This window comes from Ailuropoda melanoleuca, chromosome 16, assembly GCF_002007445.2.
Source record: "Ailuropoda melanoleuca isolate Jingjing chromosome 16, ASM200744v2, whole genome shotgun sequence".
Lineage (NCBI taxonomy): Eukaryota > Metazoa > Chordata > Mammalia > Carnivora > Ursidae > Ailuropoda > Ailuropoda melanoleuca.
In genome coordinates this window covers 36,769,165-36,883,802 of record NC_048233.1, presented here as the reverse complement: position 1 = coordinate 36,883,802, position 114,638 = coordinate 36,769,165, and the positions used below count along the sequence as shown (strand labels likewise).

General features: G+C 41.2%; 1 protein-coding gene across 7 annotated transcripts; it reads left to right on the top strand.

Annotated features, from left to right (window-relative positions):
* The first annotated feature begins 11,767 nt into the window (after nucleotides 1–11,767).
* On the top strand, nucleotides 11,768–80,171 carry SLC38A1 (solute carrier family 38 member 1). 7 transcript variants are annotated; one of them, XM_011228753.3, is made up of 17 exons: nucleotides 12,315–12,605; nucleotides 27,348–27,480; nucleotides 31,408–31,542; nucleotides 41,224–41,299; nucleotides 41,579–41,694; nucleotides 61,059–61,132; nucleotides 62,552–62,644; nucleotides 62,955–63,036; nucleotides 64,031–64,113; nucleotides 65,547–65,605; nucleotides 65,728–65,844; nucleotides 67,222–67,301; nucleotides 68,899–68,999; nucleotides 71,362–71,480; nucleotides 72,003–72,144; nucleotides 72,243–72,340; nucleotides 74,275–80,171. In XM_011228753.3, exons 3-17 carry the CDS (start codon nucleotides 31,421–31,423, stop codon nucleotides 74,374–74,376), a joined length of 1,464 nt encoding a protein of 487 aa, XP_011227055.1. In that variant the 5' UTR covers nucleotides 12,315–12,605; nucleotides 27,348–27,480; nucleotides 31,408–31,420; the 3' UTR covers nucleotides 74,377–80,171. The 7 variants fall into 7 exon arrangements, with proteins under 7 accessions (XP_002922326.2, XP_011227054.1, XP_011227055.1 ...); XM_011228749.3 differs by having other exon boundaries at nucleotides 12,316–12,605; nucleotides 31,329–31,542; XM_002922280.4 differs by lacking the exons at nucleotides 12,315–12,605; nucleotides 27,348–27,480 and adding an exon at nucleotides 11,768–12,270.
* Nucleotides 80,172–114,638: the final 34,467 nt, after the last annotated feature.

Here is a 114,638-nt window from a genome sequence, read left to right as displayed (position 1 = left end):
GCGCCCGCGGGCTCGTGCCCCAGCCTCTGCGGTGGGCCGCCGGGCAGCTTTGCAGCCCCCCAGGAGCCCCCTCCCAACCGTGCCACCGAGGGGAAACAATAAAGCTATTTGCAGCAAAAACAAAACCAAAAACCAAACCCAAAATCCCAAAACACTGAAGCGCATAAGGTTACTTATACTTTCCTAATACAGAAATGTAATTTACCTAAAAATGAGTGCCTTATCTTTTTTTAAAGATTTATTTATTTGTTTATTTGGGGGGGGAGGGCAGAGGGAGAGAATCTTCAAGCAGACTCGCCACTGAGCTGGGGGGGGAGTGGGGGGGGGCTCCATCTCAGGACGCCTGAGGTCATGACCCGAAGAGAAACCAAGGGTCTGATGCTTAAGTGACTGAGCCCCCCAGGTACCCCTGATTTTACTTTTTTAAAAAAGAATTCATGGGTCGGGGTGCCTGGGCGACTCATTCGGCTAAGCTCCGGACTCTTGATTTTTGGCTCAGGTCAAGATCTCATGGGTGGTGAGATGGGGCCCAGCTGGGCATGGAGCCTGCTTAAGATTCTCTCTCTCTCTCCCCGCCCCCAGACCTTCTCTCTACCCCTCCCCCTCCCTGCTGGCACTCTCTTGCGCCCCATCTCTTGCTAGCTCTCTCTCTCTCTCTCTCTCTCTCAAAATAAATAAATAAATAAATAAATAAACAAACAAACAAATAAAAATAAGGATTTATGGAGGCGCCTGTCTGGCTTAGTTGGTAGAGCATGTCACTCTTGATCCCAAGATTGTGAGTTCAAGCCCCATGCTGGTGTAGAGATTATTTAATAAAATCTTTAAAAATAATAAAAATAAGGATATGTGCAAAATTAATTTTCTATAAATTAATTTAGGAAAAATTATTACCTTCCAACTGTACAATATATTTCCCAATGCATTCAGTACTTCATTTATATATTAGTAAAATTTTATGCTTTTTTAAGTGTGTTTCTTTTGTTTTTTTAAGTAATCTCTACTTGCAATGTGGGGTTCGAACTTATGACCCCAAGATCAAGAACCACATGCTGTACCAACTGAGCTAGCCGGGCACCCCTATAGGTTCAAAATTATAGAAAGAGAGCCTACACTTTTCTTTTTAAGAGAACTCTTAGATTTTTATGTGTTTTTATTGTAAATGTTTATGTGTATGTTTACATTGACTGATGGGCAAAATAAAAGCCCAAACCTAGGATTTTTGTCTTATTGACTTAGTAATGATCCTAGAATTCACACAGAATAATAAACAGATAAAAATAGCTAAGAAAAATATGAAAAGGCTTGTGCCCTAGTTGATATTAAAGCACATAACAAAGGTCTACTAAATAAGTATAGATGATAGAAGAATGAGCAAATCAGCAGACAGAATAGTTAGATCAGGAGTAAAACCTTTTAAAATGTAATAACATCTGATAAAGGAGGCACCACAGCTGAGGGGTAAAGAGAAGGAATTTTCACAACTGGTACTGGAATAATTGGTTAGTGATTTGGAACAAATCAATTTAGATTCTTAACTCTTACTCCTAGGTGGATGAAAGAATTAAATGGAAAAAACCCAAGTCATAAGAAGTAAGGCCAAATTCCAATGAATATTGTATCTGTACAAGAAAAAAATTTGTAGATATAAGAAAAAAATTCAACAGTTCATTTACATGAAAATTGTAAACTATTTTTTTTTAAGATTTTATTTATTTATTTGACAGAGAGAGACAGCCAGCGAGAGAGGGAACACAGGCAGAGGGAGTGGGAGAGGAAGAAGCAGGCTCCCATCAGAGGAGCCTGATGTGGGGCTCGATCCCAGGACTCTGGGATCACGCCCTGAGCCAAAGGCAGACACTTAACAACTGATCCACCCAGGCACTCCAAAAATTGTAAACTTCTGAACATAAAAATAAAAAGCAAACAAAAAGTTGAAAAATGTATAATTAGCTACAATTTTGACTTTTAAAATACAAAACATTTGCACAAATGGATTTAAAAACACTAAAATATTAGATCAAGTAAAGCATATGATATATAATTCATAGAACAAATAAAAGGTCTAATAAGCACACATTTTAAAAGTTCAATAAAATCAGTAAGAAAAGAAATGCAAATTAAATCCAGAAATTCTTTTTCACTTAATAGATTAATAAAAATGAGCAAAATTATAATAGTCAAGACTGCTAAAGATGCAATGTCAGCAGCACTTTCACATACTATTAATGTTTTTTTTTGTTTTTTGTTTTACTTTTTAATGATTTTTTATTATATTATGTTAGTCACCATACAGTACATCCCTGGATTTCGATGTAAAGTTCAATGCTTCATTAGTTGCATATAACACCCAGTGCACCATGCAATTTGTGCTATTAATGTTTTAATGCATATTCTCTTTCTAGAAAGAGAATATTTTTCTATCAAGTATTTTAAAATATTGCTACATTAAACCCTTTGATTCTACTTCTAGAAGTTTATCTTATGGAAATAATCAGAGATGGGGAAAGTATTGTACACATATATAATAAAATGAAAATCTGAAGTTAATGAGAATGCAAAGCCATATGATGGGATATTTTGTAGTCATTAAAATTTATGTTTTTGAAGAACTGTTAATGATATAATAAAATGATCATAATTTAATGTTGCATGAAAATGCAAAACTGGACATGATTCTGAATGTAAAAAAAGATGGGCACATACACAAAATGAACTAAATGTCAGTAGTGCTTATCTAATGGTCTATAAACTTATGGATGAGTTTGGTTTTCCTTAGATTTTTACTGCATTTTCCAACTTTTCTACAGCGAAAATAAATTAATTCTGCAATTTTGTGTGTGTGGATGTGTGTGTATTTAAAGAATGAACGGGAGGTAAAAAACTGGAAAATATTGTTAACTATTCTTTGGGGAAGCTTGTTCTTAAATAGAAGAAAGAGAAGAGCTGCATCTGGAGAGAGATGTAAAAACAGGGGAAATTTCCTCCCCTTTTCCTGGTCTTCCTTTCCTCTCCTGTTTCCTCCCCCTTCTGTCCTTCCTTTATTTTTTAAGGATGAGCAGTTTGAATCCTTTTTTTCAGTAGAGGGGGGAATGAAAATACAGTAGTAAAGAAATAAATGGAGGAGCAAATTTTCAAAGGAGATGAGAGAACCAGATAAAGAATGCTGCCTTTAAAAGGAATTAACTTCAAACACATTCCTTGAACACATGAATGAATGAGTGAATGAATGAATGATTATACGAACGCCAGCAGCATGACAGTTTTCCTATACTTCTGTTCCTTTTCAAAACTGAAATCAGTGAGTTAACAATAACAATTTGAATATAGACAAAGAACTATCATATTCATCGTTAAATTGACATTGCTAAATGGTTCATATCTTAACTATAAAATTATGTCTAAATTCTCATTTTTATATGAAGAGCAAAGAGGAACAATAGAACAAATTGTAACTTTTTTTTAAGCACAAAATTTAATCAGACTCCATTTACAAATGTTAATTTCATACAGGGAAAGTGCCATGGAGAATGCTGGCACTTATCCAGATCATTCTGGAAGTAAAAACTGTACTTATTGTTAAGGAAGTGGTTGGGGCTCTGAATTTTCCAGATAATTCCCATAAGCTAGAAAACCGTTAAGCTAAATATATTACTTTCAAACATAGGCTGGGGTTCTTTTTTTCCTTTTAAGAATGACATTCAATAGACACCCTTGGTGTTTTAAAATTGTAATTTATTCACGAGAGCCCCAAAATTGCTGTTCATTTGCTATTCATTTGATACATGTATACAGGCTCCTAAACTTTCAAAACTTGGCTAAATGTACGTTTGATAAATATTTTATATTTTTGTTATATTCCTTGTCCTTTTAAGGACCTGACATTTAAATTAAATACGAAAGCATTAGAGCTACTTAACTATATTCTATTTACTCATTCATACATTCATTAGCTGAACAAATATTTATTGAGCTTCTATTATGTCTGAGGTACTTGGAAACAGGTGAAAACATGTCATCTGCCTTTATGAAGCTTGTAGACAAGTGGGAAGGTGGTCTTTGAATAAATAATTTCAATGTAAGGAAGCATATAAGCTAGTTGGGATTTCAGGAGTGGCAATGACTTCTAAACCGCAGTGGAGAGATTAGGTGGTCAAGAGCAGGTAGAGTGAGTTGTTACGAGGCTCTCAGAAAAGGCTGACGTGGAATAACAAAGTGGACCTCAGGAAGAAAATACTGGAACTCCTGTTTAGATTAATATATAGATCATTGGTGACCTTTCCTCAGCTCACACGTTAGATGGCCTTCTGTCACTTGCAGCACTCAGGGTATCTTGAGGAAGGGGCCCAGGGAGGTGACAATGGTGCCCTTGTTAATTCGTCCCCTTTTGGCATATTGTGATGTATTTCTTTTCTGAGTGCTTGGTTCATTACATTTACAAGTTATATTTTAACTTGTCCTCCAGAAATGGACAAGTAGATTTAAAAGATTCATCCAAAGAACTTTCAGATTAAAAAATAATAATAATACAAGCATAAGGAAATAAGAAAAAGTAGAGCTGACACTTTCACTCCTAGTCAGGGCTACACTGCAAGGCAAAGCAATGCCCATCTAGTCAAAGTGATAAGAAGTCCATTAAAACAAATTCAGAATTATCAAGTAAGGTTTATGGGCTCTCTTAGTCATAGTCATTAATGACACCCCTCATCTAAGCGTACATTTGTAGGTGAACAATGAATAAAATAAATCTTTGTAAATTAGTGGATAGGATTAAGAAATGAATGGCTTGACTTGGTAAGTGAAGCTAACAGTCCCTCCTCCATTGGGCCCACATATGTCTTTGAGGTTTCTTTGCCAGCTCTGACAGCCATTAAATTCAGCGTCAAAATAAATCAAATCTGGAACCAGACTTGTGAATTGCTGTATCACAGAACATTAAGCACAATTTAAAAAATAAAGTATACTGAATCAAATTTACCTCATTAAAATGTTAACATTTTAATAACAATTAGCAATATATTTTAGTAGTAGAATAAAATACTGTTAACAGATAAATATAAAATGTAAAATCCTATTTAATTGTTAAAAATTTGGGGAAATGCTTTTAATGTATGTAATAAATGGGACAGTAATACATATATGTTATTGACAAATACTTACCTGTACGTATTATGTTGAGTAAGTATAATCAGACGTTTTTAATGATTAAGTATGTAATCAACGTCCTTTGGATTGAACTTGGCCAGGCGTGAGTTGATGGAGGTTCATGCTAGTGATAGCCATGAAGCTGGAGAAAAAGGAACAGATGCTAGAGGTATTTAGGCAGCAGAGCAATGGGACAGTCGATGATTTCTTTGAAAATGCATGCTGGATCACGTCCATTACTGCCTCCCTATCAAAACCCTTAGTATAAAGAGGACAGAATCCAAACAAGGCTCCCGTCCTCAGGGGAGCCTTCCTGACTCCCAGGCCAGTGCATGTTCCTCTGTTCCTCTCACAGTCACGCTCTGAGTTCTTTTCCTCCGAGCACTCCTCTCCATCTGTAATTTTCACATCTACTGCCAAGATCACCTGAGGAATATTGGCCTCCCACTCTATCTCCAAGCTCCACGAAAGGCCAGCAAAATGCCTGGCACTTAGTAAATGTCAATTCAAAGAATTAATTAATTCGATGTGAAGAGTGAAGGAGTCAGCCAAGATACTCCCCTTTTCCTAACTCGAGTGGTTGTGCCCCTGGTGGTGCTGTTTCCCAAGATGAAGTCTATAGGAGAAGAGGACCCTTTGGATTGGGGAAAGAAACGATGAGTTCAATCTTGGACGTGTTGCATTTGAATCGAAAACGTTGAGCATTTTATTTGTGCGTGTATAAATAACTATAAATACATACAACAGAAGACCATCAGTTTTACATCTCTTGTTAAAATTACCCCCTTTGTGATTATGAAGTAGCTTCGTATGCCTAAAATAAAACCGAATAAAGAGTCCTTCAAAGGGGATATTTCTGGGTATTTCCTATTTTAAGAACAATCATTTAGAATAGAAACTTATTTTAGTAAAGCGTGTTACTCTACTCAAGTCATGAATAGGACTCTTCCCCCTAAGTACTGCCAGCAGTAGAAAATAAAATAACATAAAGTAAAAACAACAAACAGCCCCTCCTTTTCCAAGCTATCTTTTCATCAGAAAAGGCAAAAGCTGCACTTCCTCCCAGTAAGAGTGTAGCATCAAAATCACCAGGAGAGCCTCCAGCACCCTGAGATGACCCAGCTCTCGTCCCACCCTGATAGCTCATGCCACGCATTTCTGACTGGTTTCAGATCTTCCTGCCTCCGGATCTTGTCATTCATTTTCTCCCTTTCTTGTCTTTCTTATCTTTCCCTGATGCCTTTCAACCACTTCCTTATCACTTTCCTTTCTCTAACTCAGATGCTGATCCTCTCTCCAGGTCTCTTGCCTTTGGACACCCAAACTGATAAGAAAGAAGGAAGGATCACATTGGATCAGGAGAAAGGAAACAGTTAGCCAGTTAACTAACAGTTAACAGTTAGTATCCTGTTTCCTAAGTATCTCTAAGGGTTTATGGAGGGTTTATAGCTCTGCCTGGCCACTGGAGCATTTTATTTCAAGCTGTCATTTATGAATTTATGTCATCCTTGCTTTAAATGAATACTTGGGGAGAAAATGAATACTTGGAAACATGCTTTTGACCTTTCCTTGCCTAATTCCAAAGCCTACGTCCATGCCCTCTCTGCTAGTAGTGACATCTTTGTGTATTTTAGGGTACTGATTCTCAGAAGTGACACCAATGAAATCCAAGTTCCTTCTACTTATTGCCAAACTGCTTTCCAGTAATAATTTTCATTATTTATTGAATACTTAAGATATGTTGTGAACTATTTTAAGTGTTTACATTTATTAACATACACATTTCACATAACCTTACGAGAGAGGTATTATTGTTCATTTTTGTTCTAAAGATGAGGACACTGAGGCACAGAGACATTAAGTAACTTGCCCAAGGTCACAGAGCTGGTAAGCTGTGGCGTCAGAATTAGAAGTCAGGCAATCTGGCCCAGAGACCACACTCAATCACCTAATTTGCAACCTTACAAAAAGTTGCACTGATTTACATTGGCACCATTAGTAAATACAGATGCTATACTGCTTTGGAACACTTCTACTTTTTAATTAATACATTATTAGGGAGATCCTAAACTTCCTTTTCTCTCCTTCAGAGATAAGGCTGAGAGCTGAAATGGAAGGCTAACTGTTCTCTAATACCATCTCTCTCCCCATTCCCACAGTGGCAGAAATGCAAGCAGAGGTGTGGGCTTGATATTCAGTGAGGGTGAGGACAGGGACGGATTTTGTGCCCCTAAACTCAGGCTTTGAAAAATCATTGCCCCATGATTTTTTTTTTTGCAAAGTGTGAAAATAATAACAGATATTATCTATTGAGCACTTATCCACCAAGCACTGTGGTAAGTACTCTGTAGACACCTACTCATTTGACCATCAGATGGGTATCATTACCCCATGTGGCAACAAGCTAGGGAAATACACTCGCAGTTGACATGTACAATGATGCATAAATGTCAGGTAAATTAGATATCAAACCTTCAGGACTGATCATCAGCCCTGGGTCTTTATCTTGTCCTACAGTCACAATACTTCATGAACCCTACTCCCTGCTCCCCTAAAAGATAAAACAAATAAATGACCCTACAAAGCTGACCTGGGCCAAAATCAGAGACAATAGACACTCTTAAAGAGCCCCACTCTGGGATTTTAATTTAAATTCAGTTTAGAGTCAGTGGGGATTGTTGACCTCCTGCCAGAACCCATCAATTACAAATCCAGTGAGGTTGGGGCACCTAGGTGGCTCAGTCAGTCTGCTTTTGGCTCAGGTCATGATCCCAGGATCCTGGGATCGAGCCCCATGTCAGGCTCCCTGCTTGGTGGGGAGTCTGCTTCTCTCTCCCCCACTCTCCCTGCTTGTGATCTCTCTTTCTCTCTCTGTCAAATAAATAAAATCATTGAAAAAAGAAAGAGAAAAACAAATCCAGTGAGGTAGAATGTTTATCTCAGTGCTGGAAGAAGCGACAGTAGGCTCTGTCCCGCACAGTACCTAGAAGGGTTAGTTCACACAGGGCTGTGTATCTGCAGAAAGAGGGCCAAGACGACTGGGAACTCCTTGAGTGGGGAATTACTTTTGCCCTGGCTGTTTAAATCCTAGTGCCAAAATATTGTCATCTCTGGATAAGATCATCCAAAGAACGAGAATGGTAAAAAGCGTTCATCAGGCAAAGAAATGTGATCGCATCAGTCAAAGGAAAAACCAATAATTTTAAAGACCATCTGTTCTTTTCAGAGTAGATCCTATACATAGGAATAAAAACCTGATTTCAGAATAAATAACTTATTTTCGAACAAGGTAGGTTTTGTTCACAGATGGCTGTCCTGTTTCTGTTACCAGTAGAAAATGTACGGACACTTATTCTGAACTAACCTTACCAGTTGACTTTTCTATTTTTCATCATTGTTAAAATTCAGACTGTCCGAAAACAGTCCTTTACAAATTAAAAGGAAAAACTACATATTCAGAAGAGAGTATTTATCCTATGACTCACAATTCATCCGCAAGAAGTCTGCTAGTAGCGGGGCCAGATGTATTTGGAAAGTTTTGAAAACCCACGGAGGAAAGCATGGTGTCTCTGTAAGTGCACAGCTAGTGGGGACCCTTCCAGCCGTCCTCCTGGGCAGCCCACATGGGGAATGAGCGCGACCAAGGGGAGGACAGGACGAAGCTGGTTTGAGAGCAGATGTGACTTCAGTTCAGGCTGAATCCTCTTTGGGGCTCTTTCTCCACAAAGCCCTCCCTCCTTCCTGGAACCATACGGAAAGGACCTTTGGGGCTACCAGAAAACTCCCAGGTGACCCCAGGTGACTCAGTTCTTTCACAGTACGGTTTCCTTCTCCAGTATCACATTAAGCACAGACACGGAAATTTTATTTTCTCAGTTTCATAGGGCAGCCCACAGTACAACCCGTGAATGTGTCCTGACTACCTTCCATTCAAGGAGCATTAGATACTATCGACAATGCCCTTGGAGCTCATAAACCCATTATAGAGCAAACGGACTTCCTGGACTCTCTGGAAACAAGGCAGTGGTTCCCACCCGAAGGCTGAGTGGCCTGGGACCTGTGCCACCTCCTGACCCTCCAAAGAGGGTTGCTCCCACATCGGAGAACATTTTAGAGCCAGACACAGAGAATCAGCTTTGGAGTCACTTCAGGATTCTAGGGCTAGATGGGCCAGTTAGACCTGTGTGAACTTGGGATAATTTCCTTAACGTCTGAATTGGGGATTAGGCTGGTCTGCACCTCTTAAGAACGTCGTGAGGATTAAATAAGAAACCATCTGTAAAGTGCTTGTCCTGCTGCTGAGGTCTCAGCAAGCATACAGTGAATGGGGGAGTTGTCATCACAATGCCCTTTGCCTCCGTTTGAGACCAGAACAATTGGGTTTAAGTGCTGAGCTACTGAAAGGAAGTTTCACGTACAAGAAAACCACACAGTGCAGTGAGCAGGCACTCATCCTGAACACCACCTCTTCCCTCCTTCCCCCGCCCTTCTCCACACAGCAGCAGCCCGCCCTTTCAGCCTCCATGTTGATGCTTACACCCTAGTTCCAGATTGTTAACTAAAATCCAGATGAGGGCTGAAGATCCTTCTCAACTCGAGGACCAAGGGTGTCTAGTTGCAAAAGGTGGTAGCGTCATGGTTAAGACTTGAGCATAGACTTTCAGTTGAGACCTGGATAGGAATCACTTTCAGGCTTCCCCCTTCACTGTGTTCTGTCTTCAATGAACAGGGCCAATTCAGCCACTTTGAACCTGTTTTCCTGTTTATATGGAGAGGATAATACTTAATTGAGTGGTTGAAGCCATTAAATGAGATAATATTTACGTGTAAAGTGCATAGCACAGTAGTTGGCAAGGAATAGAAGTTCAATTTATCACTCTTGAGTCCAATCCAAAAATTGCTAGGTAACTGCAGTCTTTGGGGTGCATAGAAACTAGCAAATAAGTTAATCAAAGGATGAGCTTGAGATCAGGTGTTCTCCAAACAACTATTGGTGAATATACATTCCGCCGAATGAGGTAAAGATTTTAGCAGCCTTTGGAACTACGCTCGGTTTACCTACCTTGAGTGTTCGGATTTCTTTCCTTTTTTTTTTTTTTTTTTTTTTTTTTTTTTTTTTTTTTACGATTTTATTTATTTATTTGTTAGAAAAAGAGTGTGCACAAGCAGGAGGGGAGAGGCAGAGGGAGCAGCAGACTCCCTGCTGCACAAGGAGCCCCATATTGGACTTGGTCCTAGGACCCTGGGATCGTGTCCTGAGCTGAAGGTAGACCGGTACCCAACTGAGCCACCCAGGTGTCTCTTACATTGCTTTCCTTATTTATCAGAATTATTGTGTCAGGCAAGGTGCACACTACTTAAAATTACTTAAAATTAATTAACTCCATACTATATTAGCTTCCTGTAGGAAGGAAGGGGGGAAAGAACCAACTTTTTGAGGACCTGTAGAATATTACTATGATGTGGGTACAATTAACCCTCTGTTTTGCGAGCTGGGAACACAGAACTGGGACAGAAGTGAAGCAGGTAGGGCAACAGTGTCAGAGGCAGAATTTGAATGCAGGTCTGTCCGAGGTGAGCCACCATCATTTCGCCCCCTCCTGTTTGTACTGAATTTTCAATTTCTCAAGTTTATTCAAGCAGGTGCCTTCTAAGTAGGGTTCTCAGGAAGCCATTGCTGAACTAATGAAAACCATTTCCTGCCATTTGAAAGCAAAAAGGATTTTAGTTGTCCGGGGTTTGAAATCTGGTTGTCCTCTCACTTTTCCAGCGGTGGTTTAAAAGAAAAAAAAAAAAATTGATGGCTACTCCATTCAGTCTGCCCGCTTGAAACGCTTCAGGTAGATTAATTTTTGAGTTATGATTCACCTTCCCTTTCCTGTTTTGATGGAACACGGAGACTAAACGGTTCCTGTCACTAAAGAGCTCAAGTTTCCACCCCGCAAATTCGCTCTATAATGACAGTCTAATTGGCGGCGGCGCAGGTGGGATTTCCTGACGCCATTTTAAGGAAACACAACTCCCCTGCAAGGAAGTGCCCAGTTAAAAGGGTCTATGCCTGAAACAAAGAGGAAGCAAAAGAAAGGGAAACGGGCCCAGCTGCCCAGTCCCCTGCATCCTGTTCCCTGGCTCCCCGCTGCCCCCGGATCTGGAGCGCCCCTTCGCGCCCAGGCAGGTGCGCACTCCGAGCTCCGCACGTCTATCGGGTCGCATCACACGCAGTCCCCCAAACGGAGCGCCACAGCACAGGTCGGGGAAGGCTGGCGAGGTCTGCGGGTGTGCTGGATCCGGAAGAGGCGAGGCGCCTCCCACTGCGGGGTAGGGACAAAGGGTTTCCAAAGGTGCCCGTGCGCCCCGCTCCCGCAGCCACTGCGCAACACGCCCCCTCCCTTCCCCCACCAACCCGGGCCTTCTCGGTGCGGTCCCCGGAGCCAACACACCGCTCCATCGCCGCCCGCAGCTCCAGACACTGCCTGCTGTCCGCTGGGCTGCGCGGACCAGCCACTCCCGCGGCCATCCTCACGCTGCACCCTTCCCACAATGCAACTCCCCTGGCTCCCTCGGCCCATCCGCGCTCTGGCGTCCCCCGAAATGCGGCGCCAACGCACAGCCCCCCTCTCCTCCGCCGGCGCCCTCTTAGTCGCTCCCACTTCCACCCCTAAGCGATCAGGATCTCCAGCCGCCACCGCAGCGGGGTTCTGGGCCCGCTGCCGGGTCCCCAAGAAGGGGTGGGGCAGGTGTCCAGGCTGCGCGCCGCCTCCGCTCCCGGTGCCACAGTCAGTGCGCCCAGCACACGCACGCCCCGCAACCCCTCCCTCGCCCCTTCCCCGATGCTCAATCTCCGCCAGCCGCGGTCGCTGCATCCTCTGAGAGCGGCAAGAGGGAAGTCGCGAGGCGCGGCCGCCAGCATAGACACCATGTGACGGGCACCGCTCAGTGACAAGCAGCTTTGGTTAAAGAGCGGGCGCGCGGGAGGGGAGGCGACGGCGCGCGGGACGCGGGACGCGGAGGAATGGCCTGACTTTCCCCTTTAAACCATCACGAGCCATGGATGCGCAAAGGCGACGCGCCCCCCAGTAGGAGAATGACTGCGATTCGAGACCCTCCGTGCCAGAGTGTGTGGATGTAAGTGCAAGGCTGGCGAGAAGAGTGTGGGTGGGGGTTGGCGGTGGGGGGAGATTCTGATGCAATCGGCCGCAAAAGGAGGAGGAGAGCCAGAGAGCGCGGGCTGGGGCGGCCACGCCGCTCTGCCTGAAGGTCGCTGGGAACCTCCGCCCTTCACCTAACTCGGAAATCCGCCACTGAGCGCCAGTCCTCCCCGCCCAGCCCTCGCTGACGGAGGCCACCTTTTCCCCGCCGAGGCAGCCAGACCTTGACACAAAGGACATCACAGGGCCGGGGGAATCCCGGAAGGGCGGACACCCGGTCTCCTTTTGCCGCTTTTCCCTTTATTGCCCAGGGTAAGGCGATTTTGCTTTTTCAGGGGGAGCCGGGGGAGCGGCGGCAGGGAGGAAAGGGATGTTTTGGATGCGGGAGGAGGCGGTAACGTACAAGTCACCCATGCGGGCGTGGAAGGAAGGAGCGCGCGGTTCTGCCGGCTGCGTTCGGATTTTGCTTGTAGGAAAAGTCCAGATCCTCTGTTCTTCCGATCACACGCGGCAGCGTAAGGGGGTGCAAGGGCCCCAATTTCCCCTTTGCGTGGGCTGTGGCTTACTTTTTGGGTCTGTTTTCATAGCGGCAGAGTGTGGCACGCGATCTGGTTAAACGATACTGGGGTCAGGGACCACGCGGGTCTGGAGGGAGAGTGCGGCGGACGGGAGGGCGCTACTGCATATCCGAGGAGTGTTCGAATCCTGGACATTTGGGGGGGATTTCCTGCGTCCGCAGGGCCCAGAGGAGAGTATGTGATGCCCCCGGGGTTGTGCGTGCGGCCGGCTGGGGCTGCGGGGGACTGGGCGCCGCGAGGGAACCGAGCCGCCGAGCGCGAGTAAACAGGAGCACGTTTGCAGCCCCTTCCTCGAGCTCTGCCCCCTCTCTCAGTAGCCTAGAGTAGGAGGATGCGGGGGGAAGCTGGCGGTGATTCACTGTCCTTTCCCGCCCTGAAGAGGTGCTTTCCAACATGAAGAAGGGGAGAAAGAGAAGTGCTGTTCTGAGAGCTGGATTCCGCGGGAGCTGGCGAACAAAAGGCCACCGCTCGCCCCGGGCCCGGGCGCGGACTGGCCTTGCCTCCTCTCCCTTTCCCTCCTCCAGTCCCCGGGGCCTCGCTCGCGTCCCTAAACGTGGCCACAAAAGGCCTCTGAACTCGCCGCGGGTGCCGGGAGGAAAGCGCTCCTTCGCCCCAGTGCGCGCCCTGGGGCGCCCCCCACTCCCCATAACCCACCTCCCTGAGCGTCTGGCTCCTCAGCACCCACTGGGACCCCACAGGTTACGGGGCTGCTGGGCGCCGCTTCCCTGCGGAGTCGCCCGCCCCAGGGTTTAGGGTGAACTGTAATCCGAGGATGTACGAGAGCATATGGCGGCAAAAGGAGTTTCGCGGTCACAGCCTCACCGCGTTTCGGGGTGCCTTTCACAGGCTGTCTCCGGCTTGGGAAGGTGGTGCTACAATCGAGAGTCCTTTGTGTCTCGCTCTACGGCGCGGACCCAGTTTTTTACAGCACTGTTTCTCCCGTGGAAACCTTGCTGCCGCCAGTATCACGTACTTGCTCAGACGAACCCGTGGTGATGTACGTAGTGAAGAGTGAAAAAGACCCTAGCGCTAAGAAACGGCATTTATTTGTATGTGAAGGGGATTTGACATCTCTGCAGTGGAGCTAATTTTTTTAATATCAGGGGGAGGAGAGAATAAGGCTATGGTTTGCAGACTGCAGGGAACAGCAAGGCTGTAATTTGTCACCTTGATAAAAGAAACTGTGCAGCAACTCGTGCTTTTTCTGACGTCAGAAGCACAACGGAAATAAAACCTGAGCTAGGTGGCTGGCTGGCCTCATTGTCGAAACATCTCACACCGGGCGGGCCCCTCCTGAAATCTATGCTAAACAGGCGGGATGAGGCACCGATCCTGGATTGTGCTTCCGCCCCAACCTCAAAATCGCTTTACTCTTCTGAGTCGCTTCAGTTCTCAGCATGTCACCTTAGGTATGTAGGAAACTTGCCTGGTTTGGTTTGAGGTCTTAAAACGTTGGTGAGGTTTATTTACTCCTCCTCCCCTCCCCCCAAATATTCAATAAATATTTCCTACTGAGGACTTACTATATGTAACTAGATAAAGTTCGTGCTTCTGTGGAGTTTCCCCTCTCCTGGGGGAAACAGACAATAAATGCACATATAGTGCATTTCAGGTATTTGCATAAGGGAGAAATAAAACAGGATCATGTGATAGGGGAGGGCACTTGAAGTGATGACCCTGTAGCAGGGCCTGTGTGGGAGGGTGACGTTTGTCCAGAGAGGAGGAGGTCAGGCATCTGGCTATTCTAGTGTTGTATTTTTCTCCCTCTGGGTGATACTTGAGTTAAAAAGACCATCTTACTCATTCTTGTTCCGCTAATGCCAGCACAGAGTTGCGGCTTAATAAATGCCTCTCAGATTGAGACCTTAGCCATCTCATTCACTTCTTCATTCTGCTGTTGACCATCCCTTCCTTTCTAAATCTCATTATTCGTCGCGCTTTCTCCCAAGTGAAGATGTGAGAGGTTTCTTTACTCTGCTTCTCTTTCCTTCTTACCATCTCCCCACTTCTGAGCAGTTACCAGGCCCTGGCAAATGCCTCTCAAACCTGTCTTCTCATCTCCATTCCCACTGCCCAAGTTCAGGTCCCTGTCACCTGTCCCAGACATGGCAGTGCAAGTCGTGTGTTAGGATACAGACGTGGAGGTGCCCTGAAGAAGCCAGTGCTTCACGCAAGCACAACACATGGTGAAGGGGAAGCAGGAATTCATGAGGTGGAACAGCTTTCTAGTTCCTTTCCTCGGGTACCAAGCCCTGCTCCCCTAATTCAGTCTCCACACTTCCATGGGATCTGTATTTCTAAACTTCAGTTTTCATTTTTTAGCGGCGTTGCTTCTGAAAACCTTCAGGGGGTTCCCGTGACCTAAAATTCAAGTCTCCATTTTTTAGCTGGGCACTCAGGACTCTTCATGGTCTGATGCCTTGTCTCTCTCTGTCTTTCTCACAGTTCACCCTGTGCTCTCCCTGTGACTTTTCTGCTTCCGTATGGGTGTTGATTCTGGCCTGGAATGCCTACTGTAATCCTGTGTATTTGTGAAGGCCTCGCCCAAATGCCTCTTTTTCTCCCCTTTCAAATCAGTGTTCACTGATCATCTCTTAGCATTTTCATAAGGATTTGTCTTTTACTTTTTGTGCTTTTGTTACTTGCAGTATTAGAAGGCAGGGTGATGGGCCACAGATTTTGAGTCAAAAGTAAATCCTGGGTTCCGACTTACCAGCCCAGGGACATTGGGCAGATTGTGTAGCGTCTCTAAACCTTAATGTTTTTGTTCGGTTTTTAAAAGATTTTATTTATTTATTTATTTGAGAGGGTGAGCTGGGAGAGAGGGGCAGAGGGGAAGGATGGAGGGGGAAGGGCAGAGGGGGAGGGAGAGAGAATCCTCAAGCAGACTTCCTGCTGAGTGTGGAACCGGACATGGGGCTTGATCTCACGACCCTGAAATCATGCGTGAGCCAAAATCAAAGGTCGGCTGCGACCCTGAAATCATGCGTGAGCCAAAATCAAGAGTCGGCTGCTTGACCAGTGAAGCCGCCCAGAACCCGTCTTTGTTTTTTCATATCTTGAATGGGAATGAAGATAATGGTGATGGTGGTGGTAGCGGTGCCTGTCTTACTGAGTTATCCTGAAGATTCAGTTAAGATGCTGGGTGTGAAGCGCTTGGTACCATGGTAGCACTCCTTATATATTGAATTAAAAGGGACTTCAGGTTTCTCATCTATCAGAGGTGTTGGGAAAGTTGATCAGTAAAGTTCCCCTTACCTCTGATATTCTGTGCATATTTCATCATTTAAAATACTTTTCTGAAAATAATATCTTAATGGAAACTATGAAAGGTGGTGTGGGGGTGGGGGAAGGCTGTGTGTAGAAGTAAGCACTTTCAGAATCGCATCACAGACTTCAGAAAAAGACACCTTGGACCACTGACCCTAAACCACGTCTTTTGAAAACAATTACACTTAACTTCTGAAATTTGATCACATTATAGTCATTGGTTTTCTAGTGCCCACCTATGTGTTAGGGTTCCTTAATAACAGTAAAGGGATTCAGCGATCAGGAAGGCCCTGTGTTTTGGGGAAACTTTTCAAGAACGAGGCTTACAATCAAGGAACTCCGCCTCAGGTGCAGTTATAATGTGTCTTTGCCAATAATTAGCTGGGTGCACTTGTGCAAATCTTTTAACATTTTTATGCCTCATTTTCTCATCTGTCTAATGCTAGTAAATAGTGTCCATGCTGCCTAACTCACAGACTTGTGAAGATACAATGGGAACAGAGCTGAGGAAACCCTTGAAAGAGTTAAAAGTACTTGAGATGATAATCATCTGGGTTAAATGTGCTGTTAATCCACAGGTTTAGGGGAGGAGTTTAGATCAGTGATTCTCAACTCTGTCTTCACATTAGGCCCACTTGGCGTCTTTTATTTTTATTTTTTATTCATTTTTTTAAAAGATTTATTTATTTATTAGAGAGAGAATGAGAGCACGAAGGAGCAAGTGGGGTGGGGGTGGGGACAGAGGGAGAGATTCCAAGCAGGCTCCCCGCTAAGCCCAGATCCCATGAGCCTTGAGATCATGACCTGAGACGAAAATATGAGCTGGACGCTCAATCAACTGAGCCACCCAGGCGCCCCCCACTTGGGGTCTTTTAAAAGCTACCAGTGCCCAGACTCCGTTTCCAGACCTCAGATTTGGTTGGCGTGGGGTGGAGCCCAGATTTGGGAATATTTTTAAAAACACCCAGGATGATTCTAATTCCAGTGGCTTAGATTTTAAAGCAAACAAAACAAAGTCAGAATTTAAATGAAGACCTCCATATGTTGTTTGATGAAGTCTAAGTTATGTAGAATTTTGCGCTTGACTGACTTTTCCCCTGATTTGACTAAACCAACCAGTCGTTGACATCATGGAGCCAAGAGCCTTAGGTTACAATTTACAACTTCAGTTTTCCCAGGCATCCGATCCTGTCCAGTGATACAGCCAGGGCTACATGAAGATTTAATGTGTGGATCTCAGTTTCCATCTTTTAGGAGTGATGAAGAAGATTGGAAAAGAAAGAGACAATGGAAAGGAAAAGGAAAAGGAAAGGGATAGGCTCTGACCTAGGAACAGGAGGAATAGGCTCTGAGTAGGAGAGACAGGACAGAGCACAGAGGAAAAAGTCATCTTTGATTCGTGGAACTCGTTTAGTTGAGGTTGCACACTGGTGGCTAGAAAGCCAAATAAAGCCTGTGGGTATGTTTTGTGCGACCTACACTTTCTCTTAAAATTGTTTGGAATTAGTTGACATTATTTAAACATCAGATTCTCACTTAAAATCTGGATTTCTGGCATTTTTTTTTTTTAAATAGAAAGATCAGGCTTATTCCTACTGAACTGGGCGGGATATGTGTTCTCCCGTTCCTTATGCCCAGTCTGCCTTGCTCGTTTGTCACACGCACCTGGGCTGTGGTTGAATTTGCAACCCTTAGTCTACATTTATCTGTTAGACTTTACTACTTGCTGCACATTTGAATCCTGTAGAGCATTTAAACTATCCATGCTTGATCCCACCCTAGACCATTTAAATCAGAAACTGCTGTGTGTTAGTTTTTTTTTTTTTTTTTAAGTCCTGAGGTGATTCCTCTGTCTATGTCTAGAACTGAGGACTTCTAGCCTAGGTCACCTATTCAGAAGATTTGTCCACAAGCCCGTTTCTTATCTTTGAAAGTGATCCATTAAGAAACACTCGATGGTGGGGCGCCTGGGTGGCACAGCGGTTAAGCGTCTGCCTTCGGCTCAGGGCGTGATCCCGGCGTTATGGGATCGAGCCCCACATCAGGCTCCTCTGCTATGAGCCTGCTTCTTACTCTCCCACTCCCCTTGCTTGTGTTCCCTCTATCGCTGGCTGTCTCTATCTCTGTCAAATAAATAAATAAAATCTTTAAAAAAAAAAAAAGAAACACTCGATGGAATCATAAATTCAGAGGGTTTTAAAACTGGAGGAGATTTTTGAGAGGGCATGGGTTAATCAGAATTTGAGAAATTCTGAGAAAACAGGCCTAGAGCGAAGAAAAACTTGTCTAAGGATTATTACATCATTTGATATTGGAGTATAATGTGTTCTGTGATGTTTTTTCTATTTTCATGCAAAGGTATATTTGTAATTTTTTAAAAAAATAAATGATCCTCTTTTTTTTTTTTTTTTTTTTTTTTTTTTTTTTTTTTTTTTTAAAGATTTTATTTATTTATTCGACAGAGATAGAGACAGCCAGCGAGAGAGGGAACACAAGCAGGGGGAGTGGGAGAGGAAGAAGCAGGCTCATAGCAGAGGAGCCTGATGTGGGGCTCGATCCCATAACGCCGGGATCACGCCCTGAGCCGAAGGCAGATGCTTAACCGCTGTGCCACCCAGGCGCCCCAATAAATGATCCTCTTTACATGCACCCCTTTGTGATGCTTTAAAATTCTCATTATTTCTGTTCTTTCTTGAGTATTTTGCTGGAAGCTAGCTGTCATAGCTTAGCTAAGCCTTAAAAACAAAGAAAATCCCATCCAGTGTTTTTAGTTCAACAGCAGTTCTTGATCAAAAACATCATTAGAGCAAAAACATACATGTGCAAGGAAAGAATTTTCTCAAAGGCCTAACTGTTTCAGGTTGTTTTCAGTAGTTATTTAAATCTATGAATTTCCAGTTGATGAGGAAGATTTTTAGTTCTGTGGTATCCACACTGCTCAAATACACTCACTGTTCTGATTTCATTAACCATCAAGGGGATTTTTTTTAATGTAATATACAGTTTATCCCATACCCAAAGTTACAGATTGACTTTGTTAACTTTTGGGGTTTAGCAGTATTTTCTGTCTTAGAGAAATCAGTGTCGTTTTAAAACATCTGAATACGGATAGGTTAATTTCTAGACATCATAGGCTGGACATATTGATAACAGACGTTTGAAAGATCACATAGGAACTGGAAGAGAAAAGGAATTCTGGAGCAATGGGTGCAGGTGTCGGGATACGGCTCATCTCCCTGCCCCATGTAGAAATATTTGGTACTTGTCCCCTGGTGAGCTTCCTTTAACATGGGGCTTCTCCCCCTTGGCACTGCTGACATTTGCAGGCAGATAACTGTTGCGGACTCTTGTGAACGGTTGTGGACTGCCATCCTGTACATTGTATAACATATCACAGCAGGCCCCGACCTCTCTCCACTAGAAGTCTGCAGCATCTCCTCATTTGTGACAGAGATGTCTCCAGACATTGCCAGAATTGTCCCCAGTAGAGAACCACTGTTTTAATTAATTCCACTTTCTCTGGACCTTTAGAAATCATGCCAAGAATTCCCAAACCTTCCAAGCATAGTGACTGCGATGTTCATGATAAATACCTTCCATTTATATGGAACTTTACAGTTTTAAATGTATTTGCACATAATTCTCACGTGCCCAGATTAAATGTAAAAGGAATTAAGTGGCAGACTTCATGAAAAGTAGGAGGTGAGGCTATTCATGTTGCCTCCTTTATCGTCCCATTTCTATTTTGTTTTCCTGAGAAAGTGTGAGGATCACTAATACATTTTCTGCAGACAGATGATCGCAGTTTGCTTTTTCAATTTAGTCATCGTTATTATTGTTAACATATTTGCTTCTACCATGTGCCAGGGAGCTATGAGGTCTATGACCCCTGTCTTCAAGGAGTTGAAATTATAGTTCTGGAGGCCGATAAATACACAAGAAGACTGTTGACATATATAAGAACCTTTGTATAAGCCAATAAGCCAATGAGTAATCGATACAAAAATGCTGAAAGAATTCATGACAGGTAAATCATCAATCCTGGGTTGGTCATTGGAGAAAGATATTACAGAGAAGGTTGACATTTAAAAAAAAAGAAGCATGAACGCAAACAAGCTGGGCTTTGAGAGAAATGTTGTACTTACGGAGGAATGGGCTTCACGGGAAGGGGGAGGGGAGCATGTTCAGGGCCAAAGGAATGGTATGAGCAAAGCAGAGAACTGTGTAAGACTAGATCCATTGAGGGAGTAGAAGGCTCGGGAAGAATGTCTTCGGAGAGAAAGAGTTAGGAGCAATCTGGGACTGTGTTGTCAGGTTCCAGAGATTAGACTTCATCCTGTAGCCGTTGGGAGATTATGATTGGCGAGAAGAGAAGAGGAATGTGCCAGACGTGTACTTTCAGGAACAACCTGCCTCTGTAGGGGGAAGAGGGTAGGGTTGGCAGGTAGCATGGAGGAAAGTGAGGGGCAGGGAGGGGACACATGAAAGAATGTTGATGGGGCCTGGTGACTGATTAGATATGCGACAGCATTAAAGCAATACCCAGGCTCGGAATCTTGAGTGATGAGGAGAACGAACATTATCTTTAACAGGAATAGCAAAGCTGATGTGTGAGGTCAGTGATGTGTTCAACTAGGCCTGTGGAGTTTGAGGCGATGGCAAACATCCGCGTGGAGAAGTCCCGCGGGCAGCTGGCGTCTAAAGAGAATTTGGAAATTTTTCTGAGCAGGAAGGAACCTGAGAGATCCTCTCTCCCTCCAGCCTCCTCATCTTACAGATGAAGAAACATGTGACATGTTAAGTGACTCGATGATTATCGAGTAGTATTTATGAGGGAGATCCTATTTCGTAATGCAGGGGAATGCTCATTTTATAAAATGAAAAAGACTGGGAAAAAAATCTGAAAGATGCCTTTATGGGATGAAACCTGACACTCCAGGCTTGCAACTTTAAAAAGAAAAGAATCTGGAGTGTGTGCTGGAAGGAGCGACCCCTACACTGCAGGCGGGAGAAGGAAGGGGGCTGGCAGAGAGGGCCTAGAGGCTCAGCTTTTTGCAAGCCAGGGGAGGTCAGGAAGCAGTGTTCCCTGCCTGCTGTGGAAGCAGTTGGAGACAATGAGAACTGAGAAAGGGCCGCTTGCCTTGATGAGGAAATGGTAGCAGTAGTTGCAAGGAGCCTACGGGATCCCAGCCGGGCGCAGGTGCTGGCTGCGGACCTGAGTGTGGAATCTTGACAATGACTGTGTGAGGTGGGTACTCTTCATCTCCAGTTTACAGAGTCAGAAACTGAGGCAAAGAGAAGTTAACCTACTTGCCTGGGGTCAACAGTTCCCAAATGATAGAGCCAGAATTTGCCAGTTGAGCGTGGTTTCAGGGGGGTGATGAGGACGGGAGCAGGTTGTTCAGGTTGCTGGCAGTAAAAGGCTGGGGAGGGGGGCGTATTTCAAGGTTATAGACAAAGTCACTTTCCAGATACGGAGCTGAGAGTGATTGGCGGAAGTCAGGGAAGTGCGTGGAGAGGAAGTAGTGATACAGCATGCTAGCAGAGCTGCGACCACTTGCATTTGGTTAAGCCATGAGTCTTGAAGAAAAAGAGAGAAAACACCTTTAATTTGAGATTGCTTACTGGCTCCTAGGCTTCTCACTACCAAAGGCCACTTTTATTATTCCCCACCTCCTGAAGATCTTTTTCGAAGATTTTGAGTATAAATTTTAAGCTTTGGGGTTTTTAAAATTTTTTATTTAAATTCAATTTAGTTAACATAATATGTATTATTAGCTTCAGAGGTAAAGTTCAATGATTCATCAGTCTTTTATAACACCCAGTGCTCATCACCCCAAGTGCCCTCCTAAATGCCCATCACCCAGTTACCCCATTCCCCTACCCCCTCCCCTCCAGCAGCCCTCGTTTTGTTTCCCATAGTGAAGAGTCTCTTATGGTTTGCCTCCCTCTCTGTTTTCATCTTACTTTATTTTTCCTTCCCTTACTCTCTGTTTATCTGATTCATTTCTTAAATTCCACATATGAGTGAAATCATATGGTATTTGTCTTTCTCTGACTGACTTATTTCACTTAGCATAATACCTTCTAGTTCATCCATGTGGTTGCAATTGTCAAGATTTCATTCTTTTTGATGGCTGAGTAGTATTATGTTGTGCATATATATATACCACATCTTCTTTATCCATTCATCTATTGATGGACATCTGGGCTCTTTCCATAGTTTGGCTATTGTGGACATTGCTGCTATAAACATTGGGCTGCATGTGCCCCTTCTGTTCACTACATCTGTATCTTTGGGTTAAATACTCAGTAGGGTAATTTTTGGGTCTTAGGGTAGTATATAGCAATACAGGACTTTCTCAAGAAACAAGAAAAGTCTTAAATACACAACCTAACCTTACACCTAAAGGAGCTGGAACAAGAACAGCAAATAAAGCCGACATCCAGTAGGAGAAGAGAGATAATATAGATTAGAACGGAAATCAATAATATAGAAATTTAAAAAAAAAATAGTAGAACAGGTCAACAAAACTAGGAGCTGGTTGTTTGAGAGAATTAGTAAGATCAACGACCCCCTCACCAGACTTGTCAAAAAGAAAAGGGAAAAGACCCAAATAAATAAAATCATGAATGAAAAAGGAGTGTTCACAACAAACACTGAAGAAATACAAGCAATTTATAAGAGAATATTATGAGCAATTATATGCCAACAAATTAGGCAATCTGGAGGAAATGGATGCATTCCTAGAAACATATAAACTACCAAAACTGAAACAGGATGAAACAGAAAACCTGAACAGATCTATAACCAGCAAAGAAATTGAAGCAGGAATCAAAAATCTCCCAACAAACAAGAGTCCAGGGCCAGATGGCCTCCCAGTGGAATTTTACCAAACATTTAAAGAAGAATGAATACTTCTTCTGAAGCTGTTTCAAAAAATAGAAATGGAAGGAAAACTTCCAAACTCATTCTGTGAGGCCAGCATTATCTTGATCCCAAAACCAGACAAAGACCCCACCAAAAAGAACTACAGACCAGTTTCCCTGATGAACATGGATGCCAAAATTCTCATCAAGATACTAGCCAGTAGGATCCAACAGTACATTAAAAGGATTTTTTCACCACAACCAAGTGGGATTTATTCCTGGGCCACGGGGGGTGGTTCAGCATCTGCAAATCAATCAGTGTGATACACCATATTAATAAAAGAAAGGACAAGAACCATATGATCCTCTCAATAGATGCAGAAAAAACATCTGACAAAGCACAACATCCTTTCTTGATAAAAACTCTCTGCAGTATAGTGATAGAGGGAACATACCTCAATATCATAAAAGCTATATGTGAAAAGCCCACAGCAAATATCATCCTCAATGGGGAGAAACTGAGAGCCTTTCCCTAAGGTCAGGAACTCGGCAGGGATTTCCACTCTCACCGCTGTTGTTAAGCATAGTGCTAGAAGTCCTAGCCTCAGCAATCAGACAGCAAAACGAAATAAAAGGCATCCAAGTCGGAAAGAAGAAGTCAAACTTTCACTCTTTGCAGATAACATGATACTCTATATAGAAAACCCAAAAGACTCCACCCAAAAATTGCTAGAACTGATACAGGAATTCAGCAAAGTTGCAGGATATAAAACCAATGGGCAGAAGTCAGTTGCATTTCTATACGCTAAGCTTTTGTTGTAGTTGAAGTGTAATTTATATGTGATGTAATATCCAGATTGTAAGTATACTGTTTAATGAATGTTGACTACAACTTTAATATATTAATTTATCTCCTGTTTTTATTACTCAAAGAGATATAAAATTGCCAGTCAGAATTTAGGATCATGCAGGTTAATACAATCTAGGCCAAAGCAAGGATACCTGACATTTTAGTCAACCTGTTTGGCCTGTTTGAGGCCTTTTGAGATACGGAAGAGCAGCTCATAGACTCATATTATTATTATTATTTTTTAAAGGATTTGGGGTTTTCTTTTTTTTGTTTGTTTTTAAGATTTTATTTATTTATTTGACAAAGAGACAGAGACAGAGAGAAACAGAGCACAAGCAGGGGGAACGGAAGAGGGAGAAGCAGGCTCCCCGCTAAGCAGGGACCCTGATGTGGGGCTCGATCCCAGGGCCCTGGGGTCATGATCTGAGTTGAAGGCAGACGCTTAACCGACTGAGCCACCCAGGCGCTCCAGATTCATCTAAGAGCCAGTTGATCCAAGGATCTCAATGGGTAAACCGACTCAGTTATGAGAAGTGATGGCAGAAAGAATAGGACCATCATTGGCCTAAGGCCTAACACTTTCTCAAAACTACTGATGTAGCAACCATAATTGATTCTCAGCAATTGAGCTAGGAAAGGTTTGATCTTATTAGTTTTACAGAATAAAAAACTAATAGTTACTCATAATAATTTTAAAATTAAGTGTGTGTGACTGGGTGTTATTGATATAAAGGCATTATTGTTGTTTTTTCAGGTTTGATAGTGATCTGGTGGTATTGGTTTATAAAAGTGATTTTTTTTCAGAGATAAGTGCTGAAATATTTACAGATGATAGGATATCTGGGATCTGCTTTAAAATAATCCTCTGTGACGGTGGGGGTTAAATTTCAACAAGACTGGCCTGAATTGATAATTGTAGAAGTTGGTTCATGGGGGTTCATTATTCGATTCTGTCTACTTGTGTATATGTTTAAAAGTTCCCATAATAAAAAATTTAAAAGGGGGGAAAATAAAATTACGAATATCAGTTAGGGTTTAGTTGCATGTAACAGAGATTTTTCTATGTATGTTAAGTGAAAGGGATTGAATACAGGCAATTAAGCGTCTGTAAAATTGTCAGAAGAGATGGCAGGGCAGGCCTCTAGGAATAATTACTTGAAAACCACCACTTAAAACTAGTCTGCTAAAGGAATTACCACTTGTGCCTCCAGCCGGCAGCCAGGGAACCAGGAAGCCAGTTCCGCACTGTCTCAGCTGCATGCTCCAGGAACACATCATTGGAGCCAAATCTGATGATCGGGAATCCATAGCCACAGATGTTGGTTCCAGAGCCGTCTGTTGCACCTGCTGGAATTGTACCAGCAAGATGGATCCCTTGCCCCCACCACCTTGCTCTCTGATGTGGGATCTAAATCATACCTAGAACCCTAGCTGCAAAAGATTGTGGGAAATGCAGCTCTCAGCTTTCCATCATCTACAGAACGGGACTAACGGAAGTAGGAACAAATACTGAGCAGGCCAGTCCCCTATAAAGCGTATTAGCAGTTGAAATGGTATTTATCCCAAAAAGTGATTTTTGACATTGTTTAAGTTACAACAAGAGGGTTTGGCTTTCTCTCTAAGGTATTTTATTTATTTATTTATTTATTTATTTATTTATTTATTTATTTATTTTTAAGTAGGCTCCACGCCTAGCGTGGAGTCCGATGTGGGGCTTGAACTCATGACCCTGAGGTCACGAACTGAGCTGAGATCAAGAGTCAGATGCTTAACTGACTGAACCACCCAGGCGTGCCCCTCTACAGTCCTTTAATCAGCTTTCACCAAAGCTGTAAAACTTCCACTACTCAAGAACATGCACCTTGCTCGCTCTGCTCTGGCTGGGTTCATCTGAATGGTCATGCAAGGCTGTTCTGTGTACATTTGGCTTGTGCTATTCCCCGTACAAGTGATGCCTTCCCTATCCCCCAGTCTAAATCCACCTGTTTTTAGACATAGTTCAAGTCCACCTTAGCTGATTTCTCCAGGCCCCATTTTTTCCCCCTTCCTTCCTTCCTGCCTTCCTACCTGCCTGCCTGCTTGCCTGTCTGCCTCCTGTACGTCTGTATGTATGTATATAACTCCAAAATATTTCTGGGTTTATTCTTTCTTCTCCCATATAGTTGGGTCTCTATCATGCAGATATTTATGGTATACTGTCACTTTATATGGATGGTCTTGCTTGCTTAAATAGGGTATAAGCAATGTAAGGCTAGACAAGTTTCTCTGTGTATCTTCTCCTTTGATATATAACACTGTGAAGAATAGAGACTTACAGATTTTACGATAGCGCTCTTGGTAAAATGTACCAACCAGCGTACCAAGATAATGCTTGCTTAAGAGTACCTCACAAGATCGTGGTGAAGGACCAAAGATGTTCTGTGCCGACTAAACTTCAATTTGTAACCCCATTATAAATGTTGAGAGATTGTAATTATGGTTGGGCTAACATTAAGATCTTCACCCAGTGACCCTGTTAGGCCTTTTCATTAATTGCATTGCCTGATAATCGCCTCTGTATTTCAGAGAAGCTGTCATTCTTTGCTTCTTGAACTCAGCCTGTGCTTCCTACCTGTGCTGTTGACCATGTTCTTCCTCACTGAGAAGTCTCAGCTCGGGCCCCATCTCTTTTTTTTTTTTTTTAATTTTATTTTATTATATTATGTTAATCCCCATACAGTACATCCCCAGATTCCGATGTAAAGTTTGATGCTTCATTAGTTGCGTGTAACACCCAGTGCACCATGCAATACGTGCCCTCCTTACTACCCATCACCAGTCTATCCCCTTCCCCCACCCCCTCCCCTCTGAAGTCTTCAGTTTGTTTCTCATAGTCCATAGTCTCTCATGTTTCATTCCCCCTTCTGATTACCCCCCTTTTCTTTATCCCTTTCTTCCCCTACCGATCCTCCTAGTTCTTATGTTCCATAGATGAGAGAAATCATATGATAATTGTCTTTCTCTGCTTGACTTATTTCACTTAGCATTATCTCCTCCAGTGCCGTCCATGTTGCAGCAAATGTTGAGAATTCGTTCTTTCTGATAGCTGAGTAATATTCCATTGTATATATGGACCACAGCTTCTTAATCCAGTCATCTGTTTGAAGGGCATCTCGGCTCCTTCCATGATTTGGCTATTGTGGACAATGCAGCTATGAACATTGGGGTGCATATTCGGGCCCCATCTCTACCCGTCAGTCTCTTGTCTGCCAAGCAGGGTGACTGTCCAGGAGTAAAGGGTCGGGTGTTGATTTATGGCACAGTCCGGCAGATAAGCAAGCATTTGCTGTGACGGTGTAGCCCCGCATTTACTACCTTGACATAACTTGGGATAGGAGATCGTATCTTGTTAAGTGAAAAAAAATATGAGTTAAAAACTCTATGGTATGATTTCCATTTTTATAAATGTATACCTGTTTTTTTATTTGTACTTTTTTCATTTCACAGATATTTATTGAGTGCCTACTGTGTGCCAGGCACTATATCTATGTGCACAGAAAGGCCCTGGAAGGTCATACTCCAGTGTATGTATATCTCTCTCTACATATACAGTGACCATCTCTCTGTGCAGACATCACAGGTGACTTTTTTCTGTTTACTTAGTCTCCCTTCATTTGCAAACATGTATTTTCTAATTTTTCTACAAAGCTTCTATTATTTATTAATAAGGAACTAATATGTTTTTAAAAAACATTTCAGTTCTCCAGAATGCTTATAATATAATACTACATGAAGAAAAGTAGGTTAAAAACAGTCTAAAATCCGAATGTTAAAAAAAAGAAAGAGGAGGAGAGGCAGCTAGAGAGGAGGAAAGAAAAAGAAGGAAAGGATAAAAAGGATAATGAAGAAAAGAGGAGAGGAAATACATCAGAGTCTAACAGTGGCCCAGTTTTAGGTGGTGGGACCTTTTTTTTTTACAAGTCCTGTTCTAATGATTCTACTGTGAGTATGTATTAGTTATAGCATAAGAAAAAAAAATTTCTTGCTCAAGACCAGCCCAGATGTGACTTTCCAGTGAAGCTGCCTCAGATTCCTGAATTTGACTTTTTTCAAATTTTGAAATCCTTCATTATCGAGCCACAATAAATGGATGATGAACTGAATAGGAAGGAATTTCGAAGTGTGGCCCAGGCTCAGTGAGAGGTGTCACTAACTTTCCTAACTTACCCTTTTTGCAGTTTTCATTTTCAAGAATGAGTTACGTTTCAGATAGATGATTTTGTAACAGTAAAAATTCATTGTGATTAAAAAAAAAAGGAGATTAGATCGCAGACAACACACAGACAGCTGCAAGACCACGTGAGGACACAGAGAGACCGCAGAGCTCTCCACAAGCTGTGGACAGAGGCCTCCGAAGAAACAAAACTTGCTGACTCCTTGCTCTTGGACTTGTAGCCTCCTGAACTGTGAAAAAAATGTTCCTGTTTAAGCCAAAGGAAAAAACATTCATTCTAGGTGATTAACTGAATGCTGGTATTTGCCTGATACGGACATGAGCTTAGTGGCCAGGACCTCCGCTGTTCTTTTTACGCTTTTGCGTTTTTGTCCATTTATTTAAATGGACAGATTTATTTAAAGGTCCATTTATTTAAATGTTATTTGTACACACACATATATATTGATACGAAAGTTGAAATTCAAACAGTTGATTCCGGATCTATTATTAGTCAGCCTTTCCTCTCCTCAGAAAATGTGTGTGTCGCGTCCCGTTTCCCAGCAGCGTCTAGAGAGGAAAGGACTCAGCGCGGACTGCAGGCGCCGTCCCCTCAATCAGCGTCCCTCCGGCCCCGCTTCACTTCAGGGTTACTTCCGACTGCGAGGGGGCCGCCCGGGCGGAGCCGCTGCGGCGGGGCGGCTGCAGATTACCCGGCCTGGCCCGTCCGCGCTTGCGTCGAGGCGCCCCGCAGCCTCCGTGCAGTAAGGACAGGTTGTCAACGCCGCTGCTGTGGGAGGGCCTGAGGAGCAATTAGACGGGCCGGTGGCTAGCACGACCCCCCTGGCCGGCAGCGGCGGCCCTGAGCCGCCCGGTTTGCCTTCACCCGGGAGACATACGGGCTCCACCTCCCTGCCCTGGCTTCCTGCTCTCCGGGAGAGGCCCTGCCCGGCAGAAAGGGGAGGCTCCCAGGACCTGAGGTGTTAGGAAGCATTTCCTTCCTTCCTAACTTCCTTCCTTCCTTCCCTCCCGCTCTCCTTCCTTCCCTTCCTTCCTTCCCTCCCTTCCTCCCTCCCTCCTGCCTTCCTTCCTTCCTTCCTTCCCTCCCTTCCTTCCTTCCCTCCCTCCGTCCCACCTTCCTTCCCTCCCTCCTTCCTTCCCTTCTTTCCCCCTTCCTCCCTTGCTTCCTTTCCTTCCCTTTCTTTCTTCTTCCCTCCCTTCCTCCCTCTGTCCGTCTCTTCCTTCCTTCCCTTCCTTCCTTCCCTCCCTTCCTTCCTTCCCTTTCTTTCTTCCTTCCCTTTCTTTCTCCCCTTCTTTCTTTCTTCCTTTCTTTCTTCCCCCCCTTCCTCCCTCCCTTCCCTTTCTTTCTTCCCTTCTTTCTTTCTTCCCTCTCTCCCTTTCTTTTCTTTCTTTCTTTCTTTCTTTCTTTCTTTCTTTCTTTCTTTTTCTTTCTTTCTTTCCTTCCTTCCCTTTCTTTCTTCCTTCCCTTTCTTTCTTCCCTTTCTTTCTTCCCTCCCTCTCTTCTTTCCTTCCTTCCTTCCTTTTTTTTTTAAACCCTATCTTTGCCAGTGGGCAGTGAGAGTGTCTTCACAAGCAGGGGACAGAGAGGCCCCCTCTCTCTGGGGGTGAGTAGGAAGCTCCAGGCCCCCACTTCAAGGTCCGTTTACCCTGGCCCCAGACGGCGGGGCAGTCTCTAGCACACCGAGGGCCACAAGTTTAAAATGTGTTGTAATTGGCTTTGTCTCCAGGATTTCCCATCTGTGCCTGGTTTCAGGGGTTTTCCCCATCCCCTCATTTGGGGGTCCAGACTCAAGAGGACAGGCACAGGGGGAGGACAGGAACAGAGGTCCCCGGCACTGGGGGAGTCTCCCTGTTGGAAGTTGTAAAGGATCCTGGAACCAGGGGACTTTCATGCTAGATAGGAGTCTGTCTGAACAAAGAGGAATACTGTGTGGCCTGGTTGTGGGAAAGAGAAAAAGAAAGGTTCTAAAAAATTATCCTTCTAAGGTACTGTCTACGGGTCCTGACAAGTTTATCAATTAGCACAATGTTTCTTGGGCTTTACTAGGATGCTTAGCAGGGCACATTAGAGCTCTGACTCTTCACTAGGCTGGACTCAGCTCATGGAATTCAGGATCAGACAAAATACCGTCCAAAGGGGTTTGCCGTTGCAGGTAAAAAGACAAACTTACTGGCGTTCTGCTTCATCCCTTGATCCCCACCACCTCACCGAGATGGCCCCGATGGGGCTGCTGTACCCACACAGCCTTGCTCTTCAGGTTGTGTTCAGCTCTTTTTCGTTGCCACCTGATTCTTAATTTGGGATGCTGTGTGTCCGAAACTCTTTCCCCCCTTACATACCATTGAAACGTAAGTCCCAGTCATCCATGTGGGGGAGACTATGAACTCTGCAAGTCTTTCGTTTCTGGAGAGGAAATATAGTTTTAGGTGGATTAACCTAAATCCCTGGAGTATGAGTTTTTAATTCCCTAATTCCCTGACATAGAGTGATTTCATTGAAGAGATTGATTTAATCTCTCGCAGTTGATGGATAAAGTGTTTGCTAAATTTCAACACACAGATTTGTCCTTTGCTGCTTGACCTCCAGGTTGCGTAGCTGATCCCTCATGATGCCATTTATGGAGGATTCACGTTTTTATTACACTGGGATTGCTAAATCCGAGGTGCTTTTGTGTCTGTGCAGTCTGTACACGCTGTGTGTGTGCCCTGTGATCAGATGCAGTAAAATAACGGCATCACTTTCATTTTAAACACACTGTTTCATAAAAGGCGTCTACGTTGCCCACGGTTGACATGGTATTCCTGTTAACGTGCACACGAAGATAACGGGACAGTAATCATTTTGTAGTTAAAATGGAGATTTATGACAGGCATAAAATTTAGAGATAAGCCTCTGTAACTTGATGTACAAAGATTGCCTTAACGCATTGAATGGCAAAATGTATAAGTTATCACTAAGTTAACTATTTGTTTACTTGTAATAATTTTTTTTTAAAGATTTTATTTATTTATTTGACAGAGAGAGACAGCCAGTGAGAGAGGGAACACGAGCAGGGGGAGTGGGAGAGGAAGAAGCAGGTTTCCAGTGGAGGAGCCTGATGTGGGGCTCGATCCCATAATGCCGGGATCATGCCCTGAGCCGAAGGCAGACGCTTAACCGCTGAGCCACCCAGGCGCCCCTACTTGTAATAATTTATCTTTCATCAGTGGTGATCTTCGTATGTTTAATTATTTTTCATTGTGTTGTGTTCTAGGGGTGTCAAGCTTGTATTTTTGCTGCTATCCATTTGTAATACACTCAGAGCAGAATTTGGACTCATTTTTTGACTACAGATACTTTGTAAACATGATGCATTTCAAAAGTGGACTCGAATTAACGGAGTTGCAGAACATGACAGTGCCCGAGGATGATAACATTAGCAACGATTCCAATGATTTCACTGAAGTAGAAAATGGTCAAATAAATAGGTGAGTATTTTTCCGCTAACACTCTCAATCCCATGAAAGAAATGTCTCTAAAATATTATTCTGGTTTTCAGTTATTCTCCTGAATTATTCATTACTAAAGTTATGCTCCATTTGAAGACGTAATTTGAATTTCTTATGTGACATCTGTTGGGCACAGTCTGCAATAGCAGATGAAGCAAATAGGAAAGTAATTTATTCATCCTTTCAAATCTTTCAATTGAGTCTAATAAAAATATATAAATACACTGGACCCCAACCAGCCCTAACTTTTCAAGAGCTCTGTGCTTGTGAATCAGACAGACTGCTGGAATTCACTGCATGCCATATCTGAGCACGTGCTCCAGTCATCCGCCCTCACCCACATTGTCACCCGCCAACGGTCAACATCCCCTTTGCCAATGATCCCATTTTAAAACTACAAATACAGCATTACAAGCATCATTTGTAACACGGATTTTAAATAGTAATAACAAGAGTTGGGCCCCAGTGGCTCTCTTGAGAAACTGTAGTAGAGAATTAGCACACGAAACAGAAAGAAAAGATAGCATGAGTGGGAGGAGGTAGGTGGGAGGCAGGTGGGAAAAGTCTGCCTGCGAACCTCTCCACCCCAGCCGTGACCTCAGCAGGTCCTTGCAACTCTTGGGTCCTGTGTTTCTTAAGTTGGAAGAGTAGGACCAATGTCTTTTTTTTTTTTTTTTTTAAGTGATCTGGTGCATTCTCTGACATGCCGATTTTGTAGCCAGCATATGTGGGTCATTTCACAGGAAGCTGTCCAGCTTGGGACTCAGTGATGTGGTTTGTGGAAAGCATGTAGCCTCCTAAAAGGCCAGGGGAAGAGAGGAGAGTAGACGGGACCGCTTATTAGAACACCAACCATGTACACATTTGGGGTATGGTCAGAAGGCAGTTGGGATGGAGGAAGATGAAAACATATGTCAGCTAACCAGGCATCTTTGTGGAAATTGTTTCTGGAAATCTGCTCTGTGTTCTGGTATGGTATCCTATTGGAAGTCGAGCAGAGGACTCAGCTGCTGTCATTTATGAACTCAGAAGTTCCAGCCCTGCCTCCTCTTCTCCCTTTTCCCTTCCTTAAATGTTCTTAGAGGTGAAGTGTGCCACCCAGACACTTCCTCATTATCATCCAAGTACCATTCACACTGTGTTGTGGTATATCTTATTGTTGGACTCAGATTTGCTGCTTGCACCTTTTCTGAGTAATTATCGATAATAACTACCATTTCCTGAATGTCAGGTGTTTTTACATAGATTGCCATTTTTCCTTATGACATGCAAAGCTTTCTTTTGCAAATAAGGAAAAGTTTAAGGTGCGTTTTACAAATAAGGAAGCTGAGGCTCAGAGAAATAAAATAACTTGCCCAAGGGCACACACAGGTCTGTCAGAAGTACCTATCTTTCTGCTCTGTCCTGCTGCCTCCAACTATAACTCTGGGACATTGGTGAAAAAGAGAGTCTTTCTTAATTTTATTAAAATACCAATGCTATTTTAAGCTCTCTACACCCGGAGTGTTCTGCAGTCACTGCTGACCTGCACTTAACAGTGGATGGGAGTCTAACCATTGCGCAAGTAGGACTTTCTAGTTGTATGATGGAGCTTCATTCCCGAAGCAGAGCAAACCTTTGAGGACCTTAAAGTGAGTCATTATACTATTCCGTTTAGAATCTGAACTTGATCTCTAAAAGTTGTACTTATTAAACTAGGAATGTTCGGTTTTTGAGGCGATTACAGCTTGCAGTAGCTGGAAGCACCCAGTCTTGCCTGTGGCTTGGGCACTTTGCCTGGGTGAGCTCACTTCCTCCCAGACTGTGACTAAGGCACAGTAAGTGGGGACAGCGGGAGAGCTGGCGGGTGTTGACCACTTGCTTTGTGGCATCTGGTTCTGCTACTGCAAATACAGCGTGATGCATCTCTCTCACTGACACAGTTCATGAATCTTGCTTCCTTTCTGGCTCTAGGACAATTCAGATTAAAAACAGCATATGACAACATGAAGCCAAAAAAAAGGCAAATGAAAAAAACAAGACCCCCATCATGATTCCTGCAAAAGCGACACCTAAATACCTCTCCCTCTTCTTGTGGCTTTTTCTCGTGGGTGCGAAGAACACAGGCTCAATTATAGGAATCTAAGAGAGCCCTCTGCCAGAGCGGTAAACTTGTAGGTCACAGCGCCTCTTTTTAGGAAGCTGGAGACAATGTTGAAAGCAAATATTGATCTTTGCTTACCTGGCATGTAACCGATAGCTTTGCCTGGAAAGTCCCCACTAGGATACTAGAAGAATCATCTTTGAAGTTTCGTTAAAAATAGAGTTAGAGCCATTTGGGTTTTAGGACTCCTGCCCTTATTCCAGTTCAATTGTTTTACTTCATGCCCTAAGTTTGGGGTTGTAGTCATGGAAATCTATACCTGAAACAACAGAACCTTTCAAAATGTCCACTAGACCAGCACGCTGACATTTTAATGTGCATACAAATTTTTGAAATGCAGATTTGGGTTCAGGAGGTCTGGGATGGGGCCCGAGACTCTAATTTCGAGCCCGCTCCTAGGTGATGCCCATATTGTTGATCCAGCGACCACACTAACACAGCAGACCCTGGACTCTCTTTCTAGATGTAAGCTTCTTGACAGAAAGAAAGAGCCATCTTAATCGTCTTTATGTCTCCTGTACCTCGTGATGATATGATAATAGTCCCTGTACAGGGTGGATGTTACAAAATAGTTGTTAAATGAGAAAGACACACACACACACACACGCCAGTTAGTGCATGGTTTAGGTTTAGATTTGAATGGAATCCTGGCTCAGTCAGTAGATCTTGCGTGATCTCGTGCATTGAGCCTTAGTTCCATCCCCTTGAGACGGGGATCATGGTTTACCTCATGGGATCGTTGGGGAATATTAAATGCAATACCGTTCTGCTCTTTGTAGGTTAAGAATTCAGGCTGTGCATCCAGCCAGCTCGGGTTCAAATCCTGGCTCAGCAGTTAGTGTTTAGCAATGTAACTTTGGTCAAGTTATTTAATTTCTCTAAAATTTCCACATGTAATTATTTTGAAAAGAGATGAGAAAATCCAGGTAAAGTACTTGGCAGAGTGTCTGGCAATCGTTAGCCTTTTAGTACATGAAAAGTCTGTATCAATAATAGGGCAACTCTCTTTCTTTGGGAAGCACTTCTGTGTTCTCCACCCCAAGGAATAACATCGATTTAGCTTTTGGATGGTTGCTGGTTATTGTTACCTTAAAGCTGCTGAAATATTAAAGTTGTCGAAACATTAGTAGATTATCCTAGCTGTATCCATGCAAATATTCATGTATGTTGTCTACTGTTGTTCTCATCTCTGTGTAGAGTTAGTGTTGTTATGACCCCAGGAGCACTAACAAAATTTGACGGTCTTTCAATTAAGATTTTTCTTTTTTTTTTTTAAGATTTTATTTATTTATTTGACAGAGATAGAGACAGCCAGCGAGAGAGGGAACACAAGCAGGGGGAGTGGGAGAGGAAGAAGCAGGCTCATAGCAGAGGAGCCTGATGTGGGGCTCGAACCCATAATGCCGGGATCACGCCCTGAGCTGAAGGCAGACGCTTAACCGCTGTGCCACCCAGGCGCCCCTCAATTAAGATTTTTCTTGAAAGCATCTGGGGCAGCTCTTGTCACTACCCTCACCAGCTTTTGTTTGCTTGTTTTGGTCCCTCTATATCTTTCAGAATTTATGTACTAAATTTGTATCCCTTGGAAGGACCCTTGAAAATGTAATGTCTTTTCTACTCATTAGGGAAGAAATTTCCACACTTCTTGCTATCTTCAGTTTTCATGTCAGAAAATGCTTTCCTTGCTTTAATGGCTCCTGTTCCAATTAAAGTCTGTTTTCTTTTCAGTAGAGTTTACCCGTCAAGTAAGGCTTTGTTTACCTCTCAGTCTTCTCTTTATTTAAAAAAAAAATTTTTTTTTAAATTTCAAGTATAGTTAGCATGCAGCGTTATATTAGTTTCGGGTGTGCAATATAGTGATTCAGCAATTCTTTACATTACTCAGTGCTCATCAAGATAAGTGTACCCTTAATCCCCTTCACCTATTTCCCCCATCCCTCTAGCCCCCTCCACTCTGGTAACCATCAGCTTGTTCTCTGTAGTTAAGAATCTGGTTTTTGTCTCTTTTTTTTCTTTCTTTGTTTTGTTCCTTAAATTTTACTTGTGCGTAAATTCATACAGTATTTGTCTTTCTCCGATGCCATTGTGCTTAGCATAATACCCTCTAAGTCCCTCCATGTTGTTGCAAATGGCAAGATTTCATTCTTTTCTGTGGCTGAGTAATATTGCATTGTATGTATGCACCTCATCTTCTCTATCCAGTCATCTATGCACAGCAGCTTGGGTTCCTTGCATAATTTGGCTATTATAAATAATGCTGCAATAAACATTGGGGTTCATTTATCTTTTTACATTAGTGTTTTTGTATTCTTTGGGTAAATACCCAGTCATGGGATTACTGGATCATATGGTAGTTCTATTTTTAATTTTTTGTGGAACCTCCAGACTGTTTCCCAGAGTGGCTGCACCAGTTTGCGTTGCCGCCAATAGCGCACAAGGGTTCCTTTATCTCCACATCTTTACCAACACTTAACTGTTTCTTGTGTTGTTGATTTTAGCCATTCTGACAGGTGTGAGGTGATATCTGATTGTGGTTTTGATTTGCATTTCCCTGATGATGAGTGAAGCTGAGCATCTTTTCACATGTCTGTTGGCCATCTGGATCTGTCTTCTCTTTAAATGCCTTCCATTTCTTTCATTCTTTCATGTTTTCCAATCTCTTTGTTACTTGCTTCTTCCTCCTCTTTTCCTTTTCAGTAGAGTGTTAGGACTTCAGGGAAAGAACTAGCAAAGGTCATTCAAGTTCAAGCACTCATCCCTTTTGTGTTATGAATCCTCAGATGAAACACTATAATCTAGTAAGAACCTGATTGGTAGAGATTTCAATAGGAAGATTATCTTCCTATCATACAACCCATCCTTAATTGGATTGTTGTTGTCGTTGATTTATTTTTGGTTTTAAATAACCATTCTATATTTCTCGCCTCCTTTCACACGACCTCAGTATAACACCTACATCCTTCTTAAGGCTTTGTCTGTTGAAGGTCACCACGACAGCCACTGTAGGTTTTGTTTTGTTTTGTGCATAGAACAATTGCCTACCTAAGAGTTGGTTGAATTCTGCTTTGTAGGTACAGACCGACCCTGTGGAAACTCTTTTTTAATAACACTTTTATCATTTGAGACCACATGTCAAAGTCACCCTTACCCACAGCCCATTTTTTAGTCAATAAAGAGAAATTTACTTCAATTTCTTTGCCAGAGGTCAATGCTTTTTAACATGCAATTGCATTTTTTAAATGGTGAGATAATGGGAACTTGTAATAAGCTGCACAGCCTAGTTATTTTGAATGGGCTTTTCCATTACAAAAAAAGGTTCGTTTTATTTGTTTTAAAAAAAAGTTTACAGAAATACAAAGCAAAGATATAAAGGCTAAAGAGAAGAAAAATCTGGAACCACATGAAGAGAATAAAGAGGCTTTCTTTAAGTACTTCATTCCTACTGAGCTAGATTTCCCTTCAGCCTCAGCTACTCCATACTTCCTAAAAAGAAGATGCATTTTCAGGTTGTGGAAGGTCCTCTGAGTTGCTAGTGCAGGGACACGTAAGAGGGAGAGGGAGTACGGGCACCACGTAACGCTCAGGATGCAAAATGACCTCATGGCTCCATCTCTGCTGCAGAAAAATAGTAAACAGGTCAGAGTCAGAAAACTCCGTTTAGACCAGAGGTTAAGAAGACTCATGGAAGCTGAGGGCTTTGAGCTGGTGGGAGGACAGTGGCTGAGAGGGGGAGAGAGGGTCTCCTGAGAGGGGAGTGGATTCCTACTATAGTTGACCCTTGAACAACACAGGCTTGAACTGCACGGGTCGAGTTTTTTTGAGTGAATACAGTACAGTACTGTAAATGTATTTTCTCTTCCTCATGATTTTCTTAATAATGTTTTGTTTTCTCTAGCTTGCTTTATTGTAAGAAAACAGTATATAAGACATATAACATACAAAATATGTGTTCATCGACTGTTCGCGTTATTGGGACGGCTCTGGCCAACAGTAGGCTAGCAGTAGTTAAGGTCTGGGGTAAACTACAGAATGTAGTGACGATCATTTTGAGGAGCAGGGGAGCTAATATTGCGACATGGAGACAACATTAAATTAAGCAGTACCTGAAATGACAGGGTAAGGAATCTGTACTTGGAACTTTTTCTGTGGGGGAGCCAGTGAAGATTTGGGGGGAAAACCTATTAAGCCGCGCTGCAGAAAGCACACTGGAAGACGCGGAGTCAGGGAGGCAGCTGACCCACGATGTTTTTTAATGTGCTTTTTAATGGTTACTTATTACCACAGCTCTGCAAGTTCATTATTCTCATCCTGCAGAAGTTCTGCGGGAAAGACCTGGCAATCACGCAGGGATTTTATTCTTTATCCCTTTCTGTTGCACAATGTTTGACCCCACTAAATGCCCCCGGCGTCACGGTGCCTGCGTCCCATTCTTCTCTGCCCACCAGTCCTCCACCACGGATTCTGAGGCACACTGCTGGGCTGGGAACGTAGTTCTGCCATAACAGGCAGTTGTTTTTTTTTTTTTTTAAGATTTTATTTATTTTATTTAACAGAGAGAGAGAGAGAGCACAAGCAGGGGGAGCGGCAGGCAGAGAGAGAGGGAAAAGCAGGCCCTCAGCTGAGCAAGGAGCCCCACGTGTGGCTTGATCCCAGGACCCCCATATCATGACCTGGGCCGAAGGCAGATGCTTAACCACCTGAGCCTCCCAGGTGCCCCCATAACAGGCAGTTTATTGGTGTTTTGTTTGGTTTCTTTGAATATGGTGGGGCTTTTCTCTTGATTTAAAAATAATAGAAATGCTTTTTCGAAAACAAGTCCCTCCACGAGAAAGGCAAATAGGGAACATTTTGGATAAAGATTTGGTTATACTTGAGTTGGTTGTTAAAGTTAGTCTGATTAAATACAGTCTTTCATTTAATAGTAACACTAAACAGGAGTCCCTTTCATTTTGGCAAGTCCGGCACCCACATTTTTTGGGGAGGCTGTCTGTGTGAAAACAGAGACAGCTTTCCCTTGTCTCTCTTCAGCCAGATCTGTAAACCTCAGTTCTGTGTAAAAATTTAAAATGTTAAGGGCAGGGCAGCTGGGTGGCTGAGTTGGTGAAGTGCCCAACTTCAGGGTCGTGGGATCAAGCCCCATGTCAGGCTCTGTGCTCAGCGGCGAGTCTGCTTGTCTCCCTTTCCTTCTGCCCCTCCTCCTACTCATGCTCTCTCTCTCTCTCCCTTTCTCTCAAATAAATCAATAAAATCTTAAAAAATGTTAAGGGCAAAAGAAGGGCCACACCGATCATTAATAGCAATGGCAATGCTATTTAACTGCCAGGTTGGTCTCCAAAGATACTGACTGGTTTGCTTATGGCCTTCTGCTAAGAACCTGCAGTACTATTTCAGGCCTCAGCCTTTAAGTTCCCTCTGGCTAATCCCACCAATAGAAGAAGGTTTTCCTGGGGCGCCTGGGTGGCACAGCGGTTGAGTGTCTGCCTTCAGCTCAGGGCGTGATCCCGGCGTTGTGGGATCGAGCCCCACATCAGGCTTCTTTGCTGTGAGCCTGCTTCTTCCTCTCCCACTCCCCCTGCTTGTGTTCCCTCTCTCGCTGGCTGTCTCTATCTCTGTCAAATAAATAAATAAAATCTTTAAAAAAAAAAAAGAAGAAGGTTTTCCTTCTCTGGATTCCTTCTCTCCTCTCCCTTTCACACAGCCAGACCTCCCTGCTCTGGCTTTAGCTGGCACAGTCTCCTGTGTTTCAGGGGAACGAGGTTGCCTTCTTCCTTTCGCCCTCTCGCTGTAACTGGAGAGGTCGCAGGCATAGGCAGATGCTGGAGGGATAAACCGCAGATTGTGCTGCTTATATGAAGTGATGGCCCCAGGGGCAGTCAGTCGCCTGTCTTTAGTTTATCCTGGCAAAATGAGGCAAACTTAGAGAAGGAATGCCAGGGAGAAGCCAGACCCCTTGGATGAAAGATGAAAAAGGTAGCTAAATTAAACCAACTTGGTGATATGTATCTTTCATTTAAAAATGTTTTATTGTGGAATATGCATCATTCAAAACACCATATGAAAATGTAATGTACAGTTTACAGATAGCCGCTTCTTTAAAATAGTCCAGTTCAAGTGGCTTTACATTTATTACTGAAAAATTCACTGTGACTAGTTCTTGCTAAAACTGGACAATTAGATTTTCAGAAGAGCCAAAAAGCATCCCTGACGTGTCTTACTAATCCATGCAGCAGTGTATCTATGAAGGGACTTTTCTTTGACAATAACACTTGATTTGGTAATGGGGATTTTTTTTTTTTAAACTAGCCTCACACCCAGTGTGGAGCCCAACGTGGGGCTTGAACTCAGGACCCTGAGATCAGGACCTGAGCTGAAATCAAGAGTTGGTTGCTCAACTGACTGAGCCATCCAGGCACCCTGGGAATTTTTTTTTTTTTAATTAGGAATTAAGGCCATAAAGTTCTCATATTACTCGTGACTATATTTGATGGTTCTGTAGAGCTTCTGTATGTTTGTATATAGTTTACGCAGCCTGTCTGACTCCTTTCCATCCCAGCTGAAGTCCCACCATCCCCCATGGAGAGGAGTGATAAACATCTATTGCTGTTATCCGTGCTTGGAGCTGTACCGATGTTTTACACATGCTCTCTTATTTAATTTTCCCAGTAATGCTACGAGATAATATAATAATGTTACTCCCATTTCACAGATGAGAAAACAGGTAGCATGCCTTGTCCCTCAGAGCTAGTGAGGATTCGAGCTCAAGTTCTAAGTGCCATGCTTTCTTAAAGCCCTAGCTCTGCCCCTAACCATGGGCTACATGCCCCTGCCTTCCCCCACCGTCATCTCCTAGCCTGAACTCCGATCACCTAGTGTCTGCTTCACTTACTCCGTATCCCCGTGTCTCCCTCATCACCTGGCCTGCTGACTTGCATATAGCAGTTGCTGAAGGAATGTTTGATGGGGAAAGAGTTACTTTCTTTTTTGCAGCAGAGAGGGAATGCTTATTTACTAAGTTTGTATGCTGGGAATGCGAGCTCAGAAGGAGGCCTGTTTTCCAGGATTCTTTTAAATGCCAGCTTTATGGTATCCTTGACATTATCTCATTTTCAGTTAGAGAAAAATCTATGTAAAAGTTAACTTACGTTGCATATAGTGTTTTAATCTATTAGTATTGAAGTGATTTGAGATTATCATTCTTTTTGATTATGGTTGTCTTCATTTCATCTCAAGGTGAGCACCTACTATTAGCGGTGTTTTCTACTAAGTAGAGTGAGGAGTAGAAAAACAAATGAAGCAAAGTATCCGCCCTTGGAGCACTTGGAGTTTATTTGCTAAAACAAGAGCAGAGACAACTAATACTGGCACAAAACAAAGCAAAACAAAAGAGAAAGGTGGATGAATAGGGCTGTGAACTCCTAAGCAACCAACATAACTTTTCATGTGTGATGTTTTGATAAGTAATAATGTTAAGCTTCAGTCATTGTCGTGAAGTTAAATTATTATACATGTCTTTACAGCAAGTTTATTTCTGATCGCGAGAGTAGACGAAGTCTCACCAACAGCCATCTGGAAAAAAAGAAATGTGATGAATATGTAAGTATCATTATAATAAAGTATGCTTATTTGTTTCAATCACACAAATTGGGAAAGATGTTTTTAATTCGTGGAGCAAAATACCAAAAGTATACCTGTTTATATTCACCTGGATATCCTATGTATTTTCTCCTGAAACCCATTTTAAAAAATAACTAGACCACAACGGAAGTATGTCTTGAATTTTATTTCCTCACTGGTTCCTAATAGTTCTTTAAAGACTTTGGCATGATGCACTTTCTTGGGGACTGTTGTGCTTATGTTTGTCTCTTTGTTCAGATTCCAGGAACAACCTCCTTGGGCATGTCTGTGTTTAACCTAAGCAACGCCATTATGGGCAGTGGGATTTTGGGACTCGCCTTTGCCCTGGCAAACACCGGAATCCTACTTTTTCTGTGAGTGTTGACACTGCAGTACTTTCCATGTTAAAACTGTATTTTCTGTATGTTTCTGTTCATATACAGAAGAAATTGGAAATACGTCTAAATAGTTTTGATGTTTTTACTAACTTGGTTAAGTTATGAGTACATACTTTTATATTGTTTGTTGGAATGATTTTCCAAGTTGCACCTAATGTTTATAAGAAAGGGGAAAGAGGAAATATTTTTATTCACCAAAAACACCAAAATAAGTCTTTATAAAAAGGATTACAAATTTTCAAAATTAGATTTTTGGTATTTTTGGATTCTTTACCTGTCACTTTAAATCTCAGCTAAAAGGTCAAAATATTTAGAGGTGTCTGATCCAACCACTCACCACTTTGGTATTTGGATTGCAATGGAACATGTACTCTCTCCAAAGGTAATTGCAAATTTGTTTGTAATGAATAACCAAGAAGCACAGATGAGAAATTAGCATGTACTTTTCCTCTGAGAGTTAGTTAAAAGAAAATAGGCAATTTTGTTTTTAAATAACTTTTTCTTGCACTGTTGAATGGGACTTTCTGCAGATGTACAGAGGGCTTCTTTTCAGTTGGAACAAGATGAAGCCATTATAGAATTTATACCAGGAAAATTCTCACCCAGCCTGATTCCCCTCTCAAACCTTTATGGAGTATCAGTGGTGTTTTGCCTGAAGAGGCAACAAGGAAATTCTCTTCGCCAGCCTTTTCCCCCACGACTGCACTGACGTTCCTCATTGGCCTCGCTCAGTAGTCTGTTGCTGGATTGATGAGATGGGAGCATCATTTCCTTGGAAGCAGTGACCAAAATGGCTAGTACTCCTATAAATTGTGTATCTTCCTTTAGAAAGACTTAGAAAACTTGATGAAAGTACATTGCTGCCCATTCCATTACCCGGGGATCAGTGATGTCCATCCGTGCTGGGCCGTGTTGGTCAGTAGCACTAGGGATTAATGTTCTTCCTCTTACGTGTAAGTGCATTAGACACGTCCTTCCTAGAATTAAAACTCTGTATAGAACAGTGAATTCAATACATTTTGTTCCTTCTTGTGCACCCAACTCCGTAAACCCAGCTGTAGCCTCTTCTCTTTATTGTGCTGGGTGGATAATTCTGTGTGGCCTTTCTGTTTATATCTTAAGCCAAGCGCCAGGTTTTAGAGTAAAAGGATGGAGTTGGACAAAACTCTGTGGTGACTTTCTTGGTATGCATGGAACTCTGATCCTCTGAGGATGCCTTGGGGTCGCTGTACTTGTGATTTTCAGAGCAGTGACCGGAGAACACCTGACTGCTAGTCCCAACTCCTCTTCTGAATGCCTCTGTAGTCTTAAGCAAGTTACTTAGCCACTCTGAGCTGCAGTTGCCTACTCTGTAAAACAAGGAGATTGCACTAGAAAAATCTCAGAACCCTGCCAACCTCTGAAACCCTATGATTCTGTGACTATTTTCAGTTATTCCAAAGCTGGAAAAATGTTACGTTCAGAAATGTGTTTTACACTGATTTATTATTTTTTTTAGTTATTGGAGTATTAGTTAGCTCTACGTTAATTAGTTGAAGAGTCAGTTCTTTGATGATGGTAACAACAGTACCTCTTGCAGCTGTAACTTTGCACTCTAAGTGCTTTATGCTGAATCCTTGCAAGTCTATGAGATAGGTCCTAGGGTTAGTTCCCTCCTTCACGGATAAGGGAACTGAGGCAGAGGGAACAGACTTTTATTTTTGAATCTCTCTTTGTCACCATTTTGGGAATCCCCTTCTCCGGGAATCCCCTTCACCTCTCTTCTCTCCTAGATCCCCTATTTCCTGTATTCCATTTCTTCCTTTTTCTGGATTTACTTCCTTGCTTTTGTCGCTGAGAAAAGATGAATAGAAATAAGTTTTTCGAGGCCTTCATGTCTGCAAAATGTTTTTATCCTACCTTCACCTTGGGTCGGCAGTTTGGCTGGATATAGAACTCTCTATTGGCAATAATTTTCCTTGAGAATTTTGAATGTATTCCTTCATTGCTTTCTAGTTTCTTCTGTTGGGAAGTCCCATATCCTCCTGATTCTTGATCTTTTCTATATAGCCAGGGTTTTTATTTTGCTCTGGTTTGTTTCTGGAAATTTCTTGAATCTCTTTGTTCCCCATGTTCATCAGTTTTACAGTGATGTGTCTTGACGTGGGCCTTTATCATCCACTGTGTCAGGCAGTAGGTACCTCCTTTTCTTTTAGAAGTTCATAGTCTTCAGTTTGGAGACATTTCCTTACACATTATTGTGTTAATGAATTCCTTTCTCCTCTTTCCCTTTTCTCTGTTTCTGGAACTGCTCCCCAAATTCTGGACCTTCTGGACTCATCCTCCCAGTTTTATTCTTTATTTTCATTTCTATAATTTTTTACTGTAGTTTCTGGGATATGTTCTCAATTTCCCCCAGCTCTTTACTGAATGTTTTATTTCTGTTATCATTTTTTTTATTTACAGGAGTTTTAAAAATTCTTGTAATGTTCCTTTCTTTTATGATATTATTTTGTTTTATGATTTCAGTGTTTTTTTCTAAGGATTCTAGTGATAGTTTTTTTCTGTTATGGAAAATTTCAAGCATAAAATGGGAAGAAGAGTATAAAAGATTCCCACGTTCCCTTCATCCGTGGCCTTACTTGTTTAATCATTCCCCTCACCTGGATTGTCTCGAAGCAGATCCCAGCTTTAATATCATTTCATCCATAAATATTCCAGTGAATTTCTCATTAAAATATAAGGATTATTAAAACAGAACCATAATATGTCACACCTAAAAAGTCATCAATTCCTTAATATCACCAAATATCCAAACAATATTTGAATTGCCTATTTATCTCCTTTAAAAAAACAACTACAAGGTTTTTCAAATCAGTACTCAAACTAAGTTCCGTATAGCACAATTGGCTGAGTTGTGTTAAGCTCCTTTAATCTGTAGGTTCCCACATTTCTCTCTCTCCTTTTTTCCTATGTAATATATTTGTTGAAGAAACTGGGCCATTTGTCCTATAGAGTTTCCGACAGTCTGAATTCCCCTGACTGTATCCTTGATTTTTTGTTTGTTTGCTTTGTACTCTTTCATTTTAGATTCTTTCCTCAGATGGCAGGTGGTCCTTCTTTGTCTGTTATATTCACAAGTAAGGGATGGGAAAAACAAGACTAACTGAAGCCCACTACACGTGAATGGGGCTTGTTGGCAATGGCTTCTCGTAAGGTGTTGTCACCAGCCTTTTACTTACGGAACCAGGAGTATCAATTACTCTTTGGCTGTTGGGATCACCCAGGATCTTCCAGTCACCTGCCTGGAGGGTCTGAGCATTGTTTCCATCTTTCTGGGAACCAAATTGGGGGCAAGGTTTGGGGTGGATATCTCAGTTGCATGTATTCACCCATCCCAGTTTTCCTGACAGTACCCACTCCCCGACAAGTTGTGCTGGGTCCCTCACCCAGAGACCTGTATTTTATACTTTACAGAGAATGCATCTTCAGATATATATCTTTTGCCAGATGGGGGAGGAACAGTCCCTCAGCTTTACAGAATAGGTGCCTGGTCTGGGGAATCTAGCTATTTCTTGAAGATACCCTTTATTTTAGCTCATCCCTTCCATTGTTTCCTGCTTCCAGTAATGGCACTGGGGCCTTTTGGGAATTCTTTGGTTAAAATTGGATTGGTCTTGGCTTTCTCCACTGCCAGTGTAAGGTTCAGCTTTGTCTACTTTCCAGTTCTGAAATTTTTGTGCTTATTGTCTCCTCTGTGTTCTTAGGAGGGAGCAGGAGTAAGTTCTTATATTCAATCTACCATTCCTAGAATTCAGTTGATTTTTAATTACAGTGATTCAGGGATAATTGATCTCTTGTCTCATGACTCTTCAGTTTCTGACTGAAGCAAAGAATTGGATAAACTTGACTCTGAACAGTTGCAGGAAGACTTCCCTGCATAAAACTCTTATAAATCATTTGGTTCTTTGCAAGATGTGTGAATAGCAAGCACCACACACCAAATCATCGGGCGAAAGCTCATGAAGGTAGCTGTATAAGGACCCGAACTTACAAGCTTTTCACGAAATGTAGAACCTTAGAACAGGACTCACTCTGTGCATTGTAAAACCAGCTGCTCCTACAGCTGCTCAAAGCCAAGAAGCAGTTGGCAGGACCAAGGTATTTCATCTGGTTCAGGGCCCTGTTCCAGACTCGTATTAGCCAACACGGAAAAAGAGTCCAAGCCTGTCCAAGCTTCTTTAGAAAAGCAGCTGGGAAGGCTCCTCTGAGTCTCCCTGAGGCTGGGTGCGAGCTCTTCCCTGGGGTCATCTGAAAACTCGCGGGAGTGATTTCTTGTTCTTGGATGCGTTTGGAGCTCATTTTTTTTTGACCTGACCATAATGGCTGTCATCCCTCTTTAACACACATCTGATTCAGTTGGATTCAGTGAACTCTGCCCCATTGGAAGAATGCAGTTAGGTTTTGTGTTTCCCTAATTCTGAAGCCCTATAATTCCATCTGAGGAATAGGAAGTATGGGAATGGGGAATCTCAGCTTACAGTTGTCCTGACAGTATGTGTTCTCTGTTGGAAACCAAATGGGGCTGTACCTTGAGGCAGCAGTTGGGGCTGTGCTGAGGCACAGCATATCTCAGGGTAAAATGCACCCATTGAACTGTGTTTTCCTAAGATTGGGGAGCCAAGGAAAAGGCAGTGGGTGCTGAAAACTCTTCCACTGTAATTCCCTCTTCTGTCCCTGATTTTTTTTTTTTTTTTTACATAGCTTCCCTGTAACTCCGTCATGGCCAAAGTGACATCAAAAGTGAATGTTGGCAGGGCGCCTGGGTGGCTCAGTGGGTTAAGTGTCTAACTTCTGATTTTGGCTCACGTCATGATCCTCAGGGTCATGAGACTGAACCCGTAGTAGGGCTCTGCGCTGAGCATGGAGCATGCTTAAGATTCTCTCTCCCTTCTCCCTCTTCCCCTCCCCCCTCCAAGAAAAGAAAAGAAAAGGGAAAAAAATAAATATTGGTATAAAAAAATGGTGGGGTTTGTTTTGTTTTTTATTTCACCTTACCATCTCCCCCATGCCAGCCCAAAAGAGGAAAGTTAAATTTCTAAAGCTATCGATTAAAGGCATACGTTTTATAGAAAATGAATGTCTTTGGAATGTATCATTTCCTCATAGTAGTAGGTAAATGAGAGGTTTATTAAACTATACAGAATCTGATAAAGCAATAAATGCTTTATATTTTTCCATAACTTCTTGCCAGGTAGTATTGTTTATTATTATTTTAATAATGTAGCCCCTAAGTGTAAAACCATGAAAAAGGAGAATGAAATAGATGATACTTCTGAGATCTCACAAGGTATGATCATTTATCGTAAACACTGCGTTTATAAACCATCTGTTTGAAATAATAATTGTGAAACAACATGACAATCTATATAGACGATAGTTTTAATTTTATTTCGGTTGGTTACAATTCCAGAGTCATCTTTTTTGAGTTTTTTAATTTTCTGAGTCTCGTTTGTCATTTTCTATGTCACTTGGTTGTGAGGATAAAAGGATAAACGGCTAAAGACACACTTTGAAAAGTGGCACACAAGAAGACATTTATTAATTAGTGCCAACCCCATAGTCTGCTGTGAGTGTGTGTGTGTCCGTGTGTGGCAGAGAGAGAAAAGAGTATGTGTGTGAGAGAGAGAGTATGCATGAGAGTGAGTGTGCATGTGTGTGCGTGTGTGTGTGTGTGTGTGAGACAGAGAGAGAGAGAGAGAGGGATGAAGGGAGTACCAGTAATGCCTGGTTTAGAGTAGCATTATATAGTCCGTGTTTGCTGAAGTATCAAGTAGTCACTAAATAATGGTTAACATTTATTGAACAGTAATTATATATGCGTATTATCTCACTTAATCTCCATCAACATTCTGAAGTAAGTATTAGCTCCATTTTACAGATGAAGTAACTGAGGCTTAATAACAACTTAGCAAGTTGGGGAGCCAGAGTTTGTCTAGGCTTTTAGTCTCTAGAACCAGTGTGATCTAAAACACTGTCCTGCCTTTTAGCGATGCCTTCTTCAGAAACCAAATTTGCATTATTAATGTACATCATCAGAGAAATTTTATTCTTTTTTTTTTTTAAAGATTTTATTTATTTATTTGACAGAGATAGAGACAGCCAGCGAGAGAGGGAACACAAGCAGGAGGAGTGGGAGAGGAAGAAGCAGGCTCATAGCAGAGGAGCCTGATGTGGGGCTCGATCCCATAACGCCGGGATCACGCCCTGAGCCGAAGGCAGACGCTTAACCGCTGTGCCACCCAGGCGCCCCGAGAAATTTTATTCTTATCAATAGATACTTGCAAGTTAATATTTTAGCTTTAAAAATCACCTTGTATAATCATCAGTATTCCTGGACTGTTTTACTACTGTTTCACCAGGAACCATTGTCCTTATTGTAATGGAAATATTTTTACAATATCGAGTGCACCAAATTGTAGATCAGGGGTGGTCAGGTTCCTGGTAATAGCCAATAAAATATATGCCTCAAGTATATCATAAAACTAACATACTTTCTGAACTGCTTTGTATGTGCCATATCTACACCTGGCTTGGCCTCATGTGCTATTTAATATTTAAGAGTCCCCACTATCTTGGTGAGCCCTTGAATTTAATTCCTTCCAAAGATTTAACTAAATGTTGTTGTTAAGAATTAAAAACCGAGTACTGGTGAAATCAGATAGTACCAAGTCCGTTATTAGAGAATTGGTTCAATAGTCATAGTAGTTCCATCAAACAGAATATTAGATAACTATATAAAAGAATAAACTGGATTATATGCACTGGTATGGACAAATGTCCTAAGCATATTACTATGTGAAAAACCCTGATTGTTAGGTGGAAGTGAGCGAGGAAGGAGACTGATGTATGTGCATACACCCCACAGACTGTTCGTGAGGGTGTACGAGCAAGCTGTTGACAGTGTTTACTTCTGGAGAGTTACACAGGGGCTGGGGTGGAGTGGAAGTGCAGAGTTTACATTTTCTGTATTATCTTTCTACCAAGTGTCTTTAGGAGAAGAAACTAATGGGAAAAAACGCTGTTTTTTAGGGAATTTAAAACCAATGCAATAGGACTTTTTTTCCCCTTTTACCTACAGAAGACTTGAGGAATAGCAGATTTTCCGTATTGATACTTAAGACCCTAAGAGCAAGAATAAGCGGTTGATGCTGTGCCTGCCACCTGTTCCAAACTATATTTTCAATCCCATCTGCCTTCAAAGAGCCTCCACTTCAGCCACACCAAGCTCCTTCTTTTCTGGAAAGGCCACCTGCACCATCCCTGTCACCCTGGCCTTTCCCTGTCCTTATTCCCCTCCTTAGTCCCACGCACCTCTGTGCTTCGGAATCCTGACAGGCCTGTGAGGCCCAGTCAGATGCCACATCCAGAACTGTTTCCCTGATCCCCCTTTACCCTCCCGATTGAACTCTGAGCCCTACAAGGGCAGGATTAATGTCTAATTCTTCCTTGTTCGAGTCATCTGCCCCTGCCCCAAGATCTAGAACAGTTGCTCGCATATAGGTGATTCTCAATAGTTTCATTGACATGAATGCATGACTACCTAAGAACTCAGTTTCACAAAACCAAAACAAGGCTTAGGGCAAAACAATGGCTCTTGTCATTGTTGCAAAATTATCAGAGGGCAAATACCAACTGAGAGGTTTAGCTCACCCTCAGATTTTCAGTGGGTTGTGGAGATGTAATGATAATAACAAGGTTAGCACAGGACTCACCCCCAAGTGGTTACTTGGTTACTTTCCTGAAAATGCCTCCTTCATTTGAGCATTCTAAATAGTTCAGAGCCTGTTAAATCCTGTAAGAGGTTAGTATTACATTGCTAAAAGGGCATTTGTTGTTAAATTGCTATTTGCAAAAAGGGAAGTAATTGTCATTTTCAGTTTACAGCAATTACCTTCACTTTGTGGTAAATTGTTTGCTTCAATTGTAGGTGAATTCTGTCTCTCTTTTTCTCAATATTTACCTCTGTGGACCACTAAAAAGATACAACATTGTATAACCTATAATTACAGTGTTTACAAACAAACCAGTAAATAGCCATGCCAGTAAGGGTCAATCTAGAATATAAAGATCTCTTTAAATCAAGATCAGACTAGCAGGGGCCTTCTGTCTTTAAATTCAGTGTTTTACAGTTGAGCCTACATAAGGGGGAGACAGAAATGGAATTAGAACCATAGGTCCATCAACACATTGCCCTAAGTCCTGTTCATATCTCGTAGGTTTTTGATCATTATTAGCCCGTCACAAAAAATGGGCTTCTCACCGTATCAGGAGGTTTGTATTCTTAAATAGCTGCGTCAGCATAGCTCTGAAGTCTGACATCTTTTCCAGCAAATTCTACTAAATTGGAGTGAGGTCGCAGTGTACCTTTGCGGATACGTACTCTGCACATTCTTGAACTGTCACGGCTTCATTACTTCATATACATTCCAGAAAGTTTGAATCACACCCACCAAGATGATAATTTTGCTCTTAGCAGTAACAGAGATGGTCTGTGTGATATTTATCAAGTTATTCCTCGTAAATGTTAAGTTGTCTTTCTCTGTGCATTCCTAAGCAGACAGTTCTTTGCCTCCTGAGGCAGTTCAAACTGGATCTTGTGATCTAAAAACCCAGCAATTAAAGAGGAAGTCAATAGGGAAACCCTGCTCTTCCGGTGATCCTAGGAGGAGGTCCATGAGTATAGTCACATTCATCTTCCCTCTTGTCAATCAGTTACTTGTTTTTAAAATTCTTTGAGTTATAGTCACTGTTCCTTAGAAATGATCTGAAGAGAAAATTGTTGTCCTAAAGCTGGCAGCAAAAATCATTGGCATCAGAGTCTCTTGTTTGGGAATAATAATACTGGAAGAGGAGAAATGGCACATTCAGGCTTGCCAGCATTTGAGATACATGTAAAAAAGGGCAGTGGCAGTGCCATTGAACTCTATTGAAATTCACTGGATTAAGAAGCTTTTCAGAAATAGGGAAATAGGAAAGTGGTTAGTGTTGTGCGGAAAAATGAGTGCTTATTTTGTAAACGAAGAGGGTTGGCAAGCATAGGAGATGAGTCCCACCCATTGTTTTTAAAAGTTGAGCAGTTATGCTTAGTTGGTGAGTCACCTAAGATGTGTCTGATAAGGGGTTCCAAGAAGGCAATTCTGGTGGCCCCGGAGAGGTGGGCAGGTGTGTGCACTGCGCGCATGCGCGAGCGCGTGTGCCTTGAGTTGGCTCAGTCCGATATAGACTGAGTTGCATCCGGTGCCGGGGTGCTATGGTGCTACCCAAGGACGACAGCATGGCCTCCATTTTGGAGCACTGTGTTTTTCTTAGCCTGCAAGAGGCGACTTAACTCTACTGCCTAAGGTTTTACCAGTATTAATACCTCCATGATGCATGAATGCCTTTTCGTTCACTTAAAGTCAGGTGTTTACCAGCACAGGAGGTCAGTATGGTCCAGAAATTTGGATTTTCAAGGTTAGCTTGAACTTTTATTACTCACAGAGTGGTAGTTCGTTTAGTAGAGTGGAAAACTGCCCCTGTGTAGGCCAGTTAGTTTTGTTTTGTTCAATGGCCACAAGCTTCACTTCGCATTAGGTCCACGGTGCCAGTGATATGCAGCTGCTTCAAGGGTTCGCAACCTACAGCGTACTGACCAAAACCACTTGTAGCCCCTTTTTGTGTGGCTTGCTAGCGGAGAGTAGCTTTTACTTTTTTAAAGAGTTAGAAAAAAAAGATGTTACAAAGTATACATGTTCCCTGGGCTCTATAACAACCCTATTTTTTTTTTTAAGATTTTATTTATTTATTCATTCGACAGAGATAGAGACAGCCAGCAAGAGAGGGAACACAAGCAGGGGGAGTGAGAGAGGAAGAAGCAGGCTCATAGCAGAGGAGCCTGACGTGGGGCTCGATCCCATAACGCCGGGATCATGCCCTGAGCTGAAGGCAGACGCCCAACCGCGGTGCCACCCAGGCGCCCCTATAACAACCCTATTTATCATCACTGTTTTATAGGTAAAGAAACCAAGATTCACAGAGGCTAAGGCACTTGCCAGGATTACACTATGATTGGTGGTGGGGTGAGGAGAGGGAGGACAACAAGCCCATGAATGTCGTCCTCTTAACTCTTCCATCTCTCCTTCAATGTGCATTGTTACTATGGAAACAGAGTAGGAAAGTATGAATGAAGCCCCAGCTCCATCATTCCTGCTGGAGTAGAAGGAAGTCCAAAATACCCAAAAGGAGAGAACAGCACACTCCCTTATTTAATGGTTACGTGGAATTTTGCTGTCACTCAGGAGTTACGTCTTAAGAGTATGACAAAGGGGCATCATTTTCAAAGGTAAGGGTCTAGGTTTGAGGGGAAAGGAAGCCAGTTATTCTCGTGGAATGGAAGAAGAGGAAGGAGGACATGTCAAGAGTTATAAATGGAGTGCCCACAAAACCCACAGCCCTCTACCAACGACTATAGGCAAAAACAGGAAGTGGCGGTGGCCCATGGCTTGCTTTCTTACCAGTACAACTTCCTCTTTTAAAGTCAGACTTCCTCCTAACTTTTTAACCTCACAAAGCATCAAGTAAATTGATAAAATTCTAGTTCTGTCTGCTTACCTCTTTTAAGTACTTCTTTCTTTTTAGGATTATACCAGATCTTACTTGATTTGGTCATCAGTGAGGCATAATTCTTTTCAATAGACAACATGAAATACCTAACCAGCAGTGAGGAGAGTTTAAGAGCAGCTTTGCACCAAAATATGTAGATTTACCTACAAGGAAAGAAATGGAAGGAATTGTACAAATAATTGAACCCTGCCTGTTCCCAGCTCAGCATTTTAAAACCATCCCTTTCACTCTCTAATGTGTAAATAGTACAAATAATTGCATGCTACCAGATCCTGGTGTGCTGGTCCTCTGACCCTCAGAATGTTGAAATTTAATCATGATCTAGTGACTAGGAAGTGCACTTTGGGACTGAATAATGATATGTTTCTGCTCCTTTCTTTATGTGTTATGTGAGCTCCTTAAATGAAATAGGGACAATATTAATGACCTTGGGTTTTGAACAAATGCAACTCTTCCCCCTCATCCCTAAAAGGAAGATTTGGAATAATACTACTATCATTTGAAAGGCTCTTTACATTTTTCATTTTAATACTATTATTGTAAAAGTAAGATAATCATTAAAGACCTTTTTGAAAATGCATAAAATAAATTAAGTGTAAAGAAATCACCCGAAATCTCACTGTTAACAGCAGGCTCTGTTAACATTGTGACGTATCTCATTCTAAGTTGTTTGTCTTCTGCTTAGGTTTTACATCATACACTGTCGTTCCTCTGTGGACGTTTGACTTTGGCAGACAATATACCATGGGTGGGTAGGGACTTTGGAGTCAGGCTGTGAGGGTTTGAGGGCTCTTAATGCTAGCTGTGTGACCTTAGACAAAATTAAGTATTCTCTGAACTTCAATTTCCTTATTTGTAAAATAGTAATAGTACTGCTAATAAGTGAAATTTTTTTAAAAGATTTTATTTATTTATTTGAGAGAGAGAGACAGCCAACGAGAGAGGGAACACAAGCAGGGGGAGTGGGAGAGGAAGAAGCAGGCTCCCAGCAGAGGAGCCCGATGTGGGGCTCGATCCCAGAACGCCGGGATCATGCCCTGAGCTGAAGGCAGACGCCCAACGACTGAGCCACCCAGGCGCCCCATAAGTGAAATATTTTAAAAAGTGCTTAGTGTGGGCCTGACATAATGAAAATACCCTAAACTTATTGGTAGTAATAATCAACTAAGTGTTTTATTAATTATATTGAACTCCTGTTAAAGTTCTAGGAAATGGATTTGTATGTAAAAGGTAATTTTGAATTTTCCAAAATATTTAAAATTTCACATAGATTAGGGACTCAGAATACCTGTTCCCTCTCTCCTCACTTTCAGGCACGTCTCCTTCCATGTGGGCTCTCATTAAATAGATGATTCTTCCTCTGTGTCACCTTTCTTCTCCACTTAAGCCTCCCCCTGGCATGGCTTCCCTGGGCCAGGAACCGTGCCGCACCACCCTGCCTTGGCCGTTACCCGCCAGATGTTCTACTTCTGCCCACTTCCAGGCTCCTCCCTCACGTACTCCCAGTGTGCCCGTCCTCCAATGTCACGGAGAACCTGTCTCTGAGAACCTCAGGGAGAAGCACACTTCCTTCCCTGTCCAGCGCAGATGTCATGGCCTTTCACTTGAAAACCCCTCACTTTCCCACACCCTAAAACTTCCTTCTCCACTGGCTGTCTGTCACCCTAGCTGGAAACCCCCCCGAATCTGAGCTCCTTAACCACGCAGATGGGTAACTCATTCAGCAGCCTCGCTTGGGTTCTCCATACTGTCCAGCCCTTCCTTCATCCCCAGCTAGTGCTCTGCTCTCTACAGCAGTGTTTTTAGATTTTTACTCACTTCATATAGATATTTCCCTTTGGAGGAGTTGGCAGGGAGGGGATGGAAGGACAGAGAGAGTTAGTGGAGATAAGAGATGAGTAAAAAAGTGGAGGGTGGAAGACAGGAAGGTGGAGACAGTTTGAAAAGATAGGAGAAAGGGAAGGGGTAGAAGAAAGTGAGAGAGAGGCCGGTAGCAGAGGGGAAGGACTGGAGAAAGATGGTTGGCCAGAAGACAGTATGTTTCCTACAGTTTGTCCAATTCCCTTGTACTGGAATTTTAAATTTTCTTGTAAATGTTCTGCCTCAACTAGATTGTGTACCTCTGAGTTTTGGAGGGAGGGGCTGTGGATTGGTGGGAGATGACAGTAAATAAAAGCAAGACTAGTAAAGACTACTTTTCCTCCAGTGCAGGGAGTTTTTATATGGACTATTCTGAGGATGGTAAAAGTTTTATACTTTTAACTGGGCTTAGAAGAGGAAGAATTCTATAGTGTGATGAGCCTCAGATCCCTTTTGGAAGGAAAAAGACACGGCTGGAGTGGGGGAGGGGTATGACATTGAAAATAATTTTATTTATTTATTTGAGAGAGAGAGTGTGTGTGTGTGAGCATGAGTTGGGGGGGGGGGAGCAGCCGGAGAGAGAGAAGCAGGCTCCCTGCTGAGCAGGGGAGCTTGATGCAGGGCTCAATCCTAGGACCCTGGGATCATGACCTGAGCCAAAGGCAGACACTTAACCGACTAGGTTAAGCCAGCCAGGTGCCCCCAATTTTAAAATATACATGTTGGTGAAGTAAATAATGCCCTAATATCCTGAGGAAGTTGACCAAAGGAAGTAGACCAGACCTCGCATTCCCGCTGAGAGCGGTCATCCCATAGGAATGATAACGATTCAGCTGTAACTGGTTCCCTTCACTGCAGTCTCACTTGGACAGCTGTGGGGTCTGTGTCATAGGTAACGCTGTGCACCTGCAGACAGTGTGTAGCCACCTGCAGACAGTGCGGCAGGCCATGTGGCACTAGTTCCACAGTTGTGAGAAACGGAAACACTAGATCTCTATGCCACAGGGCTGGAGCTGGCAGCTTTAAATCCTTGCTACTCCAAGTCTAGTCCATGGCCCAGCAGCATCCGAAATACCTGGGAACTTGTGAGAAATGCAGAATCTCAGGTCCCACCCCAGAGCTACTGAATTAGAATCTTCGATTTAACAAGATCCTAAGGAGATTCGTATACACCGTTAAAGTTTGAGGACAGCTGCTTTAAACTTTGGCAAGGGAGAGGACAGGGACAGTCATGCAGGGAAGGTTGGGAAGGGTTCTCTTATTTTTTAAGAGGAATGGGTCCTAGAGGAGTTGAAAGCACTCACCTGCATGGCAGCCCTGAACACCCCTGTATGAACACCCCCATGGAAGCTATTTCTGGATCCGGGGCGCTGACTGCTGCTTCATCTCCACCTCTTTCAAGGGCTCAGATGCTGGGTGGAGAGTATGTCATATGATTCCTTGTTGTTTAGCTAGGCTTTTAAAAGATAATCTCATCATCCTTGAAGTGATGTGGGGTTAGTCTTTTTTTTTTTTTAAGGTATAATTTATACACAATAAAATTCTCCAATTTAAAGGATGGGATTTGATAAGTTTACCCAAATCTAGTTGTGAAATCACCACCACAGTCATGGCATAGAACATTTCATTTGCTGGGGCACCTGGGTGGCTCACTCGATTAAGTGTCTGATCCTTGAGCTCAGCGCAGGTCTTGATCTCAGGGTTGTGAGTTCAAACTCCGTGTAGGGCTCCACGCTGGGCACAGAGCCTACTTAAAAAAAAAAAACAAAAAGCAACAACATTTCAATTGCCTTAAATATTTGGTTCTATTGTCACAGTTTTCCATTTGATTAGCATATAGTACTTTAAGAAATGAAATTTATTATAATGTTATCCATGTAATCTTTGGTAAGTTATGGGAGAACAAAGAATTACAGTCTTATCAATGTGATTGAAAACAATAACAAATAAATGTTCTTAAAATAGATGTTTAGATGTTATTGTTTAAGGTAGGAGCCAAAATTTTCTTACACCAGATACACTAAATATATCGAGGACCCCTGTCAGAAATATTTAAGAAATCATGGAGGTGTATCGCCAGAGGACTAGAAATGGGCAGATTTCATCCCAGCTTTCAGAAGTGGTAAAAGGTAGATCTCAAGCAATATTCAAGGGCAAATTATTAAATAGCTTTTATGTGCAAATACTGTAGAAAATATTGCTCCATAGAGGCCAATAGGGTTTTCCTAAATAGTTGTGCTAAACTAACTTCATCTTTTGAGATAATAGTGAACTAGTAGGTCACAGAATTGTCTCAGGTAGAATGTATCTTGATTTTAGCAAGACATTTGGCATAATCTCCTATGACTTACAAAAGAGATACTAATATTCTGTAAATTCACTTATTCTTACCTAAGAGTCTGCTATGTGATTTGTTTTGTATTGTGTGCAAATAGGCAAATAGGATGGGCCATGACTCTGAATTAAAATGTCATGGCCTGTCCTATAGTCTAGTAATGGAGGAACATGATAAAGCAATGAAATAAAAAGATTACTTTGGGTGCTGGGTGGAAGATGGGTCAGAGAGGGCAAGAAACGAGAGACAGATAGAGATTACTACAGTTGCCCAGAAATTAGAGTTGATGGTGGCTTGGATCAGAGTAGTAGCAGTGGAGATGGAAAAAAAAAAAAAAAGAGGCGTATGGATTTAGGAACTATTTTGGAGAGAGAAGTGATAGGACACTTGCCAATGATTAGATGTGAGGGATGTGAGAGTAGATTAAAGATCAAGGGTGACTTCCAGATTTCTGGCTGGAGCAGTTGTCGGGACACTGGGCCATTTTCTAGATTGGGGTCTTGCTCTATTCTCCAGGGATGTCTCCACACCGCCTCTTTCAAAGTGTTGCTGACACGCCAGGGTTCTCAGAAGTTCCTGACCACATTCTTCCCTAGATAATTCTCCTGCCGCTGCTCCCGCAGTGCCCATGTCCGGCTTCATGCTCTGGATCCTCTCCTCTTCAAGGCTGAACAGAAGTCTGAAATATCAACACCTTGACAGCTCTGTACCCGTTGCTGAGGTTCAGTTGCCACCGAAACGCCTTTTTCAGCAAGCTGCTTTTGCCATAACCACATTAGAACTTGTTGTCAGTGATTAGAAGTGGGAAAGCGAACATGATGTCCGGATGAGATGAAAAACAAATCACTCACGTTCCTCTTAGCATAGGAATACCAGCGTGTATTTCTCTTCCAGCAAACCACAGTTATATGTACAAAGATCTAATTGGACAAACAGAGGTACAATCACGTTCGAGACAGGAGAAGTGTTCAAATAAGTCATTACATTCTCGCAGGTCATTCCTCCTGCTCTTTCTTTTTGATGTTATGTTTTGTGTCTTTGACATCCCTGGATCCCCTTAAACTATTCTGGCATCATTATAGCCAATTAGACAACTTAGAGTTTCTTTCTAAGAATCTAAACAAGGAGGCGTACTTCTCTAAATTTTAATTCCATTAATACTACCAGATTTTTTTTTATAGCCTAAAGCGGTTTTAAAATTTTACATACAGGGGTTGCCTTTTATGACCTGATAGAAAAAGGGTTTTGTTTTATATTAGTTCTTGGTTTTCGAAGAGAAGCTCTGTGTTTTGGGAAGGATGAGGAAGACCATCTTCAGAGATGGGGTGGTTAAGGCAGAGGCTGTCAGACTCTCGCTCCAGGGCCTTCCGTCTGGGGTGCAGCGTTACGTCTCTTACACGTGGGAGCAGGGGGGTCATTTTCATCACGGTGGGAGGACCTCACTCTGCTGTTGGTAAGTGTGGGGGAGAAGATAGATGAACTCCCTGCTAATATCTTCCCTGACCAACACTTTTCTCCTGGGAAGAGAAAAAAAGGTGACAGGAGTTTATGAAGAAATCCTTCACTTCTTGCCAAGGGCCACAAGCCGGCTGAATATCACCTACAAAGAGATTCAACCCAATAGAATGTGTTGGGAGACAACCATGTGCAAGAGCCATGTGGTCCCAGGGGCCGCTAGCGGAGGGAACAGATGTTTCCTTTGGTAATAAGTACCCAGTTCTCCTAGGCTTAGGGCCTTTTGTTAATTATCATGTAGACGTTAGTAATTGTCCCTCCTGCTAGTCACATGATGCCTGCAAGGTCATACTCTCTACTCATTAGCCTGGGGCCCGGTGGCAGGATCCCCTCTCCTCTCCAGGTCAGTCCCAGGAGAATAGACTCAACAGGGCACGTGGTCACTCTAGAACAGTGGAAACTCGAGTCTGTCCTATCCCCAACAGGAAGCCCATGCTAGTCCGTGTCACGCCCAAGTCCTCTATGGCTTGTTGCATGCACATGTAGGAGTTGCCCATTCGTGTTCAGTGTCCCTAAAAAAATAAGGGAACTCTGAGCAAAATTCGAAGCTTGCTTCTTCAGAATAAATATTGTTTATCTCTTAGAAGATGAAAGAAAAATCATACTACAGTTGGGTCCTGTATCTTCCTCTCTGGCAGAGCCTATCAAATGGTGTTCCATTACATATCTCAGAACTATTGGTTGGGTGAATAATTGCCTGCTGTCAGTTTCTCCTGTCCCTCAGCCAGAATAGATAATAAGGGACTACCATCAGGGAAATTCAAATCAAAACCACACTAAGATACCACCTTACGCCAGTTAGAATGGCAAAGATAGACAAGGCAAAACAACAATTGTTGGAGAGGATGTGGAGAAAGGGGATCCCTCCTACATTGTTGGTGGGAATGCAAGTTGGTACAGCCACTCTGGAAAACAGTGTGGAGGTCCCTTAAAAAGTTAAAAATTGAACTACCCTATGACCCAGCCATTGCACTACTGGGTGTTTACCCCAAAGATACAGACGTAGTAAAGAGAAGGGCCATATGCACCCCAATGTTCATAGCTGCATTGTCCACAATAGCCAAATCATGGAAGGAGCCGAGATGCCCTTCAACAGATGACTGGATTAAGAAGCTGTGGTCCATATATACAATGGAATATTACTCAGCTATCAGAAAGAACGAATTCTCAACATTTGCTGCAACATGGACGGCACTGGAGGAGATAATGCTAAGTGAAATAAGTCAAGCAGAGAAAGACAATTATCATATGATTTCTCTCATCTATGGAACATAAGAACTAGGATGATCGGTAGGGGAAGAAAGGGATAAAGAAAAGGGGGGTAATCAGAAGGGGGAATGAAACATGAGAGACTATGGACTATGAGAAACAAACTGAAGACTTCAGAGGGGAGGGGGTGGGGGAAGGGGATAGACTGGTGATGGGTAGTAAGGAGGGCACGTATTGCATGGTGCACTGGGTGTTATACGCAAACTAATGAAGCATCAAACTTTACATCGGAATCTGGGGATGTACTGTATGGTGATTAACACAATATAATAAAATAAAATAAAAAAAAAATAATAAGGGACTTACCTTCTTAATCACCCTCCCACTCAAGCATCTTAGCCAAGTCAATATATGTCTGAATATATTTCCTTACCATCATATCTTCACCTAAATTCCCCTTTATATTAGCTGGTTAGTTTGGTCTTCACGCAGAGAAGTTTTCTGTTCTTTCTCCCCGTGTTTGTTTTTACCTAGGCTGAGCTCTGTCCATCTCTTATGTTTTGTGACCAATATCTGGCATTTGGTCTGCTCGACAGTTGACTATTCTGTACTCCCCCATTGATCTCCTTATGGCTGCACTGCACATAGGAGAAGCAAAACGCCATAAGACATGAGAGAGCCACGGAACTCTTCCTGCCTGGGGCAAGGGAAGGCACCTCAGGAGGTGGCATCTGAGCTGGGCCCAAGGACAGTATCCAGTGGCTGTGTGGGGTGGGGGTGTGGGGCTGGGAAGAGAGAGCCCACACAGAGAGAACTGCATGATGTGCCAAGTACCTCTCAATGGCACTTGGTAGAAAAATCATTGCCTTAATTACTGAAATGTGGAACCAACTGCACTAATATATTGTTCTAGGGGTATATTTCCCTACATCAGAGAGTGAGTGGTTTCATTTGGGGGACTGGAATTTTTTTTTTTCTTTTTAGCAAATAGGCTTTATTTTCAGTTACCAAATCTGTTTTAACCAAACGATTCAGAAATAATCTATCTCCCACATCATTTTAACTGTTCTTTTTCTTGAGGAGGGTTTGATAATGAGCCAGACGTACTAAAACAAAAACATGAGTTCGTCATTCAAAAAGTCTTTTCATTTTGCTTGTCAGAAATTTCCCATCAGTTAAAGAAGTGCTTAGTCTTTAAGAGGAACCAGGTGCAAAAAAAGTGAATTATCTCAGTGGTCTAGTATATAGATTCAAAAATAGCCACAGAGTAATTAGATGAAAAGCACCTTAGACATCATTTAGCTTGTGTCTGTGTTATAGGTGAGGAATCCAGGGATAGGAGAAATTGAGCAAGTTGCCTAAATCACATAGTCATCGACCTAAGAGTCACTACAAGCCTTTCCCTCAGCCCCCTCCCCCGCCCCACACCTCTTTCACACTTTCTCACTCGGATGTAACAGAAAATGCATCATAGACCATAAAAGCTTTCTTTCATAATACTGTCTGAAAGTCATCTCAACTGAAATGACCTCAGAGAGCTATTTAGGCTTTGAATTAACGGAGAGGATTTGCACTGCTAGGGTTACTCAGATTCTAATGAGCAGCTCTTTATTTGGTAGAACGTTTTTATTGAGGATTTTAAAGAGGGCGTGACTAATAGTTTCCATAATTTGGATGCTACCAACAAAAACACATAAATAAGCCTTTGCCCTTCTAAAGCGTAAGGTCCGAGTATGTTCTTTTATAGTTATCACAAGACTTATTTTCTTTGCTTTAGGATACTTTTGACTTCTGTGACACTGCTATCTATATATTCAATAAACCTTCTTTTGATCTGTTCAAAGGAAACAGGTAAGCTGATAATATGTCTAATCTTGGTAAAGCCAGGGTGAATGATTTGCATGGTGATATTGTGAACAGTGATGCCCTCCCGATTCAGCAAGTACTTATCGAAGACTACTTTGACCTACAGTCCCTTGAAAATCTATAGTGGTATTTACCCAGAGAAATAGACTCAGCACCATGGAAATTAAATTGTCTTAAACACTGAGAGAATAGCATTGCCATTTAAAGCAAACCCCCAATTATACCTGTTTTTCTAGTTTAACATGACTTCATGTGAAAGGCTTCAGTTTTTCCTTAGGTCTTTATAAATTCAGAACAAGGATCCCATGTTTTGATATCATAGCCTCCAGGATTTTAAAAGTAAACAGAGCTTTCATTCTTTTTTGTGTATATTCCAAGGAGAAAATGTTACGCCCGAGGCAATGTGGGAACAAGGATGCTGTGGAAAGGCTCCAAGTTCTGGGCAGTGTAATACCTGAAGTGTTTATTTTCTGTTCCTGGAACAAATGGATTCTGTTTGTAATACTTTGACTTTGACTTTAGCTAAAACCACATTGGCCAACTATTACTGTACAGGGATGACTCCATTTAACTGGGACATTTTGTAATAGATGAAGGATCTACCATTGTCTTGTTTAAGCAACAGTCTTATGAGAGATTAAACAAAACTTTAATTTTAGTCTGACCCATATTGCTTTCTGTGAACGTTTGGAAAACGTGAGCCGAACTGTCATAAAGAAATATAAACGTGTTTTTTAAATGAATGGTTTAGCAGCTTAGTATTTATTGAGATGAGACAGTTGAACATGTTAGGATTTTGCTGCAGGCAAATTATTCTTTTGACAGATTCATCTATTGGTCTCTTTTCTGAGTTGCATATCTTTGAACTAAATTTTACAAATGATCAACATTCTGGTGTTGACTATTACCCGTTTGTTTTTGTGTTTAGGACACATGAGGCATTCATGGAATGTTACTAAGATAATTCCTTGTTAGCCTCATCAATTCATGTAATTAATTGAAAAGGAAACTTTTGTCCCAAAAGTTGGGACTTTTTATTTTTAAACCAAATCTTTAACGATATGCACCAGACCTGAAAAGGAGATCAGAGTAGGAATTTCCCACCCCCCCCCCAGTAAAGTAGGAAGACTCTTCGAGATAGTTAAATATAAGCCTTATGACCTAATAATTGAATTGTAATGCTTTTGTAGCCAACCTGAAAAAGGAGAAATGGTGGCCATATCTGACATTTTAAAATGTCAGGAGGTTGCAACACTTTAACCCTTGCAAAGCCCAAATGGCTATTTGTGTGATTTTGAGAAAGAATAACTTGGGGAAGAGTCCATAGAATGAAGAAATCTTGGCTTTTTTTTAACTTTTAGATCCCTGTCATTTCTTGTGTTCTCAACTGTGATTTTTAAATAGGCTGCATGGTTTATGAAAAGCTGGGAGAACAGGTCTTTGGCACCACAGGGAAGCTCGTAATCTTTGGAGCCACCTCTCTACAGAACACTGGAGGTAAAAAGAACATGCTTTTCTATACATAACTTTAAAAGTATGTGAATATTATTATCTTTTCTAATTCTGGTGGTTGGGTGGCCACATGAATTTTAACAAAATGGAAGCCGTATCGTTCTCATAGCTAAAATGGCACATGGAAAGTAAAGCAGAGAGAGCAGTCACTTATTTAAAACCAAGTATACTGAGTAGCTAAAACTGTCTTGTGTCTTATTGAAGGTCAGTCTAAGAACAGGCTGGTAGCCTTTTATATAGCTTGCAACATGAGCCTTAGTATCTTCTTTCTAAAAATGTTCTCATTTTCCTCTAGCAATGCTGAGCTACCTCTTCATAGTAAAAAATGAACTACCCTCCGCCATAAAGTTTCTCATGGGAAAGGAAGAGGCATTTTCGTAAGTTATAGATCATTTTTTTGTAAGATAACGAAAATCTTTCTAATTTAAATTTGGGCTAACCAAAGTTTTTGTTTTATGAAAACTGCAGGAACCTGAGTTTTCCCTGGATTGTTTTTTCTCTTTCTTTGTTTTACCAACAAATTTTTCTGGGGTTATTATATAAATGAAAGAAGCAGGGAAGGCCATTTGACTATGAGCATTTAAAAGGTGGATTTATCTGTCAGGCTGCAAACAGTATATCCAGCGTCTCCCAGAGAGCCCGAAATCTATATCTAGTTTCTACAAAACAGAACAGAGTATTTTTAACACAGATGTATATTTAACACAGAAGTGGAACATGCAAAAACATTAAGACCCTAGTCTCTTTCTTAAAGAAGGGAGCAAGATTTCCACAAGCCAACTTCATTAAAGATAGAGCTAAGCTTGGAAAATGTTGGAGCTACACCTGGCACATCCGTTGTTTTGACTCCCTCCTGTTTAACAGTTCTTGTCAGTCTTAGTTTCTCTGTTTTCTTTCAAGGGAGAATCATAGGAGCCAGAGTTCCTCATGTTCTGTCATCAGCACTCAAGGTCAAATACAAGGGGTTAGGGAGAAAGCAATGCCTACCTGTGCTGACTTGTTTTTCAATGGTATTAGCCAAGCAAAACAAAAAGGAACTTCTCCTTAAATAATTGATAAGACATGTTGTAATCTGACAGAATGCAGTGTGTGCATTCAGCTTTGAAACCATGTAAATTATTCAGAGGAATGCCACATTTAGCTGATGGGGGAGGGAAAAAAAATCCCTTCTTCCATCACTTGGGAGAGAGATGATAGTAGATGAGGAGTGGTTGGGTTAAAGTGTTTGGATAAACTTGAATAATGATAGAAATTAATGGTAAAAATTAATAATAGTAAAAATTCATTAAAACATATTGTGAAATTTTACATTTAAGAAAAAATTTGACTTTCTACAAAAATATGACCCAGCCACTTAAATGCCTTTTTCAGAGCCTGGTATGTGGATGGCCGCGTTCTGGTGGTGGTAGTTACTTTCGGTATAATCCTCCCTCTGTGTCTCTTGAAGAACTTAGGTAAGGAAAGAGCTTGCTTTTATCGTAGTCTCTGCAGTGCACAGATGAGTCAGAAGCCTAATAAAAATGAACAACTTTGTCCCCTCTACTTTCACTTGTAGGGTAAAGATTAAGTGAATGATAAATTACAAGTATTAATCAGGGTTGACTTTAATATAGGATAAAAACAGTGGTCAGTATGTGACCTCCGAAGCAATCCTTCTACTGAGCTGTGGGGTTAGGGGGCAGTGACGTTCTGGAGCCAGCGACAGAACAGTGCTATATCCAGTAGCACAACTTAAGACAGGCTACTCTGAGAAAAATGCAGAAAATGGAATTCTCCTTATACAAGGTCTTAAATATCCTGATTATTCAGATAAGTAGATTTTCAAATCTAATATCAAGACAGAAAGTTACTTATATTTATCCCCTAAAGTATTATGAATCATTCTTAAATTATCAGAGTCTAACCAATTTCAATTATTTGCTTCATTGAAGGGAAAGAGAGGAGTGAAAGGTTAGAGGTTGCAGATAATCACTAAGTCCTATCCACTTAGTTTTGACATTTTTTGTGTGTATGTTTATATCTGGAGACCAGTAGGCCTGATGTTACGGGGATTGTATACATTGAATAATGTGGCCAAACTGCTATGCAGTCCAAAACGCATTTCCTTTAATTCTGGGCGAATTCAAGGAAGACATTTAAAGTTCTTCCCCCAAATGATTGCTAACCATAGTGTTTTGTTTTGTATGAAAAATATCAAGCCTCTGTGGCTGTTATGTAAGATCTAGAAGTAGATGTTAAAAACGACTTAATTTTCTGGTTTCTAGCTCTGTGTTTCGGCTTCTCTGTATATATACATGTAGCTCTTTTAAAGTTAAGGAGAGAAGGGCTCTTCTTCTGCAGGGATGAGAATAGTGCAACCTCCCAGAGACCACTTAACTCTGCCTTTGTGGAAGTTATGGTGGCTGGGGAGTCCAAGGGGAGCAAGGTGAAGGTCCCCAGATGCTCAATTTATTCTTAGAAATCACTTCACCTCCTCTGTGTGTGCCCCTCATCTGGGAAGAGAAGTATTGTAGCTGATATTCAGTATGTACACAATAGGCGCATAATAAAGAGCTATCACGTAGATAAGGAGTAAATAGATTTGGCCTGAAGACTCCAATAGAGCATAGCAGCAGAGAGCTTGGGCCAAATTTGGGAGGCTCTTTTTCCCTATCTGGGATCTGCATTGTCTAGTGTATCAGGGAAAACTGGAATCAAAACAATAATATAATATTTTAATTTAAAGTCACCATTACTTTGCCAAATAAGGGAGCACTTTCAAATAATAAATCTTACATTCACATAGGCATATTTGTATATTATTGGAACTATGCTGGAAATAATGCATTGAAAGAAACAAGGTGATATGTGAAATAATAACAGTAAATTTTTTCAACTTTTCTTTTAGGGTATCTTGGCTATACTAGTGGATTTTCTTTGAGCTGTATGGTTTTTTTCCTAATAGTGGTAAGTGCTGGTGAAAATGGTTGATTTGGTTTTGCCATAATACAATGCCATGTAGTAATTATTCATTGTTTGGTTTTATTTGATAAAGTCTATATTTTTTCTCCTATATTTCTTAATACCAGGTTATCTACAAGAAATTTCAAATTTCCTGCATTGTTCCAGAGCTAAATTCAACAATAAGTGCTAATTTAACAAACCCTGACATGTGTACGCCAAAATACGTTACCTTCAATTCAAAGGTAAGTTTCCTTATCTTTTAAATATAAAAAAGAGCATTTTATTAAGGGCATTGTAGTTCTCATATTTGTTTCAATTAAACTGCTTTGAAAGTATTTATTCTCAATAGAACACCATACTGCTGCTTCCCAAATTCCATAATTTAGAGACCTTTGAGAAATAGACACGTATATTTCATGCTTCCTCTTATCCAGTTTACGTAAAGGACAACCTTAAGCATCTGTGTGAAAATCTCTTTCTGGCTTACTGTCTCAGCTCCTCTCTTCCTTGTAGATCTTTAAAAACATTAATACCATCCTTAGCCCACTGCTCTTCCCTGGTGGTGACAGGTGTCCCTCAAGTTTCCCCAGCTCGCACAGCTGAAATACAGATACCAAATACACATACACAAATTGACACTTAGAAAACATTCATATAGTTGGGGTGTTGTTAATAGCACGGGGAACAGTGGACTAGGGAACCGATCATGCTTGGATTTAAATCCTTCGGCAAGTTACCAAACCCCATGTGAAAAACAAGGATTCTGTTCTGTATCTCACAGGGTTTTTTTTAGAATGGGCCTGGTCCAGTGCTTGCACAGAATGAGAGCATGAGAAATGTTACTTTTCTTCCTTTTAGAGATATCTCGCTCTCTCTGGAAACTCTAAGGACACAGCCAAGGTGGTGACTGTGGAAGTAGTTGTCTTTTTAGATGCCATCTTTTTTTTTTTTTTTTTTTTAAGATTTTATTTATTTGTCAGAGAGAGCAAGCGAGCGCAGACAAGCAGGGGGAGCGGCAGGCAGAGGGAGAAACAGGCTCCCCGCTGAGCAAGGAGCCCGATGTGGGACTCGATCTCAGGACCCTGAGATCATGACCTGAGCTGAAGGCAGATGCTTAACCGACTGAGCCACCCACGCGTCCCTAGATGCCATCCTTTAAGTCTGATTTGATGCGCCCTATAGAGCAAAGAGCAGTGGAATGGAGATGGAAGAAGTCCTGGGCGTGTCACCTAACCGGTTGGAGGGAGTCAGGAGAGCATCAGTGGTCTTTCTACTGCTCAGGGTTATTGTAGAGACTCCGTGAAATAATGCAGGGAAAGGGCCAGGTGACCGGCCAGTGCCATGTAAATATGGGCTGATGCTTTGCCTGAAGCATGTAAAATCCGCCGTAGGTGAGGCGCACCTGAAACCCATATGTGCCAAGTGCCTCACGTCTCAAGCTGGGTAAGCTCTCTTAGAAAAGCTGCTTCTGTTTTCGCTATCAAAGCCCTCCTAATAACCGAATAATCCAGGGATTCTGAAGAGCTGTCGGAGAAAATGACAGCCCAGAAATATTGGAGTGGGATAATTTTTAGAGTAAAAATGCTTCTTCTTAATGTTTATTTTTCTCTTTCAAATAGACCGTGTACGCTTTACCAACCATTGCGTTTGCTTTTGTCTGCCACCCGTCAGTCCTGCCAATTTACAGTGAGCTTAAAGAGTAAGAGATTTGTTTTTTTTACCTTAATCATTTTACCTTTTTTACCTTAATCATTTTTTACATCCCCTCATTAATAGGCAAGTACTGCATTAAAACGAATAGATTTGTATAATGAACCCCCATGGACTCATTACCCTGCTTCCACATTTACTTTCTGCCATTCTTGAGCAAGTACTATATTAAGGGAAGAAAAGAACAAGAAGAATCAGAAAACTGCAGTATGTTTTGGCCATAAATATATAAAGTGGCCAATTATGCGGACTTTTTTTGTTAAAGTGGTTTTTCGCATACTGTGTTACTTAGGAGAGTTCAAGTATTTGTGTTGCTTCAGGTCACTTCTGCTTATTTTACAAGTGTATGATAATAATCAGATTCATGTATCAACTGCAAAATGCGTTGTGTCTGATTTGCCTCTTTCGGTTTAGATGGAAAAGGCTGCAAAACAGGCAAAGAAATTAATGTTAAGGCCACAAACTGGACAAGAGAATATTGTTCATCTTAAACTATTAAGATGATTCTATGGATTTGTTTTTGATTGCTGTTTTAGATAAAACTAAAGTCCCGCTTATAAATTTCCTCCTGGGTTCTCTTTCTAGCATACTGTTAGCAGACTTTACAGATAAAAATAATCTTCATGGCATAGTCTTAAGCTCAGAAAAGATAGACGATATAGCTGTCTATTTCCATTTTGAAAAATGAAATGTCCTTTAGCATTAATTGACTCATGACCCTTCCTCTTTCATATTTAATTGATATATGGGTAAGTTTTGAAATATCTACATCTAGCTCTGTGTACATCAGCCTTACTTTATGATCATATGCTTAGGACATTTAAATATGTCTTTGACATCTTTTAAATTTAATAGTCCAGCTTTTAGTTTGTAATTTTCTGATGTGTGTACTTCTCAATTTTTCCTGTTATGACACAAGCAAATGTTACGACTACAGAGGTCTGTTACTGAGCATAAGTCTTACAGATGAATTATTTGGGCCATTAAAGAAACTTAAAGGTTCACCCAAACTCCCAGAGTAATCCTGACCTAGGAGATAGAGCCCTTCATCATCACAGCTGTGATCACTTGGGTACTTATTGCTCTGGAAACATAGACTTCCAGGTGCATCGCTGAGGCTACTCAGTGGGGAAAAAGGAACCTAAATAACAGCTTTAGCAATGGAAGACCTGAGGTCAAGTTCCAGCTTTGCCCCTGATCTCTGGGCTGGGAGAACAGCATTTGAATTTATTCTGCCCTTTTCCCCTTACATGCTGAGTATGGAGATAATATCAAAAATAAATATAAAAAAATATTCTCTGCCCGTCAGATGAGAACCTGATATTCTTTGAAAAGAATGGGGAAGGACATTTGAGGGATTGGTAGTTCCATGAATCTCTCCCTCACAATACTTGTTTGGTATAAAAGAATTTATTTTAAACTGGTATAATTGCTGGGGGCAGGGGAGGTGGAAGGGGGGGAATCTTAGCTGGTCAGATCTTCCCTAGCCTGATAGACAGTTGTTAGCATTCTTCAATGTTAACACTGGTACTTAAATTCAGTAACATGGCTTTTAATTTTTAAAATTCCCTTATCTTTGTTCTTAGTCGATCACAGAAAAAGATGCAGATGGTTTCCAATATCTCCTTTTTCGCCATGTTTGTTATGTACTTCTTGACTGCCATTTTTGGCTACTTGACGTTCTATGGTAAGTGACTTCTGTTAGCACATAAATATAGGTATTTTTAAATAAATTAGTAAAAATCAGTATCCAAATAACTTTTAATGTTTTTTTAAGAGATTTGTGTATTTATTTTAGAGAGAGAGAGAAAGAGAGAGAGTGCTGGCCGGGGGGGGGGGGGGGGGAGGGGGGGGGAGGGCAGAGAGGGAGAGAGAATCCTGAAGCAGACCCCCTGCTCAGCCCAGAGCCCAACACACGTGGCTCAATCCCAGGACCCTAAGATCATGACCTGAGCTGAAATCAAGAGTCAGCTGCTTAACTGACTGAACCACGCAGGCACCCCAGTATCCAGATAACTTTTAACACGATAGCCCAAAAATGCAACAGATCTACCCATTGATTTTGCTGGTCTTTTCTTCTACGCAAAGCAAATGGTGATGATTCCTTTACATATTTGTGCAGACTGCACAATAGAATAAGTACTGAAACAAGATACTGTAATTTTTTTCTCCTCATACTGTCCTTAAAAGAAACTGCACTTTATAAGCACGCCACCCTTACTGAGGAGAGTTTAAAACTATACCAGAGAAGGCTTTCCTAATTGCTGTTGCGAACTGGGTCAGATTCCATTAATAGAGAAGAGAGACAGAGACAGATGTTGGAAGTGAGAAAGAGCAGAGTGCTATACTCATGACACTCGTGTTAATTAAAAATAAAACGCCTGATTGTTCACTGGAAGTTGGAGCCCTGCGAAGATTTGAAGGAATGGCAGAGAAGGTTCAATGGAATGAAATCTGAAAAAGAGAACAACTGGTTTTCATTGGTAACTTATTGGCCCTGTAGGAATAGTTTTCCTTCTTTAATATTATTAGGTCTTCTTCCTCTCCTATTCAAATGATCTTCAAGCTGTATTTGACATCTTTCATTACCATTGTAATTTGGGACCTGATTTAAATTTAAATACATATATTTCACATTTTTCTCTATTAAATAATATTTCTTTGGGGTATTTTCCCCCCATAAACACAAATGTCTCAAAATTTAAATACGTTTGGAGATGATTAATTCAGCCTGGAGAGAATGGCTACCCTACAATTGCATTGTTACCATTTTCATAAGCGATGGCAAACAGCATTGTCTGATGAATCCATAAATGCCATGTTGCATTTTTGCATAAAAATAGTGTTTCTAGGTTTCTTGCAGAGTTACAGGGCTGGGGGTAGGTAAAGAGAGGGAGGGAGAGCTTCATGTTAGTCAAACAGTCTTTCTGTTACCTTGTTCAAGCCATGAGTTTTCTTTGCAAATCCATATTTTTTCCCCACATAAAATAAAATACCAAACCCTTTTGTACTCTTCAGATAAAGAAAACGGCTCAGCTATTTTTAGATGGTTATAAATTTTGATTCAAGAAAATTAGAACTAATGAAATTTTTTATTATAACCTAGGCTCCCTTTTCCAAAACTGAGACCAATCGATGGCACAGAATAGAATTGGAATTCCACCCCCAGAACCTTGAGACTGGTACAGTGAGGAGACCTTACAGGAGACACAGCAATAGGGGAAGGAGCTCTTGTCAAAGCAGTGAGCATTCGCAGGGACTGCCATTCTAGCTTGGGTTGTCTTTGAAATCATGTTCTGAAGTTCAGAGTTAAGAAAAAGTTCAAAGTGGTACATGAGTTAGATACTTTAAAAAAAAAACAACAAAACATACATGGAAGAGAATTCTTTCCTGTGGTGGTGAAGTTTGCACCTGTGTTGCTTGGCCCCTGGAAGTTGAGTGACAAGAGGAGGGTCTGAAAGAGGATTTGAGTGGCCTGCCGTCCACCGGCAAGGCTGAGACAGTGTAGCGTCGTCTGATGAGTGGCACCAAGTGGGGGAAAGTCTAGATTAAGAAGGGTTTTGTGTGGGGCGCCTGGGTGGCTCAGTCGTAAAGCGTCTGCCTTTGGCTCGGGTCGTGATCCTGGCGTCCTGCATCGGGCTCCCTGCTCAGTGGGGGTCCTCACCCCACTCGTGCTCTCTCTCTCTCTCAAATAAATTTAAAATCTCTAAGGAAAAAAAAAGAAGAGGTGTTTTGTGCTTCCACCGTATGTTCTTTTTAGCCCCCGTTTACGCCTAGATCGAACTTGGTGTAAATCGAGCATCCCCACGCTGTGTAGCTGCTTCTAGCCATGACTGTAGATTCCTTTTAAAGTTACGTTCAGACAGGTGGAGCCTGTCTCACACAGGGCATTTTTCTTCTCAGCTTCACAAATTGTTTTAATAGTTACTTCAACACCCAGAACATTGCTTTGCTTGCCGTTTAGGCGACAAGCTCTTTGTTGTTCAGATAAACTGTCATTCAGCAACGTGCCTTGTTTCTTTCTTAATGCCTTCTTTTCCTCGCTTTAGAAAACGTGCACTCTGACCTCCTTCACAAGTACCAGAGTAAAGATGACATTCTCATCCTGACAGTGCGGCTGGCTGTGATTGTCGCTGTCATCCTCACAGTGCCTGTGTTATTCTTCACGGTGAGTATCAGGCCTCCGGGCCCTATAAGAAAAGCTGAGGTCTCGCCTTCCCTTCCGTGTTCGGAGCCTGCTCCAGAGAAAGCCTGTTTCAGGGAATTGCCCAGTGTCACCGGAACCGTACCAGGGAGGCACCCCAAGACTCGGTTAAGGCTCTTCGGAAAGAAAGTAGGGTCAGTGAGATAGTGTGGGCTCTGACGAGATGAACCTTAATTCTCATTAATCTGTTCCTTCTTCACAAAGAAATGTAGACAGAGTGTTTGAATCTTGCTCGTGCGTGGTGAGAGAACAGAAAGGGACCGGAAGAGCACACTTAGTCATAGATGAAATTATCCCCCACCAGAGCAAACTACCTGTTTGTAAATAAACATACTTTCCCTAAGTCAAGCCCCCCGCCTGTAATACTGCACAAGGTCTTACAAAACACTTCCCAGACTCCTGTGCACCAGGACATGAGTTTCTGCTGAGGACGCGAAGGCTGGTGTGCTGGGGCCCTCACGGAGCCTCTGTTTTCTCTTCCTGTAGGTTCGTTCGTCTTTATTTGAACTGGCTAAGAAAACGAAGTTTAATTTGTGTCGTCATATCTTGGTTACCTTCGTACTCTTAGTTATTCTCAACTTGTTGGTGATCTTCATACCGTCCATGAAGGATATTTTTGGGGTCGTAGGTATGGCTTCCTGAACTTTACATTTATCATTCTACAACAGCTGTTTAGAAAGCTGAGATTTCACCATAACAACGTCGATTTTTTTTCTTATTTTACAGGAGTCACATCTGCTAATATGCTTATTTTCATTCTTCCTTCATCTCTTTATTTAAAAATCACAAGCCAGGATGGAGATAAAGGAGCTCAAAGAATTTGGGTATGTCTCATGCCAGCCACTCTAATTTTTCTGATTAGTTTTTCATTTATTTACCAAATAAACAGCCCATCTCGCGCACCTAATCCTACTTTTAGCGGCCTCAGGAGGGGAGCAGCAGTCCTATAGTTTTCCCCTTTGGGAGATTTAAAATATCCTATCAGAATCTGATCTGTTCTCTCAAAGTGCATTGCTCTTACTGTGCCTAACTTTTGCTCTGAGCTAGGGTAGGGCCAGCTGGGAAACTGGACGTTTGTCATCCTGTGTCTCTGTAAGGTGATGCCTTGTCTTTAGAAGCTAGGAAAGGGAGAGGGACTTGAAGATTTAATGCAGTCCACTGTTTCTGTACAATTCCTGGTCCCGGAACTCTTTGGGACATCCCAGGGAACATGGGACGCCTTCATTAAAACGGCTGAGGTCACTTAAAGAGCCTTTTTTTTTTTTTTTTATTTGACAGAGATAGAGACAGCCAGCGAGAGAGGGAACACAAGCAGGGGGAGTGGGAGAGGAAGAAGCAGGCTCATAGCGGAGGAGCCTGATGTGGGGCTCGATCCCACAACGCCGGGATCACGCCCTGAGCCGAAGGCAGACGCTTAACCGCTGTGCCACCCAGGTGCCCCTTAAAGAGCCTTTTTATGATTTGACAGAAATACTTTGGAACAACAGACCTGGATTCAGAAACTACCTTTCTATATTGGGATTCTTGTTTCCAGGTCTGGTGAAGTTCAAAGGCATCTTGAAGGTGGTGCACTTGGAGACAGTGAGGGAAGCAGGGGTGAAGTGGCTGCTGCCTGAGCACCTTCTGGAGCACCATTGTGTTTGGCCTCGGAGAAGGCTTCCCCGCTGCCCTCCCAGATAGTGTAAGCACTCCAGCTGCACACATGGCCCGAGTCAACAGGCCCGGGTGAGAGATGGAAGCAGGAGGGATCGTCCTGGTGCATTTAGGAGAAGCAGCACTGATGCTGGTACAGCATCTGCCCCCCCAGCAGGATTATCCCTGAAACCATAAGTCCCAAGTCCTTCTAAACGATACCAGTAGGGGCTTCACAAGAGAAGGAGCAGTCACTCTGGCAAAGCAGTCAAACACACTTAGATTACATCTGGAAAGTGGTAGGGGCCTGTTGCCCATGAGTTCTCTGGGCCCCCCCAACCCTGCTCCCATGTTAAAACTGGTAGTAGGAGCTAGCGGATAGCATTAGACAAGGGCTTCTGTCCTTGTGGGGCCCTACTGGGAGTTAGACCAGACCTATGAGAGTAAGCCTGTGTACAACCCCACCATTTGCCTCTTCTTCTCTTAGTTCTCTCCTCCAGGTTCCAGTCCAGCCACCTTGGCTCTCATGTTACTTCAGCCTTCTCCCTGCAAAGTTCTCATTGGATACTTCCAAGGCCAAGCAATTTCTAATCTCATGTTCTCCAGATCCTGGTTTTAGTGACCTGTCCCCCTTCTGGCCTTCCTCAATCCTTAGAGTAACTTAGTTCTGGACACCCATTTCCCATTTCACTTGATCAAATCGACTTTGCTTTTATATATCTTTTTTCCCACTTTTTCAAAAAGAAATGTTTGCCTGCCAGTGATAACCTCGGTTGGTAAAAAGTAACAAAATGACCCGTACATTTTCAAAGGCCTTTCTTTGTTGTTGTTGTTGTTGTAATCTTAGAAACTGTAAGGATACCTAATGAGTTACAGAACGGATTCGTTCTGAGGTGACCATGAAGTCCAAGAACAGAATGTGGAGGATGGCCCTGCGTAGCTAGTTCTGGGTTCCCCCTCCTTGATACAATCTTGGAATGATTCTCACAGTTTGACAATGGTTGTAACAAACTCCAAATACAAGGGGACACAAAAAGAGAGGGAAAAGCATTTCTATTTTTTCCCCAGGTGTATGTGGGAGATGTTGGCTTCTCTGAAAATAACCCATGCCTTTATGTTGCTCCAGGCCACCCTTTTCTTGGTCCTGGGGGTGTTGTTCTCCCTGGTCAGCATTCCCTTGGTCATCTACGACTGGGCCTGCTCATCAAGTAGTGACGAAGGCCACTGAGACCAGCTGAGGACAGGAAGCGTTCCGGCCCACGGCTCGGTCATGTCACCACACATCAGCAATTTCTCATCACTTCTTTCACAAGTTTACAGAAGCAAACCAGAAATTCACAAGATACTTAAAATGGAATAACACTTCGGTAGCAAAACTGAAACCTGTTTCTATAATGGTTCCTGTCCCTCTAAGAGTTGGGATCAATTAAGGATTGTGGATATATTTTTTTTTAAGTCTCATGCAGTTGTATTTCTCAGTACTCGTCACAATCAGTTGTTTTTCACTCTCCTAACTATTTTTTGTGACTTCGTGATCCCTTAGAACTTTGAAATCATAATCATCAATCATGTTTATTTATTATGCATTCAGGTTCCGAAATAATTTTCCTGCCAATGTTCCGTTCACGCCATCTGTACCTTTTTAGAAGAGAAAAGAATCCTGAATTGTATATAGTTATTTTGCTTTACAGAAAAAAATGGTTTCGTAAATATTTTGCCTACTTTGGTTACCATAGCACACAGGGGTAATTGTAAGAGAGTGACGGGGTGTGTGCCGTTGCTGGATGAAGATCTGCCCTATATTTGATCACCTGGCAGCCAGGCGCTGGCGGTCCAGTGGCCTCACCGGCACTACACCCTGCTTCATGCAGGGACATTCTCCACTGGGAAGGGGGTGAGAATGATTCTTACCTTGGTAAACATTAAGGTACACATTTGGGGTATCTAACAAATGAAGTTTTGTTTCCCTCTTGGCCAGTTGTGTCAAAGTTACTCTAATCTGGGTCACCTTCCACTGAGGGAGACCCATGACACCTTTGTAATAAATTGAGAAGTGAGAGTATTGCAAAAAGAGCATCCAAAATGCCTAAGAAAATATTCCTCTGATGCAGATAGCCTTCAACCCTACACCTGTATTGTTGAGGGGGGAAAAACACTTTCTTAAATTATAAACCCAGCGGCTTTTACTCATGTCCACCAGCTTTTTGCACAGGGAATAATGTGTATCTAACCACAGGTGATCTAGGATAAGTAATTCCTGTTTTATATTGGGTACTTTAGGGGGTCTTTAAAAGACTTGTTTTATATCTATAAATTTAGGTTATTACAAATACAAGATTTTTGTACCTTAAATAAGCCTCATTCCTATTTCTTGTCCATCAACAATCCACTCCGAGTCTTGAAAAAAAAAAAAAGAAAGAAAAAGAACCCTCAGAGATAGCCTTTGAGAAGAACTTGTGACAGAATCAATGTACCTTCCTTCCCTCAGATGGGGACTTTGGTGCCTGTGCTGTCTCCTCTTCTCGTCCCCAACCAAGGGGTGGGCCATTACCGCCTGCCCGACATGATCCACACAGGAGGACAGCGTTGCCTCACACCCCTACTCCAGCCCCATTATCTCCTAAAGGGAGGGGGGTGGAAGGAAATTACACAGAGACTGAAAAAGAAGAGAGCTGGGGACAAGGCATAGCTTGGAAAGTTGGGGGACAGTAAGGAAACGCAGAATCGCACCTTCCTGAAGGTGGGCCATCACCTGTGATTGGACTGTCTCTATCACACAGTAAGAAATGTTTGTGCTCTGCGAGCTGGTCTCTTGAAATAGGACTTGTGTTTTATTTATATTCTGGTTGAACTTCTCAAACACATAAGTTCACCGAGCACGGATTTCTTATCCAGAGATAAGTAGAATCTAACCGCAGACTCTTCGCAGGATTTCCAAGCACTTAGCTCTGGGTTCTGTTCCTCCCTCACTCAAATCCCCAAAGGCCTTTGCTCACCATTCACGGGGAGTAACAAGGAACTGTCCCCTCCCCCTTTACAGACTAATGTTCCATAGAAAAGGCAGGCATTGAAGCACCTTGTTGTGATCCTCTTGGGGGAGGAGGAAAGGTTATTTCCTGCGTTTCTTGGTAGGATCATCGTAGCTTTTAATGTACTGCTCCAGAATTACATCCACATTGGGTCAGAGTTCAGGTAATTAGATATGAATACCTACCCATACGTGAATACCTAACCTAGCAGAATCCACAGCCACCTCTGTACTTCTCAGCAATGTCTTCCATATTGGATGAACAGGGAGAGAAACTGAGCAAAACAAGTCAGTTGGCCCTCGGAGGCTTGTCTAGGGCACCGAGTAATGAAATAGCCAGGTCGTGGACTGACCCTCCATTAAAAAAAGATACCTAGTTGAGTTTGCAAGCAATACTATGCTACTTTCTATTTTCCTTATTAATTTATAACAATTCATTTTACACTCACAAAGTCAACTCAGAAAATTATCATTAACTCTTGGGATGGGTAGTGATATTTTTGGATCTCTGGATTTTATGTGTCAGTACAGGGAATTTTTATTATTATTTAAAGTATTTATTTAGAGGAGGCACGTTGTTGATGTCTGTGATACTGCAGGTTTTTAAAAATCTTCTTTGTATGTTTATCTAAGTTTATTTTTGACTGGATATAATAGACCCTAGTGTAATTTGTCAAATACCACAGATTAATTACATCATTTGTGTGGGATTAGCTGTAAAGTGTACTGCAATAATTCTTCTTGTTCAGAATAGTGAACTGATAGCCAAAAATACATGTATCACAGATGTTAGGTAGAATTTAAACAGCAGTCAAGTGCTATAGAAGTTTTTCTGCTAAATTAGTCGATTAAAGAATATTACACCTTAGCCATTGGGAGCAGCACGTTTTCCTTTGGTAGATAGAACCTTAACACTAGTGAACAGTGCCAGTTTCATACTTTGGATTTAGAACTGTTCTCTAGTTATTATAACACAATATACTGTAAATCCCTAATTTACCTAATGTTACTTATGGGGAGTGGAGTAGGAAAGTGTGTACAGGAAAGAAATCTAGTCTTGTTAAACACAGGCTGTCCCCAATTTATAAGCAGATCATGTTGCAAAACCCTGTTAGGTGGTTGTTTGCAACCTGGAATGTATTTTCCTCTAAATACCAGGTTATACATGGCGTGTAGGCCCCCAAAGCAGCTAGGAAAGATGGTCAGACCCATCATTCAGCAGAATAGGATAATACAACATGATGGCTAAAAAGCCTTAACCAAAAATAACATTGTTTCTAAGGAGTATTTGTTCAGAGTTGCCAAGAGTGTGTCACTCCTGTTAATGGAATCAGGACTGCCCATGTCAGCCACATGGCCAGCTGCCGGACGGTGGGGGTAGGGTCACCACCAGTTAGTGGAGACCAGCGGGGCCTGAAGCAGGTCTCCAGCAAAGGAGCAGAAGTCCAGGGCCACCGGAGAACCTGGTGGTAGGGGGAGGGGAAGGAGGATGAGGGGGCCTCTTGTGAGCCTGCCAGGGACATTCCTCAGCTGGTATCCTTTCTTTTGCCTGGAGGTCTCAGGCTTGGCCTGACTTTTCTGTTTGTAGGACCTGTTGCTCCTACAGGTTGTCTCTTCCCCTGCCGGTTACAGAGCAGGGTTGTTGCCGTGTAGCTTTCCCGTGCGCCCGTCATTGAAGCCAGCACACAGCACTTTTAATGGGTTTCGTGCTAGTGAACCATGGTTTAACTGCCTAGTAATCAGATCGGTGTAAAAAAGCTCTCTACTGACTTCCCTTCTTTGTATTTGCAGACCCTGTTGAGAAAGGCACCCAGGGGCGATGGTCATGGGGCTGGGGGTAGACCAGGGACTGTGGTAAGATTCCTGTGTTTGAGAGGACACCCCAGCAATTGCCCCATAGCTGACTTCCTTCTGGAGTTGGACTCAAGCCTCTAAGCCAGTGCTTCTCACAGTGTGGTCCCCAGGTGGGTAGCAGCGTCACCCGAGGGCTTGTTGGAATGCGGGCCTTGGGGCCCCACCCCAGAACTAATGGAATCAGAAACTCAGGGCGGAAGCCCTCAGCAGCTGGGTTTGAACAAGCCCCCTGCCTGATCTTGATGCACATTAAGTGTGAGAACCACTCCAGGTCAATTCGTATCTCATTTTTTTCTCCCCTATCAGTCCTACCTCAGAGTATGGTTCCTAGGAAATGCTGGTGCCGGTGCACAGTGGTCAAGGAAGGCTGCCTGCAGTCGGGTCTGAAGCTGTGAAGAAATGAAAATGAAGTGGTTTTGTTTTTGCAGAGAAGGAAAACACCCTTTGTAAATGCAGCTTTAGATGAAATACTGAATTCGTGTCAGGAGTCAGCTCTCCACAGTGTTCGTCCGCGTTGTGTAACGACCGAGCCTGTCCTCCTTTTAAAGTGAATTCTCTAGAAAGGTCTGTACTGCATAAGCATCTGCAAACTGCTCAGAAAAGGATGTAGGGCTCGGCTCCGTTTCAGTAGATCACAATGCTGGACAGCACATTTATGGGGTGGGAAAGAGGTTGAGGACATGATCAGATATTTGATCTTACGGCTCAGAGCAAAAGCCTCTAGTTTCCCTCAGTTAATCAATGTCAATGGCTTGAGGCTTAGAAAGAGCAATTCCTCCATTCCACTTCACTGTCAACTTGTAGCCACTCTCAAAACAAAGAAGATACAGACTATCATTTAGCAGTGCTAATAAACGTTTTCCTGAGACGGCAGATCTGGGATTCCTTTAGCAACAGAACATACTTCCTCTAAAATCTACACAGTGAATTATGTATGATGACATAGGGCTTTCAGGTACAAATTGGGAATGGGGTGGCTAACAACTGAAAAATATCACTAAATCTAAGAGGGAAATTTCTTGAAAATTGTAAAATTCACAAGGCTTAGTCATTTTCCTGAAGGGTTTTCTCGGAGGAAGGGCTGTGAACTGGGCCCGTCTGTCTACAGGCTTGAATTTGTGTTTTTAAAAGGAAGAATCTATGCAGCTGAGGTTTATTGTAGGAAATACTTCATTTGTATGTAAATATGTTGTAAATAGATAGGAGGCTGTATATTTTTGCAGTTGTCAGAGCCACACTGAGATAGAAGTCTGCATATCAAGAATCTAGTATTTGCATATCAAGAATAAATGTTGTCATAGATATTAGTGGTTTTGTTTGGGAATTAGAAAAATTTACATTCTTGCCCAGGTAACATCATTCTCTCAGTGTAAACTTGGAATCTAAACATCTTACTTAACTGTTCAGAAAGCGAAATGTCAGAGAAATAGTTGCATTGATTTCTTATACTGGTATTAAGACAATTATTTAAGAGATAATCCTCTGAGCTACAAATAAGGAATATTTAGACCCAAATTATTGTCAGATAGAAATATATATACCCAAAATGACAAACTGTTTCTTCATAATGCTCTTTCGCTATTAACACTGATACCACTACAAGTATTTATGTAAACAGAAGTTGGGGAGAGTTTTTCTTTTCAAAGTTAAATTGAATTGCTGCATTTCCCAAACTTTGGGATCTTTGAAAGGGGGAAAAAACCTGAACATTAACTATGAGCACAAATTTGAAGGACAAAAAAAGGACCGTTATTTTATCAAGCTTTTGAAAGTCTTGCATGTTTGCCTTTCATTTTCAGTGTTGACGCCAACATAGACTGTCTTATGTCATTTTTTTCCCAAAACACTTGAATCTTGACCATTGGTACGTAATCCGCTCTCCAGAGTCCAGTTGTATTTTAGACTTCATGTAAGTCCAGTATGTGTAGCACACCACTGGTTTATTAATGTAAAAACTTGTAAATGACTTTCAGATAGGTGATAGAAGTGAGTCACACGTCACAAAACTTTGCTATTCATGGTTAATCAAATAGTTTATTTTCCCCCCAGGATGTGGTGTAAATAAAGAAATATAAGAAATTCTGTTCTATAATTGCTCTGTTAACATAGTTTTTAAACATTAAAAATGTGAACTAAAAGTATTTTTGTGTTTTGCCTTTGTTCTTTTGGGATGCAATACTAAAATGGGTGGGGGGGGCATTTGATTGTTGGAGACAGATTTGCACACATTTGTCAGGGTTCTAACATGACCTGTTCATGAAAGCTTATTATTTACATACCCAAACTTAAAAAAAATACTTCTGATAGAAATCTATCTGATGTGAAACATTACATGTTTCTCCATTCTTTGTAATCAGGGTAGACTGAGCGTAGTGTTTTCTTCTTAAGCTCAGGTTCATTTTTATGGATCTCAATTTCTGTACTATGTTGTAATAAGGACTCGAGTCTTCCTCTACTCATAGTGTAGCCACCCATAACAGAAAATTCTATTAACACTTCCATTTCCCTAGAACTTTAAGGGGAAAGATTCTGCAGCTTGAACTTTTCTCTGCCATCCCTGGCTCCTCCCCATGATCTTAGGCAAGTTTTATCAGAACAGCAAGATGGCCAGACTCTGATATCCAGATTCCTTTTGTAGACAGGGTTAGTGCAAAAACAACCTGGGCCTTCATGGTATGACTGGGTATGAGGCCCTTCTTGACACTCCCTGAGCTGCCTGGATGATAGCCCATTCTGTAGAGCACTGGCGCTCGTGTGGACCTCAAGGTGGAAATTTGGAAATCTCCTCAAGCACAGGAGTCCAAGCTGTGTATTCCAATTTAGCTTCATTGGCAATAAAGCTGATAACTGTTATCCATATGCGTCTCTTTGTCTAATCCTTTGTTGATCAAAACCCCAGAGGCAAAGAGTGTAAGTAATTACTACTTTCAAAGTCAAGCAGTTGTTAAAATGCAAACATCCAAAAGGCCATCGAGCATATGAGCAGGTTTTGTTCTAAATCAAAAGGTTCACTCCTCCAGTGCTTTTGATAGCTCTGACTTCTTCCACTATCATGCCATGAACGTCTGCCAGTACTATTCTTTTCTGCCCTATTTTGCACATAATTGGGTAAGGGTTATTCTCTATCTCCCCTATGGAATAAACTATGGGCTTACTAACTTTGCAGCTCAGAAGACCTGTTTGCTTACCTTCTAGACTCATAATTGTATTCTATCTGGTTAGGATAGTCTGGAAGGGGTTGATGAGGCCCAAATAACTGTGCCAATTTTTTGTATACCAATGTTTTATCTTAAGTTTAAATTTTAGACTAATCCAAATTGGGAGGACAATCTTTTCTTCCTCTGTGGGCTCAGTGCAACATCAAAATAACCTGTCAGATTATCAAAATGTATTAAAAAGTAGTAGCATCTACAATAGATTTTTACCGATGTGGAAATACATACATAGATCATAATAGAGAACACATAAACGGCCCAAATAATACCAGAATGGGGGCCTCTAAATTAATAGGGAAAGTAAGGGCTATTCAATAAATTGTGAAAAAATGATTAGTTTTTTGGAGTAAATAAAGCTGGGTCTCTGGTTCACCCCTTATATCCAAAGAGAGCTCAAATACACAACGTGGACAAATACGTTTTTTCACAAGTGAAAGTCCATGACAAAAATTTTATTTAGCTCCTTATTAATAAATGAACAAGTAAGATGTTTAAAAAAATGGTTCAAAGGGTAATTCAAAAAACAGACCCATACATTAGAATCAGGAGAGCTGAAATGAATTTGCTAATAGACACAAAACTGGCCTTATCCGCGGGGAAATCAGTTGCATCTCCACCAGCAGAATTCTTTTACTTCTCTGGGCAGTAATCATTTCTACATCGGTTCTCCATAATTTATAGGGCTATAATATAACTCAAGAGCCCCCCCCGCCCCCAGGCAAAATGTGTATAGAATCAGATAATCCAGAAGAGATATCTGGTATTCCATCAAAGTATTCCCAGTAGCCTTTTTTGCCCCTTTCAAAGTCTTTCCAATTTCCCTAACAACTTCCCTTTTTGTGATCATAGAAATCCCAAAGATTATTCTTGATCATAAAAAAAGAGCTGGACTCATTAGATTTGGCCTGATTCTTTTCATAGGTGCCACAAGTGTCAATCAATCATGTAGGGTTCCTTGGTTTGCTTTGAAAATTGAGAGCCATGTGGTATTGAACAGCAACTGGAGCCACAGAATTGTACTTTTAAATGTCTCTATTATTTGCTAGCTCAAGGCAGGGGAAGGAGCACCAAGAAACTACCATATTTTGCTTGCACTATCTATAAATGTGGGTGACTTCCTCCCTACTTGAGTCCCGTGTCCTACCCCCCACCCCATTCTTACCACCTTTAGAAATGGTACTAAGGCCAATTTTCCTGGGACGGTTTTTTAGGCATTGGCTCCATAAGTAAAATCAACCTTTTTTCTTTAGAGTTGTTTGTTATAACTGATTAAATGAGCATCATTCTCAAATATGACCTTCCAGGAAAGGCTATGGTTACAAGATCAATTTTTTCCGATTATATACTGGTAGAAAGGAAAAGATTCTTCTTGAACCTATGCAAATAAGTATATTGCTTTGAAAAGTAAGGAACTCAGAGCTTTTTAATTTGGGGAGGTAGGAAGTTCCGTGAGAGGCAGAAAAAAAAAAGTTTAATTTCACTTTACAAACGCAGAGTCTACCAGATTGTTGTAGATTACAGGGCACTTAAGAAGAAGAATGGCCTCCTTATATAACCAGAAAATAGAGCATTACTACAGCCTCAACACTACCAAGGTTAAATTTCCGTCATCGGCTCGTTTCATCCTGTGAAATTCTATTCTGTGGGAACTTGGGTCAGCATTCTGCTTTGACAAAGTTGTCTGCTTCTGGAACAGAGTCCTGGACATCCACCCTCACTGCACAGGTACAGCCTGAACGTTGTCAAAGCTGTGTCAGCTCAAGCTTGGACCTAAGGTCTATTCTTTGAAGTGTCAATAGTTGGATGGACTCGGCACGATCCAACTCCATGAGATTCTGGGCAGTTTGTCTTTGCTTAAGAACCAGATTTTGGCCTGCAGTTTGTTGCAGAGACTCGGGCAAGTTTCAGGAAGCAGAAATTTATTTGACAATGAGACTGGAAGACTGTGGCTAACATACTGTAGAAATTAATAGGTATCCATCCTATCATCAGTGTCCTTCTATATGACCTTGAAAAGCCGTGTAGTGTACCACTGAGAGTTCATCCAGTCATCTTTTTTGCCCAATCCAAAGTTTTTCACAATTTTTCTGGCACTACTTATCTATATCTCATATATATATAATATCTTGGGAGAAGGGAGGGCCTTTCTTGCTACAAAACACAGGAGTCACAAAGGAAGTAACTAATAAGTATTTTACAACTCTCTGTGTATGAGGTGCCTGGGTGGCCCAATCGGCTAAGTGTCCGACTCTTGGTTTCAGCTCAGGTCATGATCTCAGGCTCTTGAGATTGAGTCCCAAAGCGGACTCGCACTTAGTGCAGAGTCGGCTTCGGCTTCTCCCTCTCCATCTGCCTCTTCTCGTGCGCGCGCGTGCTCTCTCTCAAAATAAATAAATAAATCTTTAAAACTCTATGACCTATAAAAGTGCCAAAATGAAAAAAAAAATTCCAAAAATCCAAATGAGAGAGGAAACACATTTGCCACGCATATGTTGGAACTGGTATAATCTGACTCTCAAATTTGAGGTCAAACTTATTCAAAATATTCCCTTGGTCAAATTACCAGGATGTCCAACATCGCTTTCTTGAGATTCCCACATTCAAATGTCCAAGAACCCTCGAGGCATTTGATTCCAGAGGTGCCTGCATCCAAATTCCGGGCAAAAGAGAACTAACTGGTGAATTTAATCTGTTCACATGAGGCCTCTCTCCCACTGCTGTGCAGCTTCTGTTGCTGCCACACGGGGTCACTGTTGAACACCAGCTCTGCACAATTTCTTACCTGCATCTACTGTGGCAATAATGCCCTCACAGGTCCACAGCTCTACGAGGGCTGAAGTGATGGAGGAAGGATGACCTTAATCCATGCAGTGCTATCGTGGCTGTCACCTTGAGAGCCCAAGCAATGAATAGTGCCTCAGTTCACCAGAAGTTTATTCCCAGCTCATGCCCACCAGGATGTCTGGCTCAGATGGGTCTCCTATTAGAGCTGCACACTATATCAGAACCAACCCTGTCCCTTTCCCCATCCATGAGCACTTAAACCTGATATTGATCTCAGGTCTTGACTGTAGATGTCTCTCATGGTGAGCTTCACTTTTGGACTCTGAGGACTGTTTCCTGTCCCTTCTGAGATCATCTCAGTCTATAAGAGAGGTTTGAAAACAAAACTCAAGAGGGAAGGAAATGGGTAGAAGACTTAATCCTATCTGGTGCCTCTGCAAATTTGCCTGACCTTTACAATAGTTACTGTTTCAACATACCAAGGGATGTTTGGCTTTGGACAGTCATAGATAAACCACAAAAATGTTCCAGTTACATTTTTCCCTAGGGGTGATGCCTGACAGTTTGACTCCCATTTAGAACTTAAGAGGGGCCATTCAATTGACTTTTCCTTGTTCAACAGTGACTAAACTGTCTTAAAAAACTGTCCTGGTGGGTAGGACCAGGATGTTACCTACCAATCTCACCCATGTATTATTTAATCATCTAGAGGAATGTACTTTTTCTTTTTTAGAGGAATGTACTTTTGCACCTAGAAACTTCTTAAAGTTCTTCCTACATAGTCTTTGACATAGAGCTAATCTCCTTAATAAATTAAGTTTTAAAAATCACCAAGAAAAAAATATAAAAAGCCCAATAGAAAAATGGGCTCCACAAATATAAAACATGAACAGAAAAAGAAATAAACCTTGAAAAGGTGTTCAATCTAACAACCTAAGTCATAGGTAAAGAAATGAAAATTAGAACACCTGTGTATACCTTTTGAAATTATTCCTTTGTTATTATAAAAAATAATAAAAATATAAATAAATAAAATAAAAATAACTAAATAAAAATAAATTTAAAAAAGAAATTATTCCTTTCATATTGGCAAAAATCAAAACAGTTGCTATTATAGTTCGGTAAGGATGTAAGAAACATCCATTTTCATATGTGGCTGATGGTAGTGTAAACTGTATGACTTTTTTTGGAGAGAAATTTGGCAATGTCTATTAATACTTTAAATGTTCTTAACTTTTGCCCCATCAATTCTATGTCTGTGAGTTTTTGTAACTCACAAGAAAAATATGCTGTCAGATTCTCTTCCTATCTCTCTCTCTCTTTTTTAAAGATTTTATTTATTTATTTGACAGAGAGAGAGACAGCCAGCGAGAGAGGGAACATGAGCAGGGGGAGTGGGAGAGGAAGAAGCAGGCTTCCAGCAGAGAGGGAGCCCAGTGCAGGGCTGGAGCCCAGTGGGGGCTCGATTCCAGAACTCTGGGATCACGCCCTGAGCTGAAGGCAGACGCTCAACGACTGAGCCACCCAGGCACCCCTCTTCCTATCTCTTTATCTCAATTCATACTCAGGTCTCTCTTCTTCTACTGTTTCTGTTGTCCTTTATGCTGTCTCTTCATCTCTTCTCTTTTCTCAACAAGCTCTTGAATAGTCCATATGTTAACACTCCCTGCAACTAAACCCAGCCACAAGTCCTTATTTTCTATCTTCAGGCTCCCAGGTGGCCTCCCTCCATATCACAGACAGAAACTAGAGACATTTCTTGGTCTTATGCATCAGAAAATTTCCATTGATAGATCCCTGTTCAACCACAGTTTGGCTCTTCATAGCTAGTTTCAAAATGGTGGTGGGTAGGTTTTATGTATTTTATGAATTTAGGACAGCTTTAAAACATAATTATGCCAGGGTCCTTCTTCAGACCAATTAAATTATAATCTCTAGTGATACAGCCAGAGATATTTAAAAAATTATCCAAAATTTAGAAATAAGACAAAGAGAGGACATAATATTGGACCAGGATGTTACCTACTAATCTCACCCATGTATTATTTAATCATCTAGAGGAATGTACTTTTTCTTTTTTAGAGGAATGTACTTTTGCTTGATGTACTGTTTACTATTGACTGAAGGCCCAGATTTTGCAAGACACCTATATATGTCGTAAAATTATATATTGTAATATTTATTTTTATTTTTTAAAAGATTTTATTTATTTATTTGACAGAGAGACAGCCAGTGAGAGAGGGGACACAAATAGGGGGAGTGGGAGAGGAAGAAGCAGGCTCATAGAGGAGGAGCCTGATGTGGGACTCGATCCCAGAACTCCGGGATCATGCCCTGAGCCGAAGACAGACGCTTAACCACTGTGCCACCCAGGCGCCCCTATATTGTAATATTTAAATGGAACATGTAATTACATATTTACTATGTGATTTGTAATATATAATAACATAATTATATATACAATATTTATATGTAAATATTACATTATAATATGTAAACTTTCCATGTTAAATGTTAACATCTCAATTTTTGTCTGATAGAGATGCAAATGATTTCTGTCTAGGTGAATACAACCTCCAAAAATTTGTTTAAATTTCGCAATACAAAAATTAAGCAATCTTATTCTATCATTCCTTTTAAAATGTCTATAAATAATCAGTTCCTCAAAATGCCCTTTATTTTTATTTATTTTTGTTAAAGATTTTATTTATTTATTTGAGAGAGAGAGAGTGAGAACCTGGGGAGTGGAGGGGAGAGGAGCGAAGAGGGAGAGGAGGGGTAGAGAGAGGGAGGAGCAGACTTCCCGCTGAGCAAGGAGCCCAGTGTGGGGCTTGATCCCAGGATCCCAGGATCATGACCTGAGCCAAAGGCAGATGCTTAACTGACTGAGCCACCCAGGTGGCACTATTTATTCATTTTTTTTTTTTTTTTTTTTTTTTTTTAAAAATTTTTTTTATTTATTTGACAGAGATAGAGACAGCCAGCGAGAGAGGGAACACAAGCAGGGGGAGTGGGAGAGGAAGAAGCAGGCTCATAGCAGAGGAGCCTGATGTGGGGCTCGATCCCGTAACGCCGGGATCACGCCCTGAGCCGAAGGCAGACGCTTAACCGCTGTGCCACCCAGGCGCCCCACTATTTATTCATTTTTTAAGTAGGGTCCACACGCAGCATGGAGCTCAATATGGGGCTTGAACTCAAACCCTGGAATCAAGACCTGAGCTGAGATCAAGCGTCAGACGCTTAACTGACTGAGCCACCCAGGAGCCGCTCAAAATGCCCTTTAAATTTGTTTGACCCATTTACTTCAGATTCAGTGTGTTATCTTTGGCTTATTATTCTTATTAAGGAAACTATCCAAAGTATGTGAAATTCTTATCTCTGTTGTGATATTTTATGCTGCCATACTCACTGTTCTCCTAGCATAGATTATTTTATATTTTTGATTCTCAGCCTTTTATTCATAATGTGAATAGTCTGAAGACAGAATACATTTTTGATACATTCTTTGTGGGCAAAATATATCTTTTATGCAAATATTTCAATATCAATTTTTAAACATAAGTAGCCAAATGAAGCATGTCTGAGAGCAGGATAGGTTCCTGACCACTACTGAGGGCTTTTTTCCTCAATTAGGCAACTGGCAACTAAGTCTGCATGAACCGCTCAGCACTTGGGAGTTGGGCATCAGAGAAAGTATTATGCACTGTCTATACCTTTTTTTTTTTTAAGAATTTTTATTTATTCATTTGAGAGAGAGAGAGGCAGAGACAGAGAGAGCACAAGCAGGGGAGAGGGCAGAGGGAGAAGGAGAAGCAGATTCCCCACTGAGCAGGGAGCCCGATGTGGGGCTAGATCCCAGGACCTGGACATCGTGACCTGAGCCAAAGACACCTAACCATCTGAGCCATCCAGGCACCCCCTGTCTATACCTTTTGAAAAGATAGCTCTTCTAAGTAGTTAAGAAGCCATCTTTTCTGCCTGGGAAAGCATCTTGCTCTCATTTTTCAAACATTCAAGTTGATGTTTGAGCTAAAGATTTTTTTTTTTCCTGTGGAAGCATGATGGTTTGGAAAAGCATGAAGGAAAGAGTGAGATATACTTTGCATTGATCGTTTTCAGAGACCCCTTTGGTAGCCAAATGATGTCCTTATCCTGGATCTTTTCTCTTAGAGATTTTCAGTGGAGTCCACTCTGTGATTTGTATGTCTTAGGATTTAGCATTTCTTCCCTTCACACAGCACTTGACCAATAACTGATGTAAGGCGTCACTGTTGTTAAGCTGTGGTAAATAGCGCAGCAATGAGGCCAACACAGAGGTGTGCCTACTGTCTGCAGAACTCCCCTGTGCCATGGAGCCAGTTTCCCTTCAGACTTTCTTGACACTACATGCTTCCTTGCTTGGTTCCTTCCTTTCCCAGCCTGACCTCCTGTAGGTTCTTCGTAGGAACACTCTCTAATAAATTACTTTTATACAAAACAATCTTAAGGTTTGCTTCTGGGGAACCCAACTTAAGACACTAAGTTTGCCTGGGCTCACAGTATATAAAATATATTTGAAATGATCATTTCCTCCATGTTGTTCTGAGCATTCTTGACAAATCAAAATCCTGGAGGTTATATTTGTTTTGTTTTGTTTGTTTTTGGGCGGAAGGAGGTCAGGCCTCAGGTAAGTCCCTTTGCTGAAAATCAAACAAACAATACTCCTTCTGGAACAAAGTGTCCTTATCAATTTTCCAAAGTTCTTTCTCTGAATGGGATAGCCACAAAGCAAACCACAAGGGCAGCACATTCTGTCAGCAGGGTCCATTCAAATGAGGATGGGATTTCCAATCACTCTCTGGAATCACGCTCAGTTGCCTTCTCAGACTTTCCTGAAAACATTCCCAGGCCATTTGAAAATCCTCTTTTCCAATAAGTCTCTCAGGAGACACTCACTGCAGTGTCTATGTGTGGAGTGGATGGCAAATACTGCACTACCTTCAAATTTGAAACGACCCACTAGTATTCACCATTGGTTAGTAAGTCATATCATGTCATTGTCTGTTCAACATCCTCCAGTGGTTTCCCATAGCACTCGTAGAAAAGGCTAGATCCTTTATTTACATGGTCTTCCCCTGATCTCTTCCTCCTGACCACCCTACCCCATGCTGACCTTCTTGATCTCTGAACACACCAAGCATTCTGATCTCAGAGCCTTTGTACTTGCTCTTCCTTCTGCTGTCACACCCTTCCCACAGTTATCCACGTGGCAGTTACCCCATTGCCTTCAGTTCTCTTCCCAAATGTCACCTTATCCCTAAGACCTTCTCTGACCGTTCCACAAAAAATAGCATCTCACCTACCCATAACACTCATACCTCACTCCCCATATCCCTTATCTTGTTTTATTCTTGTTGCTAGAACCCTAATTCCATCCAAAGTGCTTTAGTTAGTGTGTTTGTCTTTTTCTAGCTAGAGTGTAACTCTATGAGAGCAGGGTCCATATCTATTCTCTTCACTGCCATATCCCAGCACCTAGAACAGGATAGGTGTTCAATAAATATTTGTTGAATGAGTGAATGAATAAATTAAAGAGTTTACATTGAGTCACTTTCCCTCTGTAAGTGGGATAATGAGGTGCAGGATTCAGCATCATGCTCCCAGATTTGTTTCTCTTCCCCCTTTTAATTTTCCTTTTAAGTTTTTATTTTAATTCCAGTTAGTCAATGTATAGTGTTGTATTAGTTTCAAGTGTACAACACAGCAATTAAAACCCTTTTCAATTTTTAAATTTAATTTTAAAATGGTTTTCTTATAGGTGTTTTAAAAATTATAAGCCTCTCCTTGCAACAACTCAAACATTACAGAGATGTATTAAGAAATGGTTAATAATCTCTGTTTGTTTTTGGAACATTCAAAATGTAACTTTCAGCATGGTGGTTACACACATGGATTCTAAAATCAGACCGTCCGGATTCAAATTTATTGGATCTGCAAGCTCAGATATGTTACTTCAATATCTTGATGCCTGATTTTGCTTTTGTAAAATGCAAGTAGTAACAGAACCTTTCTATAGAATGGCTGTGAGGGCTAAATGACTTCGTTAAAACATGAACGAAAACTCAGAGTAGTATATATCATACTGTAAACACTACGCAAATTACCTAATTTTTCCCCCACTTAACAAATGATCTTGGATTTCCTTCCAACACAGTACCTACAGATTAAACTCATTCTATGTCTGGATGCATTAGCATTCCCTGGTAGGGATAAGCCAGGGATATATATTTTTTCAATCTTTTCCAATGATAGACATACAGCTTTTTATGGCATATAGGTTACAATAAATATCCATGACTGCAGGACCTTATAAATCGCTATATTATTTCTCTAGGAGAAAAACCACCAAATGAGGCTGGGCCAAAGATCTGTCTTACTTAATTCTAATAGAAATTACCAAATTACTTTCTAAACTACTAGTAATAATCCACACACCCACAAATAATACATATTTGCCCCTTTCTCTGCATCCTCACCAGAAATGGAAGTTGTGACACTTTTAAAGTTTTTGTCAAGTGATGACAAAAAAAAAAATGGGATCTTGTTTTTATTTTAAGGTTCTAAACTATTAATGAAATTGATCATTTTTTTCATATATTTATTGCCATTTTCATTTTCTTTCTTATGAAATGCCTATTCACATTCTTTATCCATTGTTCAATAAGATTGTTTATCTTTTGCTTATTAATTTGTGTAAAAGGGACAAAGGAATGCTTTGTTTACTATATATGTTGTCAAATATTAATTTTTCCCCAGTCATTATGTTTGTTTTTAGACTTGGTGATGCATCCTTTTATTTTCTGCTTTCATATAGTCATATAAAGCTAACTTTACTTTATGGGCTTTGGCTTTCCTGTATGTACAGTCTTTATAAAGAAATTAGTTCTTAGTGCCAGGTAATAAAAATATCCTAATTTCATTTAACATGTTTATTATTTTATTTAAAACATTCAAGATTTTCAATCCATCTGCAGGATATTTGTGTATGGGAGAGGGGACCAGAACTTTCCTCATAGATGGATAGGTAACTAGGTCAGCACCATTTATTATATAAATCACCGTTTGTCCTTGTTTTACTAAGTTCCTATATTTTGATCTGTTTCTGGACTTTCTGGTCGTCCTCCTATCAATATTTGCAGTCCTGTGCTAATACTGTCTGAATTAGAGTCTTCATTTTTATTTTTTGGTTTTCAAAATGTTTTCAATTTATTTAATGTTCTTTTTTTCTTGTTTTTTACCTTTATTGTGCTATAACTGACAAGATTGTAAGATATTTATTTTTTTAAAGATTTATTAATTTATTTTGGAGAGAGAGCACCTGGCAGGGGAGGGGCAGAGGGAGAGAGAGAGTCTGAAGCAGGGCTCCATGTGGGGCTCAGCCCCACGACCTGGAGATCATGACCTGAGCTGAAACCAAGAGTCGGGCACTCAACCAACTGAGCCACCTGGGTGCCCTAAGATTGTAAGACTAAAGTGTACGACATGATGATTTGACACGTGTGTACATTGTGAAATGAGTCCCGCCATCTAGTTAATTAACACATCCATCACCTCACGTATGTATCTTTTTTTGCGTGAGAACATTTAATTTCTACTCTCTCAGCAAATTTTAATAACACAAGATGGTGTTAACTACAGTCATACTTGTTTCCTATAATGTCTTAATAATTGGTGAAGCATGCCCCCTCAGTCCTTCTAAAAAAATTATTGGTCAATTTAGATATTTAACCTTCTATCTTCATGCTAAAATATTTTGCCCAGGTTTTTTTAAGCTTATTGGGATTCAAGTTGGAATTCCAATACATGAATCTCATTTATTTGGAAAGAATAGACATTTTCCTTACAGCGAGTCTTCCTCCCACCCAAAACAAAAGTGTCTCTCCAGTTACGTAAATCTTATTTTACATCGTTCACAAAGATTTTCTAGTCTGCTTCATATAGACCATATACCTTCCTTTGAAAATTTATTCTTAAGAATTTTACAGCTTTTGTCACTATTATAAACTGAATCTTTTTTTCCATCTTTATTTAAAGATTTTATTTATTTATTTGAGAGAGAGAGATCAGAGCAAAAGAGAGAGCACAAGTGGCGGAGGGGGAAAGGCCGAGGGAGAGGGAGAAGCAGGCTTGACGCTGAACAGGAAGGCTGACTCGGGCTCTACCCCAGGACCCTGGAATCATGACCTGAGCCGAGGGCAGACACTGAACCGGCTAAGCCACCCAGGAGACCCCCTCCATCTTTACTTCTAACTGATTATTAGCAGACTTTCGATTCTCTGTTTTATTATGTCAGGTGGATGAAGCATCCCATTCCTAGCATTGTCAAATTATGACTGACATTTTTTTCTTTTAATATTTATCATTGTTCTAGCTCTAAAAATTTATAGTGCATTTGGAAAGCTATTTCTGCTTTATATCATGCGCTTTATATATAACTCATATGATTTTCCTTTATCAGAAAGGTTTAACATTGTGCTTGGTTTTTAGCTATGAGCCCAAAGGTATGCTATGTGAACCAAATATTTATGAGAAGGAACACTAAACATGGAGGATTTGAAGTTGGACCTAGGATTCCACCGGAAAAGATTGTTATGGGTCTAGTACCTGCCACTTCCATGTCCATTTATAGGTCCTCCCCTCAGTAGAATTTCATAACTTAGTCCTCTGGCTCACGGTGAAATGGCCTCACAGCAATATGAACAGGTAGGGAGGTTAAGAGATTCTGTATGAAGATAGGCTCTTAAGGGAATCCACCCAGATGCCAAACTGACTCTGAAGGTCTGAGGAGGTGAAGGAGGCCCAAAGGGACCGTCACAGTTTCAGTCATGATCAGTCATCTGACAAAGCTACAGAGTCCAAGGAGAAAGTGGCCAGGTTCCTCCTAGTGGTGAAATTCTACAACAGGAAATCAGAAGTGATTCCCAGGTCAGCATAACCATAGGCATTGGCCAGAAAACTTCACCAAAGGCCATAGAGCCACAGTCAACCATCCTGGACTTCAGGGCAAGTCTCCACTTCTAGAAGGGACCATAGTACTAAAGAAAGTACTGGTTGGAACTTAGGAACCAGGACTTAGGCAAAAACCAGTGCCACCAGTTGAGGCAGCAAGCAGGCAGAGCAACAGAAGGACCCAGCTGACATATCTGATAACACTAAGCACTGATCTGGGAATAGCTCTTGAACCCAGTGGCCACCACTCAGTATAGCACCAGATCCCAGGTCTAACCTCTTAGTTCCTTGACCTCCCCACTCTCAGTGACCTTGTCTTTCACCCTATCCCAGCCACTCACTCACATCATAATATCTAGACCTTGTTATTGTCAATACCTGAAACTCCTCCATAATCTCAATTTTGACCTTTTCAACCACCTCCTACCTTTACCTCCTATTCTCACTCCTTCTGCTCTCTGAAGGCCAACTATCCTTCACCCTTAGCTGATGGCAATTCCTCCGTATTCTCACTGTTCCTCATGCCCTTGTGTTCTCTCTCTCTCTTTCTCTGTTAAATAAATAAATAAAATCTTTTTTAAAAAAGCACAATGCTGGTTCAGCTGGATATTCTGTGTTTGCTCCTCCAGACCCATCCTCCATCCTTCTCTACTCTTCTCTGTCTGCTAGGAGCTGCCCTTTACAGATGGTTCCGTGAGACTCCCTTACCCTTTAGCTACCTGTTAGGTCCAACCAATGAGAGGTGCAGGCAGGAAAGGGGAGGAGAGAAAGGAGTCAGGGTATTAATCCCCTGCTCCCTCCATGTCAGGCTGCATTTCAGCAGTGGCTGAGTTTCTCTAAGGCCACAGCCTTGGACTGACAGGTCCATCTCCTGCAGCTGCACCTCTCACAGAGTTCTGGTAACTACTCGTCTCCTGCCCTTCCAGCCTGGACATGATAACAGCTCCCTCCTGGTGCCAACCCTGAGGTGCTGCAAGGGTGCTTGCTGGTTACCTTGATGTTGCTTGTACCTTTGAAAATTGTCCCTCCTTTAAATTTTCTTCAATTAATTCCTCTTGAGCATGCCTTCCCTTTTCTCCCTGGGTTAAATCCAATTCTCAGCCTATTCTGCATCTGCACCTGTGTAGCTAAATATGACTGGAGAAAACCCACAAACTCCAGACAAGTTGTGTTTTAAATTTATAAACAGAAACCACAACTGGGCCCCTAATGCCTATGGGCATCATATCATACATATCAAGATCGCTCATTCTCCCCCTCTCTCAGATAACCTTTTCACACCTCCTCTTTCCTTAAACCCCCAAAACCTTATTCCCATCTTCATTTTTAATAGATGATTTTTATTTCCTACTTCGCTGTGAAAATGGAAGTATTAGAAGAGAACTTCCCCAGACTCACACCATCTCATGTACTCACCAAATGGCATCGTCTCCCACATGCTCAGCTTTCCTGCCTGTGACCATGGATGAACTACCTGAACTCTCTACAAAGCCAATCCCGTTCATGTGGACTCTGACGCCTTTCAAACAAGGACATTGCTCTAGCAATTTTACTTTGTCTCTCCCACACTTCTGATCTTTTTCTCTCTATTGGATCATCCTTATTAGTCATAAAGGCATATTTATATTTCTCCCATTTAAAAACAACAGTGATAATAACACCTCTCTTAAACCCTCATTAGCTCTTGCCCCATTTCTTTTCCTTTCCATTTGTAGCAGGATTCCTAGAAAGAATTATGTATATTTACTGTCTCCACTTATTTTCCTTTCATTCTTCTTGAACTCTCTCCTATCAGATTTACCCACATGACTCCACTGAAATTGCTTTCAGCAGGGTCACCAATGACCTTCATGTGGTTAATTACAATGGTCCAACCTCAGGTCTTCACCTATCAGCTGCTTATGACATTCTCCCTCTTCTTTAATATTCTCCCAACATACCACATTCTCTTCTTTCTCATCCTATATTTCTGGTTGCTTCCTCTCAGTTTCTGTTGCTGTTTGCTTCTCTTAGTTCATCCTCTTAATGTTCAATTTCCCCAGAGCTCAGAATCTGAACCTCTTCTTTATCTATATCTTGATAACTTAAATCAGTTCCCTGTCTTTAAATAAAATCTATATGCTGATGATTCCAATATTTACCTTGCTCTTGAACTCCAAGTTCAAGGACCCGACTGCCTACTCAACATCTTCACTTGGTTGTCTGACATTTTCAAGTCAAATGTCTTGATTTCTCCCTATTCCCTAAACTCATTCCATGTCAGCCCCATCCACAGCCCTCCCCTCCTCAGCTGATGTCAACTCCAATCTTTTAGCAGCTTGCAGAAAAAAAGTTGAAGTTTTTCTTGACTTTCCCTAGTATTATCTCTTACTTCATCTCCTTCTATTAGCTTCTTGTTCAATCTGTTCCAGCTACACTGGCTTCCTGACTATTCTTTGATCATGCAAGGCACATCCCTGCTATAGGGTCTTGCCCTAGCTTACCCCTCTGGCTAGAATGCTTTCCCCACAAATATCCTCTAACTTCCTCCCATCTTTTAATCTTTGCACAATTCTCATTTTCTTAATAAGACTTACCCTGACTGCTCCATGTAATACCACAACACATAAACACACACACACACACATGCATGTGCACACCCCGATCTACTTTTTCATTTTTTCATAGCATTTATTGCCTTAATTATGTTGTTTGCTGTCTCTCTCCTGTACTGGAATATAAGCTCTATAAGGTCAGGGATCTTTTTGTCGGGTTCAGTAATGTATCCCAAATGTTTAGAACAATGCCTGGCACATAGCAGGCACTCAAATGTTGAGTAGGCACTCACATGTTGTTGAATGAATGGGAGATAATTTAAATATTAAATCCTGCTGGTTTAGCATAGGAATCTAAATCTGTTAACATCCTGCTTATCTCAGGCGAAATAGGATCAGGAACTGGGCCAGGTCAGAGCTTATACATGAAGTCTATCTTGATGGATCTGGACAGGAGAGTCTAGTCAATGCAGAGGTAGCGGTAGGGAAAGAAAAAATAAAGTCCAGAGGCTCCCCTCAACCTTGGCGCAGTGTAAGTCTTAGCTGAGAGGTCCCTTGTCAGTGCTGATTGGAGTTTGGAGAGTTCTACATGGTCCAGAGATGAAGAAATAAGAGAGGTCAAAGGTTTATTCAATGTAAAGAAAGTCTTTGCTAATGATTAAATAAGCATCTCAGAATATATTTGTAAAAAAATATTAACGAGTCGAGCAATTATAGATGTGTGTGTGTGCATGCACACAGATGTGTTGGTGGTGTTGCTCCCACATTTTCCTGGATGTCATTTATCCAATGCAAAGGAAGTGAAACTATAGGCAAGCCCCAGATCAAAGATGGGCTCCCAAGATTCTCTGTTCAAGCTTCTCTACCTGAAGTTTCACTCCCTGAGGAAATGCTGTATTAGCATCTACAGACCGTAATCTCTTCTCGGATGGTTTCGACAGCCTTCAAAATATGATCTGTGGGTTACCTGAATCAGAATAGTTGGATGTTTCTTAAAAATGTAAATTCCTGAGTCCTTCCCAAACCTATTAAATCATGTGGTAGGGCCAGCAACGTGCATTCTCAATAAACTCCGTAGACAATTTTGATTCATACTAAAGTTTGAGACCCACTGCTATAAATGAAGGGGATTGTATCACCCTAGATTAATGTGTCTATACTGTTTTTTCAAATTCTGTGTCTCATCCTTTTTGTTTCACTTTTAAAGACATAAAAAGAAGCCTTTATTCTGAAAATAACCCATTTTTGGGATTAGTTAAGAAGTTACAGATGAAATTGGCTTGATTCAATAATTCCTGTGACCCATTTTATTCTGCTCCACTTACTATTAGGTAAAGGACAAGGAGCACCAATCCATTACTAACCAGGCATACGAATTGCTCTTTTCTTATGGTTGGACCTGTGGTGAACTTTTAAATTGCCTTGCCCCCAAGTCCAGACTAATAATTCCTTCAAATTTAAGGACTGCCTCTTGGAAAAAATGGACAGTTTCATACCAAACGTAAGAACACAGAAGAAAAAAGCTAAAATATGACTCCAAATATCAGTTAACTCAAGACAAAATTATGCTAGGTAAACTACCATCTGTACATCATCCATTATTTAGAACAATGTATTCACAAGCTGCAGCCCTTGGCTATGTTTCCCTCACAGGCCAACCCATTGAGCAGCACACAGATATAAGGTCATATCTAAGAAAGTTGCTCCAAAAGTTATCATTCAATTTTATTTTAGCGAATAATTGGATAATCTTAAAATCGTCCAGAATATTTCTTAAAGAGAAGTTCAATAGAAGAAATTTAGGTAATAAAATTCCTATCATTCCAGCTTGTCACTAAAATAAAACAAGTCAGCTTTCATCAAAGGGGGCTTCAAAGGAAGCTCTCTTTGCCCAGTTCATCTCTTATCCTTGAGGCTTAAGGGAATTTAGCAGACACTGGGATAATTCCAAACAGACTCATTTTGGTGTTATCTCACTCTCTAAATACTACCCCAACTACTTCTGGCAATCAAGCAGAATTCCAAAACCCTTTCAGGGAATAGGAAATTTTCAATATACCTGTTCCTTCAGAACCTTGTTGCCTTGAGAAAGAAGAGAGTTCTATTTATCACCATTTTAGAGGGGTATGCTGGAAATGTTTGCCATTTTGGAATTCCTATTTATTCAGTATTATTATTATTTTTATTTCTTAAAGTAGACTCAATGTGGGGCTCAAACGTGGGGCTCAAACTCACAACCCCAAGATCAAGAGTCACGTGCTTTACTGACTGAGCCAGGCAGGCACCCCTATTCTGTATTATTTTTTTAGTTTTGAGTACTATAAAAATGGTTACTTTTCCAATTTTCCTATCTTTGGAGGAGGTGGTCAAATACTTTGTAAATGTATTAAATCCAGGCTAGAATTGCATAACACTATTTACGACAGAGAGGAATTTGGTAAGCAGGGTCCACCTTATATGTCCAGTTGGTAAAAGGAAGTGTTAACTGACAAAGGAGGTTGTCCTCATAAGGCAGGGTCACCTCTCCACCAGTACTAGAGCTCTGCCTCCAAGTGAAGCCTTAGATCAAACCTCCACATAAAATGAGAATAACACAGGAAACATGTCTTCCGTCTTGTCAAAGAGGCATCCATCATACCCTGCTTTTTAGGGAACTGGCTTGGGCCTCCCATTTGGAAAGTGATCCTTAGGTGGTGGGGAAGGAGAAAAGTTTCATTCTTGGGGTAGAGAACTGGCCTGAACAAAATGGTTTATCAGGCCCACCCACCACCAGCAGACGCTTCAAGAAAGGACTGTGTTTTGGAGGGTGTCCTAAGCCAAGTAGAGACTCTCCCTCAGTCAGCTCTACAAGTACTGATTCCATGTTTGATTGGGAGCAAAACTAGACTCCTGTGTGTGCGTGTGTGTGTGTGTGTGTGCTTGTGTGTGTGTAATGCCCGATCTTCTCTTCCAGGATTCCCCACCCAGCCCAAGGACAAATGGCTTGCTTAGGAGAAAATGTAAGGAGGTAGGAGCATGGCATTGAACTCAGACTGACCTTAGCTGGAATCCGGCCTCTACCACATACAACCTACGTGACTTTAGGCAGGTTTCCCTTGTCTTTCTCAGGCTTGATTTCCTCAATCATAAAATGGGAATCATCACAGCCACTCCACAGAGTGGTTGTGAGAAATAAAAGGGACAGCACATTGTCAATTGCTCAGCACAGTACCTATCACATAGTAAGCCTGCAGTACAGGTTACCTATTATCATTGTGATGCTCTTATCTGTGGACCCATGTTCCACACGTTTCGGTAGAAACCGGCGAGAAAACTCTACTCAGCAAGAACAAAATCACTGTTTATACCACGTTTGAAGCCAGAGTAAAAGCCAAAAGAATGTTGTGGTTAAAGAGAGTCTAAACGCAACCCTAGCTCTTCTGAATTCCCAAATGGGCTACTCAAGGTAGAGCTGTCACAGAGTTTGTGACTAGACCATTGTATAAAAGCTGAACACACCCACGCTTTAAAGGCGTTCTTTCCACAAGGGTAATTGACAGAGACTGATGCAGTTAACAGTCAGAGCTGAGTAGATTCTCATCAGGAGCCTGTGCCCACAGCAGAGACTCCTGGCAAAGGACCGAGAGCATTACACTGTGACATCAGATTTGTGGTCTGCTGAGCCGTATAAACAGGGCCAGAGGGCAAAGGCTTACTAGTAAAAATTCATGCCAGTGGAAGTTTAAGAACACCGGTCTCCAAGAAGCATGAGGAATTCACATGTGCTGCGGGACAGCCCGTTCCTTCAGTGCCTGAGATCATTGTCAGATTCAATCTTTCCCCATAACAATATAACACCTCTATTAATTTGCAAGATTCCAGGGTGAGATAATAGGAAAAGTACTAGATGCTGCGCAAAGGGCCCCTTATCCACAACTAGAAATTATGTGTGTGGTCATTAGTTTGCTGTAACTAAAACTGCGAGCCCCAACACGTCAATCTTGTACTCCACGGCATCAGATGCTCGAGCAGTTTTATTTTAGTTTATTTTTTAAACCGTCTTTGGCAACTGCCCAATAACACTGGGAGTGAAACAGCACCCTCCCCCCCAGTTAGCCTGTTAAACAAGCTTGTTGAGCAATAAGGGCAGACTAGCGAAACCATCCTCACCTTCAGTCAACCTTTCCTTAATTGGACAGCAATGCACATTTCCATTCCTGACAAAAGAGAAATGCAGTTTTGGTTTTCCAGGAGCATGCTATTAAAATTGCAATTTATTTATCTGAATTCTAGCTTCTTAGGTGTACACGTACTACCAAGGAAATGAGCTCGCTGGGATGTACATACTCAACTCCACACTTCTTCATACTTCCCCTTTCTTGATTTTTCAGCAAGTAGGGATTTAAAATCATAAGCTCAAATACAAAAACGCTCCTAATTTTTTAACATTAGCCTTTTACTTACCTCAGGGTCATTCCGATTTGTGATTGAAATAATAGCCAAAACCAGCTATTTGAGTGATTATAATTGCACAAATATTTTTGAAAGAGTAGTGAACTCAAATAAGACATTATTGGTGAAATGTTCTGATTATCTGGTTGCACAAGTGTATTTACAATGGAAAGCTTTCGTTCACTTTTATGTTCCCACATAGTAGGTGCTATTTAAGTTTCTGAAGTAGATTTGCAGATTGAAAAGTCACAAGCTGGGTGCCTGGGTGGCTCAGTCAGTTAAGCCACTGCCTTCAGCTCAGGTCATGATCCCAGAGTCCAAGGATCGAGCCCCTCATCAGGCTCCCTGTTCAGTGGGGAGTCTGCTTCTCCCTCTGACCCTTCCCTCTCTGACCCTCCCCACTCTGATGTGTGTACTTTCTCTCTCACTCTCTCTCTCAAATAAATAAATAAAATCTTAAAAAAGAAATGAACAGTCACAAGCTACTCCATGGACTGGGGACAGTGGTTTTCAAACATCTATTTGTGTGTCCCGGGGCTGACCCAAGATCTGTTTTTCATTGGTCAGGAAAACAAATGAGAAAATGAAGGACATTACAGTGAAACTTTTTTATGTATTTGAAATTACTCTATTTAAAGGGCCGAACTTTTTTCCAAGATTTTTGGTCTTCTATTTATCTCCATACTTCTTTTATTTTTAATTGTACTTATCCATGAAAGCTACATTCTGGGAACCACTGCTGGAATGTCTAGAAATATGAGAGCCTGTCAGTTGCGAATTGGCTGAGCTCACTATATTCATATTGTGTCGGCCACAGAAAAGCCGCCAGCTTTAGGTCAATAACAATCTGGCTGATCTAGCTGAAAATATCCCCAGATGGTGTCCAGTCTCTTGCTCTTCTCTTGGTCTATTAAATCAACTTCCTCCTGGAACCCTGACCATCACTAGGTGCCTTCATTTTAAAATATAGGAAACCTTGGACCGAACTCTTCCTGCATTTGATCCCAAGAAGAGTAAGTGAGTGCTTGATAAACGATGCTGGATCCTATATAACAAAATAATCCCTGAATGAAAATGGAGGGAAACAAATATTCTTTCCTCCCTAAAAAAGAAATGATGATCACTCAACATAAGAAATCTGTATTCAGGCAGCACCATTTTGATTCAGCTAGACATTTTCACACTCGTGAAGAAAACATTTTGGCAAAGAATTATTTTAACCAAGAAGTAAAACACAAAATTCCAATCTTAGCTAAGGCCATCTGTTATAACCCACATGAAAGCACATGGGAAGGAAATCTCTCTATCCATTGCATTGTAGTATTACTGATGCTCATTGGCCCTCTTAACATTAAGCTCTGAAGTGAGTAATGTAACTGCAGCACCTCTTGGGCTGAATTGGCTGAGAAATTGCGTTCCCTAAAGAAAGGAAGAGCATGAGAATCCTCTGAGGACCGGGATCCTAGTGGGGACTCTGGTTATGAGTCCAGCCCACGTGGATTTCAGATTGTTTGCAGTGTTTATGGTTCTATCCAGTTTTTCATCATTGAGGGGGAAAAGCCCACTATAAAGTCCTCACTTGATAGAAGATATTTTCAGATTCAGATTTTAGATAACTCCAAGTTCTCTAACATAGAGAACAGATACATATAAAATTGTTACTTTGAAAAAGTTCTAGGTTAAAGTTAATATGATTTTATAATCCTATCTACTGAGTTTCAGTAGCCATCCCTTCCTCCCTCTCCCCCATAACCAATTATCTGCTTTGGTTAAATACGAATCTTCACAGTGATTCTTTTGGCTAGATTTTATACCATAAGGAAGGCAGGGTTTCTGGATCTGACACACAGAAAATCTTGGTTTCAAAGAGTCTAAGGAATTGAGAGCATTGATTATACAACAGAAGTCTGGGGCAAGAGCTTATGGCAATCTCCTCTTCCCCCATCTTGGTCATTTCAATCTTTTCTCATGTTCTCCTACTCTCTCATGTTCTTCTCCTTCCTTCATGTAGTACTTCCTACTCCTTCCCACTGCAAGGTCTGAGGAGGCATTATATAGTGTAATGAATAATGGTTTTTGAGTAGCTCTTTGACACTTTTCTGCCACTTTTCTGCCATATGTTCACTTTTCTGCCATATTTCATCATCACAGAAGACATGCAGCAGATAACCGTACTATCCTCAGCATCTTGATGAAGAAATTGAGGTTCAGAGATGGGTCACAACTCCTAGAAAAAGTGGCAGAAGTGGAACTCCTGGGGCGCCTGGGTGGCACAGCGGTTAAGCGTCTGCCTTCGGCTCAGGGCGTGATCCCGGTGTTATGGGATCGAGCCCCACATCAGGCTCCTCTGCTGTGAGCCTGCTTCTTCCTCTCCCACTCCCCCTGCTTGTGTTCCCTCTCTCGCTGGCTGTCTCTATCTCTGTCAAATAAATAAATAAAATCTTTAAAAAAAAAAAAAAGAAGTGGAACTCCTATCAGTTTTCCTAATTTCATATCCCAAGTTTTAAGTAGCCTGTGAGGCTAAAGAAGTCAGCACTATCTGGTCTGAGTAGGGATCCGAACTTTGTTGGTCAAACATACTTCCTTTTTTTCTTCAAATCTGTATAGATTTGTAACTTTCTGAGTTCCTAAGACATGGTAAAGCAACAACAATAAAAAAATCTGAGAGTAGCCAAGACCTCATCATCGAATTCTCCTCTTCTCTCAGGAAATTTCAGCCAATGGCAGGAAAGGGGCAGTGGGCAAGCCAAGTAAGGCCCTGAAAGATACAGGGAAATACACAAAGGCAGGACAAAAGCAGGAGTAGTATTAACCCACAGGCTAAATCAGAAAGCTGTGTCTGGAGCTGGAGAACAGGGCAAGAAACCAAGGGTGCCCTCTAAGGGTCGGAGAGGTGCCACCAGGAGAAGACAGACTACCAGCACCAACCTGAATCCCTAGCACATCTTGCCTGTCCAGCACAGACAGTGTTAGAACAGAACAGAAAAATTTACTGATTCTCAAAAAATGAACAAACAACCAAGACTATGCAAACATTTGAGGAAAAGTAACACCTTGGAAGAAAAGCCAAAATTCAACAAATAAAGAATTTTGAAGAATAAGATTTAAAAGAGCCCACAAGGCTTCAGAGTAAGTGTAGATATATCTCTGGAAAGGTGTAGGATACTGTAGCTAAAACATTACCTGAATATTGTAGAAATCAAAAATTTGATCATTAAATAAAAAGATCAATTTGGGAGTTAATAGTAGAATGGACACATAGAAGCAACATGTTGAAATTCTAAGTTGAGGAATTGTCTCAAAACAATTGGGAAAAGACAAAGAGAATATGAAAGAAAAGTTAACAGACATAAGGATTGACTCACATATTCCCATAGCCATTTAATAGGGGTTCCAGAAAGAGAGAACAGAGAAAATATAAGAGAGGAAATAATTGAGGAATTAGTAAAATAAAGTTTCTCTGAGAAAAAAATATTTATATTGGTGTCTAATAGGTTCTAAGCAGGATAAATGGGGAAAAAAAAGAACTTACATCTAGATCCATTCTTGTGAAATTTCAGAACAAAAGAATAAAGAAGGCATTCTAAAGGCTCTACGGAGTTGGGGTGTTGAGCTGGCTTGGCCAGTAGAGCATGCAACTCTTGATCTCAGGATCATGAGTTTGAGCCCCACGCTGGGCACAGAGCTTACTTTAAAAAAAATAAAATAAGTAAAATAAATAAAGGCTTCAGAGAGTAAAAACAGATAACCTACATAAGAACAAAGATAATATTAATATCAGACCTCATCAATAATACTGAAATCAAGAAGAAATTAGAACATCTTTAAAATTCTGAGGAAAAAAAACTGACCCCAAAATTTTGACCCAGCCCAAGTATGAAACCAAAGACATTTTTTGTAAATGTAAAGTCTCAAAGTATTTATCAATCATAAATCATTGTAAAGAATATACTTGCAAATAATGAAAAATAAACCCAAGTAGAAGACATTGGATAGCTAAAACAAGAAAGAGGGGTGTTAAGAAAGCAGAATGAATTACACTTAACTCTTAATAGTTTTTGGAGGAGTGATAAAAAAAATAAAAATCAGAAATTAAAATCCCAGATGATCTCAGGGGAGAAAACGGCAGCAGGAGCAGAGGGACCTGGTAAATCAAAGTGTGCGAAAGTTCATCTCGTCTTAGGGTGAAGTTAAATGCTGCATAATTCTCGATTTAAAAAATGTTGAATAGGCATTAAACATATAAAAATTACCATTAGAAGAGTAGAAATAGAGGGACTCCTGGGTGGCTCAGTCGTTAAGCAACTGCCTTCGGCTCAGGTCATGATCCCAGGGTCCTGGGATCAAGCCCCGCATCGTGCTCCCTGCTCTGCTGGGAGCCTGCTTCTTCCTCTCCCACTCCCTCTGCTTGTGTTCCCTCTCTCGCTGGCTGTCTCTCTCTGTCAAATAAATAAATAAAAAAATCTTAAAAAAAATAAAGTAGAAATAAATTGTGTAACTTCCAAGCAACTAAGGAAACTAAATGTAACTAAAACCAAACCAAACCAAAACAGATGAACAAAAAACTTCAACAATTGAATAAAAGACCAGGAAGAAGAGAAAATAAGCAATGAAAAATACAAAACCCACAAAACAAGATGATAGGAAACCCATATGGAGGCACATTCTAGGAAAGAACTGACCTATATTCCTTAAAATGTCAAAATCATGAAAATAAAAGAAAGACTACAGAAATGTTCCAGATTAAAGGATACTAAAGAAACATGACAACTAAATGCAATGCACAATCCTGGATTGGAAGGAGGGGTGGAGAAAGAATTGCCATAAGACATATTACTGGGAAAAGGCTGAAGATGGATTCTAGATTGGATAACATAACAATGTTACATATTCTTATTTTAATGATGGTACTGCGGTCTGTAGGATAATTTTTTTTTCTTAGAATACTCATACTGAACTATACAGGAATAAAGGGATATGATCTTTCCAATGTACTCTCAAATGGTTCAGAAATGAAAAATAACTATGTATATATAACTATGTAATATATAATACATACATATGACATAGGTATGTGTATATTATCCGGAGAGCAAATGATCAAGAATGTGGCAAAATATTAACAGATGGTGAATCTGGATGAAAAGTATATTGGCGTCCTTTGGACTATTCTTACAAGTATTCTGTAAGTATAAGACTATTATAAAAAGGGAGTAATAAAATAATATGGCAGAAACAAGTACAATAACCAATATTCATGACAATATGAATGGATTGAATTCCTTTATTAAAAAGCAGAGATTCTCAGACTGGTCTAAAACAAAGCAAAATAAAATAAAGAAAGAGACCTCAACTATATGTTTTTTGTAAGAGACACAGCTGAAACAAAAAGGGAAAATAAAGGCATTTTCCAGGGAAATGCTAAGAAATAGAAAGCAAGTAGAGCAACACTCATATCAAGCAAAATAGAATTTAAGATGCGATGTACCAGGAAGAGCAAGGAATATTTCATATTTATAGAAAGAACAATTCACTAAGAGGGTAGACCAATCATAAATCCATTCTGTCTCTAACATTACAGCATTAGCAAATAAGGGAAAGACTGGTGGGCATGCAAAGAACTGTCGAAAACTCCCAATTACAGTGGAAATTTCTTTTTTTTTTTTTAAAGATTTTTATTTATTTATTTGACAGAGAGAGACAGCCAGCGAGAGAGGGAACACAAGCAGAGGGAGTGGGAGAGGAAGAAGCAGGCTCCCAGCGGGGCAGGGAGCCTGATGCAGGGCTCGATAAATTGTATTCTCCTTGTGACTAATGATAAGATCTTTTCGTGTGCTTATTAGCCATTCCTGTATATTCTTTGGAGAAATATCTATTCGAGTCCTTTGCCCATCTTTAAATTGGGTCGTTTATTTATTTATTTTTTTGAGTTGTAAGGATTCTTTATATATTCTAGATGCAAGGGTCTCATTAGATATATGACTTTCAAATATTTTCTCCCATTGTGGTTGTCCTTCACTTTTGATAGTGTTCTTTGAAGCATGAATATTTTTAATTTTTATGAAGTCCAATTTACCAATCTTCTAAGACTCATGCTTTTGGTGTTGTATCTGAGAAGTCATCGCCTAACCCAAAGACATGAAGATTCACTCTTGTTTTCCTCTAAGGGTTTTATAGCTTTAGCTTTTATATTTAGATCTCTGGCTCACTAGAGTTTGTATTCTAAGTGTTGTCACCCAACAGCCTAGGAGTTGGGAAAGGGACCGTTGGGTTTGGGCAGGGTTAATACGACGCTGTTCAGCTGTGGTCCCTTTGCTTTCTTCTAGCTCTGGTTGAAAAGGTTAGAAAGCTATGAAAGAAAGTTTCATAGTAACCCATGGAATAAACCATGTTGTCATGATTCTTTAATACTGGGTCTCACTACAAAAGTCAGAGTACCTTAGGATCTGGGGAACAAGCTCCATTATAACTCCATAAACCACGTTTTACTGATTCTTTGCTGATGACCAGTTGGTTTTCTGATTAAAATTTCTTCTGTAATGTATTGCTCTTCAACAAAAATTAATTTTCCTTCTGTATCTACATCTCATTCTATGAGTAAATCATTCTGTATTTTGAAGCAGAACTTTACTTGAATTCTGATAGGTGAGTATGATATGTATCCTCTTCTTTCCCTAAAGAACTGTGTTGCTAAGCAGGAACCCGCCCCTTTCTAGGCTCTTCTACTAGATTCCATAATTTCACTCATGCTCTCTCTCTCATAACTCACCCAGTCACTTGGACTTGACGTTCCTAAATAAGACCAGTTTGACACTCTTCCATAAAACACAAGATTGAACACTCCTAGAGCACATTTCACTTTGTCAGTGTTCTACCTTATTTTTGACATGTCTCAGACAGTGAAATTTTTTCCTCAAAACTTTTGAAATCTGCTTTCCTCAAGCCTCATGTGCATTCCAACCATGTGGAACAGCCCCTTATTTGATAATCAAAACTTTGAGATGATGCACCTGCTTTCTTACAAAGTTCCTGTTGCATTCCCTTAGAACTTACGCCCCTTTCTGCTGGTCAGAATTCAGGCCAGGATGGTCTTTGGAGCCTCCCAAGAAATAAAGCTGGTTAGCAAGAGAAGCTGAAAAAGTGTATCCTATTCTCTTCCTCATATCTGTAATATCATGCCTTAGTTTTGGTTTTGTAATCTGCAGTAGGAAAACATTATCTATTCCTTCCATCTGGCCAGTAATTTCTTGGTCTCTGCTGCAGCAATTTTTCTTTTTCTTTTCTTTTTTTTTTTTTTTAAAGATTTTATTTATTTATTTGACAGAGATAGAGACAGCCAGAGAGAGGGAACACAGGCAGGGGGAGTGGGAGAGGAAGAAGCAGGCTCATAGCGGAGGAGCCTGATGTGGGGCTCGATCCCAGAACGCCGGGATCACGCCCTGAGCCAAAGGCAGACGCTTAACCGCTGTGCCACCCAGGCGCCCCCGCAGCAATTTTTTTATTCCTGTTTCTTTTGGTTTCATGCTCACCAAATGTTTTTCATCATGCTCTTTTCTAAATTTCAATGCTATTTGACTGAACAATTTCTGAGAATTAGGTAATAGTAATGTATCAGTGTTAATTTCCTGATTTTGATGGATGTATTATAATTATACAGGAGAATATCCATGCTTGTAGGAATCATACTCTAAAGTATATATGAGTAATGGGGCATCATTTTGGCCATTTAAGACCAAATGGTGGGCAGGAGTTATTATCCTTGCTCTCCTTCTCCAATTAACATCTGATGTTGAATATGCGACTCATTAAACAGTTGTACTATTATTGATCAATGAAATCTATTAATGGTACAGAGTGTTTCTAACCATGCAATATATTTCCGATCTAGCCTATGGGCATGATGACATCAAACAATCCCTAATTAGCAGTGTGGCTGGCCCTGTTGGTTGTCTACCTGTCATTCCTTCCTTCAATTCTTTCTTGTTAATAGAAGCCTAATTTCATTGAGATATGGACATCTAGTCCTTTCTTCCCCCAGAAAGTGAATTTTTATTCATCTAAGATAGTCATGGTTTAGGCATGGGCATGTGATATACAATTTTGGTTAATGATACATGAAAGCAGGTCTGCCGGGGTGATAGCAGGGATGCTTTAAGGAAAGATTTTCCTTGTTAATAACAAGAGGTCACAGAATGAAATGGCTCCTCTTCCGTTTGATGGGGTCATGCCTACATGTAACACCTAGAACTATAACAGTCATTTTGCAACCATGTGAAGAACAAGCCTAAGGAGGAAAGACAAGATAGTGAAGATGACAGAGCAGGAAGATAGAGAAAAAATCTATGTTCTTGATAATGTCACTGATTGCTAAATTAAGCAACCCTGTAATCATCCTATCCCCTTACCTGTTATGTGAGATAATAGATTTTGGTTATTATTTAAGTATATATGTTTAATACGCATAAGTATGTATATTCATATTAATTAACATATAATTAATATAATATATATTTACATCTCTATTAATGTTTTTGACCTAGAAGTATAGATGTAGATTTGGAAGTGGCCACGGAGGTCATCTATATTCTAGTTCAACCCTTTTATTTATTTATAAGAACAGCTTAGACAAGTGAGGCACCTTGCCCAAGGCCAAAAGTTAGTATTGATGAGATTCTGGAATCCAAGTCTTTGAATTCCTTTCTGAATCCACTGTGCTATCTACTCCCCTAAAAACAGAAAATAGTTCCAAAACTTTCAGGACATTTTGACTGAAGGAAGGGGCATGGGGTATCTAATGGCCTGATAGGGAGTGGCTGATTTTCCTACAGTGAGAGCTTTGTTCCATCATTTTTATATGGGCTTCTGCCTGGGTAACAATTTCTACCGCAGAGACCAGCCCCTGCCCAGATTCACAGAGATCTTTCCCAAGAAACATTTGGCTTTTATCTAATTTAAGTAAATATGTGTTGATATTTTTCTCTTAAGCATCCACACGTATTGACAGAGCCACATCCAGATATTCGGGCATTATTTCATATAGGAAATTTTATAGAAAGAAATTTTCACCTCTTGGGAAGTGACTTTTGGAAACAAAGACATGCAAGCATTTACTTTTCTCTCTTTATGACTTTCACACCGAGGAGGCCAAACAGAAAAAAAACAACAAACAATAACAATAAAGCGTTATCTAAGGTGATAGCAGCACTATTGGCAGTTCTGCATTGTTTGGCTTTAACAGTCTGCTTCCTTGCTTGAATTTGAATAGGGCTGCCATTTTAACCACCTTAGTAATGCTTTGTCTTGAATTTTGCACCTTTTCTACAGGTTTTTATATCTTCATAAATGCAGCACTGTGTTTTGCAAAGATAAGGGCATTTTTTGGACATTTTGCTTTTCAAATACAAAGGATGGTGATGCACAGTTTTACATTACTACTCACTATAAATAAATATACCACTGTGTTTGCTAGTACATTGCTGATTAATCACTATAGATTGAAATAATCCCATATTGAAAACAGTAATTTTTTAAAGGTTAATAGAAATTGTATCTATATTGTATTGTTGTTTTAACAGCTTAATTTGCAAATAAAAGAGCAATTATAATAATTTACCTCTTTAAAAAAATTTATAGAATACATTCCTTCCTGAAAACAGCACCACCATCTGGAATCTTACAGTTTGTGCAATGAAAGAATTAAATTACAAGGTTTTGTTTTGTTTTAGCTGGTGGAAAAGTAATTTGTCTCTTCCTGAGAGATTTTACAGATAAAAACGATGCAGAAATAGCATTTTGTTATCAAGTAAGAAATAACTGTGTTCTCCCCTCCCCCCACACCACAAGGGATTCATGTAGTTTGTGTCCTACAGAAATCAACTGATTTGAATGGTATCAGACTCTCACATGATTTCTTTCATAGCTAAAGTTATTATAAAATTAACATTTCAACAGGGATTAATTTTATATGTCCTCCTGACTGCATTTTCCCCCCTCTCCCTGCCCATCCGACTGCATTTTCTTCATGTTAGAAAAATACATTTTTTCCTTAACCTCATGTTAAATAAATCTGATGTTCTATTTTTTTCAAGAGTAGAGATTAATCTGTGCACATGATGACAAACAATTGAACTAGTTCTCAAACATTAAAAAATTGTAAAAGAATTTTAAGCACTATATAAGTGTACAGAGTGATTGCTATCATTATTATATAAAGGGACCATTAATGGTGTGGCATATGTAAGTATATATATGTGGATCAAATATAGCTCTCTATAACAGTTTTACTAAACAGTATATAAAACTATGCAAACTTTAAGTTCTTCAAAAATGGAAAACACTATATAATGTTTGTTAAAATCCCTACTATTCTCGTGAATGGAACAAAGCAATTCATTCGTGGGTCAAAAATCACATCCAACACTCTAAACAATCATTTTCTTGTATTGTCAGATTAGGATGTTTTAATCAATGGCTTTACTGCCATTGTTTTTCATAAATTAGCCTTAAAACTGAACACTCCAGTGTTCCATTCAGTTGCCAAAATCAGTCTCATCCTGCACGGAGCCATGTGCATCCTCTAAAATGGAGCCAAGAACAACTGAAACAACTGTTTCCTGAAAAACAAAGGCGAAGATTCTCCAGCTATGTCAGATGAACACTATGGATAAACATGCTTCTCTATCTATTCCTAACCTCACTCTTGCATCTCGGTTCTCTAGCGAATATATGAATATGTTGCAATTAGCTCATTTGATCATCTTTTCTCCTTTACCGCTAACATTTGAATGATACTTAACGTAGTGGCTGAGAGTTACGGAACACTTACAGTGCTTCAACCCGCTCTAAGTGTTTCGTATGTATTCCTCCATTCTCATTACAATCTTATGAAGTGGGCACTCTTATTTCCCCCGCATTTGAAGATGAAGAAGCTGCGGCCCAGAGAAGTTAAGCAAATTTGCCCAAGGTCACACAACTGAGAAGAGGCACACCATGGATTTCAACATGGGAAGTCTCAAGTCTAATGCCCTAATTTAAACCACGCTTATGCTGTTTCTTAACTTGTATATGATGGTAGGGTCATCAGGGGTCTTGATTTTGGCAACCACTTTACATTTTATCAATTTTAATCCAAGCTTATCTTATTTTGCAGTAAATATCAAATCAATTTGTAAGCCTTTTTTTTCCATACATAGTATTTGCTTTTGTCCACATGTTTAAATTGCTCTTTCTTCAAAAGTCTTTCAGTATCCCATAACTACTGAAAGCCAACTACATAATTTCTAAAATATTACCTAACTTTAAAAAATCTATGGTTCAGTTTGGCATTATCTACCAAAATTTATGATGCACATCTTCTTTGAAGTAGCAATTCTGCTGTAATTTAGACATATATGTATAATCTCCCATATGTCCTTAAAGACAAATGTACAAGAATGTTCATTTTTTTAAAGATTTTATTTATTTATCTGACAGAGAGAGACAGTGAGAGAGGAAACACAAGCAAGGGGAGTGTGAGAGGGAGAAGCAGGCTTCCCTCCGAGCAGGGAGCCCAATTCGGAGCTCGATCCCAGGACCCTGGGATCATGACCTGAGCCGAAGGCAGACACTTAATGGCTGAGCCACCCAGGCGCCCCAAGAATGTTCATTTCATTATTGTAAAAGCAAAAGATTAGAAGAAATCTAAATGCCCACCCATCGGGAACTGGTTAAATAAATTACGACCCATCCGTGTAATGGGATAACATAACGTCATTAAAAAGGATAAGCCAGAGCTTTGTGTATTCATATGGAACTAGGTTCAAGATATATGAATTGAAGAAAAGGTGTTGAAGAGATATTTAGAATATTCCCGTTTACGTAAAACAAAAGAACATGCACAGATACCTATATTTAAATAGAAAAATGTCTAGTAAATGCCTTTGGAGGGAGGTCATAGGAATAGAGACTAATGATACAGAAAGGAATAATTTATGCTTCTATGAGCAAAGCACTGCATTTGGAGCAAATATAGTTAATTCTTGTCCCTGCCACCAAGGAAATCGGCATTTGTTATGGAAGAGGAGCCATGTGCACATGCGGTCTTACTGCCAAGCAGGGATTTAAGTGCTGTGAGTAGGAAGATTTCAAGTAAAAGGAGGGAAAGCATATCTCACTAGGGTGAGCAGAGAAGGTGTAGGGGGAAGCAGTGTTAGAACTGGATCTTGTGGGGTTTCACTGAGGCAGCACAGGGCTTGGGTGAATGTAGTCTGGACGTGAGCTCCCTGGATTCCAATTCTGACTTCAGCAATGATTTGTCATGTGATCTTGGGCAAGTTACTTAGCTTCTCTATCCTCAGTTTACTTGTTAATAAATTGAGGATAATAATAGTACTTATTTCTTTTTTCTTTTTTTATAATATTTTTTTTATTATGTTATGTTAGTCACCATACAGTACATCCCTAGTTTTTGATAGTACCTATTTCATCATGTGGTGGCAAGGTTTAAATGAGTTCATATACATAAAGCACGCAGAACAGTGTGTGGCACACAAATCACAGTTTAAGTATTTGCTTAAATAGTTTAATTGAACAGGGAAAGGGTTAATTAGCTTTTAAAGGGAGTATGATAACCAAACAAAATGAAATTAAGTTAGAACTCTATTTTATACCTTGCACCAAAAAAATTGGCAGGTGGATCAAATATTTAAATATTAAAAAGACAAATGATTAAAGTGTAATAGAAAACATAGGGGACGCCTGGGTGGCTCAATCTGTTAAACATCTGCCTTCTGGCTCAGGTCATGATCCCAGAGTCCTGGGATTGAGTCCAGCATCGGGCTCCTAGCTCAGCAGGGAGCCTGCTTCTCCTTCTCCCTCTGCCTGCCAGCCCCTCACTTGTTCTCTCTCTCTCTCTCTCTGTGTCTGACAAATAAATAAATAAATCTTAAAAAAAAAGAAAACATAGGTGCATTAATTCATTATAGTCGTGAAAGACACCTTTCTAAATATGATCTCAAAAGCCAATACCTTCAAAAAGATGATAGATTGAACACATAAAAACAAAAAACTTCTTTAACACACACACACACACACACACACACACACACTGCCATAATGGAAGTTCAAAGAAAAACAAAGAGAAAATATTTGACCTCTCTAGTGATCAAAGAAATGCAAATTAACAAGAATGACAAAACTCAATGCTGCAGGTAAATGTAGCAAAATGGGCACTTGTCTACAGTGTTGACCATAGTAGAAACTAAAATTTTCTGGAGAAAAATTTGTCATTGTTTCCAAAACTTTAAAATGTATGTGCCTTTTGGCCTAGCTATTCCATGATTAGGAATTTATCCTAGGAAAATATTCAGACAAGTGAAGAATTCAAGATAGCAATCTCAAGACATGTTTCTATATCAGTGAAGAAGTAGGAACAACTTAAAATGTCCATTAATAAGGAAATCAGTTCAATAATTTATGACACACCCAGATAAGAAATCATACTAAAAGAGATAACTCAGATCTATATTTATTAATTTGGAAATGACCAGATTTATTTTAAGTGAAAAAAATCAGGTTGCAAACTAGTATGATTAATAAAATCCTTTTTTGGGGTGCCTGGCTGGCTCAGTCGGTAGAGCTTATAACTCTTAATCTTGGAGTTGTGAGTTCAGACCCCCACATTGGGCATAGAGATTACTTAGAAAAATAAAAATAAAAAAATCTTTAAAAAAATACAATTGTGTATTGTGAAAATATTTGTAGGTATGGGTGCACATGCACACACACACACACAGCCTGAAATAATACGTATTGTTAAAAATCCTTACTACATTGGGTGCCTGGGTGGCTCATCAGTTAACTGTCTGCCTTTGGTTCAGGTCATGATCCCAGGGTCCTGGGATGGGGCTCCCTGCTCAGCTGGGAGTCTGCTTCTCCCTCTGCCCCCCCCCCCCCCCGCCCCCCCCCCCCCCCCGCTGACGCACTCTCTCTCTCTCAAATAAATAAATAAAATTTTTTCAAAAACGCTTACTATATTAATTGCTACCTAGTAAAATTCCAGTTGTTTCACTTTCTTCTTTATAAATGCCTATATTGGGGTAAATACCCAGTAGTGCAATTGCTGTATCATAGAGCAGCTCTATTTTTAACTTTTTGAGGAACCTCCATACTGTCTTCCAAAGTGGCTGTACCAACTTGCATTCCCACCATCAGTGTAAGAGGGATCCCCTTTCTCCACAACCTCTCCAACATTTGTTGTTTCCTGCCTTGTCCATTTTTGCCGTTCTAACTGGCGTAAGGTGGTATCTCACTGTGGTTTTGATTTGAATTTCCTGATAGCTAATGATTTTGAACATTTTTTCATGTGTCTGTAAAGATATAGACGTAGTGAAGAGAAGGGCCATATGCACCCCAGTGTTCATAGCAGCATTGTCCACAATAGCTAAATTGTGGAAGGGCCGAGATGCCCTTCAACAGATGAATGGATTAAGAAGATGTGGTTCAGGGGCGCCTGGGTGGCACAGCGGTTAAGCGTCTGCCTCCCGCTCAGGGCGTGATCCCGGCGTTATGGGATCGAGCCCCACATCAGGTTCCTCCGCTATGAGCCTGCTTCTTCCTCTCCCACTCCCCCTGCCTGTGTTCCCTCTCTCGCTGGCTGTCTCTACCTCTGTCGAATAAA

Excerpts from the sequence above, each read along its gene's own strand:
- SLC38A1 (XM_002922280.4), top strand. The coding sequence starts at position 12,197 with ATGCGCAAAGGCGACGCGCCCCCCAGTAGGAGAATGACTGCGATTCGA. Across the intron at positions 63,037-64,030 it reads GGAAAGGAAGAGGCATTTTC|AGCCTGGTATGTGGATGGCC; the intron begins GTAAGTTATAGA and ends TGCCTTTTTCAG. Across the intron at positions 64,114-65,546 it reads GTGTCTCTTGAAGAACTTAG|GGTATCTTGGCTATACTAGT; the intron begins GTAAGGAAAGAG and ends CTTTTCTTTTAG.